General features: G+C 41.2%; 2 protein-coding genes and 1 pseudogene across 2 annotated transcripts; all 3 read right to left on the reverse strand.

The window, feature by feature from the left end:
• Window positions 1-19,793: 19,793 nt before the first annotated feature.
• LOC142139833 (inactive dipeptidyl peptidase 10-like) lies at window positions 19,794-22,595 on the reverse strand. Its single transcript, XM_075197702.1, has 3 exons — window positions 22,518-22,595; window positions 20,721-20,787; window positions 19,794-19,998 (listed from the first exon to the last, which is right to left on the reverse strand). Exons 1-3 carry the CDS (start codon window positions 22,567-22,569, stop codon window positions 19,794-19,796), a joined length of 324 nt encoding a protein of 107 aa, XP_075053803.1. The 5' UTR covers window positions 22,570-22,595.
• Window positions 22,596-29,778: 7,183 nt separating this feature from the next.
• Window positions 29,779-88,720, reverse strand: LOC142139835 (inactive dipeptidyl peptidase 10-like). The gene is made up of 11 exons (XM_075197703.1): window positions 88,537-88,720; window positions 68,725-68,819; window positions 67,581-67,655; window positions 63,028-63,080; window positions 58,882-58,963; window positions 57,070-57,190; window positions 53,218-53,372; window positions 36,942-37,039; window positions 35,238-35,361; window positions 31,317-31,355; window positions 29,779-29,844 (listed from the first exon to the last, which is right to left on the reverse strand). The coding sequence occupies exons 1-11, from the start codon at window positions 88,718-88,720 to the stop codon at window positions 29,779-29,781; spliced, it is 1,092 nt and encodes a 363-aa protein (XP_075053804.1).
• A 2,486-nt stretch (window positions 88,721-91,206) lies between these two features.
• On the reverse strand, window positions 91,207-91,325 carry LOC142141901 (5S ribosomal RNA; annotated as a pseudogene).
• Window positions 91,326-144,179: the final 52,854 nt, after the last annotated feature.

The following is a 144,179-nucleotide window of genomic DNA, read 5'->3' on the forward strand; positions in this document are numbered from 1 at the left end:
CTGGCCTGCTGTGATTTCACCTGGGTCTAGTGGTAAGGTAGAAAGTAGTACAAAGTTCTTTGATCATCCACCAAGGTCCCATGGGTGCGGGCATATTATTCCACCAAGCTGGAGTGGGGCTTTATGCTGTCCTGTGTGATAAGATGAGACAACAATAGAACTGTGCCACTCCTGTGCACACATCTGTGGTAGAAGAGTTGTAGTCCACCATCCCTTGGTGCCTTGTCCACCCTCAATTTTTTGTTTTTTACATTTTAGAGGTGCTATCAATGCTATCAATGGGATATCTTTTGCACCTTTCCAATTGCCCTTTATACAAGAAAGAGCATTCTTAGGGCTTTGGGGACTCTTTTATTCAATTATGTTTTATTTTAAAATCCAGTATCCTCCTCCCCACTCATTTGGTATACGGGCAGGTGTCTTAGGAGCCCATGTCTATTATTCTGGGTCCACTGGGGTGCCAAAGTTGCCAATAAATGGATCCCAGTGCTGTTACTTACCGCAGCCCCACAGCCGTGAGGGTCTGAAAGAGCCCCAATGCTTGACCATTCTTTCACTATTGCAGTGGCCCCCATGCTCATGGTCTCCCTGTTACATTGGAAACTAGACGAGGCTGTCTGGCACTTAGACTGGTTGAGGATTTGAAGAGGGGTACTTGCCTTTCTTTTAATGATTTATTATATTTTTTTCATTTTAAATCTTGCATGTGCGAAACAAAGGCATCTTAACAACTGAAAAATTCAGTGCACCTGCTTTTTTGCACTTTCACTAATGACCTTTACTGTGTCAACCTTGTACAATGTTAATGAACCATCTAGTCCCATAAGTGTGCATCTTACCCATAACATACTCACAGTGTAGGTGGAAACTTGTGATAGGAGCAACTGCTACACCGCAAGTAAACAGCTCTTCAGACAAGGACAGCAGCTTCAGAGCCAGAAAACCACCATAAGCCTTGGAAACAAAGAATTGTTATTTAAAATAAATATTTCCATTCGCCTCATGTCTGTAAGTCTTGTATCTAAAGCTCATACTGATCAGAGATTACATGGGTCCAAAAAAGCCACCAATCAACTCTGATTGGAATCAGATGTTAATGGATGGACCATTAATCTAGTTGGACAAGGACTGCATCTGACATTATAGGTGGTCATTAACCACCCAAATTCAAGGACCTATGTCTGGTCTTTCAGATTTGGCCATACTAGTGCATGTATGGGTATGACAAAATCTGACACAGACACTCGGCGGTCGGGATGAGCGGCCAGTTGGACTTATATACGGTGGTAGTCATTTACTCGGCACTGATAATGCCGACACATTTTAGAACGACTATAAAATACAGAGGAGTATAAGAGCGACAATCTGAAAATCTCCACTTACTATATAACAGACAGCCCCTATTTCCGTCACCTTTAATGACCGGCACCTGTCATTAAAGGTGACAGAATGGTCGGACCTGGTGCCTGTATAATGTAATCCGGGCGGCGGGTCCACCCATTGCCGCTTTAAAGGCGGCGTTTTCAGTGTGACCATTATAAGTGACATCATTTCAAACTGTCCATATTTCTACAAGTTGCATTTTACAGGTGCTGGTCATTAAAGGTGACGGAAATAGGGGCTGTCTGTTATATAGTAAGTGTAGATTTTCAGATTGTCGCTCTTATACTCCTCAGTATTTTATCGTCATTCTATAATGTGTCGGCATTCTCAGTGCCACACCCCTTATGTACAGTCACCTTAAAGTGCTCAATGTAGCAAACCAGAGCAACAGACAAATTCTCCCTTCTTCAAAAAAACCTGCTTATTTCTGAATAAACAAGTGATTTGGCAACTGAACACACTGCAAACTAAATGGGGTGAGGTGGAAGTCCATCTATTGATCTGCTGAGACAGACAAAGATTATCAATGAACTTTAATAGGCAGACTTGGTAGTGTTCGATTTTTTTGTGTCATGTTCCCCCTTGTTTACCAAGTACCCCCTATAATGTATTAATACTAATACCAAACAGGCTGACTTGAAAAAGGGTGGTAGTAATAAAAATTAGACAGGTAGCACAAGGATGGTGTGGAACAAGCCAGGTGAGTAACAGTAGTCAGATTAGCACATAATATGTATATCACAGAGTAGCAAAAATACTCGTTGCTCTCGTTGCTCAGGCCACAGGTTGCTCACAGAAGAAAGGAGGGGCGCCTAATCCAAAGACAAGACCGTGGATGGAGACATAAATACCATTGGCAAGATTGGCATAGTATAACAAATGTAATTATTTTGTATGTTATTGTACATGTATGATCATATACACCCCCGCACACAAACACATATATATATATATATATATATATATATATATATATATATATATATATATATATATATTGTGAGAGAAGCACTTGGAAAATATTGGAAATTGTATTGTAAGTAAGAGTTGGTCTAAGGGACCCTGATGTGAATGGAGGAGAAAGGATGGGCCTTCACTCCTTTGGATCAGTATGGGTCTACTTGTCTTCCAGCTAGGCAACAAGCTGAATAACAGACTGCTGCAGTGAAGCCTAAATAATATGGTGAGACAGTTTCCTAGCTTTGTCTCGCTACCTGAAAAACAGGGAAGTGTATACTAAAAGACACCTGTAAGTAGGACAAATTTGCCATTTACAAACATTGGGGCTGATGCAGAGTGGGACATACGCCAATTTGTGTAATGTATCTTGCATGAAAATACTCTGCACATACCAAGAAAGTGCACCTATGCAGACTTGGCATGTTAACGCAAATGTAACTCATGCAGACCTTCAGAAACAGGCATATATGCTTGTTAAGAGGCATAACCTTTGTACCAGCTATAAAGTAAGTGCAAATACTTGCTGATAATAATGCCTTGCTGTAATCCAGGCGCATATGCTGCTGATGCGGAGACGAATGCATCTCGAGATATGTATGGCTCTGCATATGGGAGGGATATGTTATTATTCCAGGATCTTTTTTTTTTAGAGTAATTTACTTCCTATCTGCCTCAGCCCCATTGTGTGTGTGTACTGGATGCCAAGTCCACCTATAAGTAGAGAGGAACTTTAAGTCTTAGTTATTGTAAGACAGGCTAGGATTTGTTGTGTTGTTTCTCTATTTTATAGTTGTTACTTGCTCATATTGTGGCCAATAAAATGAGATCTGCTACCCCAGCAGACGATGGCATCCAAAATATGTGCTAGTTGTACATGACATTCCATGGGTATTAATATGGGGTTGATTCCCCCTTTGCTGCTTTAACAGCCTCCACTCTTCTGGGAAGGCTTTCCACTAGATTTTGGAACATGATGGGGTTTTGCATCCATTCAGCCACAAAAGCATTAGTGTGGTTGGGCACTGATATTGGGCGATAAGGCCTGGCTTACAGTCATCCCAAAGATGTTCGATAGAGTTGACATCAGAGCTCTGTGCAGGCCAGTCAAGTTTATTCACAACAAACAATTTTTTGATGGACCTTGCATTGTGCAAAGGGGCATTGTCATGCTGAAGCAGGAAAGGGCCTTCTCCAAACCGTTGTCACATAGTTGGTTGCACACAGTTCTCTATAATGTCATTTCATATTGTAGCATTTAGATTTCTCTTCACTGGAACTAAGGGGCCCAGGCCAAACCATGAAAAACAGCCGCAGACAATTCATTTCTCCTAAACCAAAGTTTACAGTCGGCTGTATGCATTTGGGTAAGAAGTGTTCTCCTTGCACGCACCAAACCCAGGTTCTTCCAACACATTTCCACTGCTCCAGAGTCCAATGGCAATGGCTTTACACCACTTTAGTCAATGTTTGGCATTACACATGGTGACCCGAGTCTTGCGTGCTGCTGCTCGGCCATGGAAACCTATGAAGCTCTTGACAAAATGTTCCTGTGCTTTCAGAGGCAAGTTTGGAGCTCAGTAGTGAGTGATACAACTGAGGACAGGCATCATATGACAGTGCTGCCATGAACGTAATTGAACTCTTCAGTAGGGTTGGGTATGATTTGACGGTGTGGAAAATTCCGACACCGAGGAATCCTACACTTAACTCGAAGCTGTGAAAAAACGATTGAACTATAATCAGACTTACCTCCATACCGACGGTGTAGATCTCCGATTGCAGCAGGATGCTGACCACAAGTGATTCCGACTACTGAGGTATCCATCAGTAGACTTGATGGTAGCGCTCACCTTTCCTTCTCTGGACAAGCGTTTTTCCAAATGACCCAAACAATCTGAAAGGGGATTTGTTTAGAGAAAATGACTTTACCCCAGTCCTCAGCAGTCCAATCCCTGTACCTTTTACAGAAGGGTTGGGTACGCTTTAACAGTGCGGAAAATTCAGACACCGAGGAGTCCTCCACTTAAAATCTGAACCTGTGAAAAAACAATTTAAATATAAACAGACTTACCTCCATACCGACGCTGTAGATCTCCGATCGCAGCAGGATGCTGACCGCAAGTTATTCCGTTATACTGGGGTAAAGTAATTTTCTCTAAACAAATCCCCTTTCAGATTGTTTGACACATCTGGAAAAACGCTTGTCCAGAGAAGGAAAGGTGAGCGCTACCATCAGTCCTGTGTCATGCCAACAGTAAAGCATCATGAGACCATTCATGTGTGGGGTTGCTTCTCAGCCAAGGGAGTGGGCTCACTCACAATTTTGCCTAGGAACACAGCCATGAATAAAGATTGGTACCAAAACATCTTCCAAGAGCAACTTCTCCCAATCATCCAAGAACATTTTGGTGACAAACAATGCTTTTCCAGCATGATGGAGCACATTATGCAAAAGTGATAGCTAAGTGGCTCGGGGATCAAAACATCAAAATTTTGGGTCCGTGGCCAGGAAACTCCCCAGACCTTAATCTCATTGAGAACTTGTGGTCAATCCTCAAGAGGCGGGTGGACAAACAGAAACAAATTCTGACAAACTCCAAGCATTGATTAGGCAAGAATGGGCGGCCATCAATCAAAATGTGGCCCAGAAATTTATTGACAGGATGCTAGGGCGATTTGCAAAGGTCTTCAAAAACTGCACATATTGACTCTTTGCATAAACTTAATGTATTTGTCAATAAAACACCCCCATTTTTAAACTATTGGTAGGGATATGATACAGTATCATATGTGTGAATGTATGATTATAGGCTAATTGGAATTTCGGGATTCTAATACTTTTCTTTCTATCTCCCCCCCCCTCATTTCTCTTTCTTTGCTCCTTTTCTATTCATTAATCACACTACCCACCACTCTTTTTCTACTATCTTCATTCAATAAAACTGTTAAAATACATGTACAGTTCATTGTTTATCTGCATATAAATGTATGTTGATTTTTTTTATTGTTTCTGTATAATAAACAGATCTTTTAAAAAAAATAATTCAAAACGTGTTTAGAATATAGAATGCAGGTCGAATACTACGTACCTGAATAAATAATCACAGAGGCTTGTATATATGATAATATCGCAAAGGCTTCTCAGATCCAGTGGTAAAATTGCATCTGGATCAGATTTATCTACATGGTTCTGTGTCATCCAGTGCAAGGGGATGAGGTCACAGCTAAGTGGACCTCGCATCGGGCTGATTACTGATCTATATATTAATGATTTTTAATTATGTGGTTTCTTCCAGGCAAGCACAGCAATCACCAAATACAGTTGCGAATCCCTGAAGAGGCTGCTAATAATAATAATAATCATCATATAAATGTGTCTCTCTCTTTCATGCTCACTCTGTCTTCCTCTCTTTCTTTTTGTCCAGTCTATATACAAACTAAAGAAGCTCCAGGTTATTAGTTATTAAACTCAGCAAGACAAAATAAGGATGAAGTAGAGAAACCCGGCCGTAACCACGTGAATTAAACTAGAATGTAATGACTAAATTATGAGCCGTACCAATTTCAATCAATGTATCAGCGAAGGCCATTTGAGAAGCATCAGTTGGCATACTTGTGTGTGTGTATACAACGTGGTGGAATAGGGCCATAGTGAGGATCATTTTATGCAATTTCCGATTATAGTTGCTCTTGCACTATTTGGTACAACTGGTAAGATCTGGCGGAAGTCGCCTCCCAAGATCATAACCAATCCTCCAAATGGAACATTGCAACGCCAATATTTTTCTGCAAATCTACAGACCAAGACCTTTAGTTTGGTAAATGATGGGCCCTGCTCAGACAATGGCATCATAGAAATAAGTCACTAATAAAAGTCATACTTATGCTGTTAATATATAGAAATAGAAATTATCTGAGAGAAATCCACATTCTTCTAAGGCAAAGATGAATGTGAAAATGTAAAATTATCCAGAAAGTAGATATTATTAACACCAATAAGCCACTCAGAATACTCAAACATTAGGCATTCAGGGATAGCAAATGAAAGTACAAGACTCCACAAAATATGCAGGAAAAGAACAGAGGTATGCAGACCCTGTTAAAAGCAATTTATAAAAAGTAGCACAGGACAAGTATTCAATCAGAACATGTGGTGAAAGCGTCCGGAATCTATGGATCCAGTGCATCTCCTTCAACAGTGGTCAACATGCTCATTTACTTGCTCTGCTTATGGTGGGGACATTATCAATGAGAATACATGTAGAGATAGCAGGGAGTGTTAGCTAATTACTTCCAAAATTTAGGCGACTAGAAAAATGTATCATTTGACATAAATGACAACTTCAGAAGTGCAAGTTAGCTTATACGTGTTGAGTAGAGTGAGGATGTTGGAAAGACCGTCATGCAAAATTGTCCAAGAGCAGAGTAAGTGATAGTTGATTCCTGGACTGTGTGGTTTTAGAAGTAGGTTCTGATGTTTTCAAGACAACTTCCCTTAGTTGATATTCCAGTAGAGAACTGTTATATCTTAAATCATGACACATGATTTGTCAGAGTAAAGAGTCAGAGTTGTTTCTAGACACCTTAGGGAATTGAGTTCAGGGGATAGCACATTTCAAAGCAGGTGGATGAAAACTATTCCTCAGAAGGAGAGCGTTATGCTCAGTTTGCTCATGAAAAATATGTGTGTCCAATGAATGACCAGCTTTACAGATATTAATATCTACACAAATCATGTGTTGAAAATCAAAAGAAAGTGAAAAATTACTGGACTCTTCAAGGAATTGGGTGAGTAAACCAGTGTCAGACCACAGCAATCAATTTAGTGCCGATAATAAAAATGTATATGTACTGTAGAGGAAGCCAAAATGGGATCACATTACTACCCATGGCTGATCCTGTAATTTTTGATAGAAAGTATTTACACAATGTTGCATTTTAAAATGGTTATATTCAATATGTGAATTAATGCGCACATATATAAGTAGATGTACTCACATGCCCTGTATTTCTCAATTCCAAAATGACCCTTGGCATATAGTGAATGTAACTTATTTGGAAACTCTCTATTATAAAACTGTACACAGGGTTAAAAATGATGTACTTGTTATTGATATTGTTAACTGCTACCAGTGTCTGCCTTGAGTACATTGATTTTCCCTTAGAGAAATCTCTCAATGAAATGGAGCATAAACAGACTTAAGTGCTACACAGTATACTCTTATTTATTATTATCCCCAGACAAAAAGAACTGATTCCCTGTAAATCAGTAAATAATGTACAGAAGTACAAAGTCAATAAAGAATAACTACTAGGAGGAAGTAATCTGTGGATGTCTATTGATAACAGCTCAGGCTTACTACAAAAACATGTTATTTATAAAATAGAAGTACTGTTTTGGAGAAATGACTAGTCAGTGTTTCAATGTTTGAGCAGAATGCTGCAAGTCCTTACTCTGGGCATGGTATTTTGGGATTATGTGTATTTAAATGGTTTACACCCCTGACCAGGTCAGACTACAGGCTGCATCTTCACATTGACTAAACAAACCAATGGCACAGACAATAAAATTATTACCTTACAGGGTGGTCTTCGTTACAATATATATTTATCAATATAAAAAGAGGCTATTATAGTGTTGCTTAAAGCAGCGATACTTTATTATAAATGATAAATCTTAAATAATGAAAACAAAAACTGCAACAGAAAACAAACCTCACTTTATATTGCATTTTGTTTTATATGTTCCTTCTCCCTACAGCACTTTTTTTTTTCCATACATCGCTGATTATAATGGAGTATAAATCATATTATAGCAATAGATTACATAATGTTCTATTACAGTATTCAACACAGGGGCTAATTTATCAAAATGCAAAAAGCCCTTTTGCTTTAAAAATCTCGTGCCTGATTCATTAAGGATCTTAAATTAAGACGTTTCTTATTTAAGTCTCCTGGACAAAACCATGTTACAATGCAAGGGGTGCAAATTAGTTTTCTGTTTTGCACATAAGTTAAATACTGACTGTTTTTTCATGTAGCACACATTACTTGATAGCTTATTTGTACACTGCAATTTAAATTTGATATTTGTGTTCTACATGAAAAAACAGTCAGACATAGAGCATTAAGCAAGAGAGCATGTGAGAAAAAAGCTGGCTGGCAAGGGGGCATGGGGGTATGCTTGAGAAAAGCAGGAGGGCAAAGGGGCATTTGAGAATAAAGCTGGTGGGTATATGTGAAAAATGCTGGCTAAGGTGCCTAGGACTGGGGTGGCACATGTGACAAAAGCTGATGGGCAGGGGGTGGCATATGTGAGGCTAGCTTGTGGGCAGATGAGCATGTGTGAGAATAGCTGGTGGGCAGGAGGGAAAATGTAAGAATAGCTGGTGGACAGTAAGGGACATGTCGATGTGTAACAGGTGTGTGATATCAAGCTGTGATGTCTAGAGCCGCCCCTCTAGAGATCCTGTGTTTGCTTCTGGGCAGCAGTGGAGCCTGGACAGCACTCTGCATCAGTGCATCTGGACTGCAGCCAGGAGATGCTAAGCGTTATTATTTTTATTTTACAAATGTCAAGTGTGTAAGGAGCTAGGAAGTGAGTATTGGGGAGGATGGCCGGTAAACTAAAGCTTTGCCTAGGACGGCAAACAACCTTGCAGCGGCCCTGCCTACAGTAACCACCACCAGCTACAATTATTATTCCACTGCCAAGTGGGCTTAAATCTTAGACTTAAGCCCACTTGGATAGGGCCATCTTTTTTCTTCTTTTCATGTCTTTATTTGTATTATAATCTCCTCAATGTACAGCCCTACGTAATATGTTTATAAATTTATAAATAATAATTGCAAACTTCAATGCAATTAAATGATCAAATATCTACAGATTATATATAGAGATATATATAACTGGTTGCAGCAAGCTTAATAACCTACAGCCGAGTGTGAATCACTGTTCCATCAGCTCTCATTAGATTACATTTTAAACTCTATAGCATTCATATTGTCAGCCAGATAAGAGTTATAATTTATGTGAGTTTTTCTTATCATGCAACTGAGACAAGGCAAGGCAAGCATGTGCTCTATATGTCTATTCTATTTATTGGTCTTGCTTGAACATAATGACGCCAGGCAGTATTCACTTACCTTCCCATATACTCCTATGCGATTTTGATCCACAAATGACAACTGTTTCAAGTGCCTGGAAAGATGATTATTTCAATTAAACCTAGACTGACCCAAGCTGACAAGTGAGACATCCTTTTGTATTGTCTATCCTGCACCTAAACGCATCACCGCCCAATGTATGTGTCATCTCTATAATTGAGGAGTTTGCAAAGTTCAGAGCTATGTCTTGGACTGGATTTTATGTGAATTAGACAGTGACCCAAGAAATATTCCATGTGCTGACTCTATATTAATACAACTGAGCAGCTCACTGTTACTATATAAGTATACAGCGGTTCACATTTTCTAATACATGTACAAATAGAAGGCATGATCAAACATATTTAATATTATTTAATAGGATTTGTATAACAAAAAATGTAATCACACTCACAAATGGTGTGAATTTCTTTTTAAGTTTCACTTTAAAATGTTGTTTGTGAAACTGAATAAAGATGCAGAATATATTTGTTAATTTGGAAATCGAAAGTCCAAATTTCATGTATAAAGTTTTACTATTATCTATGTGAAGTTATCAATATCCAGACCGATCTACTTAAAGGAATCTGTCAGCTGGTTCTACATTGCCTACTTCATTGTAGAGGATTTAGTAAAAAAACAAAAAACAGGATTTATTTGCCAAGAAAGGGTGTAATATAGTAAGCTCTCAAGCTAATATCTCAAATTAAATGCAGAGTAGGGCTGTTAGCATATATAATGCTCACTCCTGAGCTGGCTTCATCTACACCAGCTCTTACTGTAAGAAGGAAGGAAGTTAGCCCAGGAGAGAACATTGTACATAGAAAGCACGCTCTATTAAAACAGTCTCTCCCAGGCAAATAGGGTCATGGAGGCTGCAAATAATATGTCAGGGTAGAACCTGGTGACAGGTTCTCTTTAACACCGTATTCACAAGAGATGTAGTTCAATTCAGAAGTAACTTTAGTCACTTGAATTTTTTAGATCTGTTGTGTTTTGTGGTCTTAAAAATTACTGTGCACATTTGTGAAAATGTAGTTAAGTTGTTGTATTAACAGTTATAACATTGACTCTTTTTTTGATTCAGCTTTTGTGAATTTGATCTTTAGTGCTTTGTATGTGTAAATTACCAGTGTGACATCATGGTACATCACAGCCTCCCTCTAAGAAAGGTGCAAAAAGAGACAAATGCAATATAAACTGTACTACCACCTAGTAAAATATGTTGTCGTAAGGAAACAGTCACCTGCTCCATGCACCAGTTTTCCCCTGGGCTCCTCCACTCTTGTTGCAGTCAAGACTGAAAACTGAACGGAGTAGGACGAGCAATTGTGAGTGGGAGAACCAGGAGTTGTGGTGTTGTCCAGTGGTGTGGAGCACTGTGGCACCTTACAAATTAATAATAATAATAATAATAATGAATATAGTAATTGATTTGCTGGTTCTGTATCATAGAACTAGTAGAATCTCAGGGAAAATGGCTGCATATAGAGGCTACACATAGGGGGAGGGGCACCTTAGTAAAATATGTTTTACCTGGGTGGTAGTGTAGTTTTAAAGTTATATTTCTTAAGGCTACAGTTACAAGACCAATAGGATACTGAAACTGTGACGTATGCATCTGTAAGGCACTATTGTATGCAACCAGTTGGGTCATCTGTAACCAATAATATTTTATGGGACCGGCTGTACTTGCATCTGACAAATTCTCTTACAAAAATTCATCTCCACAAACACTGAATGCCTTATAATGGGCCAATGCCTCCAATTGTTGCCATATTCAGAGTCCACAATAATTAACTGACAAGTGCACCCTACATCTCCACCCTCCTCTCTATTCATGCTCCATCCCGCCCTCTCCGTTCTGCCTCTGACCGTCGCCTCTCTTCCCCCCTTATAACCTCCTCCCACGCGCGTATCCAAGACTTCACCCGCGCTGCCCCCCTCCACTGGAACAAGCTCCCTCCCTCCATCAGAACTTCCCCTAATCTATCCAGCTTCAAACGGGCCCTAAAAACCCACCTTTTTCTTAAAGCCTTTCTGTCTCCCACTTAATTTCCTACCTTATCTTCTGCCTCTGTCCCCCTACTCTCCCTCTCTCCCCTGCGTCTCTCTGTCTGTCCACCCCTCCCCTTAGATTGTACGCTCCTCTGAGCAGGGCCATCTCTCCTCCTGTTTCCACCACTTCTAACTCTGCTCTCCAGCTACTTAGCCCTCCTCCTCAAAGGTCCTCCACCCCACATCCACTTTCGCTCCCTCCTCCCCCCTGGGGGTCTCCCTGTCTTCCACGACCCCCTTCTTGGGCCCCGTCATTTTCAGATCCTCCCTCCCCCTTCCCCGCCCTCTCTAGCTGTGCATTGAGCGTACTGAGTTGCTGTGTTTACTGTACTGTGCTGTCTCCCATTGTATTGTGATTTTGTTTGTCTCTGTACGGCGCTGCGGATGCCTTGTAGCGCCTTATAAATAAATATTAATAATAATAATAAAGTGAGAAACCAAAATCTCTCATTTAAATAATGCCATGTATTATGTATATTGGCAACAACTTGTGCAATTACATGATGGTAAAACAGCTACATATCAGGTCTAATTTATCTTAATGTTGGATTAACTTCCAACAGCATACAATCTACAAGCCATCTAAGGTATCCACCAACGGTAAGGAATTTGGTGCGTTCAGGTCTACATTTGTTCTATTATTTTTCGTCACTGCCTTTCCTGTACCCATTGCCTTTTAATTTGGATATGTACGTGGAGATGACTAGCGTACATGATGTATTTACTTATACAGTGAACAGCTCAAAGCATACCTACCTAGTTTAAAGGGACGTGAGGAATGTGGAAAGAAAGCTGCTTAAATGAAAGACGAAACTCTTGGTAAGAGCAAGGCCGTTAAGTATGGTGTAGTAGTAGCGCTGCTCCTAGTTTTGCTGAGGAGTACAAAAATGACATTTCAGGTTATGGAAATTAATTAAAGAGATGCAGAGAGCCATTTTCACTCCGTAAAAGGACTTGAAGTTTGCACCAGGTATGAGCTTGGGGAGATTGGTTATCATCCTATCGTTTTAATTGAACACATTTTGCATCTAGCACTGTCACTTTGATGGAGACATGCATTTATGGGGGTTCTAGTGTAAATCAAAAATGCTTTAAACATTCAAAAGTGTAACATTTAATAATGTCAGCCTTGGCATTACCTCATTTTTGTAATAAAGCTATAAATGAGGTCAAACAAAGCAGTAATGTAGGTGAAAATAAATATGTAAAGTGCTAGGAGGCTAGATATTAATGTGAAGTCTGCACTTTTGCACAACATTCCTCTATAGATTTTACCATCTCTCAGCACCTAGGAGAATTTTGAGTTACTTATGGGAGAGGGCTGGAAACGTGTTCCTTTAAAGTGCGCTGGGTGGACTATCTAGGTGTATCAGTGCAAAACCCTTGTAAAGATCAGGAATCTAAAATAACTCTAGTCTATACTGTTAGAGTGTGTTACGAGCCGCGGTGGCACTCACCGCCGCTGCGACTCGCTTCCTGGTCTCCCCGTCACCTTGACGACTGGGACGTCACTTCCGGCCCTGACCTGGCCGGACGCTTCCTCTGCAGCACCGCGTCCCGGCAATGAATGAAAGCCGGGCGCATGCGCAAATTGGCCCCACCAGCCTGCGGGCTAATTTTTGAAATAAATTAATTTTATGCAGTGGGCTGTGTGACTTCAGAGCCAGGCTCTGATTGGCTGCTTGTACTATTTAAGGCAGGGAGGGCTTAGCCTCCCTGCTGGTTATAGCTTCCAGATTCCTGTGTTACTGCCTGCTGTACTCCTGTACTCTTGGTGTTAAGCCTTTGGATTGTTGCCTGCCGTGTATGACCCCTGCCTGTTTCCTGGATTTGTCTTTTGCCTGTGCCCTTGACCTTTTGGCCTGTACCTCTGTTTCTGCTGATTTGCCCGTGACCCCGAACCTTGCCGTGTTTCCTGACGATTCTTCCTAGCAAGTGACCCCTGACCTCGGTCTGTTCTTTGGAATTGCTGTCTGCCATTATCCTCTGCTCCTGGGTTCCCCGCAGCTTGTACACGCCACACGACCCTCTGTAGTCTGCAGCCAAGTCTGTCCCCACCACTAGGGGCTCCAGTGAACACCTGACTGTCAGAGTAGACTCCGGGTGGTGTTGTACTGGTTGGAGGGGTTTCTGACATTATAACCGGCCGTAATCGTTGGAGAGTTCGCTTTAATGGATGATAGCGGGGCGAACCTTTCTCCAGCCCAAGTTCTGGCAGGACAGATCCAGTCCATCTCACAAGTGGTCCAGAACCTGGTTCAACACCTGCCTGCTCAGGAAGAGGCCACCAGAGCCGCACAAGCCCAAGTCCAGCAAAACCCATCAGCTGATGCTGCGGAACCCTAGCTGAACTTGCCGGATCGATTTTCTGGGGACAGGAATCTCTTCTGTAACTTTAAGGAGAGTTGTAAACTTTACTTCCGTCTCCGACCCCGTTCCTCCGGCTCTGAACAGCAAAGAGTGGGTATAGTTATTTTGTTGCTTCAGGGGGACCCGCAGTCCTGGGCCTTCAGCTTGCCTTCCGACATTCCTTCCCTGAGGTCCGTGGAATCCTTTTTCGAAGCCCTAGGCCTTCTGTATGATGACGTTCTGCAGAGGAATACGCTGCCGAATTCCGGCGCTGGTCCACTGACAGTGAGTGGAATGACCCAGCTTTACGCAGCCAATTCCGTTTGTGGTTATCGGAGCAAATAAAGGATTCCCCGGTACAGTATCCTTCACCTACTTCCCTGGAGGGACTCATGCAGCTTACCATCAAAATTGATAGACGCCTCAAGGAAAGAAGAACTGAGAAGGAAGCATCCATTCCCAGTACGTTCCTTTCTGTGCCTCCTTCTAATATGGAAGCTGCGGAACTGATGCAGCTAGGCGACTATCACCTCTCTCAGGAAGAGAGAACTAGGAGATGCACCTTAGGCCTCTGCCTATATTGTGGAACCAAAGGTCACCTTCTGCGCTCCTGTCCCAACAAGTCGGGAAAAGATCAGGCAAAGAAGGTGGAAGAGATTCATCTAGGTCTGCAGTTCATTTCTTCCAAAAATGCATTAATAGTTCCCGCTTATCTTTCCTGTGGATCACACTCTTCTGTTACTTCAGCCTTTATTGATAGCGGTGCCGCAGGCAACTTTATGGATACCAGTTTTGCCAAGTCCATTGGAATTCCGTTCATTAAAATGAATTCCGCTATTACTGTCTGCGGCTTGGATGGGGGTCCCTTACCTAGAGGCAGGATATCCTTCACGACTCCACACCTACGTCTTACAGTTGGGTCTCTTCATTCCGAAACCTTGTCTCTTCTCATTGATTGCCCTTCCGTTCCGCTAATTCTGGGTCATCCATGGCTTCACCTCCATAATCCTGTGATCGACTGGAATCTTGGAGAAATTACTTGTTGGAGTACTCACTGTTCTCAAAACTGTTTAACCATGTCTCTTCGGCTCCTGCAGCCGCTTCCGGATCAACTGCCTTCTGCGTATCGTGAATTCCAGGACGTGTTTTCCAAGAAGGCGGCTGATTCTCTGCCTCCACATAGAGACTTTGATTGTGCCATTGATCTACTTCCAGGATCCAAGTTGCCCAAGGGAAGGTTATACTCTCTTTCTGGCCCTGAGACTAAGGCAATGCAAGACTATGTGGAGGAAAACTTGCAAAAAGGGTTACTTGCAAAAAGGGTTCATCAGACCTTCAAAGTCTCCTGCAGGAGCAGGGTGTTTTTTCGTCTCCAAAAAGGATGGTAGTTTACGCTCGTGCATCGATTATCGTGGCCTGAACAAGATCACCATCAAAAACACATACCCGCTTCCGCTCATCTCTGTCCTGTTTGACTAATTGAGAGACGCTACCATATACACCAAGATTGATCTCCGTGGCGCCTATAATCTTATACACATCAGGGAGGGCGATGAGTTGAAGACGGCCTTCAACACTCAATCTGGCCATTATGAGTATTTGGTCATGCCCTTCGGTCTGTGTAATGCGCCTGCAGTCTTCCAGGACCTCATTAATGAGGTACTCCGTGAGTTCCTGGGTCAGTTTGTGGTGGTGTATCTGGACGACATCCTGATTTATTCGCAGTCTCTTCCTCAACACCGTGATCATGTCAAACAGGTTCTGCTTAAACTCAGAGAACATAATCTCTTTGCCAAGCTTTAAAAATACAAGTTCGATGTTGGGAAGGTGTCATTCCTAGGCTACATAATTTCTCTCGATGGGTTTTCAATGGATCCTAATAAAGTCCAAGCCATCCTGGAGTGTGTATGTCCCACGAATCTGAAAGCGATCCAAAGATTCTTGGGCTTCGCAAATTACTACCGGAGATTCATTCAGGCTTTTTCTGATCTCGTGGCTCTCATCACTGCTCTTACCCACAAAGGGGCGGATCCTGGTAATTGGTCCCTGGAGGCCATTGCATCATTCGAAGCCCTTAAAAGAGCGTTCACTACTGCTCTGGTCCTCAAGCATCCTAATCCACAGTTGCCATTTATTCTGGAAGTGGATGCCTCGGAAGTAGGCGCTGGTGCTCTCTTATCCCAGAGGAACCCTGGTGATCGTAAGGTGCATCCATGTGCCTTCTTCTCAAGCAAGTTTTCGTCTGCCGAAGTCAACTATGATGTGGGCAATCGGGAACTTCTGGCAATCAAGTGGGCGTTCGAGGAGTGGCGCCACTGGCTTGAGGGAGCAGTTCATACAATTTCGGTCCTCACTGATCACAAAAACCTATTATACATTGAATCTGCCAAACGGTTAAACTCCAGACAAGCTCGTTGGGCTTTATTCTTCACCCGTTTCAACTTTATCCTAACCTACAGACCCGGTTCTAAGAATACCAAGGCAGATGCTTTGTCCAGGAGCTTTCTACCTCATCAAGAACCCACTGGTGAACCGTCACCTATCATTCCGGCTTCTATCATTCACGCTGGGCTGACCCAGAATTTAGGAAACACCATACATCAGTTTCAGAAAATAGCCCCTTCTGAAACACCTTCGGGACGCCTTTTTGTTCCAGTGCATCTTCGCAGAGCGGTTCTCTCTGAGGCCCTGAGAACAAATCAGCGGGGCATCCGGGTATCTCCAAAACCCTTGAAATTCTTGCACGTTCTGTATGGTGGCCTTCCTTGTCCTCGGATGTGGAGAGCTTTGTCTGCACCTGTGAAGATTGCGCAAAAAACAAAACTTCCAGAATCTCTCCGTCAGGTCCACTTATGCCTCTGTCCCCGCCTATGAAACCCTGGAGACATCTGTCAATGGATTTTATCGTGGATCTGCCATGTTCTTCAGGAAACAACACAATTTGGGTAATAGTGGACCATTTTAGTAAAATGTCCCATTTTGTTCCACTGACCAAACTCCCCAGCGCTCAGGATCTGGCTGTGCTATTTGTACAACATGTTTTCCGTCTTCATGGCTTACCCAATGATATTGTTTCCGACCGGGGTTCCCAATTTATCGCCCAATTCTGGAGCTCCTTCTGCAGTCTTCTGGGGATTAACATCAGTCTCTCCTCGGCCTATCATCCTCAATCTAATGGACAGACTGAGAGAGTGAACCAGTCGTTGGAACAATTTCTACGTTTCTACATCACAGAATTTCAAGACAATTGGTCATCATTGCTTCCGTGGGCTGAGTTTGCCTACAATAACGCATCTCATTCCTCCACTCAAGTCTCTCCGTTTTTCTGTAATTTTGGCTTCCATCCAAGATCCAATTCGTTATCATCCCTCAACTATTCTGGTCTTCCGGAGATCCATTCCACAGCTACATATCTCAAAACCGTTTGGAAAAAGGTTCACACTGCACTTGTACGGGCCTCGTTCCAGTCCAAAAAATTTTTGGACCGTCATCGGAAGGACTGTTCATTTAAGGTGGGGCAAAAAGTCTGGTTATCCACTCGCAATATCAAGCACAAACAGCCCTGCAAAAAAATGGGCCCTAGATTTATTGGCCCATTCCTGATCACCAAACAGGTCAATACTGTCGCCTTCAGGCTAAAGCTTCCTCAGTCACTTAGGATGCCGAATACCTTCCATTGTTCTCTCCTGAAGCCGGCTATTCCTGCACGTAAGTCTAGGATCCGTTACGTACGCAGATCTCAGCCTGTCATCCCAGAGGGCCACAGGAAATTCCTGGTGGAGAAGATTCTGGACTTCAAAAAGGTCCAGGGGCAAATCCACTTCTTAGTTCAGTGGAAAGATCGTGGCCAGGAGGAAAGATCCTGGATTCCGTGGAGACGCTTACATGCCCGCAAACTCATTGAAGAATTTTTCCAGGCTCTGATTGGCTGCTTGTACTATTTAAGGCACGGAGGGCTTAGCCTCCCTGCCGGTTATAGCTTCCAGATTCCTGTGTTGCTGCCTGCTGTACTCCTGTACTCTTGGTGTTAAGCCTTTGGATTGTTGCCTGCCGTGTATGACCCCTGCCTGTTTCCTGGATTTGTCTTTTGCCTGTGCCCTTGACCTTTTGGCCTGTACCTCTGTTTCTGCTGATTTGCCCGTGACCTCGACCCTTGGCGTGTTTCCTGACGATTCTTCCTAGCAAGTGACCCCTGACCTCGGCCTGTTCTTTGGAATTGCTGTCTGCCATTATCCTCTGCTCCTGGGTTCCCCGCAGCTGGTACATGCCACACGACCCTCTGTAGTCTGCAGCCAAGTCCCCACAACTAGGGGCTCCAGTGAACACCTGACTGTCAGAGTAGACTCCGGGTGGTGTTGTACTGGTTGGAGGGGTTCCTGACAGAGTGTAGATGTATTTCTCTCTGGGCCTTTTTGGCAGGGTATTCTGTTAGCCTATTGAGGATTCAAGTCATTGGTTATGGTCCTTAGGAGGATGATCACCTTTTGTTACTTAAATGTAAAAAAAAAAAAGTACTTGAAAATTATGCCACTCTGAAAATTAAATTCAGTAGATCCAATTGAAATATGGACTATGAAATGTCTGCATCTATCTAATGTTTTGTACAAAATATTTACTATGCTTCTGGTCTTGGTCTATATTTCTTACAGATTAATCAAATGATAGATTCTGCATTTATCTCTGTCTTCAGACATTGGCATTTGTTCAACGTTTCTGCTGAAAATAGAAGATTTTTAGAAAGAGACTTCTACTGCTTGAGATGTATTTAGTTGCTGGAAGTCCCTATAAGAACTAGTTTTAATAATTCGGAATGCTTTGATAACATGCACTATGCGTGTGTTGTTTATATACTGTCATACATAGCTATAACAATGATATTGCAAAGGGATTTTTGAGTTTAGAAGCAGTCTGTAATTTACATTGCTTAAAGTAATCGATTTATGTACTTTACGCTATATTACATTTTACAGCCCTTGTGGAATGGGAAGATTTACTTATGACAGAGAGTAATTTGGTTGGTGTTGTGTTCTATGTCCCAGTTTCTGTCTCACTGCAAGGAGGCACAATCAAACAAGGAAAGAACACATATTACTAATGTTACTGACTAAGCATGTAATTAAATTGATTAAAAAGTATTAGTATTATATTTTAGATTACGTTATATAATTTTCATGCCGTTAGATGGGAGATTGACAAAGGGTCGGTTGTTAGGCTTAAAATAGCTGTTTTACCACCATATAAGTCTTCATGTGCTTGTCAAATGTTTGGAGCCGTTGCCAATAGATGCATTATTTTAATGAGGAATTTGGAGCGCTGCCTTTCTGATGCATCAGTGAGATGCAAGAGCAATGTTGCAGGGCACTGTCACATGTGTACTCCTGGACTAAATGTTCATATAGCTGTATCCGTGTGGCTCATGTACTAGTGACAACATATGGTTCACTAGAGATGCTTATCTGTGACTGTCCGGACTAGGAGTGATTTCCTCCCTTAACCACATAATATAGTGATTCTTATAATCACTGATAATTCACACAGGCTCTTCAGAGGATTTTTCTTGAACACAAGCTTTTCAGCATCAACCAGCTATGTAAGCCTGCACACCAATATTTTGATATGATAATATCAGGGGAGTGCAAAGAGGGGTAGGTGATGCATTTAGGATGATAACTTAGTCATCCTTCTCTTCTATGCAAATGCAAAGTGCAACATGTAGGGCAAATAAAATGGCCTTGTTGCCCACGATAAGCAGTGAACCTATTAATATTTCACAAGGAAATAATTAGAGCTAAACAGTTGTCTATTGTGTTGATCTTAAATAAATTACTTAAATTCATACCCTATGATATTGAATTAAATTAAGTCAGTCTTGACACCCTAAATAGTGCATATATAAACTACACGTACTGTAACAGAAGCGTATGATCTTTAATCTCGGCAGAACCAAGCTTCCGGTCCGTTTCATGGAGCAAATGCAGACCTTGATTCTTGGATCCCCGTCCATCAAAATGTGCCACAATTATCTGGAGAGAGCTTACAAGCACAGTGTTCCATCCAAGAGAGTATTCCTCTGTCACCTGCTGAGAACCTGGAGTTTCTGGCCTGCGTGTAAGGGAAATATATATTATTATGGCTTGGAAAGTTATGTTCAATAATATATTACAATAGCAGGAGCATTAAAAAATTATTTGATTCCATTTCAAACTTTATCAACAGTGTTGAAAGCATAAGGTTACTATGGAAATCCCCAGATGTTCTCTGGAAATGTGTCTATATGAAGACAGAGAATTATTATGCTGGTAGAATAAGGTAACTACAAGGTTGTTTCTACATGGATTATTCAAGAAGATGCCTGTGCGCATTATGACATGCTGGTTATTAAGACCAGCATGTCTTTTTTTCAGACACCACAAAATATTAACATAGAGGGGTCAAGGGCACATAGCGCAACTCACGACACATATCTGCATTATTTTTATTTCACCACAAACCCTGAGTAGATCATATTCTTCTGGGTATCCGGCCAGTTCATTTAACATGTTCTCATTTCAGTTAATGACAATGAATGCACCTTGAAGCCTCTGCTTTACGTAAGTATGGACCAAGTGCAGGACTATAAACTTGTGAACAGAGCCCTCTGACCTCTCTGCTTGTTTTATTACTGTGCTCTGAGTTGTAAAGCGCTTATACTATATCAATAAAATGTATAATGTAATGGAAAGAATATATAATACCAAAATCCATCTTTGGGTATAATACTGAAATTCTGTAAAAAAGGAGAGTAAGCTAACAAACATAATAAACTAGTTATTAGTGCTACTTACAGCCAGAGAAGCAAAGGGTACTGTGAGTCCTGGTAGTCTGATGGAAGGGTCAGACGAACAGGAAAATCTGTCAGATAGGGAAATGAGGTAATATTTAAAAGGAAGTCTGCACATAGAGTTGTGTTCTGGATAAGTATTTGGAGGGACAACCATATAAGTTTATTTGTTCAGTGTGAGCTGCATTCTGGTTAGCTGCATCCTTTTGGTCCTTGTTCAGTTTCACATACATCTGTGTAATAGAATCACAGGCCTACTGACCTTTGCCACTTGACTTTTACTGTATACATGGATTTGAGGTCATTTATGAAACACAAAAAGTGTGCCAGACCCACAATGCTGTTTTATGTATGCAAATGCGTCTACTGCATTTCAAGGCTCACGCTCACTTCCTTGTTCTGGAACCAGCCCTCGCAAACTCAATCTGTACCTAGGTTTGTGGATAAACCTGAAAATGGGCATCATGGAATAGGTGAAAAGTCTCTTTAATGTCTAACAGGCTGACACTTTAGGGTCACCACCTTTATTTATTTAAACTTAACAGCTTTCCTCTTCTTGGGTAATTCTCTTTAGACTTTGAATTAACGAGTGAGTGGACGTTAGGACTGTGGTATATTAAATAAGAAATGCCTGGTGTACTTGGGTCTGTCTGTTTAGGATCTTTCAGTTTCCTCTATTCTCTGGTTTAAAATTTTTATCTCCCTGGTGCTTGTGACTGTCCTAATAGATGCCCCCCAATCAGCCCTTCAAGCATAGCTTTCTTGTTTTGTACTGACCGCATGAACAGTCACGTTCATGTTTTCTGAATGCAGTGGGCCTGTATGCAGTGAGTAATGCTCCTCCCGCCCACTTGGCTTCTACCCCCCCCCCTCCCCCCTAATAAAGGTAACCAAGAAAGTAAATTTCTAATATGTATTCTCTTTAGATCACTCCGTTGCTTTCTTCCCAGCTTACGTGACATTTAAAATTCCAAGGTGTAAGCAGCTTAATATGGATTTAAAGTTGTTTTTAGACAATCTGTGACATCAGAGTGGTTGTGTTACAAAAGTGCCTTACTAATGCTGGAACGTCTAGCTCCACAACAAATGTACAGGCACAGCTTGTCTGACCCTGACATGGGTGATTCATTCCCAAACTCTCTGATGTCCAGATTTTGCAGCAATTACTGTTCTATCAACACCAATAAACAGTTACCCCTTAGGCCTACCTAGTTAGCGCATATTCATGTGCTGAACAAACCCCAGAACTGTTGAGGTTTGTCAATCAAAATTCCCACCCATATGTTAGTATTAACAGCCTATTGCAGTGCATGACGAAACTCTACTTATGCCTCCTGCCCTAACAACAGAGCTGTCTGTACTTAATAGCAATGCACTCTGTTGCTATGTATAGAGAGCAGTGCTAGGTATAGATCCAATTGTCCACTACTGGATCGGCCACTACTGGACCGTTTCACTCCAGCTGCTGGGCCACACAAGTCAAGTGGATGGTGCGGGCCCCCCATGGTCCCATGTGTACTGCTCGACCTACACTCAATGCTAGATATTCCTCATTGCAGGCAGAATTAATTTGTGATAAGCTGCAAGCGGGTGAGTGCATCAGACGGGGAGAATGAAAGGAAATGTTCGAGCGCAATAATTTATTAACAAAGTTTCTATCATACATGGGAGTACACTTTGTTTATTCAATATGAAAATCATGTATTGCTTTCAAATAATTAATTTTACAGCATGATATACATTTAATGATGTCATCTTTGAAATACTGGGCACTCACCGGCACCAAGAACACCATACTTACCATAGCCGTCAATATGAACAGTTCTGTACAGTATCTCTGGCATGTCCTTCATGTAGAGGGATGTTTTCAGAGCCTGGTTGTCTTCTAGAATTAGGAAATCTATGAAATTGGAAATAAGCTAAAGCCTATGTATACTAGGAAATATTGCATATCCCACTAATTGTCACTATTCCACTGCATAGGATTGATGCATCCCACAGACTGTGCTGCTCAGATAACAGTATTCTGCAGCATGAAGTGATTGTAACTGTTACTGGAATAATACATGAGTAACATTATACAATGATATGCATAAACTGTACAATTAAAAAGGGCCATTATTGATTAATAGATTGTGGTCATTATTGATTGACATGTCTGTGGCAACATCAATATTTATATATAATAATATATATAGTATAACTCACTAAGCACTTTTTTTCCATTGCAGTCAGGCTTGACTAATATGTAATATGTGGTATTTAACCTCAGGCATCAAACTTCTTTTTCCCTATAGATTGTACTGTTTTATTACTATGTTTGTTAAGCTCTGCAGAGAATGCAGGTGCCATGTAACTAAATGTTAGTAATAATAAACTAAATTAGAAATAAAGTCAGCTAATGGTTGCAGACTTGATAATTATTTGCATTGTTAACATCCCATTATTAAAACTTTGCATTATTTACAGTATTTATGTTGCATTCAGGCTCTAGTGAGAGGCACTGAAATTATATTGCATGCAATCAATTTAATTAAAAATTCACTAACACATAAAAATAAATTATTTATAAACTTACTTTAAAAGATCTTACTGGCGCTGCATTTGATAATTGCAATAAACTATCTTTTTTTTATTTTACCCCTGTGACATATTTGGACACAGCACACAGAGAAGGTTCTACTAGAGAGTAAAGGAAAAATATGAAGATATTTACCCTCCCCCCCAGAACTAATATATTAATCATTACAGCAAAATAATAAATATTATAATGTATTCATCATTTATTTTAGAAACTATGACAACAGCATCTGCCTATTTGGAATTGGGTATGATGCATGTGAGCATGAGCTTATAGCAGTGTTGGCTAACCTGTGACACTCCAGGTGTTGTGAAACTACAAGTCCCAGCATGCTTTGCCAATATATAGCAGCTTATTACTGTAAGGGTACGCTGGGACTTGCAGTTTCACAACCCCTGGAGTAACACAGGGTAGCCAACACTGGCTTATAGCAAGGTCTGACAGCTATCGTCTTTATTTTGGGATTTTATACAATGGACAAAATATTATATTGCTGTAATATATCTATTACACGTCGTGTTTTTTTATTTCATGGTCGTTCTCCTTTTATTATTTAACTTGTTTAACACAGTTATTAAATCTAAACTAACACAAAGGGGAATATTTACTAAACTGTGGGTTTGAAAAAGTGGAGATGTTGCCAGTAGCAACCAATCAGATTCTAGCTATTATTTATTTAGTACGTTTTGCAAACTTACAGCTAGAATGGGATTGGTTGCTATAGGCAACATCTCCACTTTTTCAAACCGCAGTTTGGTAAATATACCCCAAAGTGTATGTGATATTGTGTTCATTCTTAAGGTAAATTTTAGAGAGAGTAGTTAATATTGGCTGCTCTATTTTAGAATATGGTCCCAATGCATTACACATTGCTATTGTATATTTGTGGGGTATTTATAATAATTACTAAATCGGAACGTTGGCGTCAAAGTAAAATAGTTACGTTTTGTAATTTGATTTTATTACAAATTATATAAGGGTTAATGAAACCACCTTTCAACTACCTCAAACTCTGCCTTCTTTCTGAATGTTTAGGGTTCAGCTAATTAAAGTTAAGGGAAACTTTTGCTTATGGTCTATTGAGCTTTCCAAATGATCGATAAAGTGCCTTATGGACCATGACCTCTGAAACATTCCCAGATATCTTATACATTGCTCAAGCCATCGGAGTTCAGAGATTATTTTAATTATTTACATTTTTAATTAAGACCTATTGAGAAGGGGATCAATTTCCCAATAATACCTTTAAATTAAAGTTTCAGGATAGATTGTCTGTAATACTGGTAAAGATGGTACTAGTAGGTAATCCACTCAAGATGACCACTGCAGCTATGCACAGCAATAGATGGGTGTTCTAGCATGTTCATTAGATACCGCTATGGAAGATTCATGACACTGGAGATAATTGGAACACAAGCTCATTATGTACAGAGGATGACACTTACTTTTAGGGTTGTGTGTTTGGTGCACTGAAACCTGAGGAACACCTGGACCTGTAGGATAGATCATAGAGAATATAAAACATAGTTTATCAGAGCAAAAGGTTGTTATGGCAATGACACTGAATTACAGTAGAATTTACTTCAGTTTATCAATGCTGGCTGTCACACATAACAGAGAGATATTGGATTACTATCCACAATACACTTTCCTAGTCCAAAAGCAATGCACTCATAAGATTTTATCATTAAACCTCACTTCCACCACAGCAATATCACAATGATCACTAGACTGATGTGCGGTGACACTCATCACAGGAAACTGAAAATACTAAATTCAGGGGTGCTACATTGAAGCAAACTGAGGCAGCCTTCTCAAGCAATGACTTTTGTGGGCAGAACATAAGGAATACATATTTTATAAATCAATTTTCTTAATGTAAAAGTCTAAATCTGTGATACTTTGTTAGTATATCTTATAGTGCTTAAAAGGTCAGAATATTTGTCCATTAAAATGGTCACAACACATGTGCATGAAAAGCACACCTCAGAAAGCAGAATGGCCAAGCACATCCCTGACCGAATGGTGGTATTCTGAGATTTATAGTGTTAATTAATCATACAAATCTGTATTATCAGTAGTGTTAAGATCCCCGTTTCCCATGTATCATGCTATGATTCACCTTTGCAGAAGAGGATGAAGAAACTTCCATTAGGACTGAATATAACATCCACAAAATGGCAGTCTGGAACTAGGTCACAGGTCACACAGGTGCGGTTTAGGGAACCTAATGTCTCCACACTGCATTCATAGATAGAAAATGACTGTATTCAGAAAAGTGCTGCATTCCTGATAAATAAATCTGAAACACTGGGCACGCATCCCTACATAACCCTGGCTATGATTTAGCACAATAAGCTCAAACTCATACAGAATACATGTCTTAAAAACTGTAGTTGCACATAGTAATGCTTATATACACTGAAGTAAGCACTATTAGGTTACAAATGCAAAATAGTTTAAACATTGGTAATATTGACTTTCTTCTCGGTGCTACAGCTTATTTTACTGATTGTTTCTTGCTACCCAAACCAAACCATGAAAAATAATTTCACAAGTAGTTTTCCATTCGATAATGACGTTTACACTGAAATTATGACTACGGGCCATTTCACCATGGAAAGCAAACAAGCCAAGTTCTCATGTAGTAGACTGCATCTCCCTCGGTGGAAACTTAGCAAGGTCACTCACTGAATAAAGTACAATTTACACAAAGTACTGCAGAGTTTATGAGGTAACATATTTCTTGACAGATTTCATTAAAATGCCTTCTCATTGTGCAACATTCTCTATAGTACTAGAGTGACAGACTGGGAAAGGGATTGTGTATACATACTTGATGGTATTATTCAAATTCTTACGTAGGCAAATTGCCAGAATAAATCCCATGTGAATGTTGTCTGTTCTATGCATTAATCTAGTGCACAATTAATTATTTATATACTGGAATAAATCCTACATGATCAAACTAGCTGAATCTGCAACATATACAAGATAATGGGAAAATGAAAAATGAGGCAATAATTTTGACGTGACCTTTTTACAAATACACAAGTAGGAGACTGCTTAAAAAGGAAAGAAGTGGCATTTCTGTATATGTGCTGCAGCAAAAAGCAAATCACCTTTATTCACCTACTTATAACAGGGTATTGCAGCTTTTTTATCAGAATATCAAATCAAAGGCAATTTAGCAGAAACACTCTGTCATTAACACTGCTTTTTCTGCCACTACAATGCGTGAAGCATTTCGCCTGCTCATGCCATATACAACCCGTTATATGAGGAAAGTACGATCATTTAGGTAAGTGAAACCCATTATTTTTTTATGGAAACTACTGATCTTGGTTGATGTTGGCACAAACTGATTTTACACGATTAGAAATGCCACGAAGTCCGTTTAATCAGAACTCTGCTGAAGTGTAATCATTTAATATAATAGTTTTATTGCTGTAATTGACGAATACAAACTGAAAATTATTTCTTTCCGTCTTCCATAAAAAAAAAATTCAAATCTGATATTTTTTATTTGTTTTGTTTTGTTTCCCCCCAAAACAAGAATACATACATACTGATACAAAAACACATAACATGCATTTTTTATAATACCCGAATCTTCATTAATTCATTAATATGAAAAAACAGACAAAAAAATAATAATATGAATAATAGATACAGACACTTATCCAATTATTTAGACGGATCAATAAGTTGCACAGAACAGACCAGCTGTAGTCTCCTTCTCCCCTCCCCCTTACAGTAATTTATTCAGCAGTCGCTGAGTCTTCTAAACATGCCCTGTACCTGGAGCAATAACATTTTGACCAAATTTTATGATATTTAGTTTGTACTTTCCTACACGAACACATGTACCTCTCATGTTGCAAAGTGGCATTAACAAGAGCTCTCCATTTACAAAATTCCAACGGGTCAGGAGCATACATACATTATTTTACATAGATCCCAAAACGTGTATAGATTTATGGTTTATATCACAGTTTGTATACTACGTTGTGCTACGAGTGTGACGTGAAATGTGGCTCCATACCTGTACAGGTGCCTTGTCTTGGGCATGTCTTCAGTGCTCAGGAAATAACTGGCATCAGACCAAGAGTCAGAATGTGCGGAGATTCAACAGATAAAACAGGGACATAATGTGAGACAAATGGAGAGAAGGACCTAAAAATTACAATCCAATCAGAAATAAGGGAGTGACACAGAGGACACAAGTGCAGTGAACCAGGTACATATAAAAGTATTGGAGGTATAAACCTGTAAAGAGCATTGAATGGAGGGGCCAAACAGCTGGTTTCACCGAGACTCATATACAATATTTACAGTCTATCGTATTATTTACTTTTGTTCTAACCAGGAACGATATTGACATATCTATGATGGGCCTCCCGTAACCGTTAGTTTTGACTTGACATGTCACATATTATTAGATCAACATTAGATCCACACTCAATCAAACTGGGGGTGTTGCAGATAACGATTGTGAAGAATACAGTCTACAGGATTCCTGTACCTCACACCTTCCAGCCAATCATTCCACACTTACAGAGCTAGTAACTCACATTGTTTTGTTGTCAGCATTATATGCTACAATCCTTGTCACATCCCACTCCCCAGAAGTCAACATACGCAGAGAGTTCTCCTTACCACTAAGCTGCAGAGAAGATAATAGCATATTGGATATCCATACATTTACTACATTACAATACTGTATTTATTGAAGTTGTTGAAGCTGCTGCAGTTGAAGGAACAGGGCCCCTTATACAGGCTCCACAGACTCACTTTGCCCATAATTGTTTTCTAATTTATTTCTAAATCAGTACTTTATTATTTACATATAACAAACATTTAGCCATGGGCTCAGCTGGAAGAGATATTTTTCCATATATTTATTTCAGACAAACGGGATGTAGTGGTTACTGACTATGAAGACCAAAGGTGGTGGTTGTGCTATTGAGCATCATAAAAAGGTGGAAAAAGCAAATTTAGGTCTAGCCAATCTCTAGCCAGGTCCCCTTTTACACAACAGAGCTTAGAGCTATCCACTTGTTTTCAAATTCACAGCACCCAGTACAAAAGTTGTCAGAGGAACCAAAAGTGCCCCTAGTAATATGGCCCCTAGTTTTATAGTTACCGTATATACTTCTGTATAAGCCGAGTTTTTCAGCACATTTTTTATGCTGAAAAAGCCCCCCCTCGGCTTATACTCGAGTCAATAAGTTTTCCCAGTTTTTTGTGGTAAAATTATGTGCCTCGGCTTATATTTGGGTCGACTTATACTCGAGTATATACGGTAATTTAAGTAATTTAATTCACTCCATTGATTGAAGCAAGTTCATTCTTTGTAATCTTGAAGTTTAGAGTTAATAGTGTTAATAGTTAAAATAATTTAGAACTCTAAACTTCTAGATTATCTAATTTTTACGTAATTACCTAAATCTTCAGTACCTGTGTGGATAACATGGTGATATGGACATATTGCCCCAGTCCACCTACTGGCACCAGGAAGAAGGCGATATCTGTTGAAAACACTGGTTCAGCCTGCAAGGAGAGCAGTGTAAGACACATACAAATGAACAGACAGGGAGAGAGAGGAAGACTGGTTCTAGGTAGAGAAGTAAAATGAAATCTATAATGTTAGAATAATATTTATTCATATTATATCTTTTTTTTGTTAAGTTGTTAAAGATTTAAAAAAAAAAGAAAAGAAAATATTTAGACATAGTAAACTAGAAACTGACAATTAGTGAGATGCCTGTTGCTAGCAGTGTAAGAACAGCCAATAGGATTTGCTTTACAATAAAAATGTATATTTTTTAAAGTAAACATAATGACAGTGTCCTAAATTATCTTCTGCTACCAGGTTCAGACCAGGACAACAAAGAAAATCAGAAGCTTAAGAAAAATGGTTGTTAACGGCAACTAAATTCCAGTTGTCAAATCAGGCAAAACAGAATCCCCAGTCACGGAAGAATGGTGAAATATACACAAGAGGCCAGGCCTATTATATTCAAAGATCAAAAAGCATAAGTACTATCTCCCTTGACATAGATGGTCAAATTGTGCACATATGCAAATGTAAAACCTCAAAAGAAATGTGATGGAGTTACAGGAAGTTCATGAAAGAGTCAATTAAATAAATCCAATTTAGTCAGGAAACTACATCAAACTAACAGGAATAATAAGAGTATCAAGAAAGGAATTGTGCTAGGCTACAGCAAGAGGCAAAGAGGATGCACAATTCTGTGCCAACACATTACAAGACCATAGCAGAACCATGGGGATTAACATAAAAGGTTAAACAAAAAAATGTATCGCTCAAATTTCACAAATGTTTCCGAGTAACAAGCTCATTATAAACACTAGCGAATAAACAAATCAACATTGAAACCAAATTAGGTGATCTAGCTATCAAAGGAGATACAGTAGTACCTTCACTACCTTCAGTTAGACATGGAATAAGATCATTTCAGCCAAATGGCTCAAATATAACCACAACCACAACCAGTAGTGGAAGAAGATGTAGACTGACGACCTACAAGAAGCAGAAGTGGATTAAACCTCAAGAGATAAACTTCAGCTTCAACTTTATCTCTCAACCAGCTCCAGATATAGGAGGAACTCAGAACCATAATGGGACTCACATGATAAGTAGTTGTCAAGAGAGGGGGTTAGAACAGTACTTATTCATATACTTATTGTGACAAGTACTGTAATGTATGTATATGTTTGTAGTGTTGCTAATACATATATATCCTGCAGTGTAAGAAGCAGCTTATCAAATTTGTTCTATAATTAAAAATATCTTCTTTTAACATGCCTGGATAGTGTACTGAATTACCTGTTGCTAACAACCTAGAACAAGGAAATATGGCTATTAGTATACAGGATTTCCCCTACCAAATTCAGCACAAGCAGTTTGCATTTTCAGAGCATGAATCCAGAGGATTGGCTCCAATGTTCAACAATTTGTGATAAATTCTTTAGATAGATTAGAAAATACAAACTAAATTTAAGCAACACAAACAGGTCTAGTCACATTCAAGTTGGTTTGCACATGTTTGAGCTTAAATGGCAAAATGATATAGCATTTTTAATGGTTTTGCATGCAAACAGTGAACTCATACTTTGACTAGAATTGTAATGTTCACTATTTGAATTAAAGAAAACTTTAGAAACATTACATAATAACCAACTCCACCATGCAGTATTTGATTGTTTATTTTAACTGTTTTTAATTGCAATCTGCAAACTCGAACTTGAACTTCAATATCAAACTTCAAGCTGGGAATTTGGCCGCAGCTGTTCTACCCAAGCTAAACTAGCCCAAAAATTATGATTGCACCGCAAATACAATCAAAGGCCCTGAAGCCAGTCAAACTTAATAAAATAATTCAAGCATCTCTAGAAATAGCATTTTAGATCTTTTGCACAATACTCCAAAAACATACTGGTAGGTTAATTGGCTGCTTTCAAATTGACCCCAGTCTGTCTGTGTGTGTCTGTCTGTGTGTGTTTGTGTTAGGGAATTTAGACTGTAAGCCCCAATGGGGCAGGGATTGATGTCAGTGAGCTCTCTGTACAGCGCTGCAAAATTAGTGGCGCTATATAAATAAATGGTAATAATAATAATATTAATATGCTTTTTTACCATGCTGAGGATAGCAGGCATTCTCAGTGCAAAACAAATTAAGACCTTGATAAGAATAACGTGAGATTGTGTGAGGGTCGTGTAGTATACTTAAATTATATTGGGACGAGGTGATTTTTATTGCAAAACTACTTCCGAGCAAAAGCGAGTGGATTTAAGGGAACAAGAAGCCTTTCATTTGGTGATTAGGCACTAGTGAATGTGTAGTAGGAGCCCATAGCTAGAGCACCACATTTGTCACTAGATTTTACATTTTACTTGTACGCTAGAGTGAATTCTAGAGTCCATTAGTGGCTCTTCTAAACATATATAGTCAGAAACTAAGCACAGAGCAATGATACAGAGGATTCCTTTACCTGAATGCTGATCCACGTGTCCGAGGATGTTCTGTATTTCTAAACATACAATAAGTAATAATATCATCATCTTGAATGGGCTCTGATGAGAATGAGCAAGATGACAAGTGTCCAATGGCAATAAATGAGGATGTTGATGCTTCTGCTGACAATAAAACATCTCTTCATAGCTGTGATGGGAAGTTTGTTATAGCCAAAGCTGCATTGTCCTCATATAATAGAGATAAGGGGAATATTGTTCTGTAGATGGCCATGCTGATGACAGTGCGTAATAACTGGAGATAATGAAAATATTATTTTGTCAATTGCAATTTAAGACTGTTATTATACTAGGGTAATTTAGCTTTATGAAATGAATGAAAGGATGTTTTTTTATATATATGCTGATTTGTGTTAATTTAAATATTGCGCAACAGGGGTTTATTGATCAAAGCCCCCCTCTTGCTAACGATATCCTTCCTCTGGTGGAACTTCCCCATGCAAAGCCTAAGCCTATTTATCATGGATAACAACCATACAAGTACCGCTATCAGTAGACTCATGAATAAAATGCTTTATTATTTAAATAAAGTATTTTTTCATAAATAAAATATCTGACCAAATATTTCTTTATTTTTATTTTTTATGGATAGTGGAACTGGAATCCCAGGTTCGAGCTTCCACTTCCACTGCGCATGTGCGAACCAGCAATCTAGTTTGTGCATGCGCATAAACTTCCCCGCTAGCCTGGTAAACCATCAAGTTTAGAATTTCCACCGCCAGGCAGTATCGCTGGGGAGCTGAGTATCACTTATTTATTTATTAATAGCAGCGACATAGATTTTCTTTTATATCAACATTATGTGATAAATAAACACCATAAAATAACAAGTATAGCATATAGAAAAATAAAGAGGCAAAGCCCATGCACAGACTTTCCGCAAAGGCTTATATTAGCATCATTCACAATAACATGTTCTGGGTTATTGTACCTATCGTGAGATAATATCATATATATCACATACTCGAGGATTGGTTCATGGACAGAAATTATGCTGTAGTGAAAAGCACTAAAATAAGCCAATGCTGAAAGTCTGTATATATGCTTCTTATTTATGCTACATGTTGTATCTATAAACTAGTTACAGTGCGTACAGTGCACCAGTGTCTCTCTGCTGAAAAATCCTTGGTCAGAGCCTATTTTCTACATTGTAATTAGTATAGCATTAGTGAAGAGCCCATAGCACTGTATGTTCATAAAATGATGAATTGATAATTGCGAAGCAGAATATTAATGTCAATAATTAAAAACACAATATAACGTTAGCTCTGGTGTGCTGGCTTTCTCCAAATATACAGTTAGAAATTTCATGTACCCTCTTTGGCATTTTATGCCTTTCCTCTCTATAATTTTGGTCATTAAACCCTCAATATTTCCTTCTGAAATTCCTGAGAAGTAGTCGGCTGTCAGTCAGAGGGCAAACTGAGGCAGCTGTCTCTGACACCAGGTTTGGAGGAGCAGCAAATGTAGGGAATTAATTAAAAATACTAATGTTGTTGGATAGTTTCCATCCTTTTAGCAGATGTAATAATAATAATAACTGTCCTTCAGTTCTCTATGCGGAATTATTCTTATGTTATTGAACCTGCAAGTAAGTAAACTGCTCAGTTTACAAAAGGCACAATCTTTATTTTGCACATATTTAGACTTGGACGCATTTGTACTCTGAGTGTAGGTGTACAAATATTGTAGCAAAAAAAGATCAACGTACTAATATGCCTATGATGAGTTGCACATATCTCAAGATGTATCAAGTTAATAACAGCAGTATTCTCACCAGGCGTACAAGTGTGTATACTTATACACTCAATAGCGTAGAGATGTGGCTTGAAGAGGTTAATAGTAAATATAAAAGTCGCATTTCATTACCCTATTTGTACACAGTATAGTAACGTAATGAAGTGTGTTGACAGTTATTAATAAATGCAAAAGTTGCATGTACCATATAAAATGTAATTAAATTAAAAAATCTTCACATCTGTTGTTTACCCTTTTAAAAAATAAATACTATAAGCTGGAAAGGTCAATACACAAACAACCAATCATGTTCTTACTGTACTCAATTTATGATTGGCCATCCTTTCTTCTCTAAATGTAACTATATGATCGCACAAGTCTAGATAAGATTAAATGTTCTCTAAGTTGACGTATACCCAATTCTGAATGTGTAGCAAAATATATATTTTTTTTTATTGCAGTACCATGCCAGCCAGAAAAATATATGTGATGTTGAATACTTTTGTGTCAAAAAAGACAAAAGTATTATAGGAGTGATACCTTTATTGGTTAAGCAAAATACATTTTTAGATTTGCTAGCTGTCAGAGTACAGAGGCCCCCATTCTCAGTCATTCATTTGTTCACCCAATTCTGAATAAGGCCTCATGTATCAACATGGTTCTATCATTTATTCTCACTATCACGTCTATCACAGGTTGACAGAAGACTGAATTCTGGGGAAATGAAGATGACATGGTGCGGTTATAAAAACTAAGACACAGATATGGGATGAGAGAACTACCTAATTGCTGACGTCTTTCTGAGTATAGTTAGCACCAAATGCTGGGAAGGTGAGCAATAAAACTTACATTACATCAACACATCACTGACCAGACCTCTACTACACTCCTGCACAACAGATGCACCCCAACAGTTATTTCTTAGTCTCCTCTGAAGCATCTTAATAAAGGGTGAAAAGGAGCATGTCCTACTAAGGCCAACTGACCACCATTAGATTCCCTAACAATAGAGCCTTAATAGGAGAGACCACACGTGTCCTAGGAAGACTATTTCATAGAATGCTATCTCCTTTTCCAAATGAGCTGCAAATTAAATGAAATTTAAGGAGGAATTATAATAATTTGAGATGACTAGTCTTATTATTACCCCTTACATCTTCCTAACATTAGCCCAACCATACATCTTAACCTACTCCAAACTTTAATCCCAGATGTAACATATAACCAAAGTAATCCTAGCTGTAATCATAGCTCAAACAGCTCTCTCATCTTTCTTCCCCAAATTCTAATAATGTAAGAAATGGAGGTAAATTTATCAAGATGCGAGTTTCCGGTGGGTTTGAAAAATGAAGATGCTTCCTATAGCAACCAATCAGTTTCTAGCTATCGTTTTGTAGCATGTACTAAACAAATGATAACTAGAATCTGATTGGTTGCTATAGGCAACATCTCCACTATACATTTACCCATTGGTCTCAAAGTGTCATTTGTAGTAGTGAAAGGATAAGTACAAATGTATTACTTGTACTGCTCTCTTCAGAATACTTGATGTACGCTACTTTCAGGATAGCGTTTCGAGTTGTTTATTGTGTCTTTCAAAATGTGATCTTTGCCTTGAGCCCACTAATTTCTTAATTTAGCCCTGATTCAATTCTTCTTATAATTCAAAACTTCTAGCCCCCGCCCCTCAGGCTTTCTTTTGACTACTCATACTTCAAATGTGCCTTTCTGATACACCCCATTATAAAAGTCTTCTTCTTATGTTCCAGATTTCCTAAAGACTGAACCTATAGTCTCTCCACCTGCCCATAAGTGCACATACAAGAGTCAATCTGGTGCTCTGGCCTTATCTATACTAATTAGCCATACACACCTGAGGCAAAATTGAAAGATCCGGCCATCCGGTACTCTGGGCAAATGGCAGGACCATAAAGAGCACTGTTCTTGTGGTTGGACAATGACCAGATACACAGCCATATGCAGTCATCTTCACACTATATTTACCTTCTGTCCCAGTTCTTCGTCAGATGCTAATTAGGATTGGCAATCTTTTTGAGCTAATACATGATGCAATCTGTTGCCAATAAGCTCTAAAATGACCTAATTGTCTATAGCTGGGGCTGGTTGCAGAATAAAACACTTACCTCTAGACAGCTGCCCGTGGTTGCGTCACATATAGTGAGAACAGATAGGTTCTGGGAGCGATTTAACCATTGCACAGCAAGTCGCGTGTTTGTTACCCAACTGACCAGTGTGATATAATACTCCCTAAAAGGAAAAGACAGGACTGTTCATGGCACTGCATTATTCTGAAATATAATAGTGAATGCTTTCTTTTTTTCTGCCCCAATCAAAATAAACAAGACTATTTCTTTAGCTCCATCATTGTTCTGAAAATAAACATCCCCTTGCTAGATAGACCAAAATAATAAGTCTTTCTAGAGGAAAACTAGTTACACCTGGCAGGGCCAGTCTGACACAGACTGTGGCACGCAGCTACCTAGGCTACAGCTGCCTCCTCCATGCATTGGGGCATCCAAGTCCCCCCCAGGTCTATCCTCTGTCACAGCTTAGTATGCAATGGGAACACTTGGGATATGGAGGTACTTGGACAGCCTGAGCACTTCTGCCAGAACACAGGGCTGTAACTATTGGCTGATAACACCCGCAACTATATCTGCATTCTGTATTGGACCCAGGAGAGATATAAAGGCACACGCGAATGGAAGTCTGAAAAGAAGAAACTTGTGAGTATTTGCTAATTAGTGTCTTCATGCTCTGATTATCTGAATGGGTGTTTATCTCTGTGTTCTACAATGCAAAATACATACTGCCTATTATCTAGTGCACAAGATTAAGATCTTCCCGATTGGGTTATACAGGGGTGTTTTTTTTAATCCTATACATGCTGACCTGAGCTGGAAAAGGAGGACTGTGTTCTGAGCTATAACTGGTTATAATAGTGAACTTTGCGACAGGAACAAAACTCACTTTAACCCATATAGTATAAGTGCAGTTGTGCTTTTGATGCACCAAGCGGCCATTTACATTGATATGTATTTGGATGCTATGCTATGCTATGCTATGATGGTTGGAAAATAAATATGTATATCTTTTTATTTAATATTTAAACAATATACAAAAAATACAAAAAATACAGAGTTATCACAAAAGGTTACAAGTTATAGAATAACAAAGAATCAAAAAGTTGCACAACAGAGGGAATATATATTTTTTTAATCATATGAATATCACAGAAATTTGCTTTTAATGTAATCAGTGGGTCTATTCCCAGCACTGTACATATATTTCTCTTTTAGCCGTACTAAAGATCTAATGATTTTTTATTTTTTTATTTTCTGAACTCTTCTCAGATTGGTCAACAGACACTGTCTGCGCTTGAATTCATTACATGATCCAAAGCTTGAAGTGACATCATAACACATAGCACATATGGTATAATATTTTAATTAGTTTGTTTATATAATCAATCTCTTGTCTAGTAATAACAAGTAGCAGGTTGCAGTACTGTATGTCTGCTGTTTCGGAACTGCTGTTAAATAATATCCAATACTAGATTTAGAATCAGACACATTAAGCATATCCCTACCAGTGGTATAAGCTGAGAGATGGGGTTTCCTATCTATAAAAATATTAATCTTTTATCATGTGCTGAAATGACTTGAAGTTCTTTATAGATATTCTATTGACAATGTTAGTGCTATATAACAAGAGTTAGGTCACCTAGAAATGGACCAACTGTTGTCTCATAACATTAATTCAGTTGTAGCAAACGATTTACAAACAAGTTACCTTAATACATGTTGGATGGTTGCCTATTTGTTTACCTGTATTGAAAAGTATCAGGACGAAGAATCTCCACAGTGTGGGAAGGACCATGCAGATTAACAACAAAAACCTTCACTCGTGGAATGGGCTGTCCAGCCTGAAAGAGAACAGGGGACATGAGCTGGTGACTGCACAGAAAACATCATTTATTAGTGCAAAGGCAAGAAGTACATCAGAAATACATGTCAAATATGTTATAGGTCAACTTCTCTGTTATATAATTGTAATATCTAGACAGATGTGTTTACTTTCATTGCCCTATCATATGACAACAGATCTGCTCTGTAGATATAACTGAATCCAATGCTTAGACCTGAGCTTATATTGTGCTAAATCCATGGGCAATGAAAGCAACCTGGATTTCCCCTTTAAATATAATTGAGCCTTGGTACTTTGAGGACCTGCACCCACTTGAATAAAGCCGCAAGCCCAGCAGCCATAGTTGAGAGTCTGACCAAGCTTTAGGCACCGCCACAGAATAACGAAATGCACGCTACTAGTAAGTACAACTCCCAATTACATGGCATCATAGCAATATTTGGGTGTGTTCTGCACTGTATCTACTTACTGCACCAGAGTACCCCTCTCTGCTGTTCTGAGTATGTGAGGGGGCCAGCACATGCACAGTGGGCACCTATTTGGACTTTCAGTTCCACTGCAATAATTGCACGCATCACAGGTCCCCAGTGTCAGACTGGGGCATGAAGGGCCCACCGGGGGCTGCAACGCCAGGGGCCCACCAGATGGGGTGTGGCCAGCCATCAAAGAGGCATGACCGTCAGACACTAGAGGGGGAGTGATCAGCCCACATATGCCAGAAGGAATGAAAGCTGCTGAATAGTGTGCCTCAGTATAGTGAAAAGCACCGCTATTTTGTTTTGTCTTTAGCCCATAATAGCATACTACAGGGATTAATCTTGCCAAATATCGCTTTGCCCTCACATTTTAATGAACTGTAGCTTCACTTACATTAGGAATACATGTTTAGGACCAGATGCAATGTTGTTTTCTTGACTGGCAGAAATCAGTGCAAAGTGTCTGCATAGGATCCTCTCTTATATTTGTTTTTTTACTTCCTCTCTTATTTAATATATCCTGGGTGCCTGCTGGTGTCACAGGGAGGTTATTACAGGATACAAGTTCCATGCCACCAAATTCCAATCTCTGATTGTTATTTCTTTAACACCGCCTTATCCCTTCTTTTATTCCTAAGATCTGATCCCGCCATATGGTGATTTCAAACTAAATAAAAAGAGAGTGTATAGTGGGGAAGAACCGTTGTGTATTTTATAACCTGGGACTTTTTGGCGTTCAACCCGCAAATTGCACCCACAAGATAGCGATCCCAGTTACCCCCTTTCTTGTCATGGTACTCATTAATGCTGTTTTAAAAACATCTGCATAGGTGTTGGTGCTCTTTGCTTGCTTTTTACGCACAACAGACTTTGACAAGCAGCCAATCCATCTCTAACTAATGTTACCCTAAAAAGAAAAAATGAACCCCCTTTAATGTTGTGGCAGTGATAAAGCATTCAAATCCTGCATTTCAATCATAATGCAGCAACAACAATTATACACACTGATTTGAAAATCTAATTAGCAGTAGAGCAAAATGATTGCATTTTTTAGTCATTGTTTGAAAGTCTGTCTGTGCAACCATATAACATACCATAAGGGGTTAAAATTCACAGCCAACCATAAAACTTGCAACTGTTGCAGATGTCTTGTGTTAAAATTGTTCTGTGCTTTTCTTTCGGAAATTAATATACTCGATAATATCCAGGACAACTGTAATCTAGGGTTATTATATTTATTATTATTAAGGAATGTTGCAGCTGTACATGCAGTATCATTCATTAACCCCAAGTCCTGTGAGCTAAAGCGTCATTTTGTTGGTCTGCAGCTTAGGAATAGTGGAGATTCCACAGAAATGCAGCTATTGGATTTTTTTTTTAAATCTGCCCTTTGTTGGGTGGTCTTATCTACTGCTTTTGCTTGATACAGCAGTTAGGAAGAGTCTGGTACCTGAGAGACGCGATAAAGTGCGTATCCACTACCAGTCACGGACCGAGCAGGGGAATTTAGAGAACGGACCCAGCGGGGGGCGTGGCTAATGGACCCAGCGGGGGCGTGGCTAACCAGCGTCGGGGCCTACCGGTGGATTGTCCGGCTCATCGGCAGGCCAGTCCGACGCTGCAGGTCCCCCCTTTCTGTCAGGACCCATATCAGCCACATGGGCTGCTCTGGCAGTAGTTATGCCCCTGCATTTCCCTTTGTTTCAAAACTACCGTATTAGCACAAGAGCCTATGCCAGGGGTTGATGCAATCCAATACTCTTAAATCCTTAAGAGACAACCATGGTGTGATAATGTAAGCCTAGCTAGGAGTGGGGAACATGAGAGAGTTATCCCTAGTACAAGTAGCACCATGATGGACATCTGAGTTTTCCCAGTAGGTGGGCTAGGAAGAGTCTAAGGTGACTCTACTTTGGAATGTGACACATGAAGTCATTCACTTTGATGTGTGTCCCAGACAGGGCCGCCGAGAGAGGGGGGGAGTGGGTACTAATTACCCGGGCCCGGGCATGTCAGGGGGCCTGGCCCGGGCCCTTGCGCTGCTTCTTTTTTTTTTTTTTTTTTAAACGTTTTTTTCTTTCTTCCTTTTTTTTTTCTTTTTTTTTTTGCAGGGGGGGGGGGGGGGGGCTCGGTCATTGGTGGGGGGAGCAGGCTAGTTTAAAAAAAAACCTAAACATACTCACCTGATCGCGGAGCCGGCATCCCTCCTCTCTGCTGCTCTGTGATCCATTCAGACTGTCTGAATGCCGGGTGTGATGTCATCATGTCATGCCCAGCATTCAGTTAGTCTGGAGCACAGAGCAGCAGAGAAGACCAAGAAAGGAGAAAAGGTAAGTGCAGGGAGGAAAACGAGGGGGGGCATGGAGGAGTTAAAAAACGGGGAGGCAGCATGACAGGGGTTAAAAAACGAGGGGGGGGGCATAGAGGGGTTAAAAATGGGGGGGGGGGCAGCATGACAGAGAAGTTAAAAAATGAGGGAGGGGGCAGCATGACAGGGGTTAAAAAATGAGAGGGGTTAAAAAACGAGGGGGGGCATAGAGGGTTTAAAAACGGGGAGAGGGGCAGCATGACAGAGAAGTTAAAAAATGAGGGGGGGGGGGGCAGCATGACAGGGGTTAAAAAATGAGGGGGGGCACAGAGGGGTTAAAAAACAGGGGTCAGCATGGCACAGTGGGGTTTTAAAAGGGGGGGAGGCATGGCACAGTGGGATTGAAAAAGGGGGGGAGCAGCATAGTATAGTGTGATGAAGGGGAGCCAGATGAAGGGGGCAAAAGCAGCATGGAGGGCGCAGTGTGATCATAAGGCATGGCGATGATGAAGGGGCACATTATTGTAATATTGGAGCTGGAGGAAGGCCTAATTATTAATCGTGGATGGTATTGATTTAACGCCAGGGTTGTTTGGAATTATCTAAATGTAGCTATTTTTTTCCAAATAGGGCCCCCAGCATTCCAGGATCCAGACAAGCCGCAACTAAAGAAACATGCAGCAACAGGTGGTGAAAGTGAGAAGAACAGGTAGGAGAGAGCAGGACAGTATGTGAAATGTTGTGATTCTAGTAGGGACAATGTCAATTTTTGGTGAGTGTTTTGCCCAATGTAAGGTGGAGGCCAAGACTGAACTCTTTGTGTACGCACTGCATTTTTTCTATACTACACTTTGGTGCTAGATGTCCTGAAAGCCAGGAGTGCTTGGACATATGTGACGCTCGTGCGAATTGAGAGCCGAGTGATTTTGATGTGTTAGCCACGCCCCAATGGCGAATTTACCACGCCCCCAAATGCACGACCACAACCCCGAGAAATCTTGCGCCGCCGTAAGGCGTCGCAATTTTTTTTACCATGCTCAGCTATGAGGGGGGCCCCATGAATTTGTTGTACCGGGGCCCTGAATTCCTCTTGGCAGCCCTGGTCCCAGATGCTGTGCATCCCTCACAACATACATTATTGTTAGTGTCAACTTTTCCAGAAGATAATGAGGTCCACACCCTTCACGCAACACTGGAAATGTAGCAACTATACTGTACTTTTACAGAAGAAATCAGGGCATACTATGGCAGCCCGTTACATCTGTCAACTCCAATCCTCCCTTCATAAATTGGCACTGCTGAGATTACACTGTTCAGGACAGAACAATCAGGGATGTTGATAAGTTTTAAAAAGACCTGGATCCCAACTCACAAGAAGGTCATTCGATTTGCATTCGTTCCTTACATGTATACAGTATAAAGTTACCAGCAACTTTAATAGAAATTCATGTAGGTTACAGTGAATTTTTTATTTTTTTTTAAAAAAAGATACATTTTAATTTTACTTATGACATTATGATTAAGATATGGGGCTTTAGCCTAGTAATGTTCTAACTAGAATATGGGCTTCAATTTGGTATTGGAACTATATACTACAGGTACTGGGCTTAGATTAGGTAGTCACTTTAAGGGCCAGTAATATGGGTTACCCTCTAAACAAGCAAATTGTACAATAATAGGTTAAGAAATTAAATATATCTAAATTATATTTTGTATCCCACTCCTGAAAGGAACAAGTAATAAAAAAAACAACTACAAAAACAAAACAGAACATATTTTTGCAGGGTGTGGTGCTGATATATGAAGTCATACTCAAAAAGAAAATCCTCTAAAGGGACCCACATCATTTAGTACTGATTTAAATAATTACAGGACCTGAAGAAGGCACAAGGGTGTAGAACAAAAGCACATCTTAGGATTCTCTTTAGTATTACTGGCAAGATGCCTATAAAGCTTTCAGAAAAATTTCAATGTAAACTAATTACTCAAAAAGGTCATTAGAAACCAATAATTCAAAGTAAAAATTGATTTAATTACTTTTATTCTCATTTAGTTTAATTATTTGTACATAATTTTTTTGTTGACATGGTTTAAAGAAAAAGCAAGAGAGACAAGTGACATGCAGGAAGAGAATCAAGTCTTTCATCTCATATTCTTATTCCTTGGAGCTGCCAGAGCCCAAGTGTGGTCTTATTATTAGATATTGACAATTAATAATAAGAACATCTCCCCAAATTCATTCCGGAATTCATTAACGCTAAATTGGAATAGTCTGGGCCCTCCCCAAAGGACTTTATTATAATCTGCAACTGTAGTGGTCACATCACAGCCAGGGCCATCTTAACAACATTATGGGCCCCCGGTCAAAGCAGTGCACTGGGGCCCCTATATATATATATATATATATATATATAAAGAGAGAGAGAGAGAGAGAGAGAGATAGATATAGATATAGATTTAAAGAGATAGAGATAGATAGATGTACTTGCTCAGTGACCCTTGAAGGTTTTTTTTGCAGGTTTTTTTTTTTGCAGGATTATTTATTCTAATTAAGAGCCCTGCCTATGGGGCCCCCTTGCCCGTGGGGCCCCCGGGCACCTGTCCATCGTGCCCAATGGAAAAGATGGCCCTGATTACAGCAGGGGCTCCAGGGCGCTGAACCCCACCAATGCAGAAATGGTGTAAATTGTGATTAAACCCTACAGAATATGTTAGCGCTATATAAATAAATGATGATGATGATGACGAAACCCTCCTCAAAGACAGTAGCAGGATAAAGTGAAGGAAAATCACAGCAAATCATTAAAATAATCACATTTTGTTTGCTTCTCTAATTCAATGAATTGCCAATGAAGTTATATTTACATTGAAAGAACATTTATTTTATATTAATTAGTGTTCCTAAAATCCAAATGCCTACTCCTGGTTGTCTTGGAAAATTAATATTTGGTGTCTAAGATTACATTTGGTTTTCTGAAAATTTTTCCATAAAGCAATGTGTAAAGAATAGTTGTGGAGGCATGGAACTATATCTATCTTAAATGTTCTGATCACCAGCTAAAAAAACACAGGCGAAGATGCAGAGTTGGCATCTCAACAGTTAAATTATTTTTTGTTTAACTTACGCCCATGGAAGTACTCTACATACATCAATAAATGAAAGTGACAGTTTTAGCAGCCAGAGGTGCAAAATTGCTGTAACAAAGTTTACAGTACAAATCTATATACTAATGACTGAATTAACAATCACTCACTGATTAATTATTTAATATGCTTTACACACATCAACCTGACAATCTAAGATCTGTAAGCCAGTCTCCAAGGACAAGTGTTTAGTGATATTAGTGAACAGTTAGCAGCCACTGCATATATTCTGAGAATAATAATGAGCCATTGGTATTTGTTCTGCATCTAGATGATATATATATATATATATATATATATATATATATATATATATATATGTATTGGGATCCAACATTCTGTAAAAGCAGTGATAACCTACATCATATGCATCTAATAGAGCAATACTTTAAAGTTGTTGGAATTTGGATTCACGTGTAAGCATTACCTTATGTGACACAGGCACCCTTCTAGTGAGCCATACATGAACAACTTCTTACTGAATAAAAGGTGCTTTAATTGTACACGTCACAATCACAGATAAACAGCACACTTTCCGTCAGGATGACACCAGGCGGCCTAACGCTTTCTGATATAGTCCTCGAGCCTGAGTCATTAAGGCATGCAAACTGAGCACATTGTGCATTTGTTATAAACCACACGTAAATCAGCTCTCCATATTCCCGAAGTCAACAAGGTACGAATCTAAAGATACATGTGGTATTAACTACAGGTGTAGTTTTATTCTGCTTTACTAGACCAGACACTGCAGGATATGTACAATGCCTATGTGGAATATCAAATCTCAAAAGAATGCACAGATAGAAAAAAATAAGTAATTAAAGTTACCTGTCAATAATATAGTCATTTATAATTATAAATGGAAATTTAAGAAACTTTCTTTTATATACTGTATATATTTTTTTTCCCTTGGAAAAACACTTATTAGGCCGTCCTTAATGTCTACTGTACATAACAGACATTATTACAGTTGCTCCTGATTGCAGACACATGTTATAGCATGCATATGATACTGACATCACCAGGACTCCGGAATTAGACTAGCCCAGTGGTTACCAAACTTTTTCAGTTCGCGGCACCCTTAGAGTCTCCAAATTTTTTCAAGGCACCCCTCCAAAATAATTACTGAGCAGTCCTGTTTTAGAAGTAGTTGGGTCAAAAAATTGTAATAAGTATTTAGGTCACGACAGAAATACTTATTTAGTTGTATGCAAAAATGCCCATTTGCATCCAGACACTCTGCCCCCTCTGCATCCAGGCACACTGCCCCCTCTGCATCCAGGCACACTGCCCCCTCTGCATCCAGACACACTGCCCTCTATCACGTTGCCCCCTCTGCCCTCTGTGACACTGTCCCCTCCTCTGCCCTCTGTCACGCTGTCCCCTCCTCTGTCCTCTGTCCCCCTCCTCTGCTCTCTGTCCCCCCTCCTCTGCCCTCTGTCACGCTGTCCCCCTCCTCTGCCACCCTCCTCTGCCCTCTGTCACGCTGTCCCCCTCCTCTGCCCTCTGTCCCCCTCCTCTGCCCTCTGTCCCCCTCCTCTGCTCTCTGTCCCCCTCCTCTGCCATCTGTCCCCCTCCTCTGCTCTCTGTCCCCCTCCTCTGCTCTCTGTCCCCCTCCTCTGCCATCTGTCCTCCTCCTCTGCTCTCTGTCCACCTCCTCTTTCCCCCTCCTCTACTCTCTGTTCCCCTCCTTTGCTCTCTGTCCCCCTCCTCTGCCCTCTGTCCCACTCCTCTGCTCTCTGTCCCCCTCCTCTGCCCTCTGTCCTCCTCCTCTGCCCTCTGTCCTCCTCCTCTGCCCTCTGTCCCCCTCCTCTGCCCTCTGTTCCCCTCCTCTGCTATCTGTCCCCCTCTGGGACAGATGGCAGAGGAGGGGAATATATTTTTTAGTGTGTGGTTTGTTTTTATGTACCTATGTGTTATATGGTCCGTTGAATATTGCCAATTCATTTTCATGTCTATATTGTGATGTTCATGTAGTTTGAATTAGCTACATTGTTTCATCTTCTATTTCCTCAATTAAGTGATACATTTTATTATTTTTTATTGAAAGGTTATTTATTCGTACGGGAATGATTACTCCTATGTGATATTAACTATTTGCACAGCGCCTTTATGATTTTGTTTTTTTTACTTAGGAGCTATGGCAGCCATTACCTTCACAGTTTGGCCTTTAAGTCTAATAGCCAAAAGAGTCCCTTGTAATCTCTTGGTTACCCCATGAGTGCAGTGTATTTTAATTCTGGGCGACCACGAGACCTTGGCTCCAGCCAGGACAGAAATCAATGTAAGTGTTCATTCCCAGAGTTCAGGACTGCCTGGACAACCTTGTTGTTCTCCCGCACAGTCACTTTAATTAAGGAGGGACAAGTTGTGAAACTCCAGGAACAGCACCCTAGAAAGATAGGCCTAGCTTGGCCAAGTGAACAGTCCATGGGTTTTTGGGGTCTAGTCTACTTGTCTTTAAAGTTTACAAGCTCTCCACACTTGAAACACCTCTGCTCAGACACCCTTACAGCTGGACCTCGATGAGAAGCAGTGTTCTTTTTGAGGACACTCATCCTCTGTGTTCAGCAGCTTGTTGAGCTTTTTTAACTCCACATCAAATTCCAATGAGTCTTCCAGAGATGATGCCAAGGCAACAGCTGTGACCTCATTATTGAGAGCCTCTGCTTCAAGTCTGTCAAGTTCCTCAGCATTTCTGAAAGAAAGTCTTTTCATCCTCATGGAGCAGTCATTCAAGCTTTTCATGCTTTACAGTCTCTCTTAACGTGTGTGTCTCTTGCTGAACCAGAAGTTTTAGTTTCAAAAAAGCAATTTATTGGTCTCTCTCTATATCTCTTTAAGAGGACTCACCTCTTTTCCTCTTTCTTTATATAACTCTTGCAAATCATCTTTCAAGGACTCAAAAAACTAATTTTCCTGCTCTCTCAGCTGCAATCTCTTTGCAATTTCTTTAAGAGAGTCTGTTTCTTTTCCTCTTTCCTTATACGATTATTGAACATTATACAAATGGTGATTTGAGTTCCACAACTCTTTTTTCAAGCCAGGAGTTTTCTTCTCTAAAAGTTTTCTCCATGTGGCCAAACTCTTCCATGGCCACATAATCTGCCATAGGTAACAACAAGTTTTTGCAGAGAGCAACAGATTTTCCAATTTCATCTCCAGAGGCGCACGCAGGATTGTCAGGGGGGAGTTTCCCCCCCCATCCTGACCAAAAAAAAAACCCACGAGAGAGAGCTGCTGCGCATGCGCGAGCTCCGTTTCGGCAGCGCTGTCCTATACAGCAGCCGCGGCGCTGCCAAAGAAGCGTCCGCGGCAGTGTTGTATACAATACAGCACCGCCGCGGACGCTTCTTTGACAGCGCCGCGGCTGCTGTATAGGACAGTGCCGATATGGTGGGCACTGAGTTAGCGCAGGGGGAGGTTTCTGGAGACTCAGAAACCCCCCCTGCGTGCGCCACTAATCTCCCCCTTGCAAACTCCAGTGCAGGTTTTCCAAATTTCCATCTGGGACTGAACTTCAGACACACCTGCTTGCAAAATTTCCTTTTGGTACACTCTATTCTTTTTGTTGGTCATCTTTAGCTGTAGTAAAGATAATTTGCACTGACAGCAATTACTCTTTGACCTATTGCAGCCTATAAACAATAATCTTGATCTTTACATACATTCAACACTTTACACAGACAATTAGCAAAATAAACTAGCATCCCACGCAGGTAAATAGCAAACGTCTGTGCACAGTGCTTTTCCCCAACCACACTCAACTCATTACCAGGTGTGGCACTACAACAACCCACAATTTAAAACTTGCTTTCTTTGCTAAACAGAACTATTTATAATAGTTTGGTGCATGACAGTATGTATGAGTCTGTCTGTGAGTGTGTGTCTATATTAGGGAATTTAGACTGTAAGCTCCAATGGGGCAGGGACAGATGTGAATGAGTTCTCTGTACAGCGCTGCGGAATCAGTGGCGCTATATAAATAAATGGTGATGATGATGATGACAGTGGTATTCAATACATTTCACTTACCACCATTGCATCTAGTTGACCTTCGTAATCCCACTGCTAACACCATTGGTGACACGGGCACCCTTCTGGTGATGCACACACAAACAACTTCTTGCTGAATAAATGGTGCTTTTATTGTTCATGTCACAATCACAGATAAGCAGCACACTTACTAGAAACAATCCTTCTGTCTAGACACCAGACAGTATCTGGCCATTGTCTACAAATGCACAAAACCCCTCCCTTTGGTCTAACTGCTTCATTAGACCCTGTTCACGACCTGGGTGCGTTCAGCCTAGGAGTCCCACTTGACAATGGCTTAACCCTGTATGCAGCCTTCTTCTGCAGACTGCCAGTTGAACACCTAACTCCTCTTTAAGAGGCTTGTGGGAAACCACTCCCTTTTTCACACTAAATATGCTCATTCTTCCAACTCCCCCAACTATGGCCGGTTACCTATATATATTTGGTTTACATCATCTTCATTGATCATTTATTTTTCATATAGAGCAACCAATATTGCAGTGCTGTGCAGAGAATATTTGTCACTCACATCAGTCCTGCCCCATTGGAGCTTACAGGCTAAATTCCCTACCATGCAGACACACACAGATTAGGGTCAATTTTGACAGCAGCCAATTAACCTACTAGTATGTTTTTGTAGTGTGTAAGGTAACCGGAGCACCTGTAGGAAACCCACGCAAACACAGGGAGAACATACAAACTCCACACAGATAAGGCCTTGGCTGTGAGGCAGAAGTGCTAACCATTAAAGCCACCGTGCAGCCCTACATTCACACACTAGTGAATATAGTTTTTTTACTTGCAATCAGGAAGACATTAGAGATCACATCATATACCTCCATAGGTTTAATATGTGTTTAACATGGAGTTGTCTTACTTGTGTTCAAGAGGCCATTGGAGTTACTTGAATCTATTTATCTTTTGTTAAACGCACCCTCTTTCCCTCATTGTTATCATTTCCCTCTATCATCATCACTCTCTCCCCTCTTCAAACGCTTTCCTTCGTCTCTATCCTTATGCCTCCCTAATCATTCCCTTCACCATTTTTAGCACTTGTCTTCCCATTAGCACCCTCCCTCCTTTTCAGCATGCCCACTCCTCCTCCACCGCCCCATGTATGCAGAGCAAGCAAAGTGAAATCCTGTGCAGACGGGACCGATCAGACCCCTCTGAACGGAATGTATTAACTGCACAGTGGAGCTGAGCTCTGCACTCTGAGAGCGCTGATGATAACACATCAGTCCCATCTGATCAGCAGAGTGGAGCTCAGCGCAGTGGAGGTATACTAGTGACACAATGCTTGGAGGGGAACATTCCGCACTATTGTATTTGGCACTCCAGAAGGCCAGTTGCAAGATTATTAAGTAACCACAACACCTTTTATTATTATTGTTATCTTTTATTTATATGGCACCACAAAGGGTCCACAGCACTGTACATAGTGCATAGGAGAAAACAGAACACGGCATACAGTGAAATACAAAAAAATAAAACAAAGTTCAATTGAACTGACAACCCAGTTAAGGACAGGTAGACTGGGCACTAGGTAGGAGTGAATAAAGAACGCTTGGGAGCCAGAAAGGGGAAGAAAGAGAGGTAGAGAGTGAACTAAAGTAGGATGGGCATGTGCACAGAAGTATTGTCACGGGCACTAGGAGTCTTGCCCAGGATTTCAGCAGTTGACTATGCTTACCAGAGAGGCGGAGTTTGCACAGCTGTCCTCTGGCAGCAGGGTGAATAGTGGAACGTATATAACAGCAGATGGAGAGAGGATGCCAATGGAAATGATGATAGTCAGTGACTTGCAGCTATACTGGTAAATGAGTCAGCGACTTGCAGCTATATTGGTAGATGAGTCAGCGACTTGCATCTATAGTGGAAAGGCAGGTTTGAACCACGGAGACCAGGTTGGACGTGAGCAGGTGAAGGAAGGTAACAGGAGAGTCAGTGGTCTGCGTACAGCAAGTTGTACCACTGCTATGGTGAAAAGACTTGTCCAGGTGCAGGTCGGTAGCGGGGAAGTCAGTGGTCTGCGTACATCAAGTTGTACCACTGCTATGGTGAGAAGACTTGTCCAGGTGCAGGTAGGTAGCGGGGAAGTCAGTGGTCTGCGTACAGCAAGTTGTACCACTGCTAGTAAGTGAGGAGTAGATCAGGTGCGGATGAGTGGAGGCATGCAAAGAGTCAATAACGGTATGAAGACACTGAGAGCACAGAGGAACTTGTTCCAAACAGATATGCAGCGATTACAGCTAATAGTCTATAACGGTATGTATACCGCTGCTGAGTAGAGAGGCTTGCACAGAGCGGATATGCGGGATAATAACTGATAGTCAATCACAAGTATGCATATCACTGCTGAGTAGAGAAGCTTGTTCCACACAGATATGCAGCGTAACAACAAATAGTCTATAGCGGGTATGGATACCGCTGCTGAGTAGAGAGGCTTGTTCCAAGCGGCTATGCAAGGTAACAGTTGATAGTCAATAACAAGTAAGCATACCGCTGATGAGTAGAGAAGAATGTCACGAGAATATGCAGGCACAGCAGGGACGCTAAACGGTTGTAGCGGGTATGGGAACCACAGGTGAGCAGAGCAGGTAATCAGAAGCCAGCTGAGGACACGAGCAGGATACAGGAGTCTGTAGCGGGTATGAGAACCGCTGATGAGCAGAACAGGTAATCCAGAAGCCAGCTGAGGACTTGAGCAGGATACAGGAATCCGTAGCGGTATGGAAACCACCGATGAGTAGCACAGATAATCAGCAGGGAGCTGAAGACACTAGCAGAACACAGGAGACACCTTCAGAGACTCACAGGGAATGAGACTCAAGATCAGGCCACGAGGTAATGAGCACAGGTGCCTTAAATAGGGAGAGGTGCCTGATCCACCAATGAGATTAAAAGCAAAGGTCATAAGTTCTTGGATGCTGCGCATGCGCAGTGCATCAAGATGGCGGCCGGCCGCGGCTCAGGACAGGCGCCGGCAGGAAGGCTAGGGAACCACGCACCAGCGCAGAGGCACTCATGGTCCGGTGAGTGACAAGTTCGGGCACAACTAGCAGGACCAGAACCAATAATGGATAGGAAGGTGGAGTAGGAGACCAAGGCAGAAACCCAGAGTTGAGGTTGAGGAATGGAGCTGGGGTACCGGAAGCATCAGGAAGGAGGACACAAGAAATAGAGGGCCCTGCCTGTGGGACTCTCAATCTAGGGGAAGGGGCAGTCTAGGAAACTCCAGGGGGGCATCTGGGTGAGAGTAGTAAAAATCTGAATGGAGAGCAGAAAAGAGGGCAAGAGTAGTACAAGGACTGCAAATCTGATGGGAGAGCAGAAAAAGGGCTGGTGAAATGAGAAGGGGAGAAAGAAAGAGGGTGAGGTGTAAGAGGATAAGTGAGGAAGGATATGAAAGGCGTTGAGGAGAGGTTAGACGGAGAAAGGGTAGGCTGTCCTGTACAGATGGGTTTTGAGTGATCATTTCAAGATTAGCAGACTAGGGGATAGCCTAATAGAACAAGGGTGGTCATTCCATAGAAGGCGGGCAGCACGGGAAAAATCTTGAATGAGGGAGTGAGACATGGCAACCAGATGAGAGGTGAGGTGATGGTCGTTAGCTGGCGGTAGAGGGTTAGAGGGAGTATGAATAGAGATGAGGCTAGAGAGGTAAGGAGCTGTGAAGTTAGAGAGGGCCTTGTAGGTCAGGGAGAAGAACTTGAACTGGATTCTATTGCCCAGGGGCAGCCAGTGGAGTGCTTGACAGAGAGGGGAGGCAGAAGTAGAATGACGAAAGAAGAAAATTAGTCTCGCTGCAGCATTGAGTGTGGACTGAAGAGGAGTGAGATGGGAGTGGGGGAGGCCGGTTGGAAGGAGGTTGCAGTAGTCAAGGCAGAAAATGATCAGCAAATGGATGAGAGTTTTGGTGGCATCAGAGAAGAGCAGAGGGCCAAGGATAAAGCCCTGAGAGATGCCTACAGGAAGTGGAGAAGATGGAAAGGAGGAGCCTGAGGTAGAAACAGAGAAAAGGCAGTTAGAGAAATTGGAGGTGAACCAAGAGAGGACAGTGTGAGAATGAAGGCCAATGATGCAAAGGGTGTGCAGCAGGTGAGGGTGGTCAACTTTATTGAAGGCTGCAGAGGGGGCGGAATCCAGATTGGATAGGATCAAGTATGGAGTTATCGAAGAGGTGGCAAGTGAGATGGGTATATAACAGCCGATCGAGCAATTTAGAAGTGAAAGGGAGGAGAGAGATGGGTCTGTAGTTGGATAGGGAGGTGGGGGTCAATATTTGTTTTTCTTTTAAAATGGACAAGACGCAAGTATTTTTGAAGAATGAGGGGAAGATACCAGTGGAGAGGCATAAGCTGAAGAGGTGGACAATGTGGGAGCAGGTAACAGGCGAGAGGGTTCGAAGGAGATGGGAGGGAACAGGATCAAGTGGGCAGGTTGAAGGGGGAAGGACAAAAGTAGAGAGAGGAAATCATCATCCGAGGTACGGCGGAAGGAGCACAAATGATGGCTGAAGGGGGAGAGGGAAGTTGGAGGAGGAGATTTCATTTCTGATGGATTCGATTTTGGAGGTGAAGAAGGTGGCAAAGTCAGTGGCAGTGATGGAGGGTGGAAAGGGGGGAGGGGGAGGGGGGATTAAGGAGTCGAAAGTGGCGATGGGGGTTGGATGACCGAGCTAATATGAATAATATTTTTTTTCGCTAGGGAGAGGACAGAACTATAGAAGGAGAGAATGAATTTGAAATGAAAAAGATCTCCTAGGGGACGAGATTTCCTCCAGTGGCATTCAGCAGTGTGTGAACATTTTTTGAGGAAGCGTGTCAGCTTAGAGTGCCAGGGTTGGGGGTTGGAGCAGCGAAGAGAAACAGAGGTGCTGCAGCAGGCAGCATCAAGGGCAGAAGAGAGAGAGAGGTTGTAAAGGGATGTCGCCAAGTGGAGACAGGTCACAGTGGTTAAGGGGGAGATGATAGTTTCAAGGGGAAAGAAAACATGGTAGTGTCAAAGGTGTCAAGGTTACACTGAGCGAGAGTGTGTTTAGATGAGGGGAGAGGAGTGGGCGATAAGGAGGGTGAAGGAGAGGAGATGATAGTCAGAGAGAGTCAAAGGAGATAAGGAGAGATCAGAAGGAGACCAAACGTGGGAGAAAACAAGGTCAAAGGAGTGGCTAAGACAATGGGTGGGATAGGAGGTCCAAAAAGCCAAAAGATGAATAGAGAGCAAGAGGTTTGATGAAGCCCGGGTCAGAGAGGTTATCGATGGGGATGTTAAAATTACCCAGGATGAAGCAGGGGAGGTCAGATAAGAGGTAGTAAATCTAGTTATTGGGAGGAGGGTCCAGGGGGTGGGGGGGGGGGGGGGTAAATGACAGCAACGAGATTTCCTCTAGGGGCATTCAGCAGTGCGTGAACATTTTTTGAGGAAGGGTGTGAGCTTAGAGTGGTGCCAGGGTTGGGGGTTGGAGCAGCGGATAGAAACAGAGGTTCTGAAGATAGATAGGGTAAACGACAAATGGAGTGGATCTCAAAGAAGGAGACCAAAAGGCAAGGCTCAGGAGGGATGACACAGAAGGTGCAAATAGGGGAAAGGAGGATGCCGACGTCGCCACCAGGGGAAAGGAGGGTGTCTTACTTAACATCTTTCAAGCATTACTTATGGTTTAAATTAGGGTAATTCAGTAGAGAATAGCTGCGTATATAAGTTTTTGTTTTTTTTTATCCTACTTTGTTAAGCAAGGTGCTCCTAAAAGCCCTTACTTAATGGACTTCAGAGCATCTGCAGGTTTGTTTGCAGAAGGTCTGAATAAAACATTTGACCTTAAGAATTTAGATTGATCAAAGTGGTTTTTTTTTTTTTTTTATAAGTTCATCCCCATATCCCAGTGTGTTCTAAAAATCAGATGACAATATAGAAATTATATTATTGTATAGCATATATATTTTTTACACATTATTTGACCCTTTTATTATAATGATTAATGAATTGTGAATATAAACTCTTTATATATACATTTAAATGATGTAGATTAATGGATTTATTTTTATCTTTAATGATGATAACTGCATAATTAGGCATGCCTTCTCAATAACAATATCTCTACCTGGTAGGAGTGTTTGGACATTTCAAATTAAAATGTATTCTGAAGAAAAGACAGAGATACAAATAAAAACACAGTAAAGGTGACAAAACACCATATTGGATACACACCTTAGGGTAGGCATAACGTGTACAGACGGGATAATCAGCACCCATAAAGTGTGGAAGCTCCATGTTAGGTACGAGGGTGTTGTTGATAGACAAATAGGCTAGTCTAGCTCCATCAGGAGACCACCAGAGAGCGCCATAACTATGCAGCACCTCCTCTATAACACAAGCACATAGAGACACTTAGTCCAAAGGGTGCAATACTTTTTAAGCTGGCCAGTCACATATAATATTGGCAGTGATATTAAGCAATTGGTATAAAGATAAACTGCGCTTACTGTTCCTGTTAGGAGAATTGTATCTGAAAGAGAATCCTTAGCACTACACCTTATGTGAATGAATGTGGTAATGTCAGAAAGAGTGAAGTGCTACCGATAGAGCGTAATTGGCCCAGTTCAATGTGTGTTAATTAAGTCCAATTGATTAGATTTGATTAACACATATTGAACTAAGCAAGCCAATCTTCTGACCTTATCACATTCATTCACATAAGGTGTAATGCTAAATATTCCTTTACATTAAAAAAGTTCATCCTATAGTTTAATATTTGTGGCCCCAAACCGAAGTCTCGTGGACAATGTTAATCTGCTAAAAATTGACAGGATTATTATTAGGAATGTTGGTAAATGCGGTTGGATGATTACTGATATTGACCTGTGTGTGTGTGTGTGTGATCATCTTTCAACCACACCAACAGGACCCAATGTATTCCATAGGATATCTGCTTGTATGGCACAACAAACAAACTGCTGGAACACCAGGGGCGCACGCAGGGGGGTTTCTGGTTCTCCAGAAACCCCTCCCCTCCGCGAACGAATGGCACTGTACAGCAGCCGTGGCGCTGTCAAAGAAGCGTCCGCGGCAGTGCTGTATTGTAGTACAATGCAGCACTGCCGCGGACGCTTCTTTTACAGCGCCGCGGCTGCTGTCAAATTCAGAATCGCTGAAATGGAGCTGCTGCGCATGTGCGGGCGCATGCTCAGCAGCTCGCGCTCTCTCTAATTTTTTTTTTAGGGGGGAAACCTTAAAAATCCTGCGTTTGCCCCTGAACGCGTCCAGTCCGGACACCGGTGTGTACACTTGGGCAGTGGGGCAGAGTTGACCTGTGTGTGCACAGCATTAAAAATACAAAATCTAGAAGTGTCAGTAAACCTGAACCTTCATCCCTGGAAGATAAAATGTGCTTCAAACATTTCAGTTGATTAATTGTATTGGACTTTAATCTTTAAAAGACTGTGTGACGATTATGTTGTATATCTAATGACTGATTGTTATTTTCTATTGAATTCATGTATGACAATGTATATTGTATGTAAAATAGTGATCAGCGCACGGTGAACTGAAGAATACAATATGGCACTAAATAAATAAATGCACGTGTAGATGTTTATAGCCCTTTTCTGATAATATGGCAAAAATAGAGGGTCAGTAATTTTCCAATTTGGTCTTACCCTGCTCTTTCCCTGTATTCACTTGAAGTATCCTCTCCACGGTGACAGCGGAGTGCTGATTTCCCAATCTGAGGCACGGTGTGAAGAAAAGAATACAAGTTGTTCCGGATGGTGTTCGGCTGTGAGTACAGCTCGTGCCGTCTGCAGTAGAACGCAGGTGAACCGCACAGTTCCTTCTGTCACTTCCTGTATGGACGGATGCCCGGATAGTGTCAAGGATCTGAGAAAGTGCCTATGGACGAAACGCGTCGGTTAACTTACATTTTTTCATCATTCTGCACTATTGCAGCTTTGCATCCTTGTTTGCACTATCCGGGCATCCGTCCATACAGGAAGTGACAGAAGGAACTGTGCGGTTCACCTGCGTTCCACTGCAGACGGCACGAGCTGTACTCACAGCCGAACACCATCCGGAACAACTTGTATTCTTTTCTTCACACCGTGCCTCAGATTGGGAAATCAGCACTCCGCTGTCACCGTGGAGAGGATACTTCAAGTGAATATAGGGAAAGAGCAGGGTAAGACCAAATTGGAAAATTACTGACCCTCTATTTTTGCCATATTATCAGAAAAGGGCTATAAACATCTACACGTGCATTAATTTAATTAGTGCCATATTGTATGCTTCAGTTCACCGTGCGCTGATCACTATTTTACATACAATATACATTGTCATACATGATCACTATTTTGAGTATTGTATGTATATATATTTTTTCAGCAGCAGGAGTGCTTGCATTAAGAGAAGCGCCGATAATTCCACTTTGCTTTTATATTGTATGTAACCTTGCAATGTAATCTCAACGTGTGCTTTGCTAAATGTCATGAGTCTGCACCTATGCATGTGTCAATAATCTTTTGAAATTAGCCAGGGACAGATAAGCATCTCTTAGGAGTTTTTTGTATGCAGATGATGTGGACCTGACCGGCCAAGCAGAATGAGCAGAGGTGAGAACTCAGGCCCTATGAACATTCCAGATCTCAGGACATCCATAGGCTCTGTGTCATTTTGGGAATCATTCTGACTTATTTAAAAATGTAATTCCTAAAGTCCTAGTGAAGAGCTTGTAAGAAAGGTTTAAAATCTTCTGCTTTAGACATTACATTGTGCATGTTCATGAGGGGGACTATCAAGACTGAAATGTCCAATATTTCTCAATTGTGTTCTCTCACACAGGCCAAGTCTTAACTAGTAAGTAGTGACTCTGGTTTTATTTCCTTTTTTATTTCTGAAACTTATTTGTGCAACTTAGTGTATGTCTTGTTCTTAACTTTTTGTAATTAAGCCTTGGAAACATTTATAGGATTAAAATACATTTAATCTAATGTATTCTCTGTGATTCTTTGTCAATTTACGAAGCCCAGGGAGGCTCATGCTACATGTGTATGTGATTCAAGTGTGAAACATTAATAAGTGGTTTTGGACTGGTGAACGTAAGGACACCATAGTAAATCCTTCATGGTGTCAGAAAAGGTATATTCATTGCTAAGTGATTAAGGTGGCGCTAGTCACGGCCAGCTGTTCAGATTGCTGTATCTGAGACAGGCTGGGCGTTCGTGACAGACTGGTTAGGAAAATTCTATAATGTAATGATGTAGTATAGGCATTTAAGGCTTTGTTGTCATCTATACATGTTAATGTGCATTTCATACATTAGTTTAAGATTTTAGAATGGGGCAAAGATTTCACATTCTCTCAAGGTATGGGAACTCTTACATATATGATTGTGAATGTTATAAAATGCCCTTTAAAATCACTTTAACCCCCCAAAATGTATTTTTCAAGCAGTGTGTGTGTGTTGGATATACTTACCAGCTATGAGCAATCTCTAGTTTGCCTAATATCTATCATTTTTGGACCATCTTAACTGGACCATGCCCCTAGTGATGCCATACAATATTTCCAAGCTGCTCTCTGTCACTAGCCCACTCCCCCAAGCTGTTAATGGGAGACAATTACAACACATGAATACGATTTCCCATTAGGAAACTAAGGACAAATTATGAAACACCACAATTTGCCCAATCCTGTATATTTTTTCCTTTTCTGTCATGCCACACCACTTTTTGAAAACTGGAAATCAGTACTGTCCCATGAAGATCAAGACTGTTGGCAGGTATGCTTTCATGTTTTAATATCTGCATTAGTCCAATACAAAAGGAAATAAATATATAGGGTTAGTGTGATGTTGAATCAACTTGTATTTTAGGTCTAGTAGCCATGTAAAATGAGAAGACTGCTTTAACCAGTATTTTAATATCATCTACACGGTTAGGATTGGTAATAATGTGGACCTTGTTGAGATAAATGCATCTGCTAAATACTTCTGTGCCAACAAGTTATATGTCAAGTAGATACACAGATAAACACATTTTCCAGAAATAGCATCTTACAGAGCCTAACCTTGGTAGGTCCAGTCTGTGATACCATTGAGCAAGACTTCTGGATCCCCAGATGATGTGAGTCTACGTACTGGACCAAAAGCTGCCTCTTGATAGTATATATCATTTTTAAAAATGAACACCTAGAAAGTGGATAATACCAAATAAGTTTCATACAGCACATTCTCTTTCATTATTCATTCTGTAAAATGATAAGGACTATGAGTCATTAAAGAGAGCAAAGCAAAAAAAAAAAAAGGAGTAACTTTGCACCTTGGCAAAACCATGTTACATTTGAGGGGGAGGTAAATTTAAAATGTGGTGACAGAATTATAGCTGGGATAGGGCATGTCTTAGATCAACTTTGCATTTCAGTGTAAATATAAGCTATCAAGTATTTGTATGCTACATGAAAAAGCAGCCAGTATTTTCCTTACATGCAAATTAATAAACTAATTTGCACCCCTTGCATTGTAACATGGTTTGTCCAGGATCCAATCTACTCCTTTCTTTTTCTTATTCTCCTCAAGCCCTATAGACTCTATTTATGAAAAAGCAAGGAGACATTTACATGGGACATTGTACCAATGCAATAACTGTTCTGCTAACTCCATCTCAGGATGGCATTACCAGAACAAATGCAACTCTGGGCCAGTAATAGGTAGTCTGGACAGCTGAGTAATGCTCAGCTGCCTTGTTGATATTTTATTGATGAATATAGGCAATAAGCAATTTTTTTTAACCACAATAAAAAATTATACTTATCACCAAAATGAATGGAATGTTAATAAATATGCCCCTATGTTTCACTATTTTCTAATTTTTGAATCCATGGGCAACAACCTGATGTGTGTTTCATTACAGATCAAGGGTAGTCATAAAAAAGTATGTATATAATTGCTTCAGATATACTGCAAAAACCCCCTTCCTCTCTACTAGCAGAACCCTGTAGTCCAGTGGGGGCGACGCCATGCTGCAGAGGCACTCCAGCCCCATCCATCATAGAATAAAGGTGGACTAAGGAGCACGTTAAGGATGGACTGCCTGCTCTCCATCCATGGCTGTTCGGCTGTCGGGGGTTTAAGGAGCATTCTTGGTAAGAAACTTCTTCCCCTTGGGCAGCCCACCAACTATCCCAGCCCGTCCATTATTCTTCAGCCCGGAAAGCTACATGATGATAACGTGGAGTACTCGGCAGAGGGCGCTCAGCCCCCAGGACAACACACCAGCTTCTCCTCCATTCTAGAGCTGCTGGTCCTCCAGCGGTGTTGGTAAGTAAGCCTCTAATACCCTCAGCATCTGAGTTTCTCCCTCCCTCCCTTCTGTCTCCTCCTCAGCATGTGTGTCTCCCCTCCCCTCTTTTTCTCTCAGCCTGTGAAACTCCACCCCCCTCTGTCTCCTCCTCAGCCATTTAGTATCTGCCCCCCCCTCTCCTCAGTCTTCCCCTACCCTTCTTTCTCCGCTAAGCCTGTGAGTCTTTCCCTAAATCCTCTCTGCCTCTGTCTTCTCCGTCCATCCTTTCTGGCAATTAATTTAATGGGGGTAGGGGCTATTAATGTATTGGTGCTGCTATTAATTTAACAGGGGTAGGGACTATTAATTTAATTGTGGGGCTATTCATTTAATGGGGTATGGGTATTAATTTATTAGTGGGGGCTAGTAATTTCGTAGGGGTATTAATTTATTGGTTCTTGAAATAAATGTTGACCATCCCACCTGTTTTTCTTCTTACCTATTAATGTCATTAATGTCATTAATAGGTAAGAGTCTCATTTTTATCACCTAAGCTGGTAGAATATAGGCCTGATGGAAAGCTTTTTCCACCCTGACTCACCAGTTGACTCCCACGAGGTCCCCAGTCAGCATATTGCATAGTAGTCTCATTTCTTCCAGGTGGACTGAGATTCCAGAGATCCCTGTAAATAATAAGCAAACATGCATTATTTTATGATTATTATTACTACTGAATTATAATCACCAATATCTCATGTAGCTCTGTATATGGTGATCTCACAGAAATAATAATCCTGCATAAACGGGGATAGATAAAAAAAAGCAAAAAAGCACCAGTCTACGGAAACATACTATAACTTTGATTTCCTTATTTAATATCAAGCTTCTGTACATACAAGTTCAGGAAAGCAATGCATGGAAACAGCTGCAGTGAATGGACAGAACGTTGACTGCAGATTAAATCAAGCGTTACCATCTCAATAAGCAATGCTTCATTTATTTCTGTGGTCTCTGATCTTTTGACACATTTCTCCAGGACCAAATTACCTTGAAAAAATCAGGTTCTGGCAAATTTGACCTACTCATCTATTTCCCAAGACTATTATAATTCCTATTTTTTGATCCTGGAAAGCCAACATTTGCACAGTCCATTATTATTCTGTTGGAGGAAAAACAAAGCAAAACTATTTAATTAATTAATTAATTAATTAATCTTTTCCTATTATCTTTTATTTTTCTTTATTTTTGCAATTTATTAGGTGAAGAGAGGTAGGGTAAGTATGGGTGCTAGATCACCACCCTACATGTTTAAAATAATATGCTATTATGGACAGTTATAGTAAGCCAAAAAAGTCATGATGAATTTACAATGTGACCCTCCCAACATTCCCCTCAACAATCTGGAAAAAATTAAACTACACCCACATTTAGTTATGGTCACTACCTGATACGACAGATTAAGTTCTTTTTTGTCTGCAGGAATTTGCACCACAAAAATGAATGGCTATTGGAGAGTCATGAAGCCAAAACATATAGACACTATAGGAAATGAGGGTAGAGACATGCAAATTAGTCACTTATTTGTCTGCAAATCAATACTTTCTATCCCATGTTTGTTCTGGTAATATTGAGACTAAATAAGACAAGTTCCTGATCTGCAAAAGCCACAACAATAATTCAACCAAACACGCTGTAATCTGCCCAGTCACAACCAATTTTCTTCATTAAGTCTCATCCACTTCACTGTAAACCGGGACCAGTGTTTCCACTTAGAGGTTTTCCTGTTTTTCCCTGTTTCCTGCAGTGTTTCCACTTATAGTGGTTATGTCCACATTTTTATGATTTTCCCAATCTTTCTCGCGCCCACATTTTTTTTCCAGTTAAAGTTATCATTTTATGTATGAATACCACAGAATTTAAAGTACAAATTGTGACAGGGAAACTTGAGATTTTGACATGGAAAAAACAGGCTGACATCAGGGAATCTGAAATGTGAAAGTGGAAACACTGACTGGGGCCCTTCTGGTTCATAAACTGAGATTGTCCTGCTGCAATCTGGGTAGTTGGGAGGTATGTGAACCATTTTTAGAATGTTGCTGCTCTGGACAAAAGTCTGACAGTGAGAAGTATATAATACAGTCAGAGATGTTTATTTGAAAGGATTACTGGATCTAGTGAAAATGTTAATAGTTTAATTTCTTTGCAATCTCTTTATAGAAAACTGTAATCCAAGCTAATATGAATAATGTGATTAAAGAGAACACAGTGAGGATAAATGACAAGCTCACAGTAGATTTCTGACTAGTTAGAAGTAAGAAACTGGATGTGTTACTGATGTTCAGGGGCGGGCTGTGCCGGGGGTCAGGGCGTCATCGGTCCCCCGGGCCACTCAGATGGACCGCTGTTCGGGCCTCCCCCCCCCCCCGTGGATGCAATATTACCTCAATATTGCATCCATGGCCCCCGATGCGGCCGCGTCAGCGAACAGGCGGCCGCATCGCATGACATGCAATGCGGCCGCCTGTGCACCCCCCGGGCTGCATGTTGCCAGCCCGCGCCTGCTGATGTTACTGCATAGTAATAGATAGTGTAAGTTTGGATTGGAAGTGACTGGTCTGTTGGTTACATCCAACTAAAATTAAACTATAAATTTGAACATATATTATAGAGATGTCAGCTAATCATAGGTTGTCAGCAATACAATAATTTAGTTGTGAATTTTTAAATACCTTATACCAATAAAGAGGAATTTAAACTCCAGATGATTGTTCCTCAGAAAACAGGCCACATACAACCTTACATTTGTACACCAATCAGCCACAACATTAAACCCACCTGCCTAATATTGTGTAGGGTCCCCCTCGTGCTGCCAAAACAGCTCTGACTCATCAAGGCATGGACTCCACAAGGTGTCCTGTGGTATCTGGCACCAAGATGTTAGCAGCAGATCCTTCAAGTTCTCTAAGTTGCGATGTGGGGCCTCCATGGCTCTGACTTGTTTTTCCAGCACATCCCACAGATGCTCGATTGGATTGAGATCTGGGGAATTTGGAGGCCACATCAACACCTTGAACTCTTTGTCATGTTCCTTAAACCATTCCTGAAAATGTTTGCAGTGTGAAAAGGCCACTGTCATCAGGGAATACAGATGCCATAAAGGGGTGTACTTAGTCTGCAACAATGTTTAGGTAGGTGGTACATGTAAAAATAACATTCACATGAATTCCAGCACCCAAGGTTTCCTAGCAGAACATTGCCTTCTTCCCAAAGTGCATCATGGTGCCATCCCTTCCCCTGGTAAACTATGTACACGCACCTAGCCATCCACATGATGCAAAAGAAAATGTGATTCATCAGACAAGGCCACCTGCTTCCATTGTTCATGGTCCTGTTCTGGTGCTCACGTGCCCATTGTAGATGCTTTCAGCAGTGGACAGGGGTCAGCATGGGCACTCTGACTGGTCTGCAGCTACGCAGAAAGCTGCAATGCATTGTGTGTTCTGACACCTTTCTATCATAGCCGGCATTAACTTTTTCAGTAATGTGTGCTACAGTAGCTTGTGTGGGATCGGACCAGATGGGCTAGCCTTTGTTCCCCACGCATATCAATGGACTTTGTGTGACCCTGTCACGGGTTCACTGGTTGTCCTTCCGTGGACCACTTTGAAACCACTTTCATACTGCCGCCCCTGCAATATCCCGGGTTTTTGAAGCCGGGTTTTTGCAGGGTCTCGGAGCGTCCCAGCTCAGAAACACCATTCATACTGCACCTCGGACCCGGGAATTTCCCGGGTTGACCCCATTCATACTGTACAAGTCTGTGCCCTGGCAATTTGTGGGAGTCATCACCAGAGCACTTTTCATTGGCTGAAAGCTGGAATATGGAAAACAAAAATCTCTCTCCTCTCTCTCTCTCTCCCCTATGCAACTATGCCAAAACCCGGGTTGCACCATTCATAGTGCATGCAACTCGAGCCTCACCCGGGAATTACCCCTCGATAAATCCCGGGTTGAAGACCCGGGTTTTTAGAGACGGGATTTTTCACTTGTACCATTCATACTGCACCAAGACACGGGTCGTTTGAGCTCGCCCCAGGAAACACCCGGGATTTTGGTGCAGTATGAATGGGGTATTAGTAGGTACCAATCTCTACATACTGGGAACACCCCACAAGACCTGTCATGCTCGATGCTCTGACCCAGTCATCTAGTCATCACAATTTGGTCCTTGTCAAAATCACTCAGATACTTACACTTGCCCATTTTTCCTGCTACCAAAACATCAACTTCAAGAACTGACTGTTCACATGCTGCCTAATATATCCCACCCCTTGACAGGTGGCATTATAACAAGATAATCAATGTTATTCACATGTCAGTGGTTTTAATGTTGTAGCTGATGAGTGTATATATATAAATATACATGGTCAAGGCTTTCCCTCTTGTGTAAAAATGAAAACTGGAAATAAATTGTCTTGGTTGAGTTCCTTTTTTAACCACCTTAATGTATCTCTGGATGGTGAAAATAGATTACAATTTTCTTCCACATTATCGCTCAGCTGTCCTGGTGATATTTTCATGGTAAATTGCAGTGAAAAGTGATTTCTTTATTGCAATGATAAAAAATCCCACTTATTGCTAGAATAAAGATCCTGTTAATAAATAGGCCCCGTAAGTTATTAAGCGTCTGCCATTTATGATAGCACAAATCATGTAGTCTTTTTTTTTAAAGCAAATATAGTGTTACCTGCTCTTGATGTTGTATACAGTGTAGGAAGCGGTGAAGGACACCCCTACAACCTGCAGTAGGATGAGACATAATATATATAACACATGTAATACAAGAACAGAAAAAGAGAAAATACAAGTGCTGTTGCAGATCTATAAACCTGCACTTGCCATTAAACATTCTAATTTCCTGTCATCTCCTACCAGTAACCTGGCCTAATAATTCCACTCATGACTAAAGGTGATGCAAACTAAAGGCAAATATGGCTTGCCAAGCTGCAAAATTGCTCATTTTAGCTAGATTTACTCCTAAATATAAATGAGGCCCTAGATTAGGCTTTTAATACTTTAATTTCCAGAACACTCTGCTTACAGGAGGCCATGTTGTTGCCAATGAAACCTCTTTGGGAAAAATGTAGTCAACTAAAATTTCAGTTTTGCCTGCATTTAAAGTTATCAGAGAATCTAGTGGGCTGAAGCATAAGTAGAGTACCAAAGATTATAGATATCCAGCTTCTGATTTCTCATTTGCTAAAGTGGGCTGCTATTGTGGATTTACTGATCATTCCTCCATATCCCAATTTAACATGGCATGGTCAAACCCTCCTTGGCATGCTTCACTTAGTCTAACTAAAAATTACTAAACTACTCCATGATTATATCTCACATTCACTATTAACCACCCAGACCTGACAACACTAAGGGATATATTTCCTAAACTGTAGGGTTGAAAAAGTAGAGAAAAAGTAGATTCTAGTTATTTACTTAGTACATTCTACAAAATGAAAGCTAATCTGATTGGTTGCTATAGGGAACATCTCCACTTTTTCAAACCCCCAGTTTAGTAAATATACCCCTAAGATTTGGTTCAAGAGCTGATATTTTTTAGCAAGTCTTCAGTTACTCGCTACCTTATCCCACAATACAATCATAACCTAAATGAATCATATATAGTATAAACCAAATAATTAACTGCCTTAAATGTAGCATTATAAAAAAATAACCTGCCTGACATGTGAATTCTTTAAGAACACAAAGACAGAACTTTATTAAAGGGAGTTGACTATGACAAAAAGTCACAATACTTATCGAACAAACATGGTGAAAAAACGGACATACAGAAATATTACTACAAAGCAAATTTCTTAAAATAAAACAGTTGCAATAACAGACACAGGAAACCCATGTACATTTATGTAATCTGCTGCCTGGGGAAGGTTGAAGGTGGACAGTTACCCCCAAAACTGACAATCTCTGAAATCATGTTAGAACTAAACCATTTTCTTTTCTACTCAAATCAACCATTCCTTTGTAAGATCCTTGAGAGAAGTGTGAGGGTATGCAAATCTATTTTATGGTCCTTTTATGTTTAGACACAATTCTTTTCAGGAGTTCTATAAATACAATAACTCTCTTCTGGAACATATCATGGATATAACAAAGTCAAATAAACAAAGTATGAGTTTCTGCACATATGCATAGGATACATGAATATGTTACATGAACTCCCTGTGAAGATACATTATTTTTATAGCTTCCTTATAAAGCTGATATTTATAGATGACACATATCATTTGACTGGTTCCACTAGTTACAAATATGTGCAGAGATCTCCTCAAATAGGGACTATAAAAATGTTTTTTGATGTTTGTCGTTTCATAACTTTATAATGCCCTTGGGTTGGCACCAAGTGGCCCGTCTTGTCAAAGGAACTTCTAAGATCTTGCAGCATGTATGGGTGGTGCAATAAACCATAGTCTGTGACATTGAGGCATCTTTACATAAACACTCAAACGGGGTTACACAAAACAGGAAACTAAAGTGAATCAGTATCCATTAATCCCTGTTTTACTTACACATGTACTTATATATTGAGAGAGTTCATGGCCACACTAATATAATAATATTAATATATTAGTTTCCTAATCCTAATCACTCCATAATCATGACATAAAACTGCAGACCCCCTAAAATGGCTCATTTCACCCAGTACAAAATATTTTCAACAGCCCACATTTTTTTCTGTTGCAATTACCTGAGCTGACTGAAATAATTTATGACAACTGATTCAGCCTTCTGCAATAAGTTCATAAACAGAGCATGTGTTGCAGTGAGGGGGCAGACATGATTACCAACCAGTAAGGGCATGTTGCGATTGAAGTAGTCCTGCATGATTCAACTATCAGAAAGCATACCTCTTGTGGGTGCTGGAGAGGTGGTGCAACAAGATGAAATGATGATGATAACTATTGGCAGTACTAGCTAGCAGCTTCTGATTGACTGCATATTGAACCCTCTAGCTGATAGTACTTAGATCATTAGTGTGGCTGCTGTGTTACATGAAGTCGCAGCCTTCTGTTATTAGTTAGTTGATAATTCCATTTGGAATGCAACAAGAAATAAGATTCAGATTTGACTTTAAAGAGTAAAACAACAGATGTTTGTATTTAATATAATATGTATTTTACATTCGTATTTAATTATATTTTGTAGGGAACATTAAAAGAAAATAACTGACAATATTCTCTTTTGTGTATATGACACTTAACAATACCTATTATATTGTGTACAAATAGGGTAATGTGACAATAGCATTTACTACTAACACTGTCAAGCTGCATCCATCTATGCGCTATCACTATGCTACCATGAGGGGTTAGTATACTCACTTGTTACTTCTGAAATACAGCAACTGTTAATGATGTACAGCTGGACGCATCTTGAGATGAAAATGCGTTCAACTCTACATGAACGCCAAAATGTACACATACATATATATATATATATATATATACATACATATATATATATATATATATATATATATATACATACATACATATAGATTGCACTTACATGCTGGGTCTTCAGCAAAAAAAAACCCCAAGAAATTGAGGCAGGGCAGCATCTAAAATATCCAGGGAACACCTTGGGAATTTTGTTTGTCTTACATGTACTCGCTCTTCCATATTTTAGATTAACTATATACTCTTTAATGTGCTTTGATTGTAACATGCACTGCAATAACAAACAGCAAGTAATCATCATCAGATCAGAGAAGAGCTTGTCATTGGAATAGATTTGTAGTTCAAGCAAGATTATTTTCAGTCTCCTCAAAGCTGTCAGTGCCACCCATGGTTCAGGAAGCTCATATATCGCATTGCAGCATGCGTAATATTAGAATTCTTGTACATTCAGCACGAGTTCATAAATCATAAAATATACAGTGCCATCTAGTAATAAATTTAATCTGAGTCTGTCAGCCGACAGGCAAGGTAACGCAGTGGGTGAGAAACACTTTACTTGCTATTGTTAACTCATAATATTCAAGGGTTTATTGAAGTGTTTAAGGACAGAACAGCATTAATGAATGAATGCATGCATGTGATGTGATAGAATATTCTCCAACTGCCTGGATATAGCCCAGTATGTCCCATTTTAGGATTACAGAGGTTAAAATGGACAAACGAGAGCTCCCACATATGTTTGAAATCTTAGTGGAATGGGAGTTTTAGAATGGGACTAGTTTATACAGATCTCCACTTCTACCAACTTTGGGCCTGAATTAGAGTAGGCCATAATTTTTCAGGACAAATTTGGAACTAAATCTATGGTCACAAATTTGCGACCTCAAATGTCTATTTTGAACTGCACATATCTTAAGAGCAGTCAATCAGATGCTCTAGTCAATCGCAAGTTGCTCTGACTGGTTGAGCACACATTGACCTCTCCATTCATTCTAATGGAGGCTCTGCCAGGAGAAAGTACTTGTTCTTTTATGGTTCTTTTTATTTTTTTTCCCAGCTGGAGAGAAGATTCCACATGGAATTAGGAGACTAATAAAGAGATAAACAAGAGATTTTGTGGAGTATTTATTTAGATTCAAATATTAAAACATTCAGTATTTGCGTTTTGATAACTGTTAGGTAATTTGTGGAACTAGATGTTCCAGAGGGTCCTGACTGCCAGGGCATGCTGGTCCAGGTAGCCTACCACCAGGATGCTCTAACATCCATACTGGCACTTGAGTTATTTATTAATTATGCTCTATTCTCCTAATAGTTGTATATGAAGTGATACCTACTCTAACTAGACTGCATCTCCATGGAACATGCTACACTAATGTATGAATGCTTCTATTGTATAAATCCTGTGCTTGCACGCCCGTGATCTAGTTCTCCAGGCCTTGGGGGCAGCAAGTGCAAGTTACATATAACTTAAATTCGGCTTTAGTTCACTGCATATAGGCAGTAGAAAAGCTAATTATGCAGCCTAAAGTTGAACGTACCTCTAACTCTTAATCAGACCCTTCATCAGGTCCTGGTACTCATTTTGTCAGATGAATTTTAAGATAATCACCCAGGAGAACCAGATGGTCAGCTGGTTCTTGCAGCCTCCACTTTGTGAATTCGCATCCAGTAACTATAACCTAAGTAACAGACACTTTTTAAGGTATAAGAGTCCACTATAGCAGTCTCTCCACACTAAATACTATTCACAATATGATATGCAATGAACGATTAATCAATATTTTAGATACATTTTTGAATAATGTAATTTGTACTTTCGTACCTTTTGGCTTTTGGACACCAGGAGCAAATTTTGTAGATCTGAAGATAGCTTAGACTCAGACATCCCAAGAGACATCTGTCAGAACAAAAGTCAGGTTACTATCAGTAGGATAGAATACGTGTGCTGACATTTAATGGTTTAATGAGTTGGTATTAGTGAATAACTAGTGAAAAATATTTTGTATGTATTATATTTTTGGTCTACAGATGGATATTGTGGATAACATTTTAAATTGTACAAGGCAAATCTGATTTCTTTGAAGCTTCTCGGCATATATGGACATTCATTGTAAAACAATAAGTTGATACCCAAAAATTCCTTATAGGGATAGTTAAGGCATCTATAATACACTGTGTTCTTGAGTCCAGGTTGGCTGCTAGTTTACCATTAACTTTTTTCCAGTTCCTCCTGTATGGAGACCTGAATTTGGCTACTAGCTTCCAATATGCCTACTTGAATACTTAGCCATGATGGAAGTTGATTTGATGGTTTTTGTTGGGAATTTTTCCCTTTTACTCCATGCTAAACTATACAAAACAATAGATTGCATTTTGGAGGCCACCAATGGTAGAAGAAAAAAATAAGGAGAAGGGTAAATAGCAGGTTGAAAAAAAAGAATAAAGAAGAGGGAGAGAGAAAAAGGAGAGTTGGGGAGGAAAGGAAATCATGGGGGGGGGGTAACACCACTTTTGGCATCAGCTTAAATTTGTAAAATTAAGAGAGGTAGGTAGGGAAGGGAGAAAAATTAGACATATTTTGAAGAACACGTTTTTAAGGATTTAATCATTTTTAATTTTCCCTGGAGATCAGTGTTTAAATTCAACAGTTTAATCATCTTTTCTGGCAGGAATTAATTGAGGGCTTCTGATTAAGAAATATTTACACAAAGTCCTGACATTTCTGCAAATCTGTTGAGCAAGTTGGATAAATTAGGAAAGGTATGTCTAAAAAGGAAAGTGATGTCAAAAACAAAGGCAGATCATCTTCAAAAAGGAAGCATTTGTTGTTGGTGTCACCTAACAATTTTGGGGTGACAATGGTGGGGTGACCCCAATGGCAGCCAGATGCGTATCCTGACTTTGATCTCAATTTCACATCTAGCTATTAGGCAAACATTACTTCCTGTGAGGTAGGTGGTACTTACAAAGGTAATGTTACTCAGTAGGATACTGGACTTGTTTGTGTCCAAATTCTGACGAATTAGATTTCCATCTCTGGTTTCCAGAATAATTTCAGAATCTGAGTATATAAAATAAAAGACATACAGTTCACTACGTAGAGAGGATATATAACTGAGATATGTATATTGGTCTTCCTGTGATTGATGAAATCAGTTAAATTGGAGTGTTATCTGTGTGCTGTGAGTTGGCAGCCACAAGGTGTTCATGCTTCCAGTTAGTATCAGCATTAGGATCTCAAACCTTTCTACCAGTGAAAGTCAAACAGTTCTGTGCAAAATGGAAGAGTGTCATCAGCTAGTAAATAGCGTTCCTGTTATATTTTGACCTATTTTTATACGGTTCCTATCCACCTAGTCTTGACTCAGCAGCACTTCAGCATCAAAACAATCCCTGGAATTCATCCACCAGTGGTTACAGCTCTTAAATCTAATGTTGGCTACACACACTATGAATATTGCAGTGTCTGTGGCGTTGCCCATAAATTATCTGTTCTAAGCTGACCGAATAATTATTTAGTATGACTGTTAATGGCCTGTGGGTACAGTCATCTTCCAACTGCACTGACCAACCCCAGGTTATGCAATCAGTGATCCAACCGAATGTACCTACACGTGAAGCCTAATTGGATACTGAGCAGACCGAGAGGGTCCAGCATTAGAATAAGTCTAAACCTAATGTCTCCAAGTCAGGTCTGTCAAATCAAAATGACTCCAAAGCCTGATTTAAGTAGGTAAAACTAAGTTAGGTCCTCATAGGTGAACACAATGTGCTGGAATAAATGTTACATTATTTATGAGGTTAATTTACTGTGTTGCACAGTTCTTCAGAACAACTTGGATTGTTTTCAGACAAAATATAAATAAATCTATCCAGAAAACATTGTCAATACTGCTCACTCAAATGCTAAACATTAGAAAGTACCTTAAAATAGATAATTCATACCCCCATTAAGGGCAGCAACTACAGTACATTTAATTAAAAATCATAATTTTGCTATTATATTTTGTATATATGTTTAATCACTTGGGAATGAGAACGTCACATCTGGCAGCAAAACACCAGTTTGAAATACCTGGCTGGCTAGTAACCTACAAAAACATTAAAAAAATTATTTGCAACCAAAATTTCAAACTATTCAAAACGTTAAACGAAAACAAATTTTTTGGCCTTTTAGATTTCATTCATTCTTACTACACTATTCATATTTAGTATTAAATAAATAAGATAACCAGCAGAATAAGTTTTATGGTATATTCCTAATAATATCTTAATTATGTGAAATTATCTTGGGAAGAATTATTATGTTTGTCCTCCAAAGCAAAATGCGTTTAAAATTTATTACCAAATTACCAAATACGGATACAAATTAAGAAAAATATTAAAAATATGTCTTGGTTTAACCAACATATAATAGAATGTTGGAATCACCCTGGTAACAAATGAATAGCATAAGCTTGGTCATTAATGAATTAAAATAGTTATTCTTGTTGGTAAATGTACGCTCCGGTTTGTGAAGGTTGAAACATAGGGCCACACTCTTCATGGGTCTTATAAATAAGGTTGAAAATTAACCACCCCAACTTCTCATTTTTAGGACATGTTTCTTCTTACACTCACCACTTGCCCAAGAAAGATGAGGTGTACGGAGCTGGTAATCCAAATTCTCAAGGTCAGATAGTGTCAGACGGGACTTCTCAGGCTTCCTTGGGTTGTCTGTCCAGAGAGTTTGCACATAGTACAGAGAAACAATGAATACATTTGTATCACTAATTACATGCACTTATGTATATGCATATACTGTCTTAAGGATTGTGAGTTAATTTGCCATAAATTAGTAATTTTCACAGTACATTACATACATAAAATACAAAAAGTTTCACTTATGTGTAAATGAGTAAAATGTATAAGTCAAATGGCTGTAATTCAGGAATATATAGACAAGTAAACATATCTAGTATTTCAAACAAATGATAATAATAGAAAATAGTGAGGAATGGAATACCGCTGATTTAAAAAGTATTACATATTTTATTATATGCTCACTATCTCCGTACACTGTTTCTAGATGGTGTTGTTATCTACCCATCTGCTTTTCATACTTTTCTTTAAAGCCATGCCTACTGCACTCCTTTCCCCAAATTTCAATAACATACAATACTCACAGAGATCTTGGGGGGATTGGGACATTTTAGAGTTGGACTCGAGTGCATTTGTGCTGCATAAATATGCACTTTGCCTAAAGTTTGGTGCACTGCACATGAGCAAAGGGTATCTTTTATTCTTTTATGTTCTACTGCAAATCACCTGCTTGATGTTTCATATACATGAGGTTAGTAATGTAATGGCAAAGCATGCAATTCCTCACCTGGAGATAGCAGAAAAATTGATAAAAGCACTAGAGACATCACTACAGTGATCACCAGGAAGGCCAGGCCAATTCCACGCCAGTTTCGAGGTGGGGCCCCTGAGTCACCCATGCCCTGATAAACAAAACACAGAATAACATTGGTATTTAGAATATCTGCTTTGAAAACTTACAGGTCTGAAATATTTTATAATTTCTGTAAATTGTTACGTTTAAAATGTGTATGTACAAAAATCCAGTAATATCTAATAAAATAATCAGATTATCACGGGTTAGAGAGTGCAGGATGTTATTTTGTGAACTTTAACACAAAATTTTGTCTATCTCATGATTCACAGATGTGGTTGTTTGTTTGGGGAAGCAAAACAAGCTCTAAAATATAGAATGTACAAACAAATGTGGGACACAGAGGGCTAATTCAATGTGACGCGAAATGATGTGATGCATCTCTTGAACAATCCATGGAAACACATCGCATCAGAGTTTTGTACTAAAATCTCCCCTCATTTTCCCTCACTTCCATCAGAAATATATGGTAGGGTGGCACAGTGTTTGTCATTGCTAACATGTAGGCGTTATATAAATAAAAGTTCAATATTGTTCAAAAATATGGATATATTGCACACTAACTTAAGATAAGGAGATTCTTAAAACATTATTACAAACAAGAATTAAAATGGATTCCTCTTAATCAGATCTCTATTAATAATGGACTGTTTTCCTAATGGACTGTGCCCATTTGTTCAACAGATTTGCAAAAGTAAAAAACATTATTTTATAGCTCACCAAAGTTTTAGCTCCTACAGAGAGGCCTAACTGTGGGCCAAATATTGTCTATACACAGTGACACCTGCAGATTAGAAGAAGGTACTGCAATCTCTTAAACATAATGCAGAGTGAGCAAATACAATAAATTTAATGAAAATGATTACATTATATTATATAATGGGCAACATTATACTAGGACATTTCTGTGCAAATAAGGTTAGAAACAATGGGAACTTGTGTTCTTAAAGGGATAGATAAGTAGCTTTGCAAATATTATATCTAATTCCATCATTGGACAATTTTACAATGAGATATGAATAGGTGGGGCAAATCAGGCAATGAAGGAATAACTTTCCTGCTTTTGGCAAAACACGCCTAAAAAGGAGATTACATAATCAAATTGTATTTTCCACATTTCTTCCTCTTCCTTCATCTCTCACCACTTTACCTACTTAACATTTCCATTTTTTCTCTATAACTGTGTTTCCCCAAAACTATAAAAAAAACATATTTTCATGAACCTTAAAGTTTTAACTCACAACTTTTCAAATATCTAAATTGTGGCACAGCCACAACTCCTCCACAAAGGGTGTGGTCACGCCACAACAGAAGTGATGAGGTCACTCCTGACATTCAGTGCGAGGGGAGGGGAAAGGAAGGTGTCGAATGCCGCCGCGTCACGTAAGTATTTTTTAAAATTTTATTTTAAAAAAATTTCTAGGTCGGCGGCTCTGGTGGGGCTGCAAATAATAGAGGTGTGGGCAGCATGTGTGCGGCCCTAGGGCAGCAATTTTGACACCCCTGGTATATTGTTTTATTTATATTTTGTTGATTATATGGCGCTGCGGATTCTGTATGAATAAAATACAATGGTGGTGATGATTAAGCCAGACTAGACTAATGAGACATCAGAGAACAGCTACCTGTACTGTGTTACACGTCAACGCAAGATAGAAACACGTTCCAGCTTTCATAATGTCTAGAAACTGTTTTGGCATGCATGCTGCATACTGCCTTCCCCAGGGACTCCTAAAATGACAAAGAAAATGTACTGCACACTTTCCATGATAAAACATTGAAGTTGCGAGAGAGCTTTCTGTGTAGAATGCGGTCCTGTAATGTGCACTGGTGCTGGCAGAGAGAATTAATGTCCCTCTGGATAGTGCTCTGTGTTCTCTCTTTTATTCTGCTGTTTTCATTTGTATGCCTCAGGAAAAAAACATCATGTGTCCCAATGCAAATATTCTATCTATCTATCTATCTATCTATCTATCTATCTGTCTGTCTTGTAGTGACCACTCTTCGCTGAGAAAGAGGGCCACCAACTGTAACACAGAGAAAGGTGAAGCCACAGTTGGAACAAGACCTAAGCAAGCAGAACTAATACAGAAAAACACTTAGGAATAGCATTTATTTAGGAGACATCATGGGAAGGCATGGTGGAATTGTTTGTACTATTGATCAAGCATTTATAGAATTAAAAACAGTTTTATAGGTTAAGCTGGGTACACACCACAGGCTTTTCAGCTGATTATCGGACCAATCACACGATAAACGGCTGTTCGACCCAATATTGCATTAGTGTGTATACTGAAACGATGAACGATGGTCATTCCAAAGCACATCATATTGTTTCATTTGATTTTTATAGTGGAACGATGTCATTCCAATTCTCCAGTGTGTATGCACTCACAACCAGGATCTCCATAGACTTTATAGAGTCGTGATCTTTTCAACAGATGGTTATGACAGATGAAGAGCACAGATCTGAGCGTAAATCTTTTAAAACATGTATAGTGGGTACACATGGATCGGCATGCTGACCAGGATTTTTTTTTTAGTCGTTGGTAAAATCTTTATTTATATGCCTTCGAGATAAATTTTCAGTAGTGTGTACCCAGTCTAGGTCTATACAACCCGGTTACAGCCATACACTTTTCAATGCCTAGTTAATTAAGGTACAAAACATGTAAAACTTCAGCAATTTAGTTCTTTCAGTAGACAGTAGATCATAACAACTGCAGTACCTAAAATTTGATGCAGCGATATAGCAAATACTATGAAGTCTATTTATGACCCCAGCGTGGTAGCCCTCAGTATGTATCTATCTATGATTTCTCCAACATTAACCCTTTGTTAAATAACAAAAAGCAGTCAAAGAACATTTTTGCCTCTTCACCGCTTCTTAAATAAACCCCCCGATAATGCAAAACTTCCCGAAAACAATTATAATTTGAGAACTCAATACAGAACAATTAATGGTTAAACATTTGAGACCCTTCTGTAAAACATTAATGATAAGGAACTTTAGGGTAACAACTGTAGTGCAACATCGATTAACAGAGGCATCAATCCCCATATAGTTTAGCCCATTTGTAGTATGTCACACGACTGCTATGATTTTGAGGTAATATCCAGTCATTAGAAGTAAACAAGTAGAATGGCGTTCCTAGGGATAAAAGGTAATGGAATTAGGAGTGTAGCCTCAATCCTCAGATTGACTTTATTACCTTTGTAATAAATGTCATACAGAATTACACTATGTGCGGTTCTGCCTCTCTTACTTTACATGTATGTGAATGAGCCGCTGTAACAATATTCAAGGTGCCGGAACACCTGACATTGTCCCTTATACAGAAGTGTAGTTCTGATTGCCACTATATGAGCCACTTGGGTGATAACAACCAGGGTCTTGTTGCAGAAATTATTTGCTGTACCCATGTTATCCCTGATAAATAGTGTCCAAATATGTGCAAGTGTAAATTTTGATTTTACATACATTTTAAATACAATTCTGAGTGTATAGCTAGTGGTACTACCTATATGAATCTAGGGATATCCAGATATAACTTAGCTTTATTTTCTTCCCTTAAACTCTGGTGCACCCTCTGGTACTGTCTTCTCTTACTCCCTTCCTTTCATGTTACGTCTCTGCCTATCACTTCCCCCTTACAGTCTCTCTTCACATAATATACATTTCTCCTCAAGTAACTAATTTCACTATCGATCACTTTTCTAAGACCTAACATCATTACTTTCTAACATCTCATCCTCCCATTACCTCACTGTCTGTCACTTTTGGCTGTCTGACGCAATGCTTGAGGGCACATCGTCAATTTTTCTTTATACACAAACACTATATATATATATATATATATATATATATATATATATATATATATATACACAGTGTTATGCCACCGCATCTCCTACTGTTTCGAGTGAAAGACTATCACATTCCATTTACATTTTACATACCACCACTTCTAAATTTACACTTTGACCACTGTGTGTGGCCAAAGTGTACACACACACACACACACACACACACACACACACACACACACCAGAGAATGATTATGCACAAATACAAAAAGGTCCCCTATAAAATTTCTCCACTGAGGTCTATCTGACAAAGTAACTGCAAAATATATTATTCTGGGTAAAAAACTAGTCTGTGCTAGTCTTTATATTCTATCTACTATCTCACATCTATATATCTATTTCATATACATAAATAAATGTGAGGTGACATGAGACGTAGCCTTGCACAATTATATTTAATCGGCTACTTAGGAAATGTGCCAGTAATTGAAAGCCTGTCTGATGACTCCCGGTGGGCTGCTGCTACTGCTGCTTAGAGAAATGTGCTGTGTATCAACAACCTGACACAGAGTGTGGGAGTTACTGATCGCTACTAAATCATCCATGTCTTCCTTACTCAGCTTTATGCTTCCTCAAGTTAAACATAGCTTCAGTACAGTTAAAGACATCCACTATTTTGTTTTAATTAATTTATGTTTTCCAATTGATAATTTGCAAATGTAGGTTTTATTCCCAGTTCCTATAGGCCATTAACCCACTGCCATTAAAGTCAAGAGGAACCTATGGGTGACCTCATACCCATCTCCGCTTGTATCTGCTGCTGGGAGCTGCAGCAGTATGGGAACATCTTTAGGATACCTCCTACTGTGTTCACTACAATCTGAAGTCCCGACCACAGGTGCAAGTGCTGGTTACACACCGCATGTTAAACCATACTTGTCCATCTTTTATGATCAACTCCAGGAGATCCTGGAGGGGAGGAGAAGTGCTCTCCTGGGAGTTCGGGAGACCTACCCAAAATTCGGGAGTCTCCCGGACATTCCGGGAGAGTGGGCAAGTATAAGGTAGTACTGATGAAAACACATGGGAAAATGACATAATATTTTGTGTGGGGAAAATACAGGTCATTGATCCCCTTGCCAGTTTTCCAGAATTTGGCAGAATTTTGTTGTGCACCTCTAATTTGATCCTAATGAGGTAATCATCCACAAATTTATGTAACACTGGTTGGATTCTACACTATGGGAGACTTAAAAAAAACACTGATCCCCAAAGTTGAAATTTTGAAAATTGAAGCATGAAGGTGAAACACATTGATTGTCATGCACTAACCACTATACAGCACACCACAACTACATTTCTGCACCTGCATCTACAGGTAAGCACACTAGTAAGCAAACATTCCATATTCTGCGCTGGTGTTTTGTGGGACGGTAGAGAAACAAAAGCAATACGGGCATATATATTGCTATGTGCATCGTTCATAGCAAGAAACGTGACATCACACAGTACAGCCTATTTTCACATTATGCCCTCCTCCCAAAATTTAACTTTCGTGTTTATTTCTAGCTAATGATTTATTTTATAATGAGGGCACTACTTTATCATTTATTACAGGGATGGCACTTGAAGTACACGCTTGTGACACTACAAGTGATAGCATGCACTTGTGCCCAATCTCTAGATGTAGGGGCCTGATCATTTTTTCGGACAACCTGTAGAGGACTGGGCCCGATGCTGAGTAGGCTAGGCTTGGGAATGTAAGGCGGGCATTTATTTTTGAAATCTATTTATTTTGACACTTTCTGCCAGGCAACTTAGCTCAAGCATGCCGGTAGAGCTGTCTCGACTGTCAGAACCATGTATTTTTTTTATTACTAATAAGCAGCTATTTGCTATGTGGTTTGGGAAATCAAGCTTAATACATGGAACATTTAACTGCATGGTTTACAAACCGCAGGTTAGTAAATGTACCCCTTAATGTATTCCTGACATTCTACTGTAGCCCTATTAAAAAGTAAAGTTTAATGGGGTATTACTATACCACTCCTATCCATTATATATTAGTATCCTAAAGGGATTTGATGCAGATAAAGCATTTACGTTACAGAAAGTTAAGCTGCTGTGACATCATTGACCCTGATGTATGAATCCACCATTATACACTACATTTCGGTTCAAAACATACAGTTGGAGATAAACAGTTGATGTATTTGAAGCCAAGAACCCCTTGACAACCACTAAACCCGAGGCTGGATCTTTTATGCTTTTGGGTGAGTGCCAGCCAGCATCAAAAAAATGTTGTTGAGTTGGAAAGGAGAATGATGTCAAAGACATATCAACAAATACTGATGTCCTAGAGTCAGTGCAGTATGAAGCTGAAAAGAGGTTGGATACTTCAGGAAGACAACAATCAAAAATATATCTCAAAATCAACCATGATTTTCTTACAAGAATGAATTATTAAGGTTGCAGAATAACCTTCACAGTTCCAAGACGTGAATATTATTGAAAATCTGGGAAAATCTCCAACATGCAATGTAGGTAAGAAGTCCTAATAATATTTCTGAGCTATAAGACTTCCACAAGGAATTATAGGGGAAAACAACCTAATGTTGTGATTTCTGCCAAATGTACTAATTACTGACAGACAGGCTGCCCAATCTTTGGCATGTGCCCATTCATTGCTTTATTTTTTTCAATCTGTTGAATTCAGCAAATATAGAGCATAACATTGATAGAAATAAATCATGTTAAGTTTGTACTCAGAGGTTGTGCTACCTTTCTAAACACTTAGAAACTAAGTAAAACAAACAATTTGTCCGGGGTTCCCATACAACTGTAGGTGCTATGTCCAGTGTAGAGCTCAATAGTTACTGATTGATCACAATAGCCTTATGTAGACAAACAGCGAGAGATAGCCTTTTACCTTCTACTGAAAAGATCACGCAGTCAGAGATACACCATCTATAGAATACAGTTTGGTTAATGTAGGCAAAACTGGCACAATAATGACATTTGTGTGGGCATCCACCAACCACCAATGATCTACAATTATTTTTTTAACCATTTTCTAAATGGTTGGCTGATGTACATGATCTATATTTAGATTCAGTCACAGTTCTACCACAGTCATTTGGCTCCATGTATTTTAGCTGACAGCCAAATAACCAAATCTATTCATTTTTTGGCAAACTGGGAAGCGCCGACGGATTGTCAGACCAAACAAAAGGATCTAAAGTTGTGTAGCCTACTGAAAGAAGATTGAACAGAAAAACGTCAGAAAGACAAGCACTTAAACAACAGATGTCTGTTATGATGAAGAGAATCAAGGAGCGACAGCAGTGTTTTCAATGGACTCAAGTGTGCACACTGAATATCAGATACATGTAAATCACCACAGCCTATAACAGGGCTGTTCCTGGCTATTCATCCTTCTATAGCTCTGCAAATATCTGGCTACAACTGCAGTTGTTGAAATACATTGAGTGTTTTTTTTCCATGCGCTAAATAAGAAATGTGTATGAACTATAACATATAATCTTGCCTTTGCAAATTATTTATATTCAAAATACAACCTGCACAGTTCTTAACATACACCAATAGATTTAATGCATTTAAGTGACATCCCCCCATCTGGCTGTGAGAATTCATACATAAGTAACAGACATCATTGTGTCTCATAGCTGGATACGGAATGCTGCAACAGGGCAGTGATAAGTTAGAGGATGTCCATTGAAGGAAAAGAGGAACTGAGATAGTCAGGTGGCTGTGTACTGTATTTAGTAGTGAACGGAAAGAAAAATATATGACAAGAATTCATATGACAGTCCTGGTAACTATAGCTGGGGGAAGCTGTATTATAATAGGAGCTGGTTGTCCCAGCTACAGGAGGGTGAGTGATGTAAATGTGATTTTCTCGTCCTGGAAAATTGATGCTATAGCAATGATCAAAACAAGGAACTACTGTATTATAACCATCTAGAAAATAAACTGGTTCAGCAAAGTGTCACAAGCAAGACGTAAGCAATAACAAAAGACTCTTTCGCAGACATTAAGAGATTAATTGAAGGCCAGCGGGCAACTTAATCTGATGAATAGGTGGGTCATTCAAAGCTACTGCAGAACATTCCAAGTTTGTAATATGAAGGAAGCACCGTGCAGTTTTACCCCATGCAGAAGTAGAGGTACCTGACATGCACTTAGATGATATCAGGCACAAATTGCTGATCTGTCCTCATGTTGCAGCTAGACTCTCCCACATCTCCTTTAGGTCTCTATTATTTCACAGAAGACTCTGTAATGTTCTTTCCAATTAACTGAACCTTCATGGATACTGACCAGGTCTGTGCCCAGGGTCTGCTGAGTGCTGATGATCATTGTGGCAGGGAAGAGGTTGCTTGTTCCGTTATGGAGTTAAGAGTATGTCTCTGCTCCCTCAGCAGTGCAGGGAATGGGGATGCCTCAGCACAACTCAGTGTATTCCTCACGCAGCCACAGAAAGCCAATCTAGTATTGACCAAGGGAATTAATCAGAAAGACAGCATAAAAAAAAAAAACCTGACTCTCTCAGCGAAATTACCCACTGTGAGGGAAAGGAGGATGTGTGGAGATGGACTGTTGTTGGAAGGAGGGAATGAAGACGAGCGCAGAGTGGTGACTTCATACAACATATCATAGTGTAGGCATAGCAGTTATATATCAGTAATTTCTACAAAAAACTTACAAAATAATATGTCTGTGCATTTAAATATATCTTATTTTCGTACATGTTTTGTGCAGCAGTTTGTATATATAGATATTTACATTTGTGATTTTGATAATCGTGCAGATGCCACAAAAGTTTCATGGCAATTGTAAAATGACCAGGACTTGTATTCATTATCATTAAATATAAACATACACAAATATATATATATCTATATTTGTTTATAGAATTTAAGGATACATATATATCTCAAGATCCGTGGCCTGTTGAATTTGGGCGGAGATGTTGCTGTAGTACCCAGGCAGCTGCAGATACATATATACCTGTCAGTGCCCGCCGAGCCGGCTCTAATTCAGTGGAAAAATAGAAATAATAATAAAATAAAGCATGGGATCCCCCCTCCTAATGCTATTAACTCTAGTGCTGCCAGTCTAGTGCTGGTTTCTGCAAAATCAGGTGAAAGAATGCATGGGGTTCCCCCAATTTCATGAAAAACTGCTCTAGGCCAGCCAGCTGGGGTTGTTGGCACTATAGCAGGGGGTCCCCCTCCATAATGACAAACCAATCCCAGGCTGTTCAGCACGGGTTTGCATTTCCTAGGAAGTGAGATCCACAAAAAAATGTGCACCCCCCCCCCCCCCCCTAGCGAGACCCAGCACTGTGCTGAAAGTACTAGGGCTCTTCCTACACCCCTGGGGCAGTGGATGTAGTTTAATAAAGTGAAATAAAAGAAAGAAAAAGTGAAAAACACCATTTTAATTTGTGGCACTAGAGGGGAGATTCAATTCCTCGTGTTAACATGGATTTCTGCTCGCCGTAATAATGTGCATCAATTACTATAGTAACTGTAATAATGCGCACCCATGTTGTTCTCAAGAACAATGCTTGGAGTTGAACAAGCCTACAAGTCCCAGCAAGACCATGCTGCCATTAACAGTCTGGGCATGCGGGTGCTTCTAGAACTACAAGCACCAGCATACCCATGGCAGTCAGGGCATGCTGACACTTGGAGAACCACAAGTGCCAGCAAACCCTGACACACAGGGCTTACAGAGCCATGTATTCACACAAAATAAAATGTAAATAAAACACACAAACCTTGTTAAAAGCCCACTATTGTAATAAAAATAATATAAGGGGCTGGTGGATAAGTTTAGTACTGGCTTTGATCATTTCATAGCACTGGTTTGTAGAAAGCAGATGGGTCTTTTTCCAACTTCGTCTACATTGAATGAATAAAAAAAGATAAGAAGATTTTAGTTTATAGTTAATAATGTGATGAACAAGGTTTTGGGAATTTTTTTGCATTAAAATTGATTGCAAAGTTGTGTGTGTTCCATTATATTGGGACCAATGGGTGGCAAAGTTGCCCAGGTTGTTGAGGATGAGCCACAGCATTGGGGTTGGTAGCCTTTGGGATGATTGACATGCTGTTTTCTGTAGTCTCCCCCCCCCCCTTCCTTCTGCTCACTTTTGTGGTCTCGTTATTATAGTAGAAAGCAGCAAAGATTGTTTCACATCGAGACCAGCTTAGTATTTGTGCAGAAGACATGCTGCAAATGTACTTTCTTTTTTCTTTTTGTTACACAATGCAGCATCAGTGGTCTAAGCAGTGCTCAATACCAGTCAATGTAGATCTTCAGCCTAGTGTGCTTTTATTCTGACTGACAGTTACCTCTGTTCAGACCATAGACGCTGCAGATTGATTCATTTAAAACTAAATTAAATGTTTAATTATTTATTATTGTCAACAGCTATCATTAAGTATAAACTCCTGTTCTTAATGCTGCCTTGTGTTTCAACAGCAAGCCATGCAGATAGCCCTGCTAGTGCACGGTAAATTTATTCATGGTTTGACATTTAATATTAACATTATGGGACTGAGTCATTAAGGAGAGAAAAACATCAAAAGGAGTAACTTTGCACCTGGGCAAAACCATGTTGCAATGGAGGGGGAGATAAATTTAAAGTATGGGGACAGATTTATAGTTGGGGTAGGGCATGTCCTAGATCATCTTTAAAGTTCAGTGAAAAAATAAAACTATCAAGTATTTGTGTGCTAGATTAAAAAACAGCCAGTATTTAATTATGTGCAAAATAACAAACTAATTTGCACCCCTTGCATTGTAACATAGTTTGTCCCAGAGAACATTTACTCATTTTTTTGCCTTACTTTCCTTAATGACTCAGGCCCTATATGTGGATAATACATACTGAATGCAGAGAATTTTACATTTGCTTCTTCTGTAGCGCAAAAAGTCTTCTTGACCTGCACCCAGACAAAAGTGTATCACTTCCGAAGAAGAGTACATGTGGCAAATTATGTTTCACATTGATGAGGTAACACTAAATAGTACACTGGTGTCTGTGTGCCATTCACACACAGAGATGATTATACTATCATTCAGTTGTTTTCACTCACTTTTCAAATAATGTAATTGTTTTCACTTTTCAAATTGTAATCAAAATTGATCATGTGGGATCACCAGACAATAACCCTTAAAGTACAGAAATCATTAAGTCCATCAGGGATGAGGCCCCTGAAGTCATCCTGTCTTCAATAAACTCAGGGGTATGTCATTTGGTTGTCTTTTTTTTTTTATGTGCAGAATACTGCTTTTGCTGTTTTGGAAAGGTGGATTGATGCCACGGCAAGAACCACAAAGTGTTTATTGGTGATGTTTAGAAACAAAAATACAAGTCTGCTTTTAGATCAATTTATTGTAAAAAAAAAAACCCACTTTCTGTCCATTTTCAGCAGATTTACTTTGCCGTGTCAGAAGCTATAAGTAAACTAATGGTGTTTCTTAAACATTAAAAATGCTCTGAAAAAACCCCAAGTTATAATTTGTGTGAGTAATGCATAAACATAATACTGATATTAATGTTGGAATGGGACCTGCCTAAAAAGAGCTATAATAGGCTTAGCACAGGCAGAGCCGGATTTAGACCTCATGGGGCCCTAGGCAAGATACTGGTTTGGGGCCCCCTCCCTGAAAAAATCCATAGCACTATAGTTTTTAGCATAACATATACCCCTATTCAGGGGCTGGCTGGCAGACTTTAGCCCAGGGGGGCAAGCACATAGCACTGGCCCATAAGTAGCGGCCCATTTGTAAAGGTTGGCCTCACCACCGGCCCTGGGAGGGCCCTCTGGGGACCACTGGGCCCTAAGCAATTGCCTAGGTTGCCTAGTGGTAAATCCGGCCCTGAGCACAGGGGTGGGAAAAGCCTCAGCCGCTAATAGATTTCCCCCTCCTCTACACTTCACAATGCAGATATTGATGATTGAGATGTATGACGACTTTTAGTTGGAGGTTTGAAAAAGCGGAGATTTGCCTTCAGTAGATTAGATGAATTACAAGTCGACATGTAAATCAGGGCAGTTTATCCCTGTTGTGTAGATAGAGGCTCCAGTGCACTACTTTGCCCCGGGGCGTATAATGCCCATAAGATGGCCCTGACATAAATCTCTAAAAATAGGATATTTGGCCAAAATCGATCTTTGATAGATCCTCTCCTTAGTTTGTGTTACATCAACAATTTGGTTCTGGTATTTGTACCAGACCAAATTTGTATCAAGACCAAACCAGGATTGCTCTAATACAAAAGTGGGCCCAAAGCATAGATAACTTGGTGAGCCCCGATACCCTTTGTGAAACACTACAACTGTGCCCCCTTCCTTATATGCCCCTTTATTTAAACTGCCCTGGGTCATATACTAGGACCAAAATGTCAATGTAAAACAAAGCAGATATAAACTTGTTTATGCTGACAGTGTCTATGTTTCTGTATCACTGAATTTGAATAGAAGTTGACACACAGAATTAAAGTATGAATGTGCACATTCTTGATAACTTTGATAAACAAAATTACATAGAGAGGTTTTATAGATTTATAAATAATGCACCAGCTAATAAACCACTGGGAAATCTGTTACGCTAGCATAACAATTTTTAAATTTTATTATAGTCCTTAAAAACCTGTGGGTTTTGCCATTTTTGCTTAGATAAAGTGCTTATGATTTGTTTGAATCTCCTGATTTACAATGATTAGCATTTGTTGAGTGTGTGTTGCAGTTTTAAGGCAGAAATTCTGGAGCAGGGCCTTCTGCACACCCAAACTAAGGCAATTGTAAAGAGATCCCTACATTGACATTGCACAGTGATCACCCCTTTTCACAGAAAGACCCCTTCAACAGACAAGACCCATTGCACAAAGTCCCCCATATGCATAGAGAAGTCCCTCTTATGCAGAGATTGCTTGGATTCCTCCCTACACAGACGGGCAGCGTTCTGTAATATCAGTGCAGTTGTTAACAAAGATTAAAATACGTGCACCTCCTAATTTCACTAATAAATGTTGTATAAATGTTTTTTCTCTGGTGCTCTCTCTATATGTATATATATATATAGATATATATATATATATATATATACAGAACATACATATAAATATATTTATTTATTTAGATATAGATATATATTGTGCGCTAGTCAGACCGGGGTTACCGCCTCCTGGGATAGACACAGACTGACCAGCCAAGGATATCACACCAGTCAATTGTTTTGGTCTGACTAGTCACAGCTAGTTTTATTTTACAGTCATAAAAATAAACAAACAGGAACAAAATCTTTGCCTGTCTGGAACTACCTAAACATAGAGGACATAGAGGACCTTGTGTCCCCCACACATACAAACTACAAGACTTACTGGTCGCCTTTTGCAGTGCCTCTCAGGAGGCATCCAACCTCCTCCCCAGACTGCGAGAGAGACAAAGGATACTGCCTAGCAGCCTTTTGTCAGCACCTTGGACTGGGTGTGGGGGTATTGCTACAGTTCCTTTCAAACCCAAAGGAATAGCAGTTACTGGAGGGACTGGGGTAGCTGTCAGAGCTACATTATTTTTCCATGGTATCATAAACCTCTCTTGGTAGATCCGTTCTGGGTTTCTTTTTACTGCTGGGTATGTCTTAACAAAGGGAAGTTGCACAAGCAGACTTTTATAATGAGGCCCGGGAAGATAGCACTGACACTCAGGGCAAAGTGCACGGTAGTCATACACCTCTCTACAAACCCCTGGCCAGAAAAAAACGCTGCAAAGCTCTATCTGAGGTTTTCCTATCCCTAGATGTTCTGCTGTTATGAGACCATGAGCCAGGTCTAACACCGCTCTTATATACGCTTTAGGAGCTATCAACCATTCCAAAACCTCTTTCTCCTTTTTTGAACATATGATACAGTTTGATACAGTAACCCCTGACTTATTGCCATGTAAGGGTACAACAACCTACTATCAGGCTTTATTAGGTTTCCATTAACCATATTTACAATCTAAGTAGCCTTTACAAGAGTAGGGTTTTTTAACTGTTTTGAGGCAAAATCTTTCCTCACTACAAAATCAGGCATCCAGTCTACAGGTTCAACAACATTTCCTACTTCAGTAGGAGGTACATTACCCTGTGCTCCGCTGCTGTGCTTGTCATTTTCTGACTCTCCACGCTTGAAAAGGGGAACCCTTCAGACTTGGGGAACAATCCCATTGCCACTGTATCAGTAGCATTATCAAGCAGGTCTGGATTATTTACTTTTGCCATCAATTAAATCTCCCATGACTTCCAGACTTGGGATAAAATCTCTCCCTAATATAACATCAAACCCCAAGCAAGGAACTAATCCCACAGTGACTACCAGATGACCACACTGTGTTCCTATGTGTACTTTAGTGGTAACATAATGTTGAGTACTCCAATTTACACAGGTTACCCTAACAGATTTCACTTTACATTTTAAGGAGTTCAGCAACTCTGTTTTAACAAGAGAAACCATACTACCAGAATCTAGCAGAGCCTTGACTTATTTGCCTTCTACAGTAATGTTACACATTTGTTTGTCTGGCTCAATCTGGCAGTCTGCAGTACAGACCAATTGGGCAAATAAAGACACTCTGCGGTTTACATAATATTATCGTAGATTCAAAGGTAAATGGAAAATTAGCAGCCATATGGCCTTAGTCATCACATCTAAAACATCTGATCACATATTTATCACTCCTCATATGAGGCAGGAACCTTCTTGGCATAACTGGCCAATCTCCAGGTTCTGAACATACCAACTCTGTACATTTTAGTTCATTCCACCGACTTTTCAGCCCCTTCAACTGCTGCAGAAGCAGATTGCTAATGTTCACAGTCTGCGCCACCTTTTGGAGAACATTACTAACTTCCTGGATTCTTGTGATTTGGACCTCTGGTAGAATATTAGATAGTTCTAGATCAATTTGTTCCTTTTATTTTTCTGATATCCAAGTGGAATGTGCCTCAAAGTCATGGTCTGACTCTCCAATCACGCTTGAAAAAGGGAACCCTTCAGACTTGGGGAACACGCCCATTACCACTGTATCAGTAGCATTATCATGCAGTTATCCTTAACAATTTGTATTTTGCTGATGTTCTTAGGCAGGACCTCTTTAACCTGCTTCACATTGTCTTGAATAGAATTAGACTTGTACTGAAGATCTTTTTGAACTTTGGACAATTCTGACTGAATTTGTGGGGTTTGTTCCTGTTGAGTTTTAACTTCATTTTCAATTCCATCTACATAGTTTTGTTGGCTTTCAGTGCTGATATCTTTGTTTCAGCCTGGGTTATAGAAAAAACATTTCTCTTGACTTAGGAGGTGTACAATACCCAACATGTGGCAAAGTAAACTTTTTCTTTTTAACCCTGCGTGCTCTTTAACTTTTCACAGGTCCAGCCCACACTAACTTGTGTGCCCTTATGGTAGGATACTAATGTTGGTTTTTTACATTTTTCTTTCAGTAAAGAATCTGTGGCAACAATTCGCCAGTATTGTTTTATGGCCTTTTTAATCCTATTGGATTGTGTATTAAAGGCTGTTGACAAGACTATCCAATCTGTAAGGTCTTTATTTTATTATGTCTTTTTTCACCAAAGATATGTTGTTTTTTGGCTACAGTGAGGTGTTTTCTTACTGTATACCCATAGAAGGAAATGTAATCTCATTCCTCAAAGTTGTCTTCTACCATATCCGCATCTGTCTTATGTCTTAGTACATGTATAAACTGTGAAATAGGTAGACTCTTCTTCAATACATTAGGGTGATGTCTGGTAGCATGTAAAATTGTATTCTGATCAGATGGTTGTCAATAAAGTATCGTGCTCAAGCCAGTAATTTTTCGGAAAATCATGATATCCAAAAAATCTATTTTATGTTTATCCATATTGTATGGAAATTTTACCAGTGTACCTAAAATCTAACGATACAAATTTTGGAATTGTGGTCTTCAACCACATACATATCATTGTTGAATGAAGCACTATATATAGTCAGGTAATTATAATGTTGTCTAGTTTATGCTTGTCTTGTCTGTTGGTCTATGTAAACCTGTCTTGAATAAGGTCTGGATGTGAAACGATATATATATATATGTGACAAGCATGGTAAGCACATGATGCTCACACAGATTTTGCTGAACCTCTTTGCTGCACTTTATTCAGAGATGGCAGTATGGTATAGTCAGCAAGACGTGTAATTCCAACAAGCAAATAAACAAAAGCATTTTACAATTTTCGGTGACCATGCTTCCATGCTTCTGGGTAGACATCCAGTTCCCTCACTAGACACCAGCCACTATCTGGCATCGGTCACCCAGCTCACACAAAACCAGCTATGTATGCTTCCTCTCTAGCACTAACTAAACTAGTAATTAATCACACCCATGTGCTCTTCCAGTGAACCTGTGTTCTGTGTGTAGATAAGTTTGCAGGATTAACCTTGACTGCAGCATGAGCCTGCAGACCCCTAGAAAACCATCAGTCCATCCTTTAACAGTACGTGGCAAACTGAACTGTTTGCCACAATATATATATAGGCTATATGTGTGTGTGTGTGTGTATATATATATATATATATATATATATACTCTGTACATCCTTACTATTATATTGTTTTGTTCTTTGTTTAAAGTTAATACATACCTGAACATTTATGGAGACAATCATCTTTTGATTTGGATGTTCATGATAAAAGTCACAAGGTGGTACGACTGGAATATTAGTGCATTCAGTTTCAGCACCTTAAGGAAAACCATGCAGTGCTGAAATGCCTTCTTTCATTGTGGACAAAATTATGCCTCATTTTCCCTAAAATACACTAGTCTACGGTCAAAACCCTTAAACACCATGGGAGAGCATGAGAATGATCTGTTATACTTCCAACACTAATCTGGAAGTTCCCATTGCCTAAAAAAATGCAGGACAGATAGGGATTTCTACAGATCGGGTAAAGCCTGATGTAGGTAGGTCAATGTTAAGGGCCATAGAACTATAAAATAGATAATCATTCTGGCTGAAACAGTGCATCAGAGGATGTTCTCAGCCCTGGTGCCAGCCTCCATATGAGGAGTGCAGGCAAGCTTTCCTTTTCCTTCACCAAATCTACAAACCAACAAACCTAACAAGATGGTTATTTTACTGAGTAACCAAGAACCTGCCTACCAAGCTTGATAATTACAGAATCTAGTATGAAGAGGCTTCCCCTGCTAAGTATGGCGACCCCCGCAGACTTACACTCACCCCCCATACCAATAGGAGGGCCCATGAGAACACTGCCTACCCAGATGTCTATAAGAGCTAGAGAAGGGCAAAGAGCATTCCTGGCAGTATGTAAACATCACATTTCTGACTGTCAAGAAAAGTAAACACAGACTGACGTCTAAAGCTATCCTTAATACTCCTCACATGAATGGTAAAAAGGGAAACATTAGCCATTAATTGGAGAAAAAGAGATAGTTAGTACACACAGTACATTTGGTACAATCCTTGTCAGGTAGGTCTTCGTCTGGTCTGCCTGTGTATCCAGGTTGAGATGGATGCAGACCTCTCTCTTCTAGCTGGTTGAAAAGGCAGATGTTTGGTAGCTGCAGGAATTCATCCGCCTCCAACTCCTCTTCTCCGTCAGAATACAGAGTTGCCAGTAGCTCATGTACCATCTCTTCCAGGGCTCCCTCCTGTGGAAGGGGGTCCTCGACAAGCTCAACCACTATCTTCTTGGAAGAGTCAGCAGCTGGGCCGTCAAATTCTTCCCTCTTCCTTCTCAGTTTGTTTTCCTTACCCACAGTGGACACAAGAGGGGGAAAATCTTCCAGGGAAAGGGAGGGAGCTGCAGTATCTTGGGAGGTGGTTAGTGCTACTGCAAAGGACCAACAAGGTTCAATTTAAGCTTGTTTATGGGGAGTTAAGGACTTACCTGTGGAATTACAAAGATTATATCTGGATGTTTATTGAAAGGTTCATTTCATTTTATTTTAAATCATGAATATATGTATATGCATATATGTGTATATTCCACCAATTTCCCTCCAATTATCTTTATTTTCACATCTTTTTCTGCAGCTTGGATGAACTACTTCCCATCCTAAGGTACAGCAAAAGATCTTTGAATGCTGACAGTAGCTACAAAGGAGAGCCTTGCAGACAATCTCAGGTGAAATAACCTTTTATATTTACATGACAATTTAGCTTTCTGGAAAAGTGTGTTTTACATATTGCCATGTACACCAGTGCTCTTATGCAGTTTACTCCTACAGTTACCTGTAATCTTGTGACACAGGTCAGGATCATGCAAGAAGAAGTGATCATTTTTTCATAATAAACGGTGATTTTTAAAAATGTATTTTAGGTCTATGGGTACAGGACATTCAATTGCAACATTGCACTTTACATTTCTGAAAATCAGCTCCATAATTCAAAAGACCTGGAGCCGAGCCGCACCATATGTAACATTTAGTTCTGACATTTAGCACAAAATATTCTGGCTCACAGACGTGGGGAGAGAACGTCTCCTCCTCTAGGCACTTCCCCGCTCAACAGCAGCACAAAGTGGCTGAGGGGAGGCAAATATGGAGGAAAGAGTAAAATCTGCCTTTCTTTCCTCAATATTTGCATTAATGTATAGGACACGATGTTAGGAAATAACCTTAAAAGCATCTGTATAACACTTTGTCTCAGTGTTAAAGTTCAGGAATATATGTGGGAGTTTGTGAGTTAAAAAACACAAGGGGCTAGATTTACTAAGCTGCGGGTTTGAAAAAGTGTGAATGTTGCCTATAGCAACCAATCAGATTCTAGCTGTCATTTTGTAGAAGGTACTAAATAAATGAAAGCTAGAATCTGATTGGTTGCTATAGGCAACATCCCCACTTTTTCAAACCCGCAGCTTAGTAAATCTAGCCCAAGGTCTGGTATATTCTCTTTAGATGTTTAAATTAAATAAGTAATTAAATATTAAATAATAAAAAATTTTAAATGGCAATTTTATTCAGGACAAAGCCCATTTGGTTTTGTCTTTAATAAAACTGCCGTTTTAAAAAATATACAGCAAAGCAATGAGAAACGACGGTTCGACGGAACTGCTGCTTAGTAAATATACCCCTTAATCGTAATTTATTCAATTTTCATCTTCTGCTTGTCTATTACAGGGTTTATTTACAGATAGGAGCAAAAAAAAAAAAAAAGGGCAATCCCTTACAAACCATGTTGCAATGCTTGCAAGGAGTGCAAATTCATTAACATTTTTGTATACAGGGAAAATACTGTTTTGCATGTAGCACACAATACTGGACAGCTTTTTTTTTACAATATTGTTGAGCTAGGATGTTTCTCCCTCCCAAGTCTAGATCTGTCCGCACATTTTATATTTGCATTCTCCTCCATTGTTTAGTCAACTGTAAATGTGCTCTTTTTTTGTTTTGTTCTTAACTCTAAATTTGGCCCTCATGTTTTAACCAATAATATCACCATACTGTTAGCAGCAGCAGTAAATGTTTGTGCAGATCTTGTGAGTAGCAGTGACATCTTTAACCCTGGAACAGGGGAGTGAGGACAGGGTTTCATGTGACATGAGAGAAGAGTCATGATTTGTGTTGTGCAATGTTGTCAAAATACACACACAAAATGTTTTCCAGTGGAAGAAGCATATTACTGAATAATTCTGACTCATTATGCTCCTGCCATATTGATGTAGAAACAATAGTCATATTTACCTAATTGGATTTTATCTTAACACAACAAATAATACCATTAGTTTTACTTAACATCAACACAGGTAGTATTAGGCTGGGTACCCTATGGTGTTTGATTTGCATTAAAAAAGCAAGTTCAAATGCCAGTGAAGCTGAAAGTCAAGCACAAACGTGTTTGATATGTGGTAATTGTACTTGCGTTCAGGAGGGTATTGGGACTGCTCTATTGACAATACGTTTAATTTGCCACAATGTTCCCGTACGAAAGTAACCTCACTAGAATCATTGGAAACAATGAGTAATAAATAAATGTTTAAGATTCTCCAATTGCAGCAATATACACCTTAGGCTAACATCCAATTTAACCAATATTACAAAATATCCAAAAAACAAATAAAGTGTATTGTGCGCTATTGGGACATTATACAACAGTAGAATTTTACTAATTATACTTTAGCCTACAGCACTTGGTATCCCCAGGTGGTTTCCCATCCAAGTACTAACCTAGCCCAATCCTGCTTATCTTCCAAGATCAGACAAGATTGGGCTTGATTAGGGTAGTGCAGCTGTAGGCAAATCTTAATTTTTCACCCAATGTCCTTTTAAAGTGATGTGTACTTTCTTCTTAATAAAGGTGTATCACTTCCTCTTTTTCCTTCAGTGTTACATATAAAAAAGCAAACAAAAAAAGATCAAAGTGCAAACTGTGCTAACTATTAAACATAAACAACTGCAATCTTTCTTCTAATTTAAACTTCACAGCAAATATATTCCAATTAAATTTCAAACTCATGAATGTTCTCATCCACAAGTGTAATATCAATCTCCTTTTCTTTCCTCTCTTAGAGAGGTCTGAGTTTATAGGAGTTATTCACTTTTTACAGATGAACCAAACATTTCTGTCTTTCATTTCACTTATCACTCCACAGATTGGGTTTATAAACAAATAAAGCAACAATAGTGAGATTTACTAAAAAAGTAAATAAATAATCTTTATTTATCCCAATATGTAAAAAATACAACAACATTCCAATAACCAGTTTCAAAATTTCTCTCCAATCCCTATGAAGGTGGACTCTTACCCCATCAAACACATAACAGGCATGTAAGGAGCGCAATCACTGCCAGATGATATCAGCAGGTGCCGGCCACATTGCCTCACAGTCCTGCAAGTCTTTTAGGAGCAGTTTCCACCTGTTATCGGATCCCCCGTTCTCACCACCAACGCGTTTCGATTCTGTGAATATTTCTCAATTGGACACACCTTGAAAAAGACGGGGGATGGGAGACCACCTGGGGATACCAAGTCCTGTAGGCTAAAGTATAATTAGTGAAATTCTATTGTTGTTGTATAATGTACCAATAGCACACATTGCAAACAATGTTGTATTGTGCTGTACTTGCATTAAAAATGCTAGTGCAAAACAGTAAATTGTATGAGGCCTTAGTTAGCTAAAAATATATTATCAATTAGAACTATAATAGTTAATATCATAATTTTTTATATATATATATATATATATATATACAAGTTAACCCGTGCATGATACTCATGCATTCTAGTCAAATCAAGCTACTTAAGGTGTTAAAAAGGTTCTTGTCATGCATTTGGGCCATAGCCCAGGCCTCCTCAGGGGAAGAGCGTTACTTCCCGACGTAAGCGCCCTTTTTTAACGTGGTTTTGTCCACATGTCACCACCTCATCATTCTTCTCCATCACCTCATCCTTCATTTTCATCGGCACATCTATCCAGATGTCTATCCAGACACAGGGATCTCTCTCAGCGGTCCTGAGTATCACACTCCTCTCGCTCTGTCACCCCCGGAACCACCAACCACTCCCCACTGTCACTTCTCCTTCAAGAAATATATATATATATATATTTTTTAAATCTTTATAAACACTTTTAACAATTAACAAATTAAAAACATTTTAGTATACCAAATTTCAGCCCTTTCTAAAAAAAAATTTCCACACACACTAAGAATTTAGTAGGTCAGTGTATAACTCCGCCCAGCAGGTGGCGCTGCAGCTTGGTTTTATTTTTTCCACACACACACACACACACACACACACACACACACACACACACACACACACACACACACACAGACTAACACACGCCACTAAGCATTTATATTATAGATATATAAAAACTGCATCTGACATGCTATTTGGCCTATACCAGTTTTAAATAATGCCTTTTGGACTTCAGAGTGCTCATGCTTCTTTCCAGCAACTCATTAATCAGATACTCCCTCTGCTCCAGAACGGCAGTGTATCTGGATGATATAGTTGTTTACAGTAAAAGCTGGAAGATTCTTACAAATAGGCTGTAGGTGGTCCTTAAGTCCCTTCAAGCCACTGGACTTACAAGCAACCTCAGGAAGTGTTCTCTGTTTAAGGTATAGAGTAGGAAATAGTCACCAAAGTTCAGGTTTATAATAATATTCCTGTAGCACAGACAAAAAAGAGGTACCGTCATTCCTTGGCCTGGCTGGTTATGACAGGAGAATCATTGGCCCCAAGAAATTGACCCCAAATTGTGTCTATGTGACTCCCGAATGTCAGGAGATGCTTAAAAAAATTAAAACATGTTTGAAACATTTGTGGGAGCCCTGGGTCTAAGCATTTATTATGGTTCACAGTTTATCCTGCTCAATGCTTCGAATGAAAGTCTTGGACCAGCCAAAGATAGAGCACTTGTTCTTCTACCTAAGATAGAAGCTTTATTTTGGTGAAGTTCTGTACTCCACAGTGCAGGTATGACTGACAGTAAAGTGGCTGGTTGAGTCGCTTTGGTATTATCTTGTGGGGATTGCAATTAGAATTTGTTTTACGAATCATGTTTACCATGTGTGGTTACACTCCATGAAGGATGCCATTCTTCACTGTTTAGGTGAGATCTGGCTCTCCAGCTTTACACTTTGGATGTCACCACGGGCCAGGGCAACTAAACCTCACTACAGACTTTTTGTCTTGCATGGCGATGGAGTGGCAGGCTTCTGACTCAGTTTGTGCGGCACCACCCTTAAATGAGGTAGGCATGTGGCAGGGTGAAAAAACTTTGATGTTGTTATGGCGAGATTCCATGCCCACCTTTGATGTTACTCTGTGGTGTAAGACGGATTTTGTCATCACAAAGTGCCGTTTTTCACAGGATAGTTTTCTATTAACTAATTATGTACATTATAAAAACATTTTTATTTACAGGTAAACCCTTCACCCCTGATGAAGTGCTCTGCATGAAATGCATAGGGTGGTTAGTTGCATGTTATTTTATCCAGTGCACCTCTTGTTCCAGACCTGTGACAACGCTTTCTATGAAATGATGATTCAGATAAACCTTTTATTTATTATCTTCAAGTGTTTTAACCATTTATGATTAAACACTTTGGAAACATTTCTACACATGTGTGGCCCCCTGGTGTGGAGCTTACTTTAGGTCGGCGGTTCCCAAAGTGTGCGCCCCGGCTCCCAGGGGTGCCGCGGCGCTGTCACTGGGGTGCCATCGGCCAGCCCTAGAAAAAAGAAAGCAAACAGAAATTTACCAATCCGCGCGGCGCCGGGACCCTGCAGCCTCCTCACTCCCGCAGCAGCTGTCACTGAATATCGACGTCAGTGACAGCTGCGTGAGAGAGGAGGCTGCAGGGTCCTAGCGCCGCGCGGATTGGTAAGTTTCTGTTTGCTTTCTTTTTTCTAGGGCTGGCGCCTGGCACGGGGCAGAGGAGGGGGACAGATGGCAGACGAGGGGGACAGAGAGCAGAGGAGGGGGACAGATGGCAGAGGAGGATGGCAGAGGAGGGGGACAGATGGCAGAGGAGGGGGACAGAGAGCAGAGGAGGAGGGTAGATGGCAGAGGAGGAGGGCAGATGGCAGAGGAGGGGGGCAGATGGCAGAGGAGGTGGACAGATGGCAGAGGAGGGGGACAGATGGCAGAGGAGGAGGGCAGATGGCAGAGGAGGGGGACAGATGGCAGAGGAGGATGGCAGAGGAGGGGGACAGATGGCAGAGGAGGAGGGCAGGTGGCAGAGGAGGGGGACAGATGGCAGAGGAGGGGGACAGAGAGCAGAGGAGGAGGGCAGATGGCAGAGGAGGGGGACAGATGGCAGAGGAGGAGGACAGAGAGCAGAGGAGGAGGGCGGATGGCAGAGGAGGGGGACGGATGGCAGAGGAGGGGGACAGAGAGCAGAGGAGGGGGACAGAGAGCAGAGGAGGAGGGCAGATGGCAGAGGAGGGGGACAGATGGCAGAGGAGGAGGACAGATGGCAGAGGAGGGGGACAGAGAGCAGAGAAGGAGGGCAGATGGCAGAGGAGGGGGACAGATGGCAGAGGAGGGGGACAGAGAGCAGAGGAGGAGGGCAGGTGGCAGAGGAGGGGGACAGATGGCAGAGGAGGGGGACAGAGAGCAGAGGAGGAGGGCAGATGGCAGAGGAGGGGGACAGATGGCAGAGGAGGGGGACAGATGGCAGAGGAGGGGAACAGAGAGCAGAGGAGGAGGACAGATGGCAGAGGAGGAGGGCAGAGGAGGGGGACAGATGGCAGAGGTCTGGGACAGATGGCAGAGGTGGGGGACAGAGAGCAGAGGTGGGGGACAGAGAGCAGAGGAGGGGGACAGAGAGCAGAGGAGGGGGACAGATGGCAGAGGAGGAGGACAGATGGCAGAGGAGGAGGGCGGATGGCAGAGGAGGGGGACGGATGGCAGAGGAGGGGGACAGAGAGCAGAGGAGGGGGACAGAGAGCAGAGGAGGAGGGCAGATGGCAGAGGAGGGGGACAGATGGCAGAGGAGGGGGACAGAGAGCAGAGGAGGAGGGCAGATGGCAGAGGAGGGGGACAGATGGCAGAGGAGGAGGGCAGATGGCAGAGGAGGGGGACAGATGGCAGAGGAGGGGGACAGAGAGCAGAGGAGGAGGGCAGATGGCAGAGGAGGGGGACAGATGGCAGAGGAGGGTGACAGCGTGAGAGAGGGCAGAGGAGGGTGACAGCGTGAGAGAGGGCAGAGGAGAGTGACAGCGTGAGAGAGGGCAGAGGAGGGTGACAGCGTGAGAGAGGGCAGAGGAGGGTGACAGCGTGAGAGAGGGCAGAGGAGGGGACAGAGGGCAGAGGGGGCAACGTGAGAGAGGGCAGTGTGCCTGGATGCAGAGGGGGCAGTGTGCCTGATGCAGAGGGGGCAGTGTGCCTGGTTGCAGAGGGGGCAGTGTGCCTGGATGCAGAGGGGGCAGAGTGTCTGGATGCAGAGGGGGCATTTTTGCATACAACTAAATAAGTATTTCTGTCCTGACCTAAATCCTTATTACAATTTTTTGACCCAACGACTTCTAAAACAGGACTGCTCAGTAATTATTTTGGAGGGGTGCCTTGAAAAAATTTGGAGACTCTAAGGGCGCCGCGAACTGCAAAAGTTTGGGAACCACTGCTTTTAGGTCCTTTAGGAATTCATCATTCTGTTTTAAGGTTTGGGTCGTGCTTTGGGACCATGCTTTGAGGATTACTGATAAGCCTAAAATGTATTATTTCATTGTATGCAACTTTTAACAGATCTTTTATACATTCTGTTGGTATTATGTGACCACTGCACTATGAGCACTCTCCGGCCCTGTTTTTTTACCCATAACTATATAGATATATATGTATTTATTTCTTCATGACTTTATTGCTATTTTAAGTGTTTATAGATGTTTAAAGTGAATCAGACAGATATCTGAGTACAGTTTTATATCAATATTTTACTCTAGGAAGTATTATATAAGTGGCAATAGAGGTACCTCTATTTTATAATAGGTCAGAAAGATATGTTTCAGGTGTTATATATCAAATGTTGTAGTGTGTTTTTTGTTAAGTTTATGCAATTGTGTTGTTCACACTATAATAGTCTAATTTTATATAAAATTCTAAAAACTCTTTTCAAAGCTTTAGCCTCAGCAATAAATGTGCTGGTGTGGCTTCTAAATTCAATTCAGTGTAATACACTTTATGTGTGTGCCCGTGGTTCAGAAAAGCGGGGTGGAGGGTTCCTTAGACTCCTTCTGGTGTTGCGTAATCCAGGACACTACCCAACGAAAACCCTGGTGTGATTTGACGAAGGTGGAGGCATTATGTTACTATTGAAGAGAGAAAGTTCAGATCACCCATAGCCAGAACATACACATTTACATGCCTACATAGGCACCCTAAGAATACAAAGTGGTGTTACATGAACCTATTCCTGTATAATAATATAAAGGACCTACCTCATGGAGACTCCCAGTAGGATTAGGGAGAAGGGACACCTCCAACAGTATGATCCACTAAACACCCCAGATGTCAAGAAAGCAACCGAGATGAACTAGAACATATGAACACGAAAATGTTCACATCATCATCATTTATTTATATAGCACTAACAAATTCCATTGCGCTTGACAATTGGGAACAAACACAGTACTAAAACAATACTGGGTAATACAAACTGAGAGGTAAGATCATATGCAAATCCTATGCAAATCCTAACACAGACAGATCATATGCAAATCTTAACACAAGGCAAATGTGCTTATGACCATTTATAGCTATTTATTACTATTTTTTTTAATTAACAACTCACTGAGGTAGTTTCCAGTTTAACCCAAGAAATATATATTTTTTTCTGCTCTAAATTAACTCGAACAATGATACCTGTATTATTAGCTAATACTTATATCAAGAAAGATTGCATGCAAGATGTACCTTAATTAAAGATACTTTGTTTTCCTTTTAACATATTGATGTTCAATAGCAATCCTTACATATAATATAAAACAGAGCATAATAAATGATATAATACAATACATTATATTGTTTGTCTGTTTTATAAAACTATTTGCATATTAATCGTGTATATTTATCCCAAACAACATTAGAAAGAGGATGTATGTGATGAATCTGTAATCCATGTGGTCTGTGGGAAGGGATGAATCATATGTGTATAGAGGGGATGTCTCAGAATAGCATTATTCAATACAATGTTACTGCAGCCCATTGTGTGGTTGTGAGTCTGCCTTAACTTCCATTACAAACTCAACATGCTGACCACCACTTTGCTCACACAAACTCATACACTACAAATACAAATATATTACCATCATAGTACAAATGCAACAATTCACTTCTATATTACTCCACAAATTTACCTATATAGCGGTATATTACATATCTATAAATTCCTATATCACATTGTTTTCATATATTACATAAATCTCCATATGTTCCTATATATACATCGCAACTATCTCACAACCATAGTGCCTCCTATAGAAGTACATTCAAATCCTTTGACACAGTTATCTTTTATGGTTACAAGAGGGAGCAGGAATAAAAAAAGAGAGAGAAAAGAGAAAGTTTGGAGGAAAAAAGAGAAAGCTAAGGGGAGAAAATATTAGCAGAACATTTGCGGGTGTCTGTAAAGGTGTCAGCAGCAGTGTTGGGTTAAGCCACACACACATTTTAAACTTAACCAAGATGTTGGTTTTATTACAACACTTGCAGCAGATGGTATATACTGGTACTCACAGTTATGATCTCAGTCAGGCAACATGCAGATGTTAAACACTTTGATAGTATATATTATATATATTTGCAGCGAATTGTGTGATCATGCCCCCCTGCCCCCATCACCTTGCAAAAAGATCGGGCACGATCCGGGAGGGTGTCCTACCCTTGCAGGGGAACTACACAAAATTTGTGAGTCTCCCAGTCATTATGGGAGAGTCAACCAGTATGATTGATATATATTTAATCTGAGAAATGTCATGAAGCCAGTAAATAAACTCAGTATTTTTGATGTAAGCTGATAGATGCAATGTTCCTGAACCTGCCAGTGTAATAATAAATTATATTTATCTACTCTTTCCCTTGTTCCTAGAAGTACTTTCCCAAATGGAAATAAATGAGGTGTTTGCTCCCTCTAGTGGTTTTTGACTCCCCATATCAAAAAGCAGCCGTGCAGCCCAACAACCACAAGTAATTCTTAGGGGCAGAGGGTGGGTTCCAAATGCTTGATTTCGGAACAAGACAAAAAAACCATGCAATAAGCCTGCAACAGACAGGCAGTTTTTGTAGTCACGTAGTTTTAATGTAAATAACAAGTTTGTTTGTTCCCAAAAGTAAGATGATCTAATAACAACTGGTAATTAATATTAGTGACCACTTTTTCTGTGAGTATTACTGATAGGAGCAGCTACTGGTTAGTGTTCGCTTCAGCCACATCATGACTCCTCTCACGTACAGAATGGAAACTGTGCAACAGATATGTCTGTCACTTGGCTCACCTGTCACTATTAGTTGTTGCAGTATGAAAGGAGGAGGAGGCAGAAAACACTGACAGAGCATGAAACAAGTGGTGCTACCTCATTCTAAGAGGTAGAACCAGAGTTTTACAGTAGAAGAGACCCACAGCAAATATCAAGTATGAAGCCCCCGTTATGCTACGTAAACATCAATATGCAAAATATAGAGAACAATGGAGTGATCTTCCCAAAGTCAGACTTGAACCCCTACAATCTATTCTGCATGCAGCGGCTATATTGATTTTCCTTGCAAACTGTTCTTCCTCTGCTGAGCCACTCTGTCAGTCTCTACATTGGTTGCCTGTATTTCAATGAATCCAATATAAAATTCTTCTACTAACATACAAGGCCGTCCACAAAATTGCAGCGACATACATCTCCTCACATGCCTCAAAATATCTCCCAACTCGACACCTCCGTTCTGCCCAAGATCTACGTCTCTCTTCCACTCTCATCACATCCTTCCATTCTTGGTTACAGGACTTTTTTCGGGCTGCACCCACTTTGTGGAATTCCCTCCCTCGCACAGTAAGTCTCTTCTCTAGTCTTCAAACCTTCAAGCGTTCTCTGAAAACCCACCTCTTCAGACAAGCTTATGATATTTCTCAACCACCATCTTAATCTGCCCTAATACCACCCTCTACACAGCTAACACAAGACAACAACCCTCTGACCAACATTGCCACACACACAGCCCACTCAATACTTTTACCTTTGAATTCTAGCTGGTCCAGTGTGCAATATGATGTAGCACATGCCCTTGTGTTTCAAACTCCCATTGTCCCATAGATTGTAAGCTTGCGAGCAGGGTTCTCTTACCTCTCTGTCTGTATGTATTACCCAGTATTGTTTTATTAATGTTTGTTCCCAATTGTAAAGAACTACGGAATTTGCTGGTGCTATATAAATAAATGTTGATGATGATGATGAAGTGTTTATATGGTATTGCCTGGGCCCCTTAGTTCCAGTGATGAGAAAGCTTAATGCTACAGCATACAATTATATTGTAAAGCATTGTCTGCTTCCTAGACTAGGTACACACTGGAGAATTTTGCGACCAATCTGTTATCTACAACGATTGTACCTACAACTAAACGTCCGACCGGTCAGGCGATTTATGCATAAATACTACACAGGATTTACCTTCAGATCTGTGCTTTTCATCTGGTCCTATAGTCGTTTAGAGAATGACAGCACAATATGCATTCATTCATTCCTGTCACACTGATTAACTGCGTAGACTACCTGGTGTTCTCTTTTGCTTGTTCTTGGAGCGTTGTCCGTTGCCTGGCTTCTGAAAACTTGGGAGTCCTGTATTTAAAACGTGCAAAAATTGTATTATAGTGCCAAATTTTAACAAACCCTGAATGATACAAAACAACCCCCTAGTACAGAATAGACAATAAAATATATGAAATTTATTTACACTCATATAGTAACATTTACCAGCCCTGTCTATCTAGTATTTAGTATTCTAGTGACCGCTGAAACCACAGTCAGCATGCACATCACCGCCACACAATACAGAGATCCTTCCCCCACAAGCTATTTCATCACCTCCGCCACCAGCTAATTCATCACCCCTATCGACCCGCAACAGACAGTGTATGACCCCCCTATCCAATTCATTAACCCCCCCTTGTAGCCAGTTCATTACCTCCCTATTGCCATTTCATTAATCCCCCTTATCCAATTCATTAACCCCCCTCTAGCCAGTTCATTACCTCCCCATTTTCACTTCATTAATACCCTCCCCTAGCCATTTCATTAACCCGCTCCATCCAATTCATAAGCACCCCCCTATCCAATTCATAAGCACCCCCTCTAGCCAGTTCATTAATCCCCATTTGAACTTCATTAATCCCCCCTAGCCATTCCATTAATCCCCCCATCCAATTCATAAGCCCCCCTCTAACCAGTTCATTACCTCCCCATTTTCACTCCATTAATCCCCCCTAACCAATCCATACTAGCCAGTTCATTAATCCCCCCCATATCCAATTTATAAGACCCCCCTCGTTAGCCACATTAGCCAGTTCATTAGTCCCCCCAGTCATCTCCCCCCCTCCACATCCGATGTGTCTCCCCCCCCCTGATATTTAACAAGCTGCACTTACCTTGCTGTCTTCTGTTCCTCCTCTCACCAGCTGGCGCTTCTGTCATCTTCACACGCAGCTAACAGCATCCAACGCTGTTAGCTGCACTGTCACTGCGGGCGCGCTCTCTGTGATTAGTGTGCTCACGTGAGATGTGAGATCTCACGTGACCACACTAAGCAATACACTGACTAACAGCAGCAGCTAACAGCTAACAGCATCAGATGCTGTTAGCTGCGTGATTGGGTATAGGAACATGCGGGACCGCCCCCTTGTGGACAGGGGCGGCCCCATCAGAGGAGAAAGAAGCCGATCGCCGGCATTTGAATAAAAAAACAAAATAGAAAAAAAAAACAGCTTGCTAGTGTGCCGCGCTGCGTCCCCCAGGACTCAGCGCCCCAGGCTGCAGCCTGGTCAGCCTAGTGGTTGATCAGGCCCTGTCCACATGTCATAACGAATTTCGTTAGCTTCTGTGGCTCTGAAACTAAATTTTCATTCTCAGAACGAACAAACAAATTATTCCTAATTATCTACAGCACTATATCCAAATTATCTACAGCACTCTCTAAATTTAGTGACCAGGGCATGTATATTGCCAGCATCGGCTGATAAGACCATGGGGTATATTTGCTAAACTGCTGGTTTGAAAAAGTGGAGATGTTGCCTAAATCAGGTTCTAGCTGTCATTTTGTAGAATGTACGAAATACATGATAACTAGAATCTGATTGGTCGCTATAGGCAACATTTCCACTTTTTCAAACCCACAGTTTAGTAAATATACCCCCATGACTCTGGAAACTCTAAGGAGATCGTGATCGTGAGTGCATACACACTACATGATCAGATGGTGATTGGAACGAGATTATGAAACAGTACGACCAACCAAATGAAACGACAATCAGCACTTTGGAACGACTGTCGTTCATCGTGTAAGTATACACACTAATGTGATATGTGACCGAGTGGTCGTTTATCGGGTGATTGACACGAAAATTAACTGAGTAACCTCCAGTATGTACCTAGTCCTACTCTGTGGCAACAGTTTAGGGAAGGCCCTTTCCTCTTACAGCATGACAATGGTCCTGTGCGCAAAACAAAGTCCATTAAACAATGGTTTCCCGAGTTTGGTGTGGAAGAACTTGATGGGCCTACACGGAGCCCTGACCTCAATCCCATCTAACACCTTCGACCTTCGGAATGATTTGGAACACCAACTCTGAGCTGGGCTTCATCGTCCATCACTTCCTGACCTCACTAATGTCCTTGGAATGAACCAATGCGAATGTTCAATGTACAGCCATGAAGCACAGATACAGATCAGGCTCTAGACAGTTATTATTACATTGTAAAACAATTATAGAATATGGGTAAAGGCTGCGAAAGGTTAGTTATATAAGCTGCTGCCATGCTGGTTAACAAGGAGCAATGCTGAAAATAAACCACCATTTTCTGTTACCATTAGCTCTTATAAAATCATTTAGAAAAAAAACCTATTAGAAAAGAAAGGTTTGACTTTTTGAATTAAAAATAGAAATACTTTAATCAATATAAAACTATGAGAACTCACTACAGTGTACAATTAAAATGACATAAAGTCTATCTAAAATTCTAAAACACTGACAATGTCATATAAACCGTGGATAATACAGTTCAAATGGAGCCAGTCACAGCTCGGATAACTCCATATGGAACTCCAATTCCACTCATTGGCCACACAATATAAGTAAATCCGTAAATATCTCTTTACCAGACTGTGTGCCGAGTCCCACAAATATATTCTGCTTGATCCACAACTACCAATCCAAATGCTGGTATACTAATTCAATAACTGGAGATACATCACAATTATAGCTAGTGCAATGCAAACAGTATTGACTACAGGCTAAAGTCAGTTCTCTATTTACACATCCTGGCTATCAAGATGTAGAGAGAGCTCAAAGAGATTATGTAGTTATTCATTTCTTGCCCCTATTGAAGCTTATAGTCTAAATTCCCTACCACACACACAGACACATTCTAGGGCAGGGGCGGACCTAGACTTTATTTTTAAGGGTGGGGGGGGGGAGCGATTTAGCATATTCACTCCCTTCCTTCATTCTGATTGGCTAATCCCGGTTGGTCATGTTCCTTTTGATCGATGTCTTGGCAATTTAAAGGTATGCTTATGCTGCTAGGGAGTAGGGGGCGGTCAACATACGTACTCTACAGTGATGAGCTGTTATTAATACAATCTATTGTACTGGTAGTGGTGGTTAATGCAAATTAAATAGGATATGCTGTATTATAAAAATTTTAATACAGTATTCAAATTTTAGATGGCTTTTGATTTTTAGTGTTTAAAATGTTAATTAACAATGGAATGGTGTGAATGAGCTCTATATTTTAAAGGACAACTCTAACTTAATTTATTATTATACATCTTTTCCCAAAGTTAGCATAGTAACGGAAGTCCCAAACCTGCTTCCAACATGACCCCTACTAGAACTTGGATTCTTCGTTTCTGACAGCATGGGAAAAATTGTAGTGTGTTGAATCCATCTCATTACTTTTTATGGTAGGCTGATTGCTACAGCGTGACTGATTGGAAGATAAAACTTTATGGGTGGGAATTCAATCCAGCGCAAGCTCATCATGGAAGGCTCTGATGGGACTTCATTACTAATTGAATTCCTCCTATGAATGGTATCGGTCTAATCAGATGGATTCACGTCATTGATTTGGATAATTCAAGAAATAGAATATGAGAATTTAGCACCACTGACAGATTTTTTTTAAAAAAGTTAGATGATGAAGCAATTCCAGGTCCCTCTGGTAAAATAGGCCCACCAGGTCCTACAAAAACCCCATGTGTTCCTAAATTTCATTGTCTGAAAAAAATTATCAGCTGTTGCTGTGGTTTCATTTGTTAATTATATATTAGTTTAGAAAAGGTGGGCACATTAATCTAATATTAAACTCTGTATTTTGAGGGTGATAAAACAATCAGCCATCCAGCAGTCAGACAAGGCACGGTACGGGTGAGGTCTTAAACTGGAACTGTTTAATGCAAAATACATACAGTTGTTATTTCTTTATTATACATTGTATTTCTAGTGAAGAATTTCTGGAGCTTTAAACAGAAAATTTCACAATGCATTGTGTAAATCCCATACATTATTGCAATGCAATGTAACTTTGCAGTCCATAAATGCCTTCATGTTAATCTTGTAATAAATTTCCCTGAGTATTCTTGGCCACTGCATATATTTAAAATATTTAAGATGCCTTCCCTCCTGGCGGTATATAAGGCAGCAACTGAAAAGAATGCTGGCCCTTTTTTGTAGCATAGTTGTTTACATTTTTTGTTGTACTTTATGTTTTATTATATGTCCATTGTATAGCGAAAACCCATGTTGAAGTCAAATTGGATGAAGTTGTTTAAATTAATAAATATCAGTTGTGTGATTACGATTAGTACGCAACGGCGTACAAAGGTTAATTACGCAATCGCATAGGAAAACACAATAAATACACTTACATTCACACTTACATTTGTAAATAGTTCACTTTTAATAAACTATTCAACTGACATTCTTTTATTATTAATATAAAGCGCATAGAGATTTATCACAATATGGTAAACCTACATTAAATATCATCATCATCATTTATTTATATAGCGCCAACATATTCCGTAGCGCTTTACAATTGGGGGCAAACATATTAAACTAATAAACAAACTGGGTAAAACAGACAAAGAGGTGAAAAGGCCCTGCTCGCAAGCTTACAATCTATGGGATAATGGGAGATTGACACATGAGGTTAAGTATACATTTTGCATCTTGGCCCAGCCAGACTGCAAAGGTAAAAGTGACTCATAAGCTAAATGATCCTGTCACACAACAATGTTGGTCAGGGGGTAGTTGTCTTGTGTGAAATTGTGTAACAGGCGGTAACAGGCTAAAGGTAGTGAGGTTAAGAGGGTGGTTGAGGAATATTATAAGCTTGTCTGAATAGGTAGGTTTTCAAAGAACGCTTGAAAGTTTGTAGACCAGAGGAGAGTCTTATTGTGCGAGGGAGAGAGTTCCATAGAGTGGGTGCAACCCAAAAAAAGTCCTGTAACCGGGAATGGGAGGAAGTAATTAGGGTGGATGAGAGACGCAGATCTTTTGCAGAACTGAGTTGCCGAGTTGGGAGATATTTTGAGACAAGAGAGGAGATGTATGTTGGTGCAGCTTTGTTGATGGCCTTGTAGGTTAGTAAAAGTATTTTATATTGGATTCGGTAGATGACAGGCAGCCAGTGTAGAGACATACAGAGCGATTCAACAGAGGAATAGCGATTTGCAAGGAAAATCAGTCTTGCCGCAGCATGCAAAATAGATTGTAGGGGTTTGAGTCTGTTTTTGGGAAGACCAGTAACGAGGGAATTGCAATAGTCAATGCGGGAGATGATAAGTGCATGAATTAAGGTTTTAGCAGTGTCTTGCATGAGATATGTGCGGATTCTGGAAATGTTCTTTAGATGTATGTAACATGATTTAGATATAGAGTCAATGTGGGGAACAAAGGATAGGTGTGAATCAAGGATTACACCTAGGCAGCGAGCTTGTGGGGTGGGATTTATGGTCATATTATCAACAGAGATAGAAATCTCAGGTATGCTCTTGTTGGTTGGTGGGAATATTATTAACTCTGTTTTAGAAAGATTAAGTTTGAGTTGGCGAGAGGACATCCAAGATGATATGGCAGAAAGACAGTCAGTTACACGGGACAACACAGATTTTGAGAGATCAGGAGAGGATAGATAGATTTGGGTATCATCCGCATAGAGATGATACTGAAAGCCAAAGGAACTTATTAGATTTCCAAGAGAAGCGGTATAGAGAGAGAACAGCAGAGGACCTAGCACTGAGCCTTGTGGTACTCCAACTGATAGGGGAAGCGAAGCAGAGGTAGCTCCAGGGAAATTAACAGTGAAAGAGCGATTAGAGAGGTAGGATGAGAACCAGGATAGAACAGTGTCTTGAAGACCTGGGGATTGCAGTGTTTGTATGAAAAGAGAGTGGTTAACGGTGTCAAATGCAGCCAAGAGATCCAGGAGAATTAGGATAAAGTAATGGCGTTCAGTTTTAGCAGTGATCAGATCATTGACAACCTTAGTCAACGCAGTCTCTGTGGAGTGTTGAGAACGAAAGCCAAACTGAAGAGGATCCAACAGGTTGTTTGCGGAAATATATTTAGAGTTTAGGTCATAAGAAATGTATCTTTTATTAATCCAAATTTCACCAGCAGGAATCTGGTATCACCGATAAGCGATCGTATATTGCGATCCCTAGTTATGATTAGTATGAGATTGATACTCAAAAATACTCTGTACAGAATATTTTAATAGGTTAGTTTAAACTGGATTTTCGGCGGATCCCTGAGGCAAAGCACGTACACGCAGTTGGAGTGAGTTGCCCCCATCTTTGAAGAAGCATCATTTGAACTACCCTATGACCTGCATTGTACTGAACTATCCTGAACCTTGAACCAATAAACAATGATCTTAGTGTTATCTTTGTGTATATTGTGACATCATCACTGTTTTTTTACAACTCAAACTCTGTAAAACAGGCCACTGGACACAGTATCAGTCTCTCTCTCTCTACACAGGCTTCAGGATTGATGATTGTTACTGGATCCAGTGCTCAGCGTAATGTATCGGTTATACTTTCTTATATTTGGCAATTAAATCTCTTTATGTGTTGGAACCACATTAATCGCGGTGGACAATTTTTTATTTAAAAAACCAAGAGAATTCTACACCCAACAAAAGGGGAAAAAACTATTTCCTATCATTCTTCCCATAGTTACTTTCACTCTATTAGTGCAACCCTTGAAATGTACCCAAAAATGTCATCGGCTTGTTCTTCCAAGTACAAAGGTACAAAAAATGTGTACTTTACACAAGTTCTGATGATACTATAAGTATTTTTTAATTAAAATCTTAAAATAAGAAAAAAAATAAGATCTGCACATTCACATGAGCACGTGATACCGATACAAAATGTTTCACTTGGAAAGGAGGACATGTTTTATGGCACCAGGGAATGAGTTGGGGAGCACCAACAATTTTAACATTCTAATATCGTTTTATAGTTTTATTTATTTTTATTTATGTATTTGATTTTTGTTTGGTTTTTTCTTTTTTTTGGATTAAGGGTGCAGTAGTTGTTCCCTGCATCTTAGCATTACTACCATTAAGATTAATAACCACTGCAAGTAATCTCTTTGTTAGCGTGCAGGGATGACCTTTGTTGGGTCACCTCTTTATAGAGGAAACTCCTGGTGATGTCACAATGGAAAACATATAATAATTAGTACTGTCCCCATTATTAAAATAATTGTAACTAGTACCCCTGTTTTGATAAAACAAGTAGTGCGCACATTAAAATAAAATAAGAAGTAGTGCCCCAGGTATTGAAGAATAATTTAATATGGCCACCTAAATAAATAAATAAATCAGCAATGCCTCCATAAAACAAATGTTTTTCCTAATAAATAGGTACCCAATGTCTTCTTCTTTTATTGATCCAACATAATGCATATGCAATTTAAAAAAAATCCTATGGATGAAGTGGACTGATCCCGAGAGGCACCCAACATGAAATGAGTTAATCTCCGGTGAGCCCGGCTACTTCACAGTGTTTTGTTATCTATGATTGGCTGAGCAGTGTGGGAGTCCTTTCCTGATTGGCTGCCCAGCTGTTTTTTTTATCAGGTGCTCCTCGAGGGCAGTCTGTTCCATTAGTAGGGTTTTTTTCAAATTCACATATGGATTATGTTGGATAAATAAAATAATATTTTAAGTAAGAATTTCATTTTTATTAATTAAGGCAGCCATATTAATTTATTCTTCAATACTGGGATTACTAATAAATGTAAGGGGAGGGTGGACTTTTTTCTTTGTTTACTTTTTTTTCAATTCTGACAAGCAAGTTAGCTCATAAAGCGTGCGGATTGAACTATCTCGCTTGTCAGAAACACATCCTTATTTTTGATCTTACTAATAAGCATTGGTTTCCCAACCGATGCTTAATATATGGGATGGATTCTATACCTTCTATGTATAATAGTCGGTATGTTGGCTTTGAAATCATACACATTGATGTGCGATTTGCCTTTAGGTAAAGCGCCTGAAAAACTGTAGTTTGAATAAACCGCAGGTTAGAAAATCTACATCTTAGTGGTCAGTATTTAGAACCACTACCAGATTTTTTAAAAAAGATGAGTTTTCTTTGTCTAGAAAAGCTGTTGCTGTGGTTTTATTTTTTAATAACATATTATTTAAGAAAAGGTTAGTACATTAATCTAATACTGAAGTGCAGATTTTCAAGGTGATAAAACAATCAGCCATCCAGCAGTCAAACACTGTATAGGTGAGCTGTTAATCTGGAACTGTTTAACATAAAACACATATATCATTTCTTTATTATACATTATATTTTGCATTTTGCAATTTCTGGAGCTTTAAACAGAAAATTTCACAATGCATTCTGTAAATCCTGCTCAGTACTGCAATACAATGTAAAGTTGTAACGCATATAAAACTTCATGCTAATCTTTTTATAAATTTCCCTGAGTATTCTTGGCCACTGCATATATTTAAAATATTTAAAATGCCTTCCCTGTTGGCAGTATAACAGGCAGCAACTGTTATACTGCCTTGCTCTAGGCATTGCTATACAATGCCTAGAGCACTGCGCTTTAGCATTATGGAAAGGGAGATTGTAGAGACCTTTAATACTGTCCACACACATTATAATTCCATGAGATTAGGTTATTGCAATCAGCACAATATAATGCAAACATGTGGAAGGCTGAATAGCTCAGATCGGATCACACTGCAGTGATACAAGGGGCCTGATTCAAAGCGGAACACAACTTGTGTAGAGCACAGAACATGAACGTAGTTCCGATCATATTCAAAGCAATGCGGACCACAAGATGCAATTCGATTTTAATCTGTCTGTGCCTACGCTCTGCCTACAATGTACTTGATTTATGTTAACTGACAGAACAGAGTTATACAGAGAATACACACAAGTGTATTTAAGATCACATCAGATCGCATGCAAAAAAAGAATTATATTCTAAAATAAAAGAACAACTCTCAACAATATAATCATTATTTAAAATATGTTGGTTTAAAAAAATATATATTTTTTTATAATTATTTTCTTTACATATACAAATATATCAAGATGTTCTTGAAGCGTACTGTTCATAGAATGCATTTTTATGGTTTATCTATCTTGCATACACATGATCTGTGCTAATTGTCACGAGCTTCGGCTTTTCAGAGAGCCACCGCGGCTCACTGTCTGCTAGGGTCTGGTGTTCTGTTGGTCACCATGGCGACCGAGATGTCACTTCCTCCCATGCGCCATGGCTGTCACCAGGGCAACAGCCGGGACGCTTCTGACATCCACCGCCGCAGCCCAGCTAGTTTGACAGCTGGGTGCGCATGCGCATTCAAGACCTGATTATAGCCTCCTGAGATTGATTGCCACCCCTGTGGCTTCCTCTTCTCATTGGTTCCCTCATGTTTATAAGGCAGGAAGGGCTTAGCATCAGTGCCGGTTATAGCATGGACTCGTGTCTGTTGCTGACCTGCTCCTCTGTTCCTGTCTGTGTTTCTGTGCATACTCTGGTTCACTGCTGTTTTGATATATCGTTGTGACCCTTGGCCTTTTTACTGGATTCTGAGTTTGCTTGTTGCCCTGACCTCAGCCTGCGTACAAGATTCTGCCTGTTCACTTGTGACCCTGGCCGTTGCCTGACTTCTAAATGCTGCTTGTTCGCCTGTGACTCAGACCTTTGTCTGGGTGATGGTTCCTGTTGACCTATTTGTTGCCTTGATTGCTGTCTGGTCACTAGACTCTGTCTGTCTGCCTGCCTTTATCTGCACTGCGTTTTTTAAATATAATCTCTTACTATTCAAAGTTTAAGACCTGGGGGTATCTGAGTACCTGTGTACTCGCTCTACAAAAAAGGCGGCTGCTATAGGCGAAGACCTCTATACCTGTTCTAAGAGTTGATGTTTGGAGCGCTGACCTAACATTATAACCGATCCAAAACATTGTTGGAGGAACTTGTTTCAATGGAAGACAACCAGATGGCTCAGAGTGCAGCACAGGTTTTGGCTGTTCAAATCCAGACCCTATCCCAAGTTGTTCAGGAGTTAACACACCGTCTGTCGGTGCAGGAAGATTTTTCAAGTGTTCCCAGAGCCGCAATGGCTCCAGTGGTGGAATCTAAGCTAAATCTTCTGGACCGCTTTTCTGAAAACTGAACAATTTTCCATAACTTCAAAGAAAATTGCAAACTCTATTTCCATTTGAGACTCCGCTCCTCGGGATCTGAACAACAGAGGGTAGGGATAGTAATCTCATTTCTCCAGTGAGATCCTCAGTCTTGGGTTTTTAGCTTGGCACCCACCAGTTCTACTCTGCAATCTGTGGAAGCGTTTTTTTAAAACCTTTAGTTTGCTATATGATGGCCCAGCCTGGGTGGCATTAGTCGAAACTCACCTGAGGTCTCTTAAACAAAGTCATCACACGGCCCAAGAATACTGTGCGGAGTTTCACAACTGACAATGAATGGAATGACCCGGCCCTCCATAGCCAGTTTTGCCTTGGCCTTTCTGAACAAATCAAGGTCTCTGTGGTAAAAAATCTCTTTCTGACCTCATTGGAAGACTGTCACGAAAGCCAGATAATGGGAATGGTCCTGATTGCTGCTAGAATGACCGTTTACCCCCAGAGAGGTGCGGAGTCTACCGGTGGAAAGGTGTTCACCAGGGATTCCCGCAGGGAATATGGCCTTGGCTGCTCTCCACTGCAGGTTGCGGTCCTCTAGGGGACGCAGAGCAGGGAATGCGCAGAACCACCAAGTAGGAGTGAAGAGATGCACGGCAGAGAGCTGGAGCGCTGAGGTCCACACAGGTGCAGGAGCGAGCTGGACCGGGTGGCAGCAGGCCCCTGGGCCGCTCAGTCTAGCGGCTGTTCGGGCCGGCCGCCTCCCCCCGTCCCCCGCCGTGGATGCAGTAATTTTTCTTGATGTCACCGGCGGCCGCATCCCGCGTCAGCGCACAAGCGGCCGCATCACGTGACACGCGATGTGGCCACGTCATTATGACGCGGCCACATCGCGTGTCGCGTGATGCGGCCGCCTGTGTGCCCCCTGGGCTGATACCTCCCAGCCCGCGCCTGCACAGGTGTATAACTCTGGAACAGAACCGATGACCAGTGATGCTCTGCAGTGAGTCTACAGGTCTTGACTTTAAGGGAAGCTGAACCAATATGGCGGTGAATTGGTGAGCTGCAGAGGTAACTGCTGAGAAGCGATGAGTAGAGATAAGCTGCACAGGTAATTGATGGGAAGCTGTGCGCAGCACAGGTATTGCTGAGTAGAGATGAACTACACAGGTAATTGCTGGGAATCTGTAAGCAGCACAGGTATTGTTGAGTAGAGATGAGCTGCACAGGTAATTGCTGGGAATCTGTAAGCAGCACAGGTATTGTTGAGTAGAGATGAGCTACACAGGTAACTGCTGGGAAACTTTAAGCAGCACAGGTATTGCTGAGAAGTGGTGAGCTGCACAGTGGTTGCCAAGTAGTGATGAGCTGCACAGGTAATTGCTGAGATCCAGTGAGCAGCTCAGGTATTGCTGAGTAGAGATTAGCTGCACAGGTAATTGCTGGGGAGCTGTAAGCAGCACAGGTATTGTCAAAGTCAAAAGTATTGTTAAAGTCAAAGCAATCCTTGAATGCGCTCTTCCTACAAATCTGAAAGCCATACAAAGATTTCTTGAAATGCGCCTTCACTTCAGGTCCAGTTCTCAGACATCCTAACCCGGAGTTGCCCTTCGTAGCTGAGGTGGATGATTCCGATGTAGGTACAGGAGCAGTGTTATCTCAAAGAGATGTCCTAGACCAGTTTCTCCATTCTTGTGCTTTTTTGTCTCAAAAATTCTTTCCTGTAGAATGTAATTATGACGTGGGGAATCGGGAACTGCTGCCCATTAAATGGGCAATCGAGGAGTGGCGGCATTGGCTGGTGGGAGCCACTCATGTTATTTTGGTTATAACCAATCACAAAAATCTTACTTACATTGAATTGGCCAAGAGACTTAATACCAATTCTTCACCCATTTTAGGTTTGTGATCATCTTTCGACCAGGTTCAAGAAACCTCAAGGCGGATGCCCTGTTGCGTAATTTTCTGTCCCGTCAGTATCCTGCTACGGAATCACTTCCCATCATTCCAGCCTTGTCCATTCTCACTGCTGTAGTCCAAGATTTGGGTAGGACCCTCGGGCAACTTCAACATTTAGCTCCTCCTGAAACTCCTGTTAACAGACTCTTTGTTCTGGACCATCTGAGGTAAACTGTACTTTCGTAATCTCATGACAACATGGTTTCCAGCCACCCTGGCATTTTAAAAACCATTGAGAACTTATACCGAGTGGTTTGGTGGCAGTAATTATCGGTTGATGTTAGAGAATATGTTCTCTCCTGTGCAGTCTGCTCTAAGAACAAGTCCTCTCCAAGTTCTCCTCCCAGACTTTTGATGCATTTACTTGTAAGACCATACTACCCATCTGTCCATGGACTTATTCGTTGACTTACTACAGTCTTCTGGGTATAAGACCATCTGGGTTACAGTGAACTGGTTTAGTGAATATGACACATTTTGTCCCTTTGCCCAAGCTTCCATGTGTTCACTCTCTTGCCTCATTATTTGCTCAATACATCTTCTGCCTGCATGGCCTTACTGTTGATGTAGTTTCTGATTGAGGCTCCCAGTTTGTAGCAACCTTCTGGAAATCGTTCTGTGTCCTATTTGGAATAAATCTCAGTTTATCATTCGCTTGTCATCCACAGTCTAATGGACAGACAGAAAGTGTGAATCAATCTCTTGAGCAGTTCCTGCATTTATACATGTCTAAAAACAATGATGATTGTGCCACTCTCCTTCCTTGGGCTGAGTTTGCCTACAATAACGCCTGTCACTTGTCTACTTAACGCAGAAGATAATTTAGAATATGAGGACACAGGTATTAGGATTGTAGCACAGCACAAACAGGACCCTGCTAACTCTAAACCTACAAATGACTTTGCTGAAGCGAGGTAAAAGTTGAATACACTCACCCTCTTACTTAGCTATTGCTCTGCTTAACCAGAAATTTTACACCCTAGGTAACAGGACGCACACATAAGCTTGGGGGAAATCGTGATTTACTGTTTACACACTTAAATAATAGCTTGGCACTTAAGATCTCAAACCCCCTTGATATTGCAAATCAGTTTGCATCATATTTTGAGAATCTATACAATCTTAAAAATGACAATTCAAACCCCCAGCCTACAGAATACAATATTAATGCATTTTTAGCCTCAATAAATCCTCCTTCTTTATCCCCTGAAGAGGCAGAGGAAATTTGCAGGATGTATTCACAATTGGCTTTTACTCCTCCTTCCATTCAGGGCTAATCCCTATTTTGACCAATTTGTTTAACCATGTAACTAGAAACGACTCTTACCCTAAAGAACTGTTAGAGGCCTAGATAATCACAATCCCTAAACATGGCAAGGACCTGACGTACTGTCAGAACTACCGACCAATAGCCTTGTTGGACAGTGGCAGGTTGGGAGTTTGACTGCGGTAGTTCACGTGTCAAACCGTAACATAAGTGACCTAAGGTGGGCTCAAGGTGAACGAAAACCTCCCGAGGAGCAGAAGTCTGAATTAAAATTCTGAATTATAGTCAGTAGACTTAACCCAAACCTCCCTTGGTTGACTAATAAAGATTCGGGGGTAAATGTATCAAGCTGAGAGTTTTTTGGCGGGTTTGAAAAGTGGAGATGTTGCCTATAGCAACCAATCAGATTCTAGCTGTCATTTTGTAGAATGTACTAAATAAATGATAGCTAGAATCTGATTGGTTTTTCAAACCCGCCGGAAAACTCTCAGCTTGATACATTTGTATCGCCCCCTGCGGGGAAACGGGACAGACGCAACACAAAAGAACTTACCTTATAAACGATGGTCACCTCCAGTCCGCCTCCGATATCCCAGCTGCGATCCGTTCCCAGCAGATCCGCAGCCGCAACCCATGTCACCTCCAACCACGTCCCTCTAAGAAAGAGACAGAGATTACGGCCATGCCTACCAGGTAAGGGCTGTCCGAGAATACGGCAAAGAACGAGGACACGGTCAGTCCAAGCTCACTTGCCGCCTCCTCACTTTGCTCTTGCCAAGGCACGGGGGACTACAGGCACTTGAGACCAGGACTGGTCTCGCCTCAAGTACCTGGCACACCTGCCGGTGAGGGCCGAACCGAAAGGGGAATCAAGCGTGATACTCACCGGGACACTCCCACTTACGATCCTGTTCTCCTGCACCTTCCCGACACCTGCGGATGACAAGAACACACAGCCTCCCTCTACGCTCTCAGTGAGACTAAGATGGCACCCACAAAACTAAACTGACTACAACAGCGACCCGACCCTAACAACACTCTAATGGTCGGCAACGCAACTAAGTCAAACAACTATGTCTACCTAGGTGTGGTGCACTAATGGAACTGCTCACTTAGCACTACGGGGAACACCAGCCGGTGTTCACGGACTAAACCGGAGGGCGGTTCCTAACCCCCTCATCCAGGTCGTACCAAGAAGCTGCCTTCTTGCTATGGGGTCACCCACAGACCCTAAGAACCGGTTGCTTCAAGCCCGGCTAAGGCTCAGTGGAACAGCCCACTAACCCGCGGGCCGGCTGCCGCACGGAACAGCCGATCGAAACTGAACCGCCCGACTGCCTGTACTCGGGTATCTCACACGTGTCCTTACGTCCGGAGCCACAGGTCCACCTGCACGGAACCGGCCTTGGGGACCCTCAACCAGAACCACGGGCCGCCCCTGGAACTGCCTTAAGGTGTGCTGCACTGCCACCAACTCACTTAGCCACCCTCTCTGGGCAGAGCTGGATTAAGGCTTTGGGGGGCCCGGGGCACTTAAGACAAGGGGGCCCCTAAAATCTAAAATTAAGAGCATAGTGTCTTCATTGGGTATAAGGCTGTAAGCATTGACACATCCTGCATTACGACCCCTATAGCCCACAGTACGACATTTACAGCTCTCCCAGAGGGCTCGTCTAGCTTGTCTGCACAAGAAAAGTCATTACTTCCACAAACTAAAATACTTCACATTAAAACAATCATCAAAACCCCCCACATTAAAATGGGCATTGACACCACACATTAAAAATACAACTATACCGCACACTAAAACTAGCAATGATACAGCACACTAAAATTAACATAAAAAAATAAACATTGATAACATAACACCAATTTTGACATTATATATATATATATATATATATATATATATATATATATATACTACAATTTTATTCAATACTTATTCAAAATAGCTAATGGGTGTGTTGATGCACCCTCCTACAGACAAAAAAACCTGCATTGTTTTGTACACCATTGAACGGTCACCAAAAATTAGGCTTGTCCCACTAGAATCACAACATTTCACAGACTCTGCTGCTCTCTCCTACCTGTTCTTCTCACTTTCACCAACTGTGCTGCAGGTTTCTTTAGTTGCGGCTTGTCTGGATCCTGGAATGTTGGAGGACCTATTTGGAAAAAAAAGGGTACATTCAGAAAATTACAGCCAGCCTCGGCGTTAAATCAATACCACCCACGATTAATAATTAGGCCTTCCTCCAGCCCCAACATTAAAATATTAGTATTCATATTTAATAAATAAACGTATTTCCCTCCCTACAAACAGGTCCAGCAATAAATGAATAGTATTTGCATTTCAGAAATATACCTATTTCCCGAACCTGTCACTGCCATTAAATAATTCATAGGCACATTTAATAGAGACCTCATTCTCCCCAAACCACCCAATCTTAAATTAATAGTCCCCACTATTGTGCCTCTCTCCCGCACCTTTTCCTTATACTGTGCCTCTCTCCCGCACTTTTCCCTCATACTGTGCCTGTCTCCCCATTTTTCCTCAATCTGTGCCTCTCCCCCCTTTTTTTCATGTTGTGCCTCTCTCCCCCCTTATTCCTTACTCTGCCTCTCTCCCCTTATTCCTTACTGTGCCTCTCTCCCCTTTTTCCTTACTGTGCCTCTCTCCCCTTATTCCTTACTGTGCCTCTCTCCCCTTTTTCCTTACTGTGCCTCTCTCCCCTTATTCCTTACTGTGCCTCTCTCCTTATTCCTTACTGTGCCTCTCTACTTATTCCTTACTGTGCCTCTCTCCCCTTTTTCCTTACTGTGCCTCTCTCCTTATTCCTTACTGTGCCTCTCTCCCCTTTTTCCTTACTGTGCCTCTCTCCTTATTCCTTACTGTGCCTCTCTCCCCTTTTTCCTTACTGTGCCTCTCTCCCCTTTTTCCTTACTGTGCCTCTCTCCTTATTCCTTACTGTGCCTCTCTCCCCTTTTTCCTTACTGTGCCTCTCTCCTTATTCCTTACTGTGCCTCTCTCCCCTTTTTCCTTACTGTGCCTCTCTCCTTATTCCTTACTGTGCCTCTCTCCCCTTATTCCTTACTGTGCCTCTCCCCCCTTATTCCTTACTGTGCCTCTCTCCCCTTATTCCTTACTGTGCCTCTCCCCCCTTATTCCTTACGGTGCCTCTCTCCCCTTATTCCTTACTGTGCCTTTCTCATCTCCTTTTTCCTCATAGTTTGCCTTTCTGCTTAATTCCCTTTTTTCACTTACCTTTCTATTAGCTTTTCTTTTCTTCTCCTCTCTTCAGTCTTCTGTCTTCTTGCTTCCTCTCCGCGCTGCTCCTCACTGAATGACAGGCGTGACTTGATGACGTCACGCCTGTCATTCAGTGTTAACAGAGCAGAGAGGAAGGAGGGACGCCGGCGCGGCCGCGATCAGGTGAGTAAATCTCTATTTATTTATTTTTTTGCTCCCCCCACCAACGAAGAGGAGCCGCCCAGAACCCGCCCGCAAACCCCCCGACCCCCCCTCCCGCGCCGCCCCACCACCGCACCGCATATAACAAAAAAAATTATGGGCAGAGCTGTCAGACAGCAACTGACAGAAGGAGCAGGTTAGGTCATAAAGGCGACGGGGGGGGGGGGAAGCCGCGGAGAGAGGGGGGCCCGGAGTGGTTGCTGTCAGTTAGAAACTGACAGCAGGAGAGTTCGTGCAGCGGCGGGGGGCCCTTGGAGAGAGGGGGCCCCGGGGCACGTGCCCCCTGTGCCCCCCCTTAATCCGGCTATGCCTCTGGGAACCAGTGTGACCCCGGGGACCTAAGGGACGGGAAAACTACGTGTGTTCTCCCCTGACTATGTGTACGCTGGTAACTACACTTAGATTGTACCCTTAGATTGTACGCTCCTCTGAGCAGGGCCATCTCCCCTCCTGTTTCCACCACTTCTAACTCTGCTCTCCAGCTACTTAGCCCTCCTCCTCGAGGGTCCTCCACCCCACGTCCACTCTCGCTCCCTCCTCCCCCCTGGGGGTCTCCCTGTCTTCCGCGCCCTCCTTCTTGGGCCCCGTCGTTTGCGGATCCTCCCTCCCCCTTCCCCGCCCTCTCTAGCTGTGCATTGAGCGTACTGAGTTGCTGTGTTTACTGTACTGTGCTGTCTCCCATTGTATTGTGATTTTGTTTGTCTCTGTACGGCGCTGCGGATGCCTTGTGACGCCTTATAAATAAATATTAATAATAATAATAATAATACACTTGTTCCCCACAGCACGGGTTAGCACAGAAAAACACAGGAACAAGAGCCTACCTTTAATGGGGGCCTGACGTCTTGCCCCTGGACACAGTTATGTAGCACACCCCAGAATACCGTAATACAAACAATACTCGCCACACAGACAAAATAAATGCAGTATACAGTACTTTGCACGCTACTTACCAGAGCACACCGCTGCTAGCCAACCAGCCGGTTGCTACAGCACCCCCAGGAGCCTCTGCTCTACTGTACCTCCTAACTCCGTGTGCTCACCTCACACAGGACCGCGCCTACACTCACGAGGCTCTCACGCCTCTATCACACCACCAGGGCCGTCTGCCCTTCACACCATGGGCCTCTTGCCCAGTTGCACACAGAGCCTTGTGCTCTGATTATGTCACGGGCACTAGGAGTCTTTACCCAGGTATCACCAGATGATGGACTTACCAGAGCAGTATAGGTGGTAATATGGTACTCTGGTAGCGGGGTGATCACGGAACAGGAGACAGCAGATGGTAAGAGAATGCTCGTGGAAAGTCTATGACTAGCAGCACTGGTAATATATAGATAACTGTACACGAGGAACTGGATGGACAAGGAAACGTGAGGGTAGTCAGTGGTCTGCGGATAGCAAGTTGTACCACTGCTATAGTGAGGAGGAATGTCCAGAAGTAACGAGGAGGTGATGAGAGTCAGCGGTCTGCGTATAGCAAGTTGTACCGCTGTCTAGGTGAGGGAATGGAATCCAGGTGAAGGTATCCGGGAAGTCAGTGGTCTGCGTTAGCAAGTTGTACCACTGCTATGTGAAAGGATACAGGAAACTGGTGACTCAGGAAACAGAGAACAGTGGTCTGCCTCTAGCAAGTTGTACCACTGAAATATATATGTGAGGAGGAGCACGGGGAGATAAATGCAATGCAGAGTATACACGGGCACACTGAACTTGATCCCACGATGATATGCACAAAATAGTAATAACTGAGCAGCACTGCACAAATATACAAAGTCACAAGAACTATCCAGGCTAAAAGGTAACACAGTCAAATGATGGCATTAGTCTCAGTGGATAGGAAACTCCAGAGGAGAACAACTCAGTCCAGCTAGATATGCAATACACCAGCACAGTCAATGAGAAGTATGCATACCGTGGTTCAGGAGAGCAGGCTGTCAGAAAGGAGTGCAGGGATACCTGAACGGCTGGAGGCCGGCAGGATACGAAGTCCCAGGAGGGTGGAAGCGGTAATCTAGTAGGTGCAGCGCACAGTAGGTAGACCAGCAAGGATATAAACAATACTCAGGAAGCAGTAGTATATAGAACTGGACACCCGGAGAGCACAGGAGAGTAGAGGCGGTCTAGCCGAGATGAACGCAGTGGAGCGTTGATCCGATGCAGACAGGCGAGTTGACACAAGCAGGAACACTGTAGAAGCACGGAGACAGCGGATCGGCTGGCTGCAGACACGAGGAGTACTGGAGGGTTGCGATGAGCAGGACACTGCAGATACACGGAGGCAGCGGATAGGAATCAGCTGGTGCAGTCATGATGAAACACGGGAGAGTTGAGGTGAGCAGGATACTGTAGATACACGGAGGCAGCGGATAGGAATCAGCTGGTGCAGTCACGATGAAACACGGGAGAATTGAGATAAGCAGGATACTGTAGATACATGGAGGCAGCGGATAGGAATCAGCTGGTGCAGTCACAATGAAACACGGGAGAGTTGAAGTGAACTGGAAACTGTAGTAGCACAGAGGCAGCGGATAGGAATCAGCTGGTGCAGTCACGATGAAACACAGGAGAGTTGAAGTGGTCTGGAAACCACAAACGAACAACAGGAATCAGCAGGAGCTGAATACACGAGGAAACACAGGAACACCTTCAGAGGCTCATGGGGAATGAGACTCCAAGATCAGGCAACGAGGTATTGACCACAGGTGCTTTAAATAGGGAGTGTTGCCTGATCAGCCAATTAACTAAAAGGAACATGTACTGAAGGTTTGAAAGGGCTGTACATGCGCAGACCCTCAGGATGGTGGACGGCCACGGTTCCTAAACACACGAGAAGTAGCACTCACAGTCCGGTGAGTGACAGATTAATGGGCCTCAGCCCCCTCTCTAAATCTGGGCTCTGAGCCCACTAACTAGGGCTTTTAGGGCCTTGTGCCATGCTACCTAGGGGCACTACCACCTGCCTACTGAGGCCTGACTAACTGAGGGCCTTGTGCCCTTTAAAGCCTACGGGCTACCAGCCCCTACACAGGCCCTGTGGCCTTCCTATGGCCTCTAGGCCACTACCTACCTAAGGGCCTTGTGCCATTGCACCTGGGGCTCTCACGCCCCCTGCCTAACTAACTAACAAGGCCTTGTGCCCGTTAACAAAAGTATTGTGGCCTACTGGCCCACTAACTTTATCGGGGCCTAGTGCCCAAGTCCCTGGGCCTTGTGTCCCTAATTTACTGCTCCCACGGGCCTTGTGCCCGACCGTGGCCACGGCCCTAGTGCCCGAATTTACCGTTGAGGCTACTTACCTGCTCTGCGCAGGAATCTCAACTTGCCACGCCGTCTTCTGCCTTCTTTCTCCGGGTCTTCCAGACCCTCCAGCCGGCGGCGCCTCTTCTCCCGTTCGGCGCGGGTCTTCTTGCTGCTTCTGAGGCGGGGGCGCTCTCAGCCCTTACAAGGGCTCCCCGCCGACGATCTCCGCTGCTTCTGTTCTTCCACTCCGGACGTCCCACGACGTCCTTCTCTCTCCCCCGCCGGACTCTTTCTGAGAAAATGGCGCTGCCCGGCGACTTATATAGTCGCCGGTGTGACGTCATCAGCAGGCGCCGCCGCCGCGAGCTCTGATTGGCTCGCCACGGCGCCAATCTTTCAAATGCCCGGGCGCGAGCCGCGATTGGCCCGCGTATCCGGCCGCTGATTGGCCAGCGGGGAAAGATGAGCCCTGATTGGCTCATCCGTCCTCCGCTGCCAGAACCTGAAAGTAAAAAGCCACGATACTCACCGCTGGATCGATGGACGGGTAAGTTCTTCTCCTCTTCTTTCTTCCTGCTGGGCACCATCAGGGACCTCTTCAGCCCGTCCAGGGGCAAAGCGCTGGCGGACTTCTTCACCCTCTTCACGGGCACCGGGCATAGAGACATCTTCGGCCCCTCCAGGGGCACAGCGCTGGGGGGGGTCTCCTCCGGGGACATCTCCACACATTTACCCCCAAGTGGGCTTCATGGTAGGTAGGCAAGTTCTGGACAACACAAGAAGACTACTCAACATAGTTGTCAACTATTCCACTATATCTGAATCATTAGTAATGCTTTCCTTGAATACATAAAAGACCTTTGGCAGGCTACATTGGACGTTCTCAGCTAGGGTTCTTGCCAGGTTTGATTTTAAAGACTCATTCCTTCAGGCTGTCCTTACCCTATTTAAAAACCACTCAGCCAGCAATTATAGCAATAGGTACCTATCCTCAAATTTCAATGTATCAAATGGGACTAGACAGGGATACCCCTTGTCACCACTCATATTCGCACTAGCTATGGAACCGGAAAAATTAGGACCACTGACTCAATTATGGATGTCACTATTGGCACTTCTCCGCATAAAGTCTGCCTATTCGCAGATAATGTACTAGTGTTCATCACCAAACAAAGACTATGCCATGTGAGTCATCACTATCAGTCAGCATTTACACTTGCCCTGTAGCTGATGCAAAGATATGTCTAAAAACAAGCATACTTAAGAGAAACCCAGGACTTGAATTGGCCGCATCTGCATTGGCATGCTCTTTGCGCGCCCTTACTGTACATTGCCTATATCCATCTGCCCCTTCCCATCCCCATTTCACCCTTCAAGTCATAGATAGTCATAAGTGTAATTTGTGTTCAGACATGAATTGCATGCAATTGCGTTCATTGGCATAAGGACCGTTTCTGAGCATGCGCACAGTTATTTCACACAATATATTGCACATAAACAGACTTATATCCAAACATAAATCAGATCCAATATGTTTAGAATACAATGAAAATTGGTCACTTTGCTATTTAACCCCTTCACAACTGGAGTATGTCATACCTTATTGGCCAAACAAAATTTCATGTTTAGGGGGTATGCTGGTTTTTGTTTTTTGTTTCATTGTCTTCCCTGGTGAATTTCATAGTTTTGAGAGATTAGTTGAGCTTTGTTTTTGTAGCATTATTGTGTACATATAATTTTTTTTTATTTTATGGTCATTGTAAAGTGAAAAGCAGGCAAAATGAAACACTTTTCTAGAATTTGTCCTATAGTTACTTTCACTCAGTTAGTGTTACCCCCAAAATGTACCCCAAAATTCCATTGGCTTCTTTCAAGTACAGAGATACTAAAAATGTGCACTTCATACAAAATCTGATGAAGCTATAGAGATTTTGTTTACTTAAAATATGTGAAAAATATGCTGCGACTGCACATGGGTGCAAGATTTTCCTGCTAGGTGGAGAAAATTTGGGGTGTTTGGCTCCTTTCTTATGGAAGTTTTAACTTTTATTCTGTAAGACATATATTTATATTAGTGCAGGAAAATATAAAATGGTGTCAGTGACAGTCGCAGAAGGAGACAACTCTCCATGTAAAAATATTATTGTTTTACAGTTTTATATATTCTTATTTTTGCATTTGATTTTTGTGTTGGTTTTTTTTGAATAAGGGATGTACTGATTGGAGTGATAGGCCAGTTTGATATTCTATCTTGATGGATCAGATCCGATCAGATTTAGATTTTTTAGGATGAGGCCAACAAGAGTTGGTCAATTTGGTTAAATCAATCAAAATGCTACGGTGTATGGATAGCATAACCTGGGCTGCAGATCTGATTGAGCAACATTTGCAGGAGGAAATGTAAAAGCACACTGTAAAACCACAAATAATGATTGAAGTATATCATACTGTAAATATAATCATATTTATATATTAATAAGTAATATTTTAAATAGTAATATATATTTACATATTAAATGAATAGTGGACACCTCCAAGACAAAAAAATTAAAGAAGCTTCCCTAAAATTACTCAGGCTCTACAGCAGTCATTTAGGTTGTACCGACACATTTAACCTTTATACGCACAATACTTCCAGACATAACATGTAATGTGTCATTCATCCTTTCATAACTCCCTTTACTAATACCCATTAACCCAGTGCATAGCTCATGTGAGTGTCCCACAACCTTATCCCATGATGAATCTCAATCATATGACACTGACATGGTCAGCCTTCCTTTCTCTTTTTTATTTTAAATCCACTTCAAGAATGAATAGGAAAACTAAGTAAATGACACAATTGCATAATACACAACAATACGGACGGAATGTAACATTGTAAAAACATTTGCTCTTCATGCTATTGTTCTAGGAAATTTGAATTTTAGTTGATGAAATTTTATGCAGAACTCAGTCCTGTTTCAGCCTGGATTTTACCATGTGGCTGGTGAATGATGATGATGATGATGAATACTTCCAGTGGAAATTCAGTGTGGCATCAAAATTAATAATTCATACCGAGTACTTTTTTTTTTAGCTCAAATCCTTCTGTTTCACTTTCCTTACAATATAAATCTTTGGTGGATCATTTTTTTACATTGCCTCAGAAAACTGTCTGTCTGGCTGCAGAATTGATAGTATCCACCCTTGGTATTATTTTTAGCAAGTTTACCACTTTGTGCTGTTTATAGTAAGCTGTGTTTTATGATAATTTGCATCCAAAGCCTGCCAGGGTGCATTTCTGTGTCTATGAACACAAGAATAAGTGCTTGTTTTTATAGCATACCTTGTGCTTCACTTATATTTCAAATGTTGGAAATGTAATATTTTGCATATTCAGCTCTGGTATTAGAATGCATTGAAGGTCAATTATCATCATCATCAACATTTATTTACTGATTGCGTGAGCCATGTTTCTGATGTTGCTAGAAAGTTGAAGTTGTTTGAAAGGAAGAGGTCGTGTATAGAGGTTTGTTACAAACAGAGCGTGTATTCCAAAGGACTTTTGAAGAAATGGGAGACAGGTGATGCTTTTGATGTTTGCCGTATTTTGGTAGCGTTCAGATGTATGTGTGTGGGAAAAGTGAGGGGGACCTGGATTAGGTGATATATCACCAGCTAATAGAAGCAGGGGGGAAGGGGGGTAGGAAGAAAGGAAAGATGATTGTGAGATGTGTGTCCTTTTAGTTTCTGGCGACAGGGTGAGGCTGTTAAAATTATTGAATTTAAATAGGAAAAGAGTTCATGAGTGTTCACTTGAGGTGAGTGAAGTAATGAAGGGGCAATGTGGACAGAGATGTGTGTTGCAGGACAGGTGAAGGATAATATAGTCCTAAAGATAAGGCTGATTGAACATTACAAAATGCAAAATATATGTTGCGCAGTACAAAACCAGATTTGGACCCACGTAGACTTTGATTTGCACAAGCTCACCTACATTTCCTCTCCATGGGTTTATGGAACAAGATGGCAGTGTTTATGGAGTAGTGTGAGTTTGATAGAAGGGAGGAGTTTGGTGGAGCGATAGCACTGCTTGCAAAGTACCGTGTCTGTGAACTGGTGAGCCTAGTTTTCCGAAGCAGTGCAGTATTAACATTTCCTTCTGCGGAGTAAGATTATTAAAACTATATAAAAGTGGGAAGAATGCACTTTAGGGGTGACCCATGCTGAATGGCTATTTAAACACTGCAGAGCTAGTGAAAATTAACTCTCATCCTATACATTAAATAAGACCCGTTTTACACCTCCTAGTTGCACAGGCATACTCAAAGCAATGTAACTAAAAGCTCCATACACACAAAATGCCACATATAATAGAGACAGGCCCAATATCCCCTCGCTTTCATAATAAATTTAAGCCATAAATGACTGCAAAACCAAACAGTAATTTTGGAGAAGAAAAACGAAAAAAATATTTTATTGAAAGGATCGGCTCTAAAGTAGTTGATTGGTTAGATTTTTATGTGATGGCCTGCTGCAATTGTTCCTTATAGTGATGTAATACATAAATGTAATCCTTTTTCTGTAGAGCAAAGTTAGACTGGTTGGTAAGAGCTGTAGCGCTGAATGCCTTTGTCCTGAATTAACCTTGAACTTTATTACCCACTCAATCAATCATGAGCTGTTTTCCACGTTGGCTGAGATGTGATGACAAAGTCATTCATCAGAGGCTCCAAACGGAGCAGTTTTCATTGTGTAGTATGTTTTTTAAAATTTTTATTTCCTGTGTATTATCGAAAATTTCAATTGGACCACTTTGAAAAAAAAGATTGTATTAATGAATGCGTCTTTTTAAAATGTGCATCACTGTAGTATTAAGTTATTTATAATATATTTATATTCTGGGAACGTTGAGTTTGGAAAAGCTGTCATTCCAGGAGTTCAGATTTTTTTCCATTACACCGATACCCACAGCCCAGGGAGGCTGGGAAGAGCTCCTGCGCTTTTTATCACAGGGCTCGTAGTCTTTTTTTGCCCCTACCATAGGGTTTCCAACCCTGACAAGGCTGCACCTGGCTCCCTTTGACAGCCGATTACCCTGTGTGACCCAACTCAGTGGGCCTGATTTATCAAGACATGCATACTGAGCGCAATGTGTGTTTTTGTTTAAAAATGCACGTAAATTGATTATACCTACAGCCAAATTCAACAATGAGTGGATGTGAAGAGACGTGTGGTGATGAACATGAGTGTAGGTCTGCTCTGTTCTACTAGACAAGACACTGCAAGATACATCCAATAAATATGTAAAATATAAACTCACGAAAGAACGCACAGAAAAAAAAACCAATTCAACTGATATCACCTGTTAATAAAATAAGCATTGATGATAAAACATTAAAATATAAAAAAGTGGGGGGTTTTTATGTTTTTATCCCATGAGATACATTTATTAGTATGTTGTTGAATGTCTACTGTACATAAAATACATTTTTACAGTTGCTCCTGATTGCAAACACATGTAATAGCATACTCAGCCGTCATCACTAGTAATCAACCCTTAGATTAGCCCTGTAGCGGGAGCAAGAGATATGGCTGAAAAACAAGTACCTGAGAGTGGAAATGAGAGTTTCGTATTCTGAGAAATCCGACAGATCCGAGTTTTGGGGATCCGAGTAGACTCGGAACACGGCTCGATTCTTTGTGACAAATTCATATTTGAAAACAAGGCAAAACGTAATTTCCGTTAAAACAAAATTGATAAACTCGTGATGTAGCCCTCCCTCCGTTCTCATCTGCCATTTTAGAACAGAGAGCGAGTAGGGAACATGTTAGCTGCAGTGCTCTGCTCAGAAAAAAATAGCCTTTAACGTTAAACTACCAAGTACAGCGTTAGACAGGGTGAAAAAGGGGCAGAGAAAGCAATAGAATTGTTGTGATTACAAAGCAGTTCTGTAGGGATCAGACATTTAGAATAGTTTGCTGATCAACTTGCTTCAATTTCAATCTGTCATAGAGTAATGGCAACTGATTGTTATTAATATATGTATATGTATATAGTACGAGTTAGATATAATTCTGAACTAAATACTAGTATATTTAGTGGAGGAAAAAACTATGCTTTTGCATTTTTGACTCTTAGCAGCAGAATCCCCCATCATTTCTAAACTTTTTTCTATTTTTCAATACTTGCTGTTAAAGGTCATTCAGTGATATCTCCATTAAGCGGGGAAAAAGGTTGTTTTCCTGTGAAAGGGCTTAGCAGCAGAACTCCCCTAAAAAAAGGGTGTTATTTCTTCTTTTCTTTGTCTATGACCAGCACAACCCCCCCCCCCCCCCAAAAAAAAATATATATATATAAAATGTGTGTTTTTTAAAAAATAACACATTTTCAAAATTAGAAGTATTTTGTGGAGCAGTGCCAGACTCATACGAATTGTAAGATAAATTCTAATAACATTCCTTCCTTTCTCATTGTGCATTCCCCTGGTGTGGTGGCAGGCAGCTAGAAGTAGCTCCAACTTGTTGAAGTACATCTCCTCTTGGCAACCATGGATCACTGTACAGAACAGGAGCATCCCAGTACCAGTACTGGCAATAGTAGTACTTTTACCCTTACTATACCTCTACTAGTAAAAAAGGTAATGTGGGAAGAAAGTTGAAGAAATCTTCCTCCAAATAGAAACACAATTTTTCAAATTCAATCTCAAATAAAACATTAGCTCTTGATATAAGGAGCAGAGTGAAGTTTCTGATGAATGTGGTGATTTTTCCCAAAAAAAGGAGAATAGCTAACATTCCATACACCACCTGCATTGACAAGACAAGGCTCAGATTATGAGATCACTTTTTCTAGTAGGGGTCCTGCTACTGCTGGTACTGGTAGACGTAGTAGAATGGCCATTGCAAAACAGAGTGCCCAACATGGTCATGCATCTACCTTAACTTCCCATGCACCACATTGTCGCTCAGAGTGTAGGTCTGTCACTGCCACCTCCAAAACAGCCAAACCAGTGCCTATAAATAACACTGAGACTGAAGAAAAGCTTGGGCACTCACAGCATCGGAGGAGAGTCTAAGGGTATCCATGAGTGCTATATGTGAGTCTCATTATCAAGCAGCCTCCTTACAAAAGTCCTCAGCTATTTGGAAATGTGAGGATGGGTAAGTACTAGTATCAATGCTGATTTACACTTATAAATTGAGGAGGCTACTTTGGAAGCTGCAAATGTGCAAGAGGATGAGGGGGATAATTGTGGATCTGAACATGAACATGTACTTGAAGGAGACAATGAGAAGGATGATGATGATTATGTTGAAGCAAGGCAGCCACCAGTGGTACCACCTCATGCCTACAATAAGCACATTATCATGCCAGGGCAATAGACGACAAAAAGGACTTCTTCTGTTTGGAAATATTTTTATATAATCCCAGACATTTGTCAAGGAATCTGTAGTCTTTGTCATGCCAAAATTAGTAGAGGTAGGAATATTGATCATCTAGGCACCTCCTCCCTGATACGTAATTTGCAGCCAGTTCATTCAAGTTGTGTTCTCAAAAGTGGAAAATTGTGTATAGTAGCAAGCAGCCCAGCATCAGCCAGCAACCGAATGGATAGACAGATGCAATCCTCACTGGCGTCAACACCTTCATCATCCATCTCCTCATTATTAGTACGTAGTCCAACATCCAAATTTCACATTCCAAATGACTCCCCTAATGCAATCCATGATTCCCAAGAGACATCCTTGTGCACTACAGCTGCTGGGGGTGATACATCGACACAGAAGGGAAGCAAGACAACTAAGCATTATTTTACACAATTGCCTGTGAAGCAAGCGTTTGCAAGAGGAAACAAGTATGACAGTCAGCATCCTGTTGCACAGCAGATCCCTAAAACCATGACAGCTATGTTAGCATTGGATGTTCATTCAATTTCCAATCAATGCATCAGGTTTTAGAAGATAAGTTGAAGTCATGTGTCCAGGCCACCAGTTTGCATCTTGATTCCATTTCTACGAAAAAGCAATTCCTCAGCTGTACTGTGAGGTTAAGCAAAAATCATTCAGTCCCTAGAAAATGCCATTGTACCAACTGTTCACTTAACTACGGTTATGTGGGCTGTTCAAACCAAAGACCACATGACCATGGCAGCCCACTGGGTAGGTGTATTGCCATCAGCAACAGCAGCGCTTGTACCTTCACCATCCTCCTACTCACCCTTTCAGCATAATAGGCCTAGCGCTCAATTTCAGGTCATTCACAGGCATGTGGTTTTGCAAAGAAACATACTAGTGTTAATGTTTTGAAAAATCTCAGGAATGTCATAGCAAAATGGCTGAGCCCACTTAGACTCTCCTGGTGTATCTTCTTTTTTCAATATATTGCTGCTGACTCTCTACAATATATTGCTGCTGATCCTCTCCAATGTATTGCTTGCTGGTGACTCTCTGCAGTGCATTGCTGCTGACTCTATCAAATGTATTACTGCTGACCCTCTCCAATGTGTCACACATGCTGCCTAACGGTTACCTACTTGGTGTATCTTCCTTTTACAAACGAAAATGTAATTGATGTAGACATCTTTGATGAGGATGAGGGTGATGATATCATTGTCATTTATCAACATTTATGAAGATGACCACTGTTATCCAAAGCTGTGTCTAGTTTTGTTGAGCAGTGCAAAATGAGATTTCAATTTGCATTAAAAAATTATTGCAATGAGATTAATGGGTTTTTGCATCAGTGCAGACTTCGCAGAGATTGAGCCTTATTTCATATGTTTATAGGACTCATTGTGCACCCCCTAACAGCACTTCAGCAGAGATATTTGGTGGAAAGTGCCATGTATTTGTGTCACTGCTCTGTCACTAATTTTAGCCAGCCAGATCGCTGCAGACTTTGGCCAAAGTTGGTGAAAATTTGGACAGTTTTGAAGAGATCATTGCAAAATAGATTGGAAATTCCTGGAAATTAATGTTAGTGCTATACATAGTAATATAAGAGAAAAAAACAACTTAAAATCACATAATTTTACCTACTTTTTACATATTTTAATTAAATCCAGATCCAAACCAATGCCTTTCGTGAAGATAACGGGTTTATCTGGCCCAATACTACCCACTTCATGCTGGCTGGCCACCCACGGATTGCTTCCTATGCCAGGGAAGTCTACCCAGTACCTTCTAGGATTCGTATAGTCACTCAGGCAAATGCAGTTAGAAAGTAAAGCAATACATTTATTGTAATAAAAACAATCACTAGATTATTATGTACACACAGTAAATAAATGCCAGGTAGGTTTACCACATCATCTTTCCCTTACCCACTAGCTTAAGGAGTTACAGTCGCCTGGCTGTCCAGACTTGATGACCCATGGATCTCTCTCAGCTGCATATGTAGACTCTTGTAGAGAACAACAACTCAAAAACCAGATCTTGCACCTTCCAGGAATGAAATCCCAGAATGAACACCCCCTCCCCCCCTGGAGTGGCTCCTTATATCTAGGGTCAAATTTCCACAGTGCTTTCCCCTCCCTCGGCAAACCCTTGGGTCGCTCTCTCTTTAAACATTGGTAGGTCCTGGATTAGGGGGTTGGAGGAGGGAATGGAGATGCCCCCTCCTGTCTGCCCCCTGCTAGGATGCAGACACAACATCTGGACTAGTCCTATGGAGAACAGCTGAGCTTACACTTACCTTTAAGGGGTAAACTGTAGCCACACTTATAAATCGGCCACCAAGGGAAGCCACCAGCGGCAGTGTCCTCAATGCTGGTCTGTATTGGTCATTAACCCCTATACAAGCAAGTACACCACCCCAGCAGAACTCAACATAGATTACCACCACTCTAGCGTCGACAACCCGTCAAAATGGTCCTTCCCGCCTTTAGACTTTGTTTTCCCATCTGGACATAATGTGACCCATTCCCAAACTCGGTGCGCCACTCCTTCCCCGCAGCTTCAGGCCCCACGCCCGCTCAAGCGACAAGTCCACAGCCCCATCTACGCATGACATTCTCGGCCTGAGTACACGCAAGCCACCTCGAAGACCCAGCAATCCTCTAGGTACACAACTTGCTGACCCTTATTTAATTTCAGAGTCGTCATCCGGATTTCTAGAAGCAGCTGCGGAAGGGGCACATCTCACAGGGTCAAGGACCAGCTGACCACAGCACAAGTATCGGGGGAATTGGTACACACAACTCCAGGGACGCAGCTCGCCTCAGCAACGGATATTACAACAACGACTACTGATGCAGCTGATGGCACGGTTCCTGAGTCGGCGAATCCTTCGGCTTGTGGTGAGTGCACTGAGGTTATTATACACAAGTCACAAGATCCTAGTTCACCTGTGTCAACCACCATCTGACTCTGGGCATAGGCCATGTAAACTGATCAAAATTCTAGAGACAGAGTTGCTCGGTAAGCATGCAAATAAAAGACACTAGGCCCCGAACTGAATGTGAGAGTAGGGGATTAGGGTCAGGTTGAGAACATAGCTTTGACATATGGTATTAGACCAAGCATGTGTGACAAGATTAAGAGAGGCACATATGTGGATATGTTCGCACTTACTGAAAATGACAGAAGGACTCTAGCAGCGACATGTGAGAGAATCGACATGGGCGAAGGAAAATATCATTCTTTTCCCAGATGGGTTAACGATTTTTACATCTTCGCATTTGTTTATATTGAATTTCGGTCTAGCGAACACACAAAGGTATGGAGGCATATATACTTGATAAGCAACATGTACATTAAGGATGGGCCCTCGATTTGGCGGGCGTACAACGAGCTCTTTAGGAAACGAATGAGCGGTAAACCTCCCATTAGAGTCAAAGGACATAGACACCTGATTGGAGTTGATGAGGCCTAGTTGCCATGTTTCAAAGTCGGGTCCAGGTAAGAGGTTTCCAGGGCGGGGGAGGGCACAAGCAACCCTCCCCTCTAAAGGAAAATGTTATGATTTTAATTCCGGTTTCTGCCAACGAGGGACAGCGTGTAGGTAAAAACACATCTGAGCGTCTTGTGGTGGCAAAGACCCTGCTTCAGATTGCAGCAGATCTCAGGGAAACGCGAATTGGAACGGGGCGCGACAGCAGCAGCACTTCGTCAAGGCCCCATCGCCAATTAATTTAGTAAAACGTAACAAATGGCTGAAACTTTATTATGACAGGAACACAGCATCCCTACTACATGACGGCTTCCACTTTGGTTTCAAATTACCGATACTTTTGCTTTTCCCGAAATTCTAGACGAAAACATAGGTAAAGAAATTAGTTTAGGACGCATGATAAAGCCTTTTGAACAGAGTCCCATCCCCAACCTTGTTCTGTCCCCGTTAGGGGTAGTTGCCAAGAAAACAGAGGGTAAGTTTAGATTGATTAAGCACCTGTCTTACCCCGCCGGTCAATCAGTTAATGACACCAATGACACCTCCCTTAGCACAGTCACCTACCAGTCTTTGAGTCCGCTCTTGCCCTCATACAGGAATGAGGAAAGGGGGCTGTCACGGTTTGGTATTCTGGACTCTTGGATCCGCCCAACAGATGTTACCCCTAGCAGGGCACGGAGTCTAAAAGGCGAATGGTTTTCACCAGCGGTCACCGCAAGGTGACTTGGATTTAGCGGCGTTCGCCTGCCGGTCGCGGTCCCCACCAGGGGTGTTGGGCAGGGTCCCTGGGGAGTGATAGTGACTGGTGTAACGTAGGCACACTGGTAATGTAAGTTCTATACCCAGACAGCGGATAGACAACAGATGCAGGATAAAAGTACAATCAGCGATTTAATGATGACTGGATGATCAACAGGAGAGTCTCAGTATATTGATACAAGGAACGTAGGAACAGGGTGAGCAGTACCACCGGCAATATAATATGAATGAATACAATAGTGATATAATCGATATATTCAAATATAGCAATAGCATGAACAGTCCAGCAACAGAGTAGAGATGGTAATGCAGCAGGTATATGGAACCACAATAAGGCAGCACAACATCGGAGGTACAAGTAACAGTCCAAGCAGCAATGTAGTCACGATAGATGCAGCAAGAATGAGATACCCTGTTATGCCATATATGTTTAGACGAAATAGGAACAGTTCAGCCAGCAGGAGTAGATAAGAACAAGCAGCTTAGATGATACGACCTGTAATGTCACTGAGCCACAAAGGCAAATGTGGAGTAGATGAAGCTTGAGTGATGCAGTCCGGAGCGGTTACACAATAGGGTCAGATGTAACTTGAACAGCATGGCCCATGTGGCAGCAGCACAATGAAGACAAGTGTAGCTTAAGTGATCCAGCCCGTGGAACAGCAATACAACAGAGGCAGGTGCAACTTGAGTAGTGTAGCCCGTGGAACAGCAACACAGCAAAGTCTGGTGCAGCTTGAGCAGTATAGCACGTGGAACAGCAACACAGTGGAGACAGGTGCAGCTTGAGCGGTATAGCCCGTGAAACAGCAACACAGCAGAGGCACTGACAATTCAGGTGAAGGCTCACAGAATAGGTAGGAACCTAATCAGACAGGTAACTTGATCAACAGGCCCAGAGAAAAGGGAGGAAGTACTTTTTCAAGTTTAGAGCCAGAACCAGGAACCAATAGGAATCTTGCCAGCAACAGACAGGTACTCAGTCTGCACATGTGCAGATCAAGACTAAGGGTTTGAGGTCTGCTAATGAGGCACAGGTGAGTGTCTTAGTCTTTGTTTATGGAAGCCGAATGTGGGCCATGTGACAGGGGCCCTGCTGGACAAATCAATATAGTCAGCTTTCCGCCTGTTGCCTCTTCAGTCTGAGTCATACCAATATAAGGGGTTTAAACACTGCGGCAGTTACTACATAGACCGTTGCTTACCCATGGGCTGCTCAATATCCTGCGCCCTCTTCGAGAAGTTTAGCTGCTTCTTACACTGGTGCATTCAGGCTGGAACAGGCTCCAGGGGTACTGCTCACTATCTCGACGACTTCCTTGTCATCGGCCAGGCCAACTCACCCATATGCCAGAATACTTTGTACTCTGTCCAAGCTTTGTTTACTGCGTTAGGAGTGCCCTTAGCTGTGGATAAAATGGAAGGTCCTACGGTATGGTTATCATTCTTGGGCATAGAAATAGATTCCGCGGACGGCTACTGTAGACTCCCCGTGGAAAATGTGCTAAAACTATCAGATACCACAGTAGTTGTGTTAGGGACCACTTCCTGTTCACTATGTCGGGTGCACTCTTTATTGCGTTTGTACAACTTCGCATGCTGGGTGATTCCTATGGGGAGAGTTTTTTGTAGAAGGCTTCAGAGAGTTACAGCAGGTAAAAATAGACCACATTCAGCAATTTGCCTCTCCCAAGAGATCAGGGAGGATTTACAAGTGTGGCTCGTCTTCCTACAGGACTTTAACAACAGGAGAATTTGGCCCACCCCGCCCATAGAGAATTTCAAGATTAACTTGCTCACTGATGCTTCCGGCGCACATGGTTTCGGGGCGTATGTTAACAGCCACTGGTGCGCCGAACGTTGGCCGGATAGCTGGCATCAGGCCGGAATAACAAAAAACCTCCTAGTGCTTGAGCTTAAATGAAGCTTAATAGCACCATTAGGAAGATTATCAGGTCATTATGGGGTTTTGTGATAGATCACCCAGAGATGGGGACAGGGTCACCTACCTATATAGACGGGAGGGAGTCCACCAGACGGAGAAGGATATGGGTCTATTTGTCGACAGGTTTGTGCTTTTAGTTAGATGGTGGCGAGCTGCAGTGTCTGTGAGGCGCAGTGTGGTAGAAAGGCACTGCGGTCAGCAGCTGATAATTAAGGCGCTAGTGTTGTTTGGCTGCAGGTCACTGTCCCTTTTGAGGCAGCAGTAACTCTTTGGTCCTTCGGTGAGGAGGGTCCCTTGTCCAGCTCGGTGAGGGGGGGCAAGCGTGAGTTTAGAGGGGGTACAGTCACTCTGATGCCAAGTTAGCGCATGCCAGATATTTAGGGATGAGATCCCCTGTTAAGTGGATGCACGGGAGTTTCGCAATTTTTCCACGTTTGCTTGTTGTCATCAGCTTGGTAGCTGTCCCGCAGTGCTTTTTCTCCGCCACCAAAACAAAATTTAAGTTAATAAAACTATGACCTCCATTTTTAGCCAACTTATATATGTCTCTGTGTTTTTATTTTTAGATAAGTTAGAAAAAGTTAAGTAAACGTTTTGTGAAGGGGAAGAGGGACATACATAGTGCGCTATTTATGATATATATGTCCTGTGTGTAAGATTATGTTATTGAAGACATGTTAAAACTAGAGATGGGTGGGTCCGGTTCCCCGAGAACCAAACCCACCCGAACTTTGGGTATCCGAGTACCGAGCTGAGCTACTCTCCCGCCCGCTCCGAATCCATGACGTCGTCGGATCTCGTGGCTTGGTTCTCGCGATATTTCAAGATTATAAATACCTGCCTCCACAGCAATCCATCACCATTTGACAGAGGGAGAGAGCAGGGTGTAGTCACAGGCTGATTAGAGAATACAATATTCTTATTCCAATTGCTGTAACAAAAATCCCTAGAGAAGAGAGGAGGATAGAGGTTTATTTTATTTTTGTAATATTTGGCACTCCCCAGTGCTTTTGGGGTGTCCCCCATAATTGTGCATAAATATTTCTGGCTGTCAAAAGTCATATCTGTCAGCAGTATCTACCAAATAATTTTTAGCACTCCCCAGTGCTTTTGGGGTGTCCCCCATAATTGTGCATAAATATTTCTGGCTGTCAAAAGTCATATCTGTCAGCAGTATCTACCAAATAATTTTTAGCACTCCCCAGTGCTTTTGGGGTGTCCCCCATAATTGTGCATAAATATTTCTGGCTGTCAAAAGTCATATTTGTCAGCAGTATCTTACCAAATAATTTTTAGCACTACAATTGCTTGGCGCTCAGAATGGATTCAAAGCAGTCCACATATGATCAGAATGAGCAACCAGGTTCTGTCACCAGTCCTGATGTTAGTGTTCCCAGTACGTCATCTGGGCAAGGCGATGTGAAACTACAGAGTGTTTCGAAATCAGTCCAAAAAACTAAATAAAAATAAATAAATTACTGTGTTGAAGCGAAAAAGAAGTGTTACTGAGCAATAGTTAAGTGCCGATAAAAAAAAAATTGCCAACATGCCATTCTACACACGCAGTGGCAAAGAGAGAATGAGGCCTTCACCTTTGGCTATTAGTGGCAGATCCCAAAAAGTTACCGAGCCTACAATTGGTGCACAACTACTGTTACGCGTCAAAGCCGAGCTGCAAGATAACAGTAAGGCATTAGAGGATAATGTTTGCTCTGATTCACAAATTACATCAATCCCTGTGGAGAGTCCATCCAACAGTGGTATGTCTAATCGTGAGCATTCTGTTAGTGTACCCATAAAGAAGGGCCCTTTCAGCAGTTCTGCTGATGTGTACCTAAACAGCCCGAGTGTAGCCGCTGATACACAAATTGAGGATGCCACTTTGGAAATAGAAGAGGATGAGGGGGAGATTTATGGAGGTGACGAGGGCGCTAATAAGGATGTTAATGATTATGATGCAGACAGATACCAAATTGCCTTTCTCAATTTCTATTTATATTCTAGATTATATAACGGCTGAATAGTTTTCTATTTTACTCCTAGTGGAAAGGGGATCTGATGCAGACAGATACCAAACTGCCTTTGTCCATTTCTTTGTATATTCAAATTTCTAGTTCTACAGTCTATGCAGGCTGCTTTTTTTTTCTATTTTACTACACGTGGATGGGGGGGGGGGGGTCTGATGCAGACAGATACCAAACTGCCTTTGTCCATTTCTTTGTATATTCGAATTTCTAGTTCTACAGTCTATGCAGGCTGCTTTTTTTATATTCAACTACAAGTGGAGGACGGGGGGGCATAGATAGCGACCAAAGTACAGTGGTTCATTTAATTTTACTTTCTAGCTCCACAGTCTGTGCAGGCTGCTTTTTTAATATTCAACTACAAGTGGAGGGTGTAATATACCCAAAGACGATGGCTACATTGCCAATAATCAAAGATGGAGGAGGTAGACAACCAGGTTTGACTGTATAATTTGCAGACAAGTGTTCGCATTAAGGACGGCCTACCAGGGATTAAACTGATTTTTTCATAATTTATTAGCTTTAGAATTACCTCCCTTATCTAAGAAACTGGTGGAGCACTAAATTAGGTTATTTTAGACCAAAAAAATTGTATTTTTTTCAAAAATAGCAAAACAAAACCAAACAAAACCAAAACCAAAACACGCAAGGGCGGTTTTGCAAAACCAAAACCAAAACCAAAACACGAAGGTAATCCAGATCCAAAACCAAAAGCAAAAGCAAAACACGGGGGTCAGTGACCATCTATAGTTAGAACATTATTTTATAAGTAGATTACTATTTCATACATATATATATATCTGCATTGTAACTATACAGTAACTATTGCACAGTAACTATTGTGCAGAGAACTTCTGTGAGGGTATTATGGTGTTTAATGTGGTGAAAGACCAGAATAGGTTTGGCTTATGAAATAAAGTGTAAAAAGGTGTGCGGTCACAAAATTATGTAGGAGCAGTATATGGAGATAGCATGTCATAAAACACACACTTTTGTGACTTCTGGGCGCTTGGTCTGACCAATCAGATGAAAGCTTCTTTGTAACGAAAGAGAATCATTCTGTTTCATAGCAGCTGCAGATAAACAAAGGATAGTCCAATAATTTGAAAAATGGAATGTGACTGTGTTTTTGAACCAGTAGAACATGAAAAGCAAATTAGTCACCAGTATGATTATAGGTGAAACTATGTCACAAATGTATGAAAGTGTTTTGCAGACAAATGCAGTCCCCGACCTTTTCACATTATGCCGGGGAAAGGCAGGATTCCAATGTTACATATGCATAACCTGTTGGCTGACTTTTTCCAGAAAAATGCCTGATTATAGTATGAATCTAGTGTGTTTATATTTGTAATCAATCACTGTAAGCTAATGAACTGATCTGGCTTTCAATGCTTTGGTCTAATGTAAACACTAACATAAAGATTTCTTTGTTAATATGACCAAACCTGCTTTACTCATATAGGGAAAGCATACCTCCTGACCTCTGCTGACAGTTCCAGTGACATAATGAGGAACAGGTAGAGTTACATCCTAATGCTTTCAACATCTAATACAATGACAACCGTTATTGATATAATTAAAACAAGCAGTCTCAGCTTTACTCAAAGCAGGTTGTTTAAATAATATGCATTGACATGTTCAACACTGTCTGCAATGTGGTTGTACAATGCAACCCACTAAACCATAGAGATCTGACCAGTACAGCGAACAGAAACATTCGCAAATGTCACTTAAATAACAGCCTTATTACATTCCCAGAACCATACAAACAACTTCAGAAAACAGTTTCCTCTTGTTGCATTCTAGAATGTAATGAAAGAAAATCATAGTTTCTCACTCTCCGGAATGTCTGCGATACTCTCGAATTCCAGGTAGGACTCCCGGGAGAGCAGCCCATTCTCCTGCATCCTATCCACTTCCTAGTCAAGTGAGCAGGATGGGAGCCTCCATTACGCGAATCCCGGTGAATTGTGTCATTTTGGACCCGACCTCTGCAGCAAACCGATGCTTTTGCGTCATTTCGTCATGAGGAGGTACCAAAATGATGCAATTCGCCGCGCCACCCCGTCGTCCTCACAATTCACCTCTCCTTTGGGATCAACCGGAGGGAAAGAGTAAAAAGTTGGTAAGTATGGTAACGGCAGGGGAAGCTCAACTGATCTCTATGTCTTGTCATGTATGTTGTCTATATAGACAGCAATAATGATATATGCAACATAGAACTGAGCAAAATAAAATGATTCGGGTAAGTCCTAATACAGTTGCACTATATAGACTGAGGCTCATTTAGAGCTGGGCCCATCTGACTCAAAAGCGCAGAAGTAAAATATGTTGTGTAAAAAACAAACCTGATTGATGGATATGTGTTGTAGTATTGGTAATACAGAAATATGTCACAATAAATTGTTAGAAAGAATGTGGTAGATGTATCTAATTAAATTTGGTCAGTACATACAAAATCTGGTATTTGTTTTTCTTATTTTTCTATTTTTTTTTATATTTTCTTCTTTTTAACTTATTTATGAGCATTGAATGTACTGACCGAATCTAATTTAGATACATCTACCTTATTCTTTATAACAATTTATTTTGACACATTTCTATATCGCCAATATCACAACACATATCCATCAATCAGTTAAATCCCACACTATAGGTTCTATACCCAATACCTTATCTTTTGAATATTATACTCATCTTTTTTAACACACACATTACCCCTTCCCTCTTCACCTGCCCCCAATTCCTTTGATCCCCCTCCCCCAAATTTGCACCTACAGTCACGTCCAAAAGTTTTGAGAACAACACAAATATTATTTTTCACAAAGTCTGCTGCATCAGTTTTTATTATGGCAATTTGCATATATTCCAGAATGTCATGAAGAGTGATCAGATAAATTGCAATTAATTTCAAAGTCCCTGTTTGCCATGAGAATTATCCCAAAAACAACATTTCCACTGCATTTCAGCCCTTCCACAAAAGGACCATCTGACATCAGGTCAGTGAATCGCTCGTTAACACAGGTGAGAGTGTTGATGAGGACAAGACTGGAGATCACTCTGTCATGCTGATTGAGTTAGAATAACAGGCTGGAAGCTTTAAAAGGAGGGCGGTGTTTGAAATCATTGTACTTCCTCTGTTAACCATGGTTACCTGCAAGGAAACATGCAGTCATCATTGCTTTGCACAAAAAGGGCTTCACAGGCAAAGATATTGCTGCTAGTAAGAGCACCTAAATCAACCATTTCTCGGATCATCAAGAACTTCAAGGAGAGAGGTTCAATAGTTGTGAAGTAGGCTTCAGGGCACCCAAGAATGTCTGGCAAGCACCAGGACGGTCTCCTAAAGTTGATTGATCTGTAGGATCGGGGCTCCACAGTGCAGAGCTTGCTAGTAATGGCAGCAGGCAGGTGTGAGTGCATCTCCATGCACAGTGAGGCAAAGACTTTTGGAGGATGGCCTGGTGTCAAGAAGTCCAGCAAAGAAGCCACTTCTTTCCAGGAAAAACATCAGGGATAGACTAATATTCTGTAAAAGGTACAGGGATTGGACTGCTGAGGACTGGGGTAAAGTAATTTTCTCTGAGTCCCCTTTCCAGATGGTACAAGAATGACACATTTCAGTGTACAAGGGCTCTCTTTTTATACAGTTTTAGAGACTAGTCTTGGCAGGGGGTAAGTCAGGACCCTGATCAGATGGCTCCGCACAGACTGCAATATTTAATTCAGATCTCAGGATGTAATCCAATCTTGCATCTAATACAATTTAACTTACAAAAGTCAATCTGTGAGTTCCTAAACCTTGCAGTGATTTCCCGCATCCTGTTTGAGGGACAGAGGAAAACTAACGGCAAGTCTAATTAAACCTCCTTGTGCCTTCAGGTGTGTTGGACACTCACACATCAAAAACTCTAATTAACATGAGATTAACATTGAGTCCTTTCTTCAGACAGTCACAGAATACACATTCCCTCCCCTGGCATAATACAGTACAAATCAATACCTCAGGAAAGAATGTATTTCCTATAAAAAAAAACACATCCCAATGTAACACAATAAGTGCATTTGCAATTATATACATTTCTACAATAAATAATTTCTACATGATCCAGCCACAAATAAGTTATTTATAAGAATCCAACCACAGCTACCATCAGTCCTGTGTCATGCCAACAGTAAAGCATCCTGAGACTATTCATGTGTGGGGTTGCTTCTCAGCCAAGAGCGTAGGCTCACTCTCAATTTTGCCAAAGAACACAGCCATGAATAAAGAATAGTACCAAAACATCCTCCAAGATAAACTTCTCCCAACCATCCAAGAACAGTTTGGTGACGAACAAAGCCTTTTCCAACATGATGGAGCACCTTGCCATAAGGCAAAAGTGATAACTAAGTGGCTCAGAGGTCAAAGCATTGAAATTTTGGGTCCATGGCCATGAAACTCCCCAGACCTTATTCCCATTGAGAACTTGTGGTCAATCCTCAAGAGGCGGGTAGACAAACAAAAATCCACATATTCTGACAAACTCCAAGCATTGATCAGGCAAGAATAGTCAGTATGTGGCCCAGAAGTTTATTGACAGCATGTCAGAGCGAATTGCAGAGGTCTTCAAAAAGAAGGGTCAACACTGCATATATTGACTCTTTACATAAACTTAATGTAATTGTCAATAAAAGTCTTTGACACTCATGAAATGCTTGTAATTTTACTTCAGTATACCATAGCAACATCTAACAAAAAGGTCTAAAAACACTGAAGCAGTAAACTTTGTGAAAACCAATACTTGTGTCAGTCTCAAAACTTTTGGCCATGACTGTACTATGACAAGAGAGGCCATAAGCCAAACGCACTTAAACGCATATGTCTGTGCATGAGTCATTCACTTACCAATTAGAGGTTAAGTCTGCTGATCTCTTCCAGCCAATAGTATACACGGGGGAGATTCCCTGGCAGGCTCATATATTCTTTTCCCTGTGGTGGTCAAGTCTCTTTGGCTGCACAAATCCCCTCCCTCCCTGCATTTATGTGGCATTTTTGTGTTGTGTTTTAACCATATTCTTTTTTCCAGTACCAGAGGAGGCACAGTTGGTGGGAAAGCTTTGCAGTCAGCGACTTATTCACACAATTCTATGAATTAGGCTGCATGTCACTGCCCCCTGCAAAACACCCTGACTCTTGGTCCCTTTGTGTGGGGGACTCCTTGACCTGCTTTGTGTGGACACGTCATTGTGAGCCCAAAGGGGGAGCAGCCACTATGACGCCAGATTTAGCACCTGCCAATCGTAAAGGTCTATGTCCAGGAACCAGTGGTTAGTGCCTGTGGCGATACACTGTTTGTTTTTGCTATCAGTTGTTAGCTGACTCACAATTTGCTTTCGCTGCCACCATCTTCATATTTAACTCAATAGACTGTGACTTATTTTGCCAAATTCAAATGTTGTCCGTGTCTTTGTTTACGTATGGATTATTTAGTCTGTTTGTGTTGGTGGATCACCCTCCACCTCTTCCCTCTGAGGTCCCTGCTCTAGCGAAGGCCCTCGATCTGCTCTCAAAATTCAAAGTGGAGACCTCTTTTGAGTGGCATATGAGCAGGGGGACAGGGAGACGAGAAGGGCATCGCCAGTCCCCTGCCAAAACTTTGCTGTGACAAATGCACTTTTCTGCTCCTGCAATACATGTATAGCTGGCCAACTTGTACCAAAGCATATCTCATCTTGCCAGTCCATACACTCTAATTTGTATTTATTTTACAATGGATTGAGTCTTACCTGCATACAACCTTACTGTACCCCTCGTTTTGTTATTACTACTTTTGCTAATTACTACATTTGTGAAAGCACTCATATTGTAGTTCCCCCTACAGCTAGTGTTAGCTGATTTTCCTTGGTTTCTAACAAATGCTGCTATTTCTTGAAGAGTACTTTTGTTTCACACACATGAAATGTATTACAAACATTCTTTTAATTTTCATTACTATATTAGCAATTCTTATTTCACCGTTATTACTGGAAGAGTCTTCTTACATTTCACTACCGTTTACTGTTGTGACATCTGGTTTAACTGAAATCAGCTTATCGGTCTGTGAAGATTTACTGATTACACATTTGGACATGTATACTTTCAATATCTACAAAGCTTCTCTTTGAACATCCTCTCAATTTTACATGAGACTATGAAGGGGGGGGGGGGTTTAATGTGGTGCAAGGCTTCTCCGGAACGTCACCAGAGACACCTTGCTCCGAAGTTCTGGCTGTAATCTCTGCTTAGTTTTCTTCGCACCCCATAGAGGTGCAAGGAAAAGTCAGCGGAGTTTCCTACCATAATGGCTGCCAATGTGTGGCTACATCACCGGTAATTGAATGTTCTCCTATTTGTCTTAAGTGGGTCATGTGATGACCCCACATGTTGCAATATCGCCAATAATATCTGGCAATTGGTCCAATATTGCAGCATGTTTTCCAAACATATGTTGGTAAATGTGGTCAGCAGATGCTATAGCCTGTATCAGGGCCGTCTTTCCCATTGGGCACAATGGGCAGGTGCCCGGGGGCCCTGCAGCCCAGGGAGGCCCGTCGGAGGCAGCACAAAAAAAAAACCAGAAAAAAAAAAGAAGAAAATACTGACCTTGCGATCAGCTGGCGATCCGGCTCCCTCCCTGGTCTCCTCCTCCGTGCGACGCTCGCAGTGCATGTCGGGCGTGACATCATCACGCCCGCCCGACATCCATTGCGGAGCGCGACGGAGGAGGAGACCAGGGAGGGAGCCGGATCGCCAGCTGACAGCAAGGTAAGTATTTTCTTCTTTTTTTTTTTCAGGTTTTTTTTTTTTTTGTGCTAATGTGAGAGCGGTACTCCCGAAGAACGTCTCGAAGAGTCCCCTGTAATGAGGAAAGGTTCTCATCTGATCCCGAGGGTCGCTATGGGCGGAACCCGTCAAGTGCAGGAGGCTTCTGCTGCAGTCACGGTCCCTCCTGCGTGCGAGAGGAACAGAGGCACGAAAACAATGGGGGAAGTGGAAGGGGGTGTCCGGAATGCCGCCCAGGACTAGAGGGTTACTCAGCCCCGCTTGGCGACTCTCCGTTTTATTCTGGCCAAGCCACGCGGCTCCAAGAGTTCGGGGTAGAGAACGTTCTCGCCCGAACTCCCTACTGCCCTCTGGGGAGGGCCACAAGTGTGGGGACAAGACTCACTCCGCCGGCGGTGCGCCGCGAGGTATCACAGTCCCCACCCGGAACCGTCAGTCTCCTGCCGGCGTGCGGGCGGACTCCGTCTTACCCCACGAGACACCGTCTGCCCTGGAACCGTCAGGCAACCTTGCCGGAACTCAGGCCAGACACCCCAATGGAACCGTGGACGGCCGTGACCAACCCCGGAACTCACCAGGGCAGGGCTGCACTGCCCCAGTGGAACCGCGGAACGCCCGAACCGCCCTCGGAACTCAGAAGGCACCACTACTTCCAAGGCACCGAGGGAGACCTTGATCTCCCCCAGCCCGCGAAGAAGTCGTGCCACACCGCCGCCCAAGGATCTGCCCCACCAGGGTCTACACGGAAGGGGGAAGGGAAAGGGGATAGACAATACTTACCGGCTCGGGAGACCCTCCTCGGTCCTTCTCCCTGGGGTGGGACGTAGCTTGCCTACTTGCCCTTCCCAGGCCGTACGCACGGCTCGGGGACGAGTTGAGTCCACCCGGCGATCAGTCCCAACACACCACTTCCCGACCCCTGCAGGGAGACACAACACGCCCCAACCACCCACTACACCGTACAATACCCCCAATACAATACTCAATTGACAGTACAATACTCACAATACAATACTCAATTGACAGTACAATACTCACAATACAATACTCAATTGCACAGTACAATACCCAGGACACTATTAACACGGAAAAGTATAATATCAAAGCAGAGTGTGTGTGTTCCTGTCCTACTTTGCCCCAAGGGTGATACGGATAGGAAAAGGGAGAGAGGGAACAAAGACAGGATTCAACGACCGGGCCTAAAGCCTGGGGGTGACCTGAGGGCCTCGCGCCCTATGGAATCTACTCAGGGCCTGGTGCCCTATTGGGTCTAACGGGAGCTACCAAACGGAAAGGCAGACTTAATGGACGCCGGCAGAAGGCCCTGGGCCCGAGTAAATAGTGTCCGATAGCCTGCGGGCGTGGGCCCGGGAGAGGTGGTCCCCAC

Source organism: Mixophyes fleayi, chromosome 2 (genome assembly GCF_038048845.1).
Source record: "Mixophyes fleayi isolate aMixFle1 chromosome 2, aMixFle1.hap1, whole genome shotgun sequence".
NCBI classification, from domain to species: Eukaryota; Metazoa; Chordata; class Amphibia; order Anura; family Limnodynastidae; genus Mixophyes; species Mixophyes fleayi.

Bases quoted from the DNA above. Each gene is read 5' to 3' on its own strand.
- LOC142139833 (XM_075197702.1), bottom strand. From the start codon at position 22,569: ATGAAGGACATGCCAGAGATACTGTACAGAACTGTTCATATTGACGGC. The intron at 20,788-22,517 runs GTAAGTATGGTG...CCTATCTGACAG, and splicing joins TGTTCATATTGACGGCTATG to ATTTTCCTGTTCGTCTGACC. The intron at 19,999-20,720 runs GTAAGTAGCACT...CCTTACACGCAG, and splicing joins TACCCTTTGCTTCTCTGGCT to GCCAGAAACTCCAGGTTCTC.
- LOC142139835 (XM_075197703.1), bottom strand. From the start codon at position 88,720: ATGGTACATGAGCTACTGGCAACTCTGTATTCTGACGGAGAAGAGGAG. The intron at 37,040-53,217 runs GTGTGTATCCAA...GTTCTCTTTCAG, and splicing joins CACGTTATGCCTACCCTAAG to GCTGGACAGCCCATTCCACG. The intron at 29,845-31,316 runs GTAAAGGAATCC...TGCTTCTTGTAG, and splicing joins ACACGTGGATCAGCATTCAG to GTCGTCAGTCTACATCTTCT.